Here is a 144,179-nt window from a genome sequence, read left to right on the forward strand (position 1 = left end):
AGTATTGCAAGAACCAAGGGCCCGATATAGTATGTTGGTTTGCTTGTGAATCCTATTCAATATTTAGTTTATAGCTTTGAGCTCTAGATAAGTTGTTGGTGCACGATTAAGTGCCTTGTTGATTGATTTTTTTTCTTTTTGGCAGAGGGTGGCTTCATTTTAACACAGTGTCTCTTGCAGATTTCTCAACAGATCATGCTTGTGCTCTGCCACCCATGGTAAGTAAGTGACAAAAATAATGCAAATCGGGTAAATACTCGTGGCGAGTAAGTGATGCAAGCACATCACATGTTATTTAATTTATTGGATGTAACATTTTACTGTTCACACACTCACTTAGTTGTTGATATCTAAGACTGCTTTGATGGAGTTTGAAGATCATGCTGAGCATGATTTTAATGTATGAGAATAGAAGTGTTCTTATTTTTGTAGTACGGATTCTATGCTAGGCATGGTAGTAGTTAGCGAGATATTGAAGTGTGTTTGTTGCAGGTACATGTTTAATATTATTTTGATATGAATTGTTTGAATGTATTGCAATGTTTGATGTGTCTTATCCATGCTTGCATGAAGTTATTTTCCATTTGATTATACCTTCCATATGAAATTGTATCATGAATTTTTTGTTCAAATGAATGTATCGTTCTATGTAATTTGATTTCAATTTTGTAAATATCCTCGTGATGTGTATAAATATGATATGATGGTGTATTGCACATGAAAGTTTAAACAAAAAATTGCTCACAAACAATTATTTAGAAATTATTTCTTCAAGCATTTGATTTAAATGCATAGATAGATTTTTATAAGGTTTCAAAAATCAATGACATACAATTTTTATAAATTTTTTAGGCTCTAAATACCAATTATTTCATCCAAAAGCATTATCCAAGTGTTGATGATGCTAAACACATTTATAGGGTCAGAATTTCAAAAAAAAATATAAAAAATCTATTAGCATGTTTAATTTAACAACTAGCCCATTTTGTAGGTTTACAAAATTAATAACATTGTTTTAATGTTTTAAGCCCTCTTGGGCGTAGGAATTAGATATACGTTTGTTTCAGTATCTCTATCAGTCTATTTATGTTCATTAACTTGGTGATGTTGACAGAGGGTCGCCTCCCCTGCCTCGCTTGATAATTAATAGATAAATTAGATATTTGTTTCATCATAGCATTATTAAGATTTTATTTTAACTGGTAATGAAAATATCTGTAATATTATAGGACAAAATGGTTGCAAATCATGAGTGGATGTATCATAGGATAATTGATAATGAGGTGTCGCATGAATATATAGATGATGTTGACAGTTTTATTGAATTCACAATGACAAGTGTCAGTACAATGAATCTCACCGGTCGGATCAGATGCCCCTGCATGATGTGTAAGAACAATTGATTTATAGAACCTCATGACGTTAGACATCACCTATACAAGAAGGGTTTTGTTAGTGATTATCAAATTGGACGCTTTATGGTGAAGAATTTTGGAATAATTATGACGCAAGGGTGGATGTGGTGCACGATAATCCATATGTGGACCTGATATTTGATGCTGCAGGACCGGAAATGAGTTCTGCTGTGAGACATAGTGATGCACCAACTGGGGTAGAGGAAGAAGCAACAAATGATACAGCTAGTACATTTTATGACTTACTTAGAGATGTTGATGAACCACTGTGGAATGGTTGCGAGAGTCACACTATCTTGTCTGTAGTTCTTCAACTACTAAATCTGAAGTGCGAGCTTAATTTGAGTCAATCATGTTTTGACCGTCTGTGCTATATTGTGAAGAGTATGTTGCCCAAAGATAATAAATTACCACAAAATCTCTATCGTGCGAAGGTTATGGTCAATGCTCTAGGTATGGGGTATCAAAAGATAGATGCTTGTCTCAATCACTGCATGTATTTTAAAGATCAAGAAAAAAGCAGATCATGTCCATCATGTGGACATCCTCGGTTCAAGTCAAAGACAAAGAGAAATGGTAGTACAAGGTCAAAAGAAGTATCATATAAGTCACTCCACTACTTTCCTCTCAACCCTAGATTACAACATCTTTATATGTCTTTGAGGACAACTAAACAAATGATATGACATGTAAATAAAGTTTGACATGATGAAGATAAGATCACACATCCTATTGACGCAGAAGCTTGGAGGCACTTTGATCGTATTCATCAGAACTTCGCTTTGGAAGTGAGAAATGTTAGGCTAGGTTTATATACAGATGAATTTAATCCATTTGGGGTAGATCAACCCCATACTCGTGTTGGTCGGTATTTGTCACCCCATACAACCTTCCTTCAAGCTTGTGTATGAAGCGTCAAAATCTTTTCTTGTCTCTATTGATCCCTGCTTCGATGTCTCGTGGCCAAAATCTTGATGTATATTTAAGGGCATTGATTGTTGAACTGAAAATACTGAGTTCAGGTGTCTGTTAGGTCTATTTATGTGCACCAACTGGGACAAGAGAACTTCATCTACATTCAACATGAGCTCAAGTGCCCGTTAGGTATGCATGATTGAATTGCTATAAAATTTTCCTTATAATTTTGTTAATACTCTTCAGTTTATTATTAGTCTATGTGTCATTCAACCATTTACTTTGTTGCATTAGATTAGGTGGATTGAATATAGTTTATTTCATTATATTTTGTTTATAAATACTAACATTTTGGTTCTCTTTTGTAGGATGATGGAGATGATTAGCATAGAGGAGCTAATGGAGGCATGGAGGAAGGGGCAGATTGAGAAAATGAAGAGGATGATGCCCAAAATCTTGGCGAGGATTAGATTTTTTTGTTTAATTTGTTTGACAAACTTGTAACTAATTATAACTTCGTAAGGACTGTACTTGGTAGTTAAAGTTTGCTTAACTTAGCATTTCTATTTAATTTGTATGCATTTTTTATTTGTACTGTTTTTTTATAAGCAAGATATATGAATTGTACGAAAAATTTTTCTCGATTTTTAAAATATTTCAAAAAAAATAAAAATTTTATTACAAATTAGCGACGGATATTATTTGTCGCCAATTTAGCAGTCGTCGGTTTGCGACGGAATTTAGGCTGTCGCTAATGTTCGTCGCCAATTAACAACGGATACTCATCCATCGATAAATGGTAGCGACGGAAATAGCGACAGATTAAATTTTGTCGCTTAACCAAATCGATCTTTGTTTAATGATGAATTCACGACGTATATAATCTGGCACTAAGTTGTCGCAACATAGCGACGGATTGGCGACAGCTAAATTCTGTCGCAATTTAGTGACTAGGGTTATGTGACAGATGCTATCTGTCGCTAGTCCGTCTCAAAATCCATCATAAACATATACAACGACGGATTAGCGGCGGATAGAATCTATCGCCAATACGCATTTTTCTTGTAGTGAGAGAGAATTGAACATATTAGGCCTTCTTTTCTCGTTCTGCTTCATCTGACCTCATAATTTGAAGTTATGATAGATCTGAACAATTAGATGTGTTTAGCATTCTCGATTAGGTAGAATCGACTCTTGGATCATGTTTTTTGGATGAAAAAGGTATTTTTATGAGCCAAAAAAATTGATTCCTTTATAGTCATTGATTTTGGATCACCGAAAAAACCTGTATACAAGTCTCTTGGATCATATTTTTTGGATAAAAAAAAGGCTTTTTTATGAGCCAAAAAAATTGATTCCTTCATAGTCATTGATATTGGATCACCGAAAAAATCTGTATACAAGTCAGATTCCGGTAATCCAAAAGTCGGTTCCCACTAAACAAAACCTATAGATCACATCTATGGTGTTAGATGTTGAAGAATACCAAAAACTATGATTTTTTAAGGGGCTAATGCTAGTGCATTATATATATAGGCCCTCTTTTTCCTTAGGTCTTGTTAGGGCCCTTTCAAAAATCATAGTTTTAAGTATTTTTTCTCACATCTAACACTGTAGATGTAATCTATAGGTTTTGTTTAGTGTGAACCGGCTTTTGGATCACTAGAATCTGACCTATATACAGTTTTTTTGGTGATCCAAAATCAATGGCTATAAAGGTACCGATTTTTCAAAAAGACATGATCCAGAGTCATAAAACATGCTTTTAGATCTATCATAAAACACTTAAAATGAGGCTGAATGGGGCAGAACAAGAAATGAGGCCTAATATGTTCAGTTCTCTCTCTCTCTCTCTCTCTCATCTATGCAGGTTTCTTTCATTGAAGAGGAAATCTATTCTGTTGTGCAGAATTCATCAGGTTTAAAAGCTTCAGGCTCTGATGGTTATCGTGTGAATTTCTTTCACATTTTTTGGCCCTGTGTTAAGAGTGGCATTCTTAGTGTCTTCGCTAAGTTTCATCGCAACTATCGTTTGTTGATTCACTATCACCTGACCATTGTTTCTCTTATTCCTAAGGAAGCATCTTCATCAGACATCTCGGGGTTCTGCCCCATATCTGTTTTAGGGGAAATATACTGAATTATCACCAAGGTCATGGCAAATAGGATGCGTTCAGTCGCTCCCCAGATTTTCTCGGATGCACAATCACTACAAGAAAAATACAGATTAGCGACGGACGCTATCCATCGTTAATCCATCGCTAACGTGTTTAGCGATGGATTAACGATGGAAATCGGCCATCGCATAATCTCGGTTGCTAAAATGAGACAAAATTTATCTGTCGCCAATCCGTCTTTAATTAGCTACAAATAATATATGTCGCTAATCCATCACTAAATAAGGACTGGTTTGGTTTTGCGAAGGAATGTATTCCGTCACTAAAATTTAACGAAGAATATGTGCTCGTCACTAATTGAGCGAGGGATTAGTGATGGATTAAATTTTGTCATAAAACATCAACTTATTTAAATTGGCGACGGATATTAGCGACGAATAATATCCATTGCTAATCCATTGCAAATTTAAAAAAATAAATATTTTTTTTTGAAATATGAATATTGAGAAAAATTTCTCGTTATACAATTTATATAACCTGTGTATAAAAAATAAAGTACACATAAAAAATACATATACAAAGCGGGTGAAACAAAGTTAACACAAGTTATAAGTTACAGTACAGTCCTTGCCAAGTTCTAATTAGTTACAAGTACGTGAAACAAATTAAACAGATGAATCTAATCCTCGCCAAGATTTGGGGCATCATCCTCTTCATTGTCTCGATCTGCCCCTCCATCCATGCCTCCATCAACTTCTCTACGCTGATTATCTTCATCATCCTACAATAGAACTAAAATGTTAGTATTGATAAACAAAATATAATGAAATAAATTATATGCAATGCACCTAGTCGAATGCAATCAAAGTAAATGGCTGGATGACACATAGACTAGCAATAAAGTAAAGGACAATAACAAAATTCAGATGTGTTCTAAGACTGACAAAAAAAATCATAGTGATTCAATCATATAGATATGTGTTCTAAGGTTGTCAAAAAAATGTCACAATGATTCACGCATGCATATAATGTTTATAAGGCTATCAAATAAATGTGTTATGTATCACATTCATGCATATATGTGTTATAATATAGTCAAAAAAATTTCATAGTGATGAAATCATGCTTATATGTGTTCTAAGGTTGTCAAAAAACTTTCATAGTGATTCAATCATGCATATATGTGTTCTAAGGCAGTAAAAAAATTTCATAGTGATTCAATCATGCATATATGTGTTGTAAGGCAGTAAAACAATTTCATAGTGATGAAATCATGCTTATATGTGTTCTAAGGTTGTCAAAAAACTTTCATAGTGATTCAATCATGCATATATGTGTTCTAAGGTTGTCAAAAAACTTTCATATTGATTCAATCATGCATATATGTGTTATAAGGTAGTCAAAAAACTTTCATATATGCTAATATCATGCTCATATGTGTTCTAAGGGTGTCAAAAAACTTTCATAGTGATTCAATCATGCTCATATGTGTTCTAAGGCAGTCAAAAAACTTTCATAGTTATTCAATCATGCATATATGTGTTTTAAGGTTGTCAAAAAACTTTCATATCGATTCAATCATGCATATATGTATTATAAGGCAATCAAAAAACTTTCATATATACTAATATCATGTTCATATGTATTCTAAAGTTGTCATAGTAATGAAAGAATGCTTGTATGTGTTCTAAGGTTGTCAAAAAACTTTCATAGTGATTCAATCACATATATTTATGTTATAATGCAGTCAAAAAAATTTATAGTGATGAAATCATGCTTATATGTGTTCAATCATGCACATACTAGCTTGAAATCTAACGACATGAAATAAATTACACGAATCTTTATACCTGACGGGCACCGAAGCTCATGTTGAATTCAGACGAAGTTCCTTTGTCCCAAAAAAAGTTGCACAACTCATTATGGATAAGGTTGGGAATGACTTCATGTAAAAAGTCACGTTTTTTATCCTCAAGACGCTCACAGGCACCATCTTAAGACATAGCAGGGTCAATCAGACAGTAGGAGTTGATGCTGGTGGGAGAACTCTGAGAGCTTTGGTTGTAGGAGGCAACGACTGGTGTGGTGTTTATGTTACTCTCAAACCCGAACACACGACCATTTTTGGGTTCACCGGTTGCAGTCACCCATGCTGCAGGATCAAAAGGCAGATGCTGAGTGGAGTCATCGCCATATCGCTCTACCATTTGTTGCTCGTATGACTCCTACAAAGTAATGATTATAATATGAATTAATAACTAAATATTAAATATTTATGATAATGTAATTCATAGTAACTTATATATTATAATATTTATTAATATAATAAATACATACCGATGTTGCTTTCGCCTTCTCTGATACAAACTCTCTCGTACTCTTACGTTTGTGTGTTTCAACAAACACATCCTTATAAGGCACAATATCACCTTTTTCTGCTTTCTGCAAGGTTAAATGATAAAAAAAAATCAATTAAAAAGTATGCAGAAATACTTATAAATTTGACAATATATATTGATGAGTTACCATTTTCTTCTGGTGGCTCTCAAAAGTCCTAGATTTACCTGTGTAAAGATGGGCATCAGGCATCTTCGCTCGGTTTTGTGCAGTCTTTGCTGAGCGATTTCAAAATTCATTGTTCGCCCACTTGTCACACATTCTCTTTCAATAATCTCTCATGATAGTAGAAGGCTCATATTTATTTGTCGCTAATGCGTTTAGCGACAGATTAGCAACTGATTCATGATGGATAGCGTTTGTTGCATAATCCTAGTCACTAAATTGCGACAAACTTTATCTGTCGCCAATCTATCGCTAATTAGCGATAACTTATGTTCGTCGCTAATTAGCGACAGATTTTATCTGAATATAATTTGTCGCTAACTTTTGGTTAGCAAGTTAGCGACGGATTAATGTCCATTGCAAACCATCGCCTAATTGAAATTGGCAACGGCTTAGCGACGGATTATATCCATCGCGAATCTGTCGCTAATTTAAAAAAAAAAATGAAATATGAAACTCGAAAAAAATTTCTCATTAAACAATTCATATAATTTGCTTATAAAAACAAAGTACACATAAAAATATGTATACAGGTGAAACAAAATTAACACAAGTTCTAAGTTAAACAACCAAATATAGTCTTTGTCAAGTTATAATTAGTTACAAGTACGTCAAACAAATTAAATACATGAATCTAATCGTTGTCAAGATTCGGGGCATCATCTTCTTCATTTTATCGATCTACCCCTCCCTCCATACCTCCATCAGCTCCTCTATGTTGATCATCTCCAGCATCCTACAAGAGAACCAAAATATTAGTATTTATAAACAAAATATAAATAAAATGCTCATATGTGTTCTAAGGCAGTCAAAAAACTTGCATATTGATTCAATCATGCTCATGTGTGTTCTAAGGCAGTCAAAAAGCTTTATATGTGATTCAATCATGCTCATATGTGTTCTAAGGCAGTCAAAAAACTTTCATAGTGATTCAATCATGCTCATGCTCATATGTGTTCTAAGGCAGTAAAAAAACTTATATTTAACAGCTTTCATCATATGCACACATTTAAACAGACAAGACAACTGTGACTATTAATGCAAATGAATAAAATTCACATGAATTGCAGGATCAAAACAATATTTGCTAGTCTGATGCATACTTTTACAGGCTGTCTTCTCATGATATAATTGCGTGACTCTAACAGCTTTGAGTTATATTCAGCAAAAAAATGCATCATGATTCATGAAGTGCATGTCACAGTATAAGTGTTAATTATCACTGAAATAATAAAATATTTTTAAAAATCAAAATAGTCAGACACGAAATGTAAAGAAGCAACCAAACATAAGATGAAGAAAATAGTACAGGAATAAAAGTGAATGTGTGGGTGCATATAATGTTAGGTAGGTTTGGAATGCTTACACACAAAATACATACAAATGTTGGTGCCAACAGGTACAAAGTAACAACATATCCTCAAAAGATAAGGGCTAAAGATATCTAGATAAGTTGTTAAAGGAGATTTTATCTTTGGTGTCCAATAAATAATAAAGTAGAATTTGGCAGACAAAAATGAGCAGTTTACTACTATCTGCACCTCTGGAGCAACATAGTTTGGAGTTCCACAAGTGGTATGTAACAGGCCATCATCCTGCAAAAGAGACTTCTAAAATTATAAGATTTAAAACATAAGATATCTTCAAAAGAAAGAAAAGGAAAAGGTTTATCAAATCTAGATTTTCACAAACCATGGCATAGAAGGTCACGGTATATTGTATCATGACGAAAAAGGGATTCTTAATCATAATAACTCAAAAGTTCCATGAATTCTCTGTGTCATAATCAAAAGGTATAGTCCACATTAGAATGTACTAGTCTTTAGGCATATTCCTTCTTTGACACCTAAGATAATATATTACTATCTTGTACACAGGTTTTAACCTACTTATATTTGAGGAATTGTAAACTGCCTCTGTGCAATAACACGTTCAACCATTGAAGTATGCATCTTGGGTGGGTAATTATCATTTACAACAATAAACAGTGCTTACTTTTTTCTTCTTTTTTCATACCACACTTGCTCACACGTCCTGCAGATAGGACATGTGGCTATTTAGACATTCATAATGGTTCATGTTTATCAACATTTAGGCATACAAGAGTTCCTCATCTACTTTTTATGCTGAAACCACAACCATGGTTCTGTTCTAATCTTGATCAACCAGATTCATCTATTTTGGTTGAAGTGGTGATGGCATGCTCCATTAGGATAGATGCACAAACATACATACGAAAAAATAAGCATGCACACAGTTTCCTGAATCCGTCCAGCATCTGTGCTATGGTTTGAATTAGGGCGACCACATCCAGATCAAATCTCCAGACATGTTGGAATTGCAGCTGTTGAGGGTATATGCTCAGATAGACAGATGTTTAGCATTATTTATATGTAGGTTAATGCTATTTCATTAGGTTGCATAGCAAAAATTGCATATACATGTTTCTGTATTACTTGAAAAAGAAAATGCGAAATAATCATTAGATCAAAAATTAGTGTTTAATTGATATCTGAATTAAGCTAAAAGAAAAACTGACGTCTGAATAACTGATATCTGAATTAAGCTAAAAGAAAAGTTGACATTTGAATGTACACGGTAACCAGAAGGAACATATAATTCGATTGACAAAAAGTATGACCTTGACTTGTTGGGAAAGAGCACTCAAGCCGAAGTCAGATACTTTGAGGTTTCCCCATGCATCAAGGAGTAAATTTTCTGGCTGCAAGCACCATAACAGCTACATAAACCTTCATCTTTCAAGATAACAGGGAACATTTAAATCTTGAGCGGAGACCATATTATGTAAAATAATTACCTTTAAGTCTCTGTGATACACACCCCTGCTGTGACAGTAATCAACTGCATTAATAAGTTGTTGAAAATATCTCCGTGCCTCATCCTCACTCATCCGCCCATGGTTAACCTTTGACATGAAAACACTTGTTTAAGCTAGTAGTTGAATAAACAGGTGAAACGTTCCAAGACTGGCTTAGTAGCAAGTTTTATGCTTCCAGTTGGTAGGTCAACATGATGGTGGCTACAACTTAGACAATTCTTCACAACTTACAATCTTGTCAAAGAGCTCCCCTCCAGTGACAAACTCAAGGACAAGATCTTGGTCTTGCTTCCCATTACCTGAAGAAGCGTGAGTTGTAAAATTAGCAAATAGAAATATCCTAAAAGCAGCATCAAATGGAGTGAAGATTAGACTAACCAGACAAAAAAATAAGTTCAGCAAAATCTACAGATTGTGTCATACTCCTAATTGGATACCATTTGACAACAAAAACCTTACGTATATTACTGACCTAAATTTCAGTTTAATATTGTTGTTAGTCCCATAATATGATGTCAAGTTAGTGTGAATAGTCATTATGAATTTGCTTATCCATTGGTCTTCGCCTCTATCCTATGAAATTCTCAAATCTCATTGTTAATATCTCTTCTTGATCTCCATGATGTTGCTCAAATCAGGAGCTAAATCCCTTTGCTTTTGGATATGGATTCCATAAGCATGCTTTCAAAAGTAAGACTTTTTCCATAAGCATGCTTTCATACTAAGATGCAATGCTATGGAATGAATTACACATTATACATCAATAGAAAATACTCGTTACAGGAAGTGATGATGCACACTTCCTGAAAGTTCATTCAGAATTTAAATGAAAAAACTAGTTTTGCTTCCTTGTTTCCTTGATGTGAAGATTGACCAGTACCATAATAGAACCACTATGACTTATCATAACCATAGATCAGATAACCAACATCCTTGACTATAAGCCACTAAACCTCCAGCTGCAATAACCATGATGTCAAGCCCATTTCATCCACATTTTAAAAAGTATCAGAGCACAACAATCACCAGAGGCACTTCAAGACTTTTAACTTTCAGAAAATTGTGTGTGTGTGTGTGTGTGTGTGTGTGTGTGTGTGTGTGTGTGTGTGTGTGCACGGATTAGAGAGATGTTATGAGTCAATCATTTTACAAGTAGTCACCACTTGGACATGCTATTTCACTAAGAAGACAGACATGGAATGTGAAGTAACTAATGGCAATACATGGAAGCTATGGAACGGAATAAAATTGTTTTTATAAAGTAACTCACCTCATACAGGCGGACAACATTTGGATGCTTTATTAACTTCATTGTAGCAATTTCCCGTTTGATCTGCATGATAAATCAATTCAGAGTGCTAACAACTTGAATCAAACTACAAATGCAATTTCAGCAGGCAAAGTTGATTTTTGAAATCATATCAGACTCATATTTTAGATAACTACAAGAGAAAAAGAAATTTTCACGTTGCCAAAATCACCAGAAATTCTATCACTATAGCAAAAAGGCTCTTCAAAAGACGTGCAACCAATTAAACATCAGTACCACATTAATTCCTGTGTGGTGCTGAAAAATCCACTCAAAAGCTTTCTAAGCCTGCTCAAACACTAAGAGGAATACATTTAATTCAGACTCCTTAAACCACAGTGGGATGAAAACCACCACCTTGCAACAAACTCAACAGTAACAGATCCCTGCTTCAAACTGATCAGACACCAAAATTCCCTATTTCTGTAACCGTTTGATCAAAGTTCTTACTGAAATTATCCCTCTTCTAACTACATCAACTCAATGTAATCAATAATTACCCATCAAAGAAAACACAGAGCCAGCAAGTATCAAACCACTATCCACATACAGATGTTATAGTACTTGTTTAAAAAAATCATATAATCAGGAGCCATTTTGAATAAGCTTCAACCAAATCTAATGAAATTATTAAAAAAAGATCAAGGGAAGTCCAACTGCATATTCCACCCCTGAAATGAGAAAAACATATTATAGGAAACCACAAGATAGTATGATTCAGAACTAACCCAGAAATAGTAAGTAGGATCATAACAAATGATCACGTGGAAGGAAATCTTCTATATTGCACTCTCATGCTACAGCAAGTGTCCTGCCACCATTTGGCCTCCAATCAAGCATTTGAACTCCCCTCTGTGATTCACTAATCAAAATACAGGGATCTCTGCAATCTGATGATATATGTTAAAGCCTAATGATGAGAATAAAGAAAGAAAGAGAAGCACATGGAAGATACTTTTCATATGCCACTGACCTAATTCTTCAAAACCGTGCATTGATATTTGATTAGGACCAGATGTAAATGCTAATATATGAATCTGTGTTTCACCTTTTCTGGGAGTGCCCTGTTTTTCAGAACCTCTTTAAGGTTACCTGGAATAAGTTTGTCGTTAGCGTGCGCTAAGAGTCGTTCATTGTAGACCTTTTGTGGGGCCCTCAGTCAGTTCGCAGTTGCAAGCACTGGCGGATTGGAGAGCGTTGCTTCTCTCATCCTGGTGGATTGTTTGAATGACTCACAACAATGCCATCTTCCGACAAGTTCCGGCAGTTTTCAATAAATTAGTGAACTGTATTTTGGTAGATGTGTACGCCATTTTGCCTATTACCATCCCCGATCTTCAGCGCTTTCTGTTGCCCTGGACCCCCCCCCCCCTCTCTTAACCAGGCTGATCTCGTTTGATTTTTGTTCTTAGTTTTAATTTTGTGCTCTCAGCTTGTTTGGGGCCTGTTTTGGGTTGCCATCAGGTTCAATGTTTGTTGACCCTTTTCATAATGTTGATGTTTATAGTTCGGCTCTCTCTCTCTCTCTCTCTCTCTCTCTCTCTCTCTCTCTCTCTCTCTCTCTCTCTATATATATATATATATATATATATATATATATATATATATATATATATATATATATATATATTGGTAAGCTTGGGGATAACTCCTGTGGGATTCTAGCATGAGACCCCTCGGTTACGATAATGCATCCTTGCTATCCAGCTATCTCATTCTATCGAGCAGTCTAGTTGAAACTAGAATTTTAAGCCATTATATGATTCTATGTATGGTGATAGCAAACAGGCAGTTGAGACATGCATGAGGTATTCATATTATGCTTTGTTTGACATTGCTGTAATCTTTTTTCAGATGTTAAGATGGCCATAATCTCATATAATATGTCTTTTAATGTTGTTACTTTTTCTTGCTTGTACTCTAATAGGCCAATGTATTGTTCTAGGTCTAGCGATTTTTAACTCGCGTTAGCGTAGGACCTTAAACATTCCCTGAACATTCATATGCTCAAGTCGGATTGGAAGTTGTGGGCAAAGACATGTTCAGCTCTACCTGATGAAATGCCTTTGGGATGATTGTGGTACCATGGTGATGCAAGTACATCTCTCGTCATTATGGACTATTAATTGGTGTACCATTCGCGGGTGGACCTAGAGTTTGGTGAACCAAGATTTCTGCAAAGTAGCATCCTGAAGCCAAAGTCTGGAGGAAAAGAATGGAGGAAGTAAAAATTTTAACCATTTTTGTGGTAAAATGTTACTTTATTATCAAATGGCAAGCATTCTTTAGAACGTGTGTTTTACTTGGTGACTGATCCCTCTTTGTAACTGTAGTGTTTCTTCTTCGTCAGTAGTTTAGGATTTTTTTATTTTCCAACTTTCGGGAAGCAATTTTTGCCTCTACAAACATGCTAATGGGGACTACCGGTTGGAACCAAACCATAGTTATACCCGTCTGTTATCATTTTCTGGAGGCTGCCAAGTTGCCAACCAAATTGGCATTTCTAAGCTAGTGAGTCTTGTACCCATGAGCCGATGTTTGTTTCACGAAAATGGCGAGAAAATGGCTATTTTTATACAAGAATATACTTTTTCCCACATGGTCAAGTAAAGCATTGAAAACTCATCATGGTGGGTGGCAGTCTAGGGGTGTCAACGGGTCGCCCTGACCAAACCCTAGAGTCCGGGTATGGTGATAAATAAGAAGACCCAGGTCCGGACCTGGAGGTCCGATTAATACATGGACCCGGGTATAGTTTGTGAAATTTTATACCAGACCTGGGTCTGATCCGAGTCCTGATTAAGACCCACAATTTTTCAACGTAAAAATGATACAAAAATATTGTTTTACTGGGTATGGCCAGGGTCTGGTTCATCTAGTTCTTATCGGGTCCAGGTATGGTTTCTCTTATGGTGGGTTTGATTAGATCCGGGTCCTGACCCAATACCATACCTGAAAATTGGGCCAGTTCTGGTTCTACCTGGGTCCGAACCAAACCCGAACCTTTGACACCACTGTGTTTGTGGAAAAGATGCACTTTTACTAATAAAATGCCTTCTTGCTTCCCCTCCCCTCCCCCATGGGAAGTGCTTTCCCACCCGACTCTGGTAGCTTTTCAGAAAGCCTTTTTAAAAGAATGGCACTTCTCTTGAAGTGAACGTACCTTAACTTTCAAAATATTTCTTACATGTGCTTTCTTCTATGCATTTTCGATCATCTCTCTCTCTCTCTCTCTCTCTCTCTCTCTCTCTCTCTCTCTGGTGGCAACAACAATTTGACATCCAAATTAGCCCCAATTTGATATCATATCGCTATGATTTTGATTTTCATGATGTACTAAAATTTTGTAATGTCTGGAAATTCACTGAAAGAAAGGCTTAGAACTAGAGAAACAAACCACCGAGGTGGTATCCCATGTGGTAAGTGGGGTCCTGTCCCAAACTGAAGGCCCAGGTTCGAATCCTCTGCCTCCTGTCCCAAACTGAAGGCCCAGGTTCGAATCCTCTGCCACATGAGGCTTAAAAGATATCTGGTAGGGGTCTGCCTAATCCCAGCTTGCCTTTCAAAAAAAAAAAACACAGAGAGGAGGTGGAAAAGAAAGAATCCTATATGGATGGGACAATTCCAATTTTGATCAAATGAAACCAGGAGGGTTGTGAAAGAAGAAACAGAAGAAAAGACAGGAAAGTAGATCATGCAATCCCTCCTCTCACTAGTGAGATTTACTTTAATTAGCTCTTGGAGAATGACCAGTAGAACCATGGTGAGGTTCAGGTGGCAAAGCTTCCTCCTTTTTTGAGCAAGGCTGGTGGCATATAAAAGCTTCCTAACTCGTGATGACGACCATGGGTATTGCTCTGTTTGTTCATGCCAATCTCTTCATCTTCATCGTCATCACGATCATTGCCCAGTGGGAGGCGATCGAAGGTGGCATTCAGGAAAGTTGCTGCCATGATCATCACTGGACCTGAAGCAATAAGAGCACCAACAACAACGCCCCCAACAACCTGGCCTTGCACACCAGCGACATAGATTGTGAGTCCTGTCAGCCCAGGAAGTGCTGGTTGTGGTACAAATGAGCCCAATAGCGATAATATCTCAAACCGCCCATGCAGAGTGACAATGGCACTCGGAGATGCAGGTTGCCGGAGAGTTACATTTACTACAAACCCACTCCCATTTAATATACAAACTCCACACTGTTTCTTACGTGCAAAGCTAGCAATGCTTTCTCCCACATCACAGCCAGAGCTAATTTCCATTGCATGAGCTTTAAGAGCATTTGCACTGTCATGAGTGATGATTATGGGAGGCTTTGGCTTGTTTTTAGAACCAGCAGGTCTACCCCGTGACCGTCTAAATGTGTCATTGGTTGCAACTGTCGTGCCAGCCACTGATACAAGAAGAGCTCGGGCATCGGTAATGGCCTTGTTCTTCTCCTTCTCATCTTGGGGAATCATGGAAGATGTTTTTACATCAGCACCAGCCATGCAGCCGTATATTGGTTTCGTAATTTGTTCCCTTAACTGTGATTCTTTTCACACGGGAAACTATACCAAGTTTGGTGAAACTATCTGACGGGAATGATCTTAAGTAGATAGGTGTGCAAATAAAATAAACACATTAATTCAGAATTAGGGGGAGGTTGAGTATAATCAACCAACTCTCATACTGCCAAACTTTTATTAGATTGAGAATTAGGATACAGTTAAGTAACACCAACCACCTGTAAACTATATCACACGAAAGTTTGCTCACTGCCTAACTTCCAACCTCCTCATCTTAATGAATGCCAGTGCATGCAGGAGTGCATGTGGGGATACATACACATAATATAGAATAACTTTAAACGTGTGAGTGTGTGTGTGTCTGTGCGTGCGCAGATGCATACACATATAGAACAACTTGAAAAGCAAGCAATGTTTGATTTCAAGAAAACGCAACAGAGTAAAATGTTGTTGCTGTTAGAAAACACTGTTACAGATGAGGTAATCATAAAGCATAACACTGCAAAATAAAAGATTAAATTAGTTAATCTAACGAACCATACCTAAGTCGAACTAGAATACAACCTCAAGCAAAGGGCAACCAGTACACCAGTTCCGTGGAACAAAGTTCTTTTTTTGGGTTCTCACTTATTATGTACAGTTAAAAGCAACCTGAAACCGACAGTCTTAAATATACGTCAAGTGCTAACAACAAGCCCTGAAGCAGCCGCCATAGACCCATTAAATTACTCATATCTGGACATTTGAGCAAGAATCAGTAGCTATGTGCCCAGATTTGGTGTGATTGCTGAGAAGTGGGGCCTTGGGAAGTCCCATCACTCTGAGGTTGCTGATGTTCCAGACCTGCCTGTGGAACCCCTGACTGAGAATTGTAAAAGTTTGGGTAGCCTGGAGCAGTAGTGTACTGTGAAATCTGCGGCATCTGTCGGAACCCAGCCTGCTGGTTCTGCCCTTGAAATGTGTAATATGTGCTTGTAGGAAGAGCAGATACAGACCTTGAACCAGGAGCATGTGGCCACATACCAGAGCTTTCATTCTGTCACAAAGTGCAATTCATGTATTAGGAACCCCAATGGATCTCACCAGTCAAGGATAGAAAGGAAATACATGAATTGCATGAAGCCAAGCCCATAAAAAAGGCAAAACGCAGATTCAGCTTGAACCTACCTGTGGAATAGAGACAAAAGGGCTGCTATCCTTGTATTGGGTACCCAGAATATCATCATAACCAGTAGCTGTACCCCGAGAACTTGTAGAGGGATTCAATGCAAAATTTGGAGGGATGCTTGCTGAACTCCCAAACCCACCATAACCAGCAGCCATCGCAGCAGCAGAAGGGGTTAAATTGCTCATGGAGATGCTGCCCTTATATTGTGGCAAAGAATATTTCATTCCAGCACCATGTGCAGCTGCAGGAGATGGATGATAACTGCTGTTTCCAGCATATGCTTGAAATGTGGAAGGCAAGTATGCAAAACTTTGAGGTAGGTAAGGATAGCTCAACATGCTGCTGAAATGTCCCAGAGGAAGAGCAGCTGGCTGAGAATACGGGTGCAAAGGCACATGCTGAGGAAGAGTTGGAGTTATCTGCAAGCTGTCACCTGAAAGTGTTTGTGCAGTTGACTGAGTAGAGAAAACACTTGGTTTTCCTCCCTGCATGGGATTATTTCACATTAGTACTTGCTTTATAATTTAACATCTCAAGTCAAGGTGAAGAATAGCAGCTGTGGTGATACCTCAGGTATTGAAATGCTTGGACCATTGATGGACGACACTGTACTGCTATATTTTGTTGGCATTGATTGTGTTGCAAGGAATTGTGAGAAAGGATGCTCAGATTCTCTAACAGGCTGTGTCGTAGAAGTCAAGAAATTGCTCTGTGACGAACTACCATATCCTTGCTGAAGACAATGCAACATAAAATATCAAAATTAAATTATACCCTCTGGACATCACCAGTAACTAGCACAGCCAAGTCGTATGCAGATGACAATATGGCTTTCCCTCTTAACAGATATGAACAAGCATTCAAGTAACTTGTCACCAAGCAATAAAAACATTGTTCTCCAATTAGCTACATCAATATCTGCCTTAAACATGAGCTTCAAAGGGATTTTCATAATTCACTAGACATAATTATTCCCTTTAACCAATTGTAAAGTTGTTTGTATCATCAAACTATAAATCGACAAAGCAAAACATAAGTGGTAGAAGTGGAGGAACACAGAAAACAGAAGCTGAAACAAAACAAAAGAGTGGAACAAAATCATGCTCAATGTATCATGCCATTACTACCCGTTAGTAACCACTAAGATACGAATATCCTTATATCAATTCATCCATCTCATCAGCTCATTACAAAGAAAAAATAGAACAAACAGAAATTGAAAAACATCAATTATTGCTACAATGCCCTAAAAAACGCTTAGACTAACTACATGATCTCATGAACTTGAGCTTTAATGATCATTGTTCAGCTGAAGTTTGATATATAATCAAGAGTGATGGTGTGCTCCTAAATATCTAATTCAAAGATCAGAGAGTGTGCATGCACTAGTTGATTTGACACTTATTATTTTCATAAGGTAATTCTTTTCTTTTTGAAGGACTTTTCTATGACAAATTAGGGCTTGAAGTAGGCAAAATAGAGGACCAAGGAGCTAGAAATGTGTGAGTGAAGCCACCAATGGCAAAGCAGCAGCCAGCAGACAAAATGTTCAGTGTCACATAATGGCAGACTAGGACCATTAAATGTATGGTTGATAAAAAAGCCAAGCTGCATGCATTTAACATGATTAGCAGCTCATTCAAGATCAAAAAATAGGCTCCATGACAGAAGCTTGATCAGGTTTTCTAGCTCAACCAAGAAAAGAGACTGAGTTGGAGCAACCACCTACACAGTTTGGATTTAGAGCACTTGTTACCTATGTCACCAGGACACGGCATAAGAGGCCACGTACCCGTGTCACATGGCCTAACACGCGTACAGGTATTGGGCACGGCATGGGTACGTGGGCCTGTGGGTTGGGTCGGGTACAACTAAGACCCAACTCCAAACCCACAATCTCTATTTTTTTCAGTCTAAATCCTCCTCCTTCCCACCCTCTGCAGCATGAGAGAGAGAGAGGTACCTTAATCTTCTTCTCTTACTCACAGAAAGAGAAGGTGGTGGGGGTTGTGAAGGTGGAGAGAGAGAGAGAGGGTGAGGGTTACGAAGAGAGAGAGAGGAGAAAGGCTGTGGAGTGAGGGTTACGAAGAGAGAGAGAGGGGTGGTGGGTGAGGGTTACGAAAAGAGAGAGAGAGAGAGAGGCGGTGGGGTGGGGTTAATAAGAGAGAAAAGGGGAGTTTGGGTCTAGATCTAGATCCAAACTCTCTCTCTCTCTCTCTCTCTCTCTATATATATATATATATATATATATATATATATAGTCGTGTCTCCCTACCCTTATTTTCTAAAATTTTCATGTTGTACCATCCGTAACTGTAGTTGTACTCGCACCCATACCCAGGTAACATAACTTTTTACCAGTGTTATGAAAAGCGTTGAGGCGTAGTGAGGTGCTCCACCAAAATCTGAGGCGAGGCGTAAGCCTCAAGGTTTTTTTTTTTAAAAACTTAAAAAAACTATAAAAAAATATATAAAATTATAAATAAATAAAAAATCTTTATTGATGAAGCAACAACCAACAGGAAATAAAAAATCTCAAAAATTATATCTTAGTCAGTAGGTTATGTATCCCCTTAACTTAAATGTTAAAGTTTAGCATAAACATGCTACAAGATCAACAATAGCACCTCAACCAAGGTGACTGCAGTCAATCATGTCAAAAGGCTCATCAGAAGCAGAAGAGCTGTGGCACTCCACAATCATCATCATGACTGATTGGTGACTATGCCCTTAAGTAGCAGAGGCTCTAAAATGAACAAAGTCCTTAACACTGTTAAAAGCTGATAATCCAAAAGCCATTGAAGGAAGGCAAAATGTTAGCCAGCCCTTTCTTTTTAATTTTCCTTTTTTTATGATATGCAGGCTGGGGTTAGCCTCTCAGGTCTTGAACATGAGACTCTTTGTTGTGACCGTGCTACTTTACAATCCAGCTATCTCATTCTTTTAGGCCTGTCAACATGTCACCTAGCCCATGTCGACAGACCTAAACAGAAATTCCACAGGTTCCCATGTTGATCATCTATGTCACATAGGTGTGGGTGCGTGGTTGCGGCACTTTAAAAAAATTGGGGTGCGTGGTTGCGGGAGGGTATAAATTTGCGCGATGCAGCACCTTTACTAAGGGGCTTATGGTTTTCCACATTAACTAAAAATAAAAAGAATAAATTGGAATAGTTGAATGCATTTTCTGTGCATGAACTACAGCAAAAAGAGGCGTGTACGCCTCAGTCCGAGGCGCGCCTCGCCTCAAGGCGTGTGCCTCAAGGCCTATGAGGCGCACGCCTCATGGGTGTTGCGCTTTATACCTGCGCCTCAAGGCACAAAGGCCCTCGCCTTGAGGCGAGGTGCGCTTTTTGCGCCTTGAGGCGCATTTTTAATAACACTACTTTTTACTATATACAATTTTAAACATAGCGGAAAATGAAACTTTTACCTAAGAAATAGGTTAGTAAGAGCGATTTTTTCATGGAAGGGTCTCATGTCGGTGTAATGAAATTGTGGTCTTCTACAAATGCACAAAAGCTCACAATGGGTGCCTATTGGAGACACTACAAGCACTACCCACAAAAGGGTATAAATGGAAGCACACAATAAAATAATAAATATTTATTTTTCATGAGAAATGCTTAAGAAGCATTGAATTACAAAGGAGGGGATCATCCCTATTTATACAAGAAAGAAGAGTGGAGAGCTCTTCCTAAGAGTCGTTAGACCTAGGTCAAACGACTATAATGTTAGTCAAGATCTAAGTAGATCTTGACTAACTAGTTCACATTGAACTAGATAAAAAAAGAATAAAGAAAATAAAAAAAGTAAAAAATATAAATATATATTATATTATTATATTATATTATATATATTACACATTTTATATTTTTAACACTCCCCCTCAAACTTACGATACAATGAGCGAAGGTTTGTTTAAGAGGAAATGATATTTAAGAGCAACAAGAAGTTTGGTGAAGAAGTCCGCTAATTGATATTTCGATGTAACATATGGCAGATAAATGGTTACATATAGATATTCTTCTCTGACACAATGACAGTCCATTTCAATGTGTTTCGTGCGTTCATGAAATGTTCGGTTGCTGACAATATAGATCGCACTCTTGTTGTCACAGGACATGTGTGAAGCTTGTGTCACTTCAACTCCCATGTCAGTTGGGAGACGCCTGAGCCAAACTACTTCCATTATTGTAGTGGTCATGGCTCGGTATAGAGACCTTCTGTTGTTTTTTGCATCGCCACGAAATCAGGGATTCTCCAAAGAAAACACAAAAACCAGTGGTTGAGGGTCTGTTATTGGGATCACCTCCTCAGTTAGCATCAGTATAAGCAATTAAATCTAATAAAGATAAAGCAAACAAGAAGAGGCCCCGTGAAATGGAGGACTTTAGGTATCTAATAATACGTAAAACTGCTATCATATGAACATAAGTGGGAGCGTGCTGAAACTGCCTAGTTGTGTTTACAGTGTGTGCTATGTCAGGTCTAATAATTGAGAGGTAGGAAAGTGCTCCAATGAGCTGTCTATAAGGAGTGAGATCATCAAGAGGTTCTCCATCATCGTTTCTCATTTTGATGTTGACAATAATCCCTGCATCAAAATTTTTAATGAATAAATCAATGTTAGTTAAACAAGATCAAAAACCAATATCAAGCATAAAATTACTAAACCTGTCATACCAGGCTTTTGGTGCCTGTTTAAGACCATAAAGAGTTTTTTTTAAACAAAGAGCTTTACCCTTAGGGATACTAATACCATGTGGGACTTTCATATAAACTTCTTCAACTAAATTTTCATTAAGAAAAATATTTTTTGACATTCATTTGAAATATGGGTCATTTTCTAATAGAGGCTAAAGCTATTAATGTCCTAACAGTGATCATTTGAGCAACTGGAACAAAATTTTATTCGTAATCGATGACATACCTCTTGGCCACTAACCTGACTTTATACCTTTCAAGAGTTTCATCACTCTTGGTTTTAGCTTTGTAAACCCATCAACAGCCTATAAGTTTCTTGCCTAAATGAATATTTTGAAGAGTCCAAATGTTAGCCTTTTCTAATGCTTCCAATTTTGCCTTCATGGCTTCTACCCATTCTCTATGGTGTTTAGCTTGTGAATAAGATGATGGTTCTATGTATGATTGTATTAAAGCAATAAATGCCTTATATGTAGGTGAAAAAGGTTCAAAGGAAATTTTCAAGGAGGTCTAGAAATTCTGGATGACCTTCTGGTTTGTACTTCGGAGTATTTTTCTAATGCACACAAAAGGTTAGCTTATCTACGTCTTGAATATTGTAGACTAATGTCCCTATGAGTTTGCTCTTCATTATTAACATTATGTTCAGAATCAATAGTACTTTAATCATTGTCCAAATCATATTTATGATCATATTCATTAGATTTTGAAGTCAAATCTATAAAAAAAGAATATTCAGTTACTTGGGCTTTTCAAATTCAAAAAAAACTTTCTTTTTCCAAGAAGGATATGTTTCTTGATACATACAATTTTCTATTTTGAAAATCAAAACACCTATGGTCTTTTCGGTTATCTGCATAACCTAAAAAGGCACAAGAAATGGCACGGGGGAAGAGTTTATCATTCTTGTGGGTGAAAACAAAACATTTGCATCCAAAGACCCTTAATCTAAAGTAATCAGAAAATAGGTTTAAATGTTTCTCAATTGGGGTTATGTTTTTCAAAGAAGAAAATGACATTCGATTAATGAGATAGGTAGTCGTTAGGGCAACTTCTGCCCAAAACCCTTTGGGAACTTGATTTGCTATTAATAAAGTCTTAATGGTTTCCATAATGTGTCGATGTTTTCGTTCGGCTAGACCATTTTGTTGTGGTGTATGTGGACAAGATTTTTGATGTGTGATGCCATGTAAATTAAGAGTCTTTAAAATCTTTGAACATAAATTCTCCCCCCTGAATCAGTGCGAAAAATAAAAATATCATTTTGAAATTTATTTGTAGTCATTTTGTGAAATGTTTAAAAGTGTGAAAAAACCTCAGATTTATGCTTAAGGAACTAAATCCAAATATGCCTGGAAAAGTCATCGACAAAAATTACATAATGTACATATTTACCTTTCGATATGACCGATGCAGGACCCCAAACATCTAAATGTATTAACTCAAGTGGACTAGAAGAAACAAAAATTCTATCATGAAATGATAATCTTTTCATTTTGCCAAGAATACAATCTTTACAAGTAAAACTTTCAGAATTACAAAAATTTTCTAAACTTGGAAAATGTTAGATTTTAAACATACGAGGATGACCAAGCCTTTTGTGCCATAAATTCAACTATAGTTTCTAAACATTATAACAAAAAGCATTCTTGGGCAATTCCAAAAAATCCATATAATAGAGTCCTTCTCTATGGCCTTTCCCAATCAACTTCCCTGACTGGCGATCCTATACCCAACAACCATGAGAAGAGAAGAAGATATTACACTCGTAATCAGATATTTGAGAAACAAATAAAAGATTTATATTTAATTTAAGAATATATCTAACTTCTGGAATAAAAAAATTTTTGAATTTTTGGAGATTTTCAAAATTTTATATTCCTTTAATTTTAAGAGATATACCATCAACTGTGAAAACTTTTGACACACTTGAGTTGTTGTTAAGAGATTCAGACAAACTATTGATATTTGAGGCCATATGAAAAAAAAAACACCAGATTCAAAGAGCCAAGGAAAGTTACCTAGATCGGATAAGGATGAAACAGCGACTCTGGTTAAGGCTTCAGTTGAAGAGGATGCACCCTTGAGAAGAGGTTGAAGGATCTCCATTAGTTGAGCCATATATACAGGTGCATCTTGATTTTTTGGTTCTGAACCATCAGATGCAACTTTTTTTTCTTCTCTTCTCTTTAACTTAGGGCATTGAGGCTTATAGTGTCTCGGTTCATGACAATGGTGGCAAATGACTTTTCTCTTGTCAAAATCACCATTTTATCTACCAAAGTGAGGTGGCTTATAAGTGCATACATAATTTTCCGGTCTAGATACAGCTAGATTGGAATCATCTTCATGCTTTGGAGTATTCTTTTTTAATCTATTTTCCTCCATAGTTAGTTCCTCTATAGTATCAATGATAGAAGGAACCTTTCCTCGATGTAAGAGAGTTGATTTGGTCGTTTCAAATTCTAGCCTTAAACCATTTACAAATTGATAAAAATGTTTCATATCGAGTTGCTTTTGGTGAAGCTCGATGTCCTCGGAACAATGTCATTTTGGCTCTAGTAGAGCCAACTCTTCCCAAAGTTCGGATAACTCATTGTAATATTCTCTAATACTTTTGTCTTTTTTAGTCAAAGTCCGAACTTTGTCTTGCAAACTGCACATGTGTGCATTATCTTTAAGGGAATACATATTTCTAAAGTATTCCCAAGTTTTATCGGCATGCTCAAATTTGGCTAAACTAGAGCATTTTTTTATGCCAACGCTATTAATTAGCCATGACATAATTTTGGCGTACCCTATCCTCCACTCTTTCCATTTTTCTCATAGGTCACCAAGGCCTTATTGTTCTCTCCTTTGTGAGAGGTATTTCGCTGTCATTCTCAATTTTTGTCAGAACAAGTTTTGGTTTTGAATCAGAACCATTCACTATTCCCCACAACCTTTTCCCCCAGATGTGGTGCTTCATGATTGAAGCCCACATTTCATAGTTGGTGTCATTTAATTTCATGGGCATGATGGTGACTTTATCATTGTCATCCATCTCTTACAAGGTGAGAAAAAAAAGGATAGATAAGAGAGAAGAAAAAAGAGAGATAAGAGAGAGAGAAAGAGCACAATCACAAACTTTCCTCCAAACACCTTCCTTCTTTAAAAAAGAACACTTGAATCACGAAAAAGAGGATGAATCACCCTTTGCTAAGGAGGCACAAAAAATGAGGTAGAATTTCTCCAAGATCTAAAAAAACTTTAAAACTCTGATACCATGTAATGAAATCGTGGTCTTCCACAAATGCACAAAAGCTCACAACGGGTGTCTATTGGAGACACTACAAGCACTACCCACAAAAGGGTACAAATGGAAGAACACAATAAAAATAATAAATATTTATTTTTCACGAAAAATGCTTAAGAAGCATTGAATTACAAAGGAGGGGATCACCCATATTTATACAAGAAAGAAGAGCAGTGGGAAGAGCTCTTAGAGAGCTCTTCCTAAGAGTCATCGGACCTAGTCCAACGACTCTATTTATAGCCGTTGGACTAGGTCTGACGACTATAATGTTCGAGTTCACATTGAACTAGATAAAAAAAAGAAAATAAATAAAGAAAATAAAGTAAAAAAATATACATATATATTATATTATATATTACACATTTTGTATTTTTAACAGTCTACAACCCATAAAATTTTAATGACTATATATGAGTTAGGGGAAAAACTTCGCCTGTGTATAACTGTTTAGTTATACATTGCCGGTCCCAAGCCCGGATAAAAGAGGAGGGTTGCGGTAGGCCTGTGACAGCCAGCATAAAAACTTAGTCATACCCTATGAATATGAACCAATATGAGAATTTCGTTGGGGCGTTCCCTACTGAGCGACGCGTTGTACTCTATAGGCCCGGAGGCAGTGATAAATGGGCAAGGGTTGCTAAGTCGTCGCCCGGAAGCGACGCGTCACACCGGCGCCCGGGTGTGGTGTCAAATAGGCAAGGGTTCCCTCACTTTGTTGGATGGGTGGGGGTAAAGAAGTTAGTCCAAGACCATAAAATTGGGTTAGCCACTTGGAACATAGGATCTTTAACTGGTAAGTTGGTAGAGTTAGTAGATGTTATGTGTAGGAGAAAGATTGATATTTTATGTCTACAAGAAACCAAATGGGTAGGTGAGAAAGCAAAAGTGATAGAACCTTGGGGATATAAGATTTGGTATACAGGAATAAATAGGAATAGGAATGGAGTAGGGATTGTTATGAGTCGTGAGTTTATAGATAATGTAATTGAGGTCCGTAGGAAGGGTGATAGGATTTTACTTATTAAATTAGTATTAGGTACGAATATTATTAATATTATTAGTGTTTATGCACCTCAAGTAGGTTTAGATGATTCCATTAAGCGTCAATTTTGGGAAGATTTAGATGAAGTAGTACAAGGGATATCTTATGGAGAAAGGCTTTTCATCGGCGGTGACCTTAATGGGCATGTAGGCATTAGTAGGGATGGATTTGAGAGTATCCATGGAGGCTATGGTATAGGAGAAAGAAACGAAAGTGGAGAAAGAATTTTAGATTTTGGTTTGTCCTATGATATGATCTTAGCAAACACTTGGTTTAGGAAGAGGGAGTCTCACCTAGTAACATTTAAAAGTGGGGTTAATACGAGTCAGATAGATTTTTTCCTACTTAGAAAGAGAGATAGGGGTTGTTGCATCGATTGTAAGGTTATACCGAGAGAAAGTGTAGCTACACAACATAGAGTCTTAATTTTAGATCTTAGAATTAGACAATACCGCAAAAGGGATAGACATATGATAGATCTTAAAATTAAGTGGTGGGCACTGAAAGAAGCTAAACAAGGAATGTTTGTAGAGCGGGTAGTTAAGGAAGTTGATTGGTGTCTCGAGGAGGATTCAGAATCTATGTGGAATAAGATAGCGGGTGGCATGAGAAAGGTGGCTAAGGAGGTATTGGGTGAGTCTAAAGGTGGTGCACACCTAGGTAAGGATACATCGTGGTGGAACGAGGATGTCAAATTAGCTATTAAGGTTAAAAGAGAGTGTTATAGAAATCTAAGTAAAAATCGTGATAATGAGAATTTGGAGAAGTATATGATAGCAAAGAAGGAAGCTAAAAACGTAGTTCGGAAAACGAGGGATAAGGTATATAAGGAGGTTTATGACAAGTTGGATACCAAAGAGGGTGAGAAGGATATTTATAGGCTTGCAAAGATTAGAGATAGGAAATCGAGGGATCTTGGTATGGTTAGATGTATCAAAGATGAAACGCAAAGGGTTTTAGTCAAAGATGAGGAGATTAAGGAGAGATGGAAAGATTATTTTGATAAGCTATTTAATGAAAGTCAGGCTCAGGATCTTGGAGACTTTTCAATTCCTTTTCATGAGATGAATCATGACTTCATGCGCAAGATTCAAAAGAAAGAAATTGCAGAGGCTTTGAAGAAAATGAAATCAAGAAGGGCAGTTGGCCCAGATGGTATACCTATCGAGGCTTGGAAATGCTTGGGAGAGAAAGGTTTCGAATGGTTGACAAAACTTTTTAACAAGATTTGGCGGACAAATAAGATGCCTAATGAGTGGAGGAAGAATACTTTGGTGCCTCTATATAAGAATAAGGGTGATATACAAGATTGCACAAACTATCATGGTATAAAACTCATGAGTCATACTATGAAACTTTGGGAGAGGGTGATAGAGTCTAGGTTGAGGAAGATTGTCATGATATCGGAGAATCAATTTGGTTTTATGCCTGGAAGATCGACTATGGAAGCTATACATCTTCTTAGACAACTTATTGAGAGAAATAGAGAGAGGAACAAAGATTTGCATATGGTTTTTATTGATTTGGAGAAGGCTTACGATAGAGTACCTAGGGACGTTCTCTGGTGGACAATGATGAAGAAAGGTGTTTCTCTCAAGTACATTAGTATAATTAAAGATATGTATGAAGGAGTAGTAACCAATGTCCGCACTTGTGGAGGGGTGACAACCAATTTCCCGATAACGGTTGGGTTACATCAAGGATCTGCTTTAAGCCCTTTCCTATTTGCTATAGTGATGGATGAGCTTACGAGATCAATTCAAGAAAATGTGCCATGGTGTATGTTGTTTGCTGATGATATTGTTTTGATTGATGAGTCTAGAGCTGGGGTTAATGCTAAGTTAGAATTATGGAGATAGACATTGGAAGCAAGAGGTTTTAAGTTGAGTAAGAGTAGGACAAAATACATGGAATGTCGATTTAGTAAGCAACGAAGTAGTGATGGGAGTGTAGTGAAGCTTGGTGAGCACGAAATACCGGTGGATGATTCTTTCAAATATTTGGGATCTATCATTCAAAAGTATGGAGAAATTGATGGAGATGTAAATCATAGGATAAAGGTTGGATGGATGAAATGGAAGAGTGCAACTGGAGTGTTGTGCGATCGTAGAATGCCATTGCGGTTGAAGGGAAAGTTTTATAGGACGACTATTAGGCCCGCTTTACTATATAGTACGGAATGTTGGGCTGCCAAGAGACATCATATTCAAAAAATGAGTGTAGCTGAGATGCGTATGCTGAGATGGATGTGTGGAAATACAATAAAAGATAAGATTCGGAACGAGGAGATACGTAAGAAGGTAGGCGTTGCACCCATTGAAAATAAGATGAGAGAGAATCGTTTACGGTGGTTTGGACATATCCGACGAAGGCCTAATGATGCTCCAGTTAGAAGGATGGAGAAATGGGAAAATATATTAGTTAAAAGAGGTCGGGGTAGGCCTAGGAAGACATGGATAGAGGTGATAAGAAAGGATATGAATGCTTTGAACCTCACCGAGGACATGGCATTGGATAGAAATGAATGGAGGAGAAGGATTCATGTGGAAGACCCATAATGATTTTCTTTGTTGGTTCATATCGCCGACCCCAATTGTTTTGGGATGAAGGCGTAGTTGTTGTTGTTGTTGTTGTATGAGTTAGGGGAAAACTATATTTGAAAGTGTCTTGAGCCAAACTTTAATCAAGTTATGCTTGACCAATGTTACTTATTGTACAACACAATGGGATAACGGCTACAAGGCTACAAAATAAGCCAAGAAATCCTCATCAAGTAATGCAAAGTCCTTGTAAACCCCCATTACCAATCACCTAAAAACAACTTTGAACATCAAACAACCCACACTACTAGTATATACTAACAATGTCATGATGACCATAAGCAGAAGCAGGAGGTAAGCGTGTCAAAAAAGAGGAATTCAATGCATGCATCTGCACAACACACACACACACACACACAAGATAGAAGTCTAGAGTAAATGAAAGAAAAAAGTTAACCCTGGAAAATAAAGGTAAAAGTTAGAATAACAGAAAATGTAGAATGCAATTGCTGTGTTACACTTAAGACAGATGATCATCTCAATCTGTAATATAATAAATTTCAATATCATGACTCTTATATAACAAGATGATGGATTTAGTGAAGATATCACCAGTAAGATTATTTCTCGACAGTTGCAAGGACAAGCCAGTGACATGCTATATGATAGATTTACTTACAAACTAAAGGAGATGGGTGACAGAGAAGTAATAAGAGAGTGTTGGTGTAGCTTAGAGGCAAAAAATTAAGGTGGACGGACAAGCGCAGTACATATGTTAAGGTGGAAATACTGATTAACAAATAAAGAATGAGCATGAAACCTAGGAATATTGCCATCAAAATAGAAATCGAAAGAGAAAGTTTTGAGATGATTTCAACATATTATGGAGAGATATCAAAACTGCATTAGTGCCAAAAGATGCATGATACTGATAAAAAAAGATAAATAGGAGCAAAATAGTAATGACTTGAAGTTGAATAGTAAGAAGGATCATGCAAGACTCTGGTATCACGGAACTCAAGAGCCAGAAAGAAGTGGGGAAATAGAGTCCATAAAACCAACTCCGTGAAAATGGTAGAAGACTTGATATTATGTATAATTGTGTGCAAGCCTATATCTTGTAACTGCTCATCTGTGTGTCTGGCTTTAAAGAATTCATGTTTCAGCATATTGGGACAAGTCTCCTACTTGAATACTATGTAGTCAAAGGTACCGACTAGGGCTAGTCGAAAGGAAAACTAGGAGTCAGTCTGATTCCTAGTTTATCCCAACAGGAGTACCGATTTTCCCAAGTAGGTGCCAAGTCGGCACTTAACCTGCCCTCGCCTAGGCGCGAGGGCAGTTACGTTTAATTTTTTTTTCATTTTGCAATAACGGTGGGGGGGTATAAACACCTCTCTCTCTCTCTCTCTCTCTCTCTCTCTCTCTCTCTCTCTCTCTCTCTCTCTCTCTCTCTCTCTCTCTCTCTCTCTCTCTCTGCATCTTCTTCTTCTTTCCCCCTTTCTCCGCCTCTTCTTCTTCTTGTTCTTCTTTCCCCCTTCCTCTGCCTCTTCTTCTCTCCCCTTCCTCCGCCTCTTCTTCTCTTCCCATTCTTACAGCTCTTCTTATTCTTCTCTTTGTCTTTGTCTCTCTTTCTCTCTCTCTCCCTTCTCCTGCCTCTTCTTTTTCTTCTCTCCCCCTTCCTTTTCTTCTTCTTCTAGCTTTGTCTGTCTCACCCTTCCTCTGCCTCTTCTTTTCCTTCTCTCTGTCTATCTCTCTCTTTCTAAAACCAAAAAGATTCTTTTGTTTTTGTGTGTTTTTTAATTTCAACAATTCTTTGTGTACAGTGTATCAGAAGAGGAATTTAAAATTTTGTTAAGTTTTGTAATTGCTATGTTCAAATTACTCTTAATAAGATTTTGCTGTTGTTAATTATTTTTTGTTGCTATAAGTTCGGTAATTGTTGTAATTGCTTTGTCCCTATTTTTTTGCTGATTTTGTGATTGTGTGTTGAACTGTTATTACTTATTAGTATCCGTGTATATGTTTCTTCGATTTTTTTCCTTTAAATCGTTATAACAAGTTTTGTTGCATTTGTTATTGACTAATTTTATGTTGGATACATATTTGCTATTAGTTTTAGCACTTTATTTTAAGAATTTAGATTAATTTTAAATTATTTGGCATTTGTTGATAGTTGTTTGCTTTGCTTATTCAATTGTTTTTAATATTCGGGCATGTTTTGTAATGTTCGACATATTTTTTGTCGTCCATTGCTTATTGTTGATTATTTTATGTTGCATACATGTTTGTTACTAATTTTAGCAGTTTATTTGCATATTTTTTTATTTTTTAATAAAGGTACTGACTAGTCCGCCTAGTCTCCGACTAATCTTTTTTAGGGGTCCACCAACTAGGCACCGCCTAGCGCTTTTGACTACATAGCTTGTATAGCAGCATTTGCACTATTTAGGAGAATGCTCATAACAACAATCAGTTCCTTCATAAGTGCTCCACTATCCAAAGGGCATGATGCAAACGCTAAGGCTGATTTATTACTGTCATGTGACAGAGTATCCTAACATCCAAATGCATGTGAAAGTGTCACAACCAAGCAACAGGAAGCATATGCCGCCAGGATGCTTTCACACAGTTGCATGCTTTCTACTCGTACACACAATAATAGACAAGGTAGAAAATGGGTCTTACACAGATTAAGAATCTCATGTTGTGAAGTCTTTGAATACCGGGTTACCTCATTATCTAAATCTGATATGCCCACATCAAATATATTGTTGACAAGGTGTGGTCAGAGTTGCCAGTCGAGGAAGCGGGAGTGGAAAGGAAGCGAGGCACTTCTAAAATTTTAGGAAGCAAAAAACGCGGAACGACTTAAATGTGAACCACAGAAAGCGACTTAGGAATCAAACCAGGATTTGAAGGGAAAACGAAAAGAAAAGCAACCTAGGATTCAAGTGAAAAGCAAAAGGGAAGCGACCTAAGATTCGAGTGGAAAGCGAAAGGAAAGCGAAAATGTAATTATATTTTTCTTAATTTACCAAAATATAAACATGAGTAGATAACATTAAAGTTGATCTATTAATGTCAAAACTGAATCATATACGCAAGTGCAACCATTTAACAAATGCATCTTGTTGCAAGCATTTAATAAATAATACATAAGAAAAAAACATAATTCATATTTTTGTTGCAACCATTTAACAAATGCATCTTGTTGAGGGAGAGAGAGTCGGAGCATGAGAGAGAGAGAGAGAGTCAAAGCATGAGAAAGTGAAAGACAGAAAGAAGGGGAGAGTGTGATAGACAGGGAGAGTGAGAGAGAGAGTGTGTGTGTACTTGAAGACACCCATGGAGCCCAGGGAGCAAGCGAGACAGAGGGAGAGAGAGGGTAGGGTTTGGGAATCGAAAACCCCAAACCCTACTCAGTTTTTATTTTTGATATTTCACAAGAACCAAAAAATACTACTTTGCCCTTTTAAAAAAAGACTTTAATTTTTACGGTAAAATTTTTTTATTGAAGGCTAAAATTGCCCAAGCCCCCAAAAAAAGGAAACTTGCTTCCTGATATTGGGAAGTGAGATTCCCCATTAATGGGAAGTGTGCTTCCCATTTAAAATGGTTGTTTCACCGCGTGTTCTAGAAGTGCCACATTTCGCGCTTCCGAAACGCGTTTCGGAGAAGCGCACTGTTTCCCGAATCATATAGCATTGTGGTCAAGATTATATCACTATTCAGCAAGAGATCCTAGTATCTGAGAAATGATTTCCAACAACACATCTGCCTAACATTAGCCTTCAATGAGAGATACTTTTAGGTAGAGAGTTTATGCAAGGTGAAGACCTCATGTTACCAAACGCTTCACAACACCAAACATAATAAACAAGATTCCATCAAAAGAATAAGAACTATCTACTAGTTTAGCTTAGAAATCAAAATTTCCAGTAAGTTGAAATTAGAATTAAAGCTCAAAAGGTGAAACGTGTGCAACATGGAGAAATTACCATCATGCTAGATAAAGGGGAGAGACTTGGGAGTGAATGTTCTGTTTGCCCATATGGATATGCCGAAACAGTAGCTTGGACAGTGTTTTCGAATGCATAACCAGGCACAGATGACGGATATGGGTACAGATGTGCTTGTGCAGCTTCTACCTTATCATCTTTTACAACCTCGGGTTGAGAAGGTGCAGAATCATAATTTTCCAGAGAACTGCTTCTAGGAGAAAGATTCTCATGTGTGGCAGCTTGTAGACGATCACTCTCACAGTAGTCAGAGTTTCTGCAGGAAGCTTGAGTTAGTCATGTGGTATGAGTTCACAGATTAAATGGATTTGGTAGCAGCATACCTGGTACCCGATTCTCCTATGGAAGAAGAAACTAGTGTTACAGAAGTCTCCTCCAGATTACTCTTTGAAGCTTTTGCTGCAAAAGATGTAGAAAATGCAGGACTGATACCAGATCCAAAGCTACCAAAGCTCAAATGGGAGCAATCTACAGAAGGATCTTGAAGATGGTCTGGCATTATTACTGTCATATTATCCTCCAATCGTGATGATGCAATTTCCTCTTTCTGTAAACCCAATTGCTGCAACTTTGCAACATTTGATGACAAGGCTGTGCTAACAGCCTCAACAGATGTAGGCACATGGCAATCTTTTAGAGAATGTGCTGAATCATCCCCAACCCCTGAAGCAAGAAAAGCCAAAAGAACGTTAAGTTAGGCATGCAAATCTCATAAACCTATAATTGAACATATAACTAAATAAACTACACAATTGTTATCTACTCCCATCATTGCAAATTCAATTCTTTAAGTTTATTTTTTTAAGTCATCACATTCATCTGCTTCATAAAGGACAGAGAAAGCAAAAAGATTCTTCGGTTTTTATATGCACAACATAACTTCATGTGAACAGATCTGAGAAGTGCACATTGAACATCATGAGAGTTCTGGGAGATAGGAAGCATGAAAAGTAAAAGAAAAAGCAGAAAGTTTAAAACTTTCTACATTTCCAACTGCAGAAATCCTAGAACGAGATGGATCAGCAGCTTTTCTTTTATTTGCATTGAAATAATTCATATGAGAGTTCCATCTCATATGGACCATGCATCAGGAGTTGCTATAGCAACTCATTTGTATTTAATAATCCAGGTGGACATTATGTACAGAACAACTTAAATGGCATGAAAGGAGGCAGCAATATTGGCACTCTACCATGTGATTAAGACCAAATCTTTGTAACTAATAGTAAGCCTCATCCCATTAGTAACTTCAAGTCTGGTAAGTTTAATTTGTTGAGGAGGTGATCTTGAGCAGTTGCCAACATGTTACGAGCTTCAGGTAAATCCCAACACCATCCATCTTACCATAAGGGAGCATTTGAGAGCCTCAGAACTAATCCAAGGATCTCAAGGCCCTTGTGAACTGAGATTAGATGGTCTCAAATCCTCAGAGTTCTGGTCCTATCTCTACCCATCGGACCAGAAATCTGAGGATCCCAAATCATCAGAACTTAGACCTGAGATCCTATGTTTGGGAGGAGGTTGGATCTGGCTTGGGCCTCACACCAGATCTGACCTCGATGTAAGTGCCCACGAATCACACCCAGAGATACATGGTATTCAAACGCCCCCTAAATGTCTACAGATTCCACTTCATTCTCATGTGCATTATGCATAACCCAAAATGGCCAAATCTATATACAGCTAAAGATAGATACCCAAAGCAAGATGTGATTTATAGGGCAACTATCACCATCCCTGCAAGGATAGTTTCTAGTGGTAGGAAAGAACAGCCTTATGCCTTCCATAAACAGAACTCTTTTGGCGTCTCAAACAATCACATCCATAATACATCATAAACTCCATGAATTCATGCATGCAATTCAAATTTCCACATTACAGTACAGACAGAAAAACAGCACGAGATAAAAGTCACAGGACCAGCAGACCACCACATGCATTGAAGGATAGTTTCTAGCGGTGGAAAAGAATAGCATTTCTTACTGGTCCCATGAAAGCCAACATGATGATAATGAATATGAAGATACTAGAAGGTGGCCCCTCCAGTTCATTTTTTCAGCTATCGGTTGCTTATGGGGCTATAAGCCTGCAACTAGAACAGTAAGACATGTTAAGATACCAACATTTTACCTCATCAAACTAGTGCCATTATTTTAAGCCATCTAGGAGGATGAAATCCTATTATTCATTTTTTTCTTCCTTTTTTTTGATTAATAATTTGGGATGTGATACTTGAGAGCACCAATGTCTCTGTGCGTGGAAGCACAAGGCTGCTATCTCACATGGATACAGCTGTCGAATTGCTGATACAGCCAGTTTTATGGACTTTTCTAGTAGAAACAATATATGAAGAGATAAGGTATGGGGGTGAAAATAGGGTGTGCATGTGACAGTGTGCAGCAGTGTCCTGTGTCCCAGTCTTACAAAACTGTACTGTCGGGTGTAGATATTGTGTCCAGTACCTGTATCTATGTCCGTGTGACATAGTCAGGAAGGCGGACATCCTGCTTTCAAACAAGTCCTGAGATCATATTTCAACCAAGTTTGCGTTCATCAATAAAATAAAATGCAAAATCTAGGAAGGTGGATTTTTTCTAGGCTCTCAAAATATGCTAATGAAATTAGAATGAAGTATTTGGTGCCTACATATGTTTCCTTCATCATGCTGAGGATCCCAAGAGAGATTCCTTCAAATTGTAAATTGTGATTAATACGGTTTGCACAAACCATAAAGCAGCTTAGTCAGCAAATACCAAGTTTTTCTCATGCCAGTTACAACAGATTGTAACATTCTATGAGTGAAACAAATAGATATGGCAAGTCATCACGGATTGTAACATTCTATGAGTGAAACAAATAGATATGGCAAGTCATCACATAATGAGACTAAGCATAAGAGGCCGTAATGAACCATGCATACCCAAGCTAATACTCTTGGGTCATCTAAGCTTGGAGCAATGTCAAACCAGTCCCAGATGCTTACAAATTCTTTGGACATTAAACTCCAATATTATGATGCAGGGAAAACCATCTTCCAAAAAATACATACATGAATTGCATTAATGGATTTACTCCAAAGCTATGTCACAAAGATACGTGTAAGTGACTCATAAATGTGACACGGATTTGGTATAATTTTAAAAAGTATGACACGGCGATACATACATATATATATATATATATATATATTATTTATTTATTTATAATCATTTAAAAAAGTTTTTGTTTTTTGTATTAAGTATTTAAGAAAATAGTTTCTTATTAATATATAAAATTAATATAAATATTTTTTGAGGGAAAATATAAAATATTTTATATTCTGACTTAAATGGTGCACTCTTATAATATTTGTTAAATGGGATGAGATTGGCAATCTCTTTCTCTGTCCAATTTACTGCAATGACCCACTCTCTAATGACGTGTTGGATGATAAAACCAAAAAAAGAGAGCCATGTCATCATTCTGTAAAAGAAAGAGCCATGTCAAGTCATCTCTCTCTCTCAGTGCAGACAGGTCGAAACTCAAACAAAAGTTTTGAACTAAAGTGAAGTCAACTGACATGCATCAGACATGGTTTGGACTGTATCATAGGCATGCATGCCAAACCGTGTCGGAATTTGTGTCAGTATGTATCATTCATGACACAAGCCTATTTAGGTGTGTCACTGTGACAGCTCCAAAGCAGAACCTTGTGTTAGTTTTCTAACAGAAAACAACATTTATAGATATATGCAATGGTGACGAATTGCAATAAAAAATAGTTTTTAGATTACCTCCCGAGCGTTCAAAAGCAAGTCCTTGAGATTGGTATGGAACATGGCCACTGAATTGAGCATCAATGAAATGACTGGAGTCATGTTGGACTGCAGAATTCACCATTACGATATGCACATCAGATGCTGATGCACTTCCACTTGTGTCATCAGATAAAGGTTGAACACCAAGATTTTGATCTGTAATGGGCAGTTCATCTAGCCGAGAGCTGGAATTCATGCTGACCATCTCGGTCTGCAGACTTGGTATATCATTCAGGTCAGCATAAATTACAGAGGCACTGAGTGGCTCTGATATGGAAGATGCATTCATGGAGGACTGTTCGACCACTGACCAGCCATCGCCAGTCACACGCTGAGTCATGGCTATATCTGGTTCACAGTTCAATGCATTTTGGACCTTGGATGAATGGTCTTGTGAAGTTAGTAACTCATGTGGAGATACAGATGGAGTAGATGTGTTAATAAGGGGTTGTTTGACACCATGGTGGGATAATTGTGCTGGATTTGCATTTTGCAGTGTCTGGGAAGCTGAAATGGCTGAAACCGGCAAGCTAGGTGGCTTACTCTGTGGCCTTCCAGACCTGACAATGTCAGCCATGGAAGGCTGACCTGGGATTCCAACCCATGCAGATTGATAACCTGATGTAGGTTGTGAAGACAAAGAGGTACCACCATCTGAATCTCCTGTATGCCTGGTGCTCTCAACAGACACAAAATCACTGAAGAAGACAAAATTAAATAAATAAGAGGCAAAAAAAAAGTTCCACCATATGAAAAATAAGAGAACATTTTGAATTTTGAATTTTGAATCAGAAGCCTTAACAGAAAACACTGGCCAACCAATCTGCCAAAAGATACATGGATTTTAAAGCAAAAAAATCTAAAACAGGAGATAACTTACAAAATCAAGTATTCAACAAAAAATCATATTATTATCAGCACTCTTTTTTTTCCCTCCAGTAGGCAAGCTCAGGGTAACCCCCATGGAATTGAAACCCGAGACCCCATGGTTATGATAGGGAGGCCAAACCATCAAGCTATATCATCTGACCCTTATTATCAAATCTCTTACTAATGCAACAAATGAAGAAAAGGAAGAGAACCAATTCAAAGAAAAATATATAACAAAAACTCAGTGCCTGCAGAATTTCAAAAATGTCAGGTTCTCAGAGAGACTGTTGAGAAATTGAAATTCATGGAGTTCAGTTTTGGGAATTATTAATCAACATTATATATTCTGATTTGGTTTTCCAAGGTAAGCACTGATAATTGCTAAAGTATAAACTATTAGAGTCACTTAGGCGTATTTCTGGGATATCACCCATATGGGCTTCATTTCCAAAAATTTGGAGCAAAACAAAAACATCATGAATTGCATCAGGGCAAAAGAAAACAAACTAATGGATAATTACCAAATATAGCAACCACATCCATAGTTATAGAAAGACACATCAAAGCATGATTTGTTTCACATTAAATTACCACTTTCCTGCAAAATTAGAAATGAAAAAAAAAAGAAACAATAGTACTCAGTACTCCAGCATCTTAGTTAGAGAATTTGACAGCAGTATTTTCAGGTCAGTGACACAAGTATTAACTCAGTAGAATGTATATCTAGTAAGACCTACATCGAGAAAGAGAGAGAGAGAGAGAGATCCACACTTGTTTGAACTGGTTGTAAACAGGTGACTTGAACAACAGAGAGACATATCTACTAGACCTAAGCACAGAGAGAGCTCATTTTAACTGGTTGTAAAAATTATTATAACATGTAGGACGTCCCATAGCATATCTTGTTCGTAAACAATGAAGGCATTATTAAAACATAAAAACTAAAGATATCCATCCAAACTATACAATAGAAAGAAAATTTATTATAATCTGCATGCTCTAAACATATTTGAATCTAGATATGCAGCAAAGGCCCCTTTCTTTGGAATACCAAAGAAGCTAATATATGGTTATTTATTAGTTGTTTACAGCAAGGACCCCAAGGGGTTACCGACATGGTCTCGGATTGTGGATAGGGATGTCTCCCCCTATCCCAAGTTCAACTCACCACATGGGTCCCCCTTTCCGCAAAGTTAAGCAGGAGGCTCCCCAGGGGCACCCACAGTTTTATGCCACTAGGATGTCAAACTTAGGCACGGCAGGATAGGGGTGGGGCATTGGGCCGGGCTGGGCCCGATCCAAGCCCGTTTAGAGCTCGGCCCATCGGGTTTTAAGTGCGGCTCAGCCCATTTATTAATGAGCCGGGTTTTGGCACGGTTCTTAATGGGCACGGGTTTGAAGAGCAGCCCATTAGCCCAATGGGTCAATGTTCAGTGGGTTGGTCCAGCCTAGCTCAAACCCATTTGTAGGTTATTTTCGAATTAAGTTCATAAATTAATTTTTATAATACCAAAAGAAATGAATTAAATGAAAGATTAATGCACCCATCTAGTTATCTTTTTATTTCTCATATAATCAATAAAACTAATTAGGTAAATAGTAATAGTTACCAAGTTACTATGCAACCGCTACTAAAAAATTATTTAGGTAGCTCAGGCTCATCGGGTCGGCCCGATAGCCCATGGGCCGGCCCAGGCCAGGCCCATCTATATAACAAGCAAGGTCCTAAAACCTTGATCCAAGCCCACCGGGCCGCCAGGCCCATTGCCCACCCCTATGGCAGGATAAATCCAGCACAGCCAGGTCTCCAATCCCGAGTGTGGTTTCTCCATGTACTAAATGGAAAAGAGACGGAGAGAGAGAGAGAGAGAGAGAGAGAGAGAGAGAGAGAGAGAGAGAGAGAGATCATATAAGAGCAACATATGGCTTAAGGTATATTAGCATATGGAAGAAACAAAGATTTGATTAGGAAAGCCTCCTGGCTGGTAGAAAGACCTCTCTTCAAGATCTATAGCTGCGCTTTAATTGTCGCTTTGTAAGACAATAACACATAGTAGATCAATCTCCTCAGCATTCATCTCATCACGTGATTTGCAATTTCCAGACTAAATCTCATTTGTTCTTGATTACAGCACACACACAATCAGGAAAACCATAATAATCATCATGGATTTCAAAGTTTATGTCACACCAACTCGCTTCAGTCCACAACTTCAGCAAAATCTAGTCTGATGAACTAAATGATAATAAGAGTTGTAATATGGCCATTGAATTAAATCATTTTTTAGCTCCTACTTAGTTGCCTACTATGCAAATTTGTAATCCCAATGACAGGGATTAGATTATTAAAAAACCCAGAATATGTAGTTTTGGATGGGTAGGGTTGTCAATTCCACCAACCTGCATGCATATCCCTCATATTAACGACAGGAGAAGTTGAATGATGATTATTGCTTAAAGGCATAAAGATAAACATGGTATACAGCTGAAGAGAGAAAATCATGAATTGAAGTTTAAGGACATAAAGAGGGATTATATTACGGCGTGATTAATGGCACTGAAAATTTATCCACCAAGGAGAAACTTTCGCTCTTTGGTGGGTCCCACTCGCACCATCAAAGGGACCCAAAAATTTCCTCGTTTTCTACTGTTTTGAGGAGTAAATCTCCTAAAAAATTGGAGATCAAAAGTGGCTGGCCTCCCCCAATGACTTTTTTGCCATGATAAATTTCTCCTGACTAAAAATTTTACTGTGGCATCAAACATGACTTAGTGATGCGCACATAGTAGCATAGTCACCTGTATCGTTAAAGGTAATTTCTCGGCGAGGGTATTTCTCAGAGAGATTTTCAAATATTGATAAATCTCTGGAATATATCGGGAGTTTAAAATTTTGAAAAAAATATAAATAACAACAAAAAAGGTAAGAAAATAATAAGTTTTACATTATTTTTCTTTAAAAATATAAATAAACATGTTTTAAAGGTTTTAAAATATAAAAGAAACAAAAAATAGGAAATGCAAACTTAAAATATAAAAAAAATCTAAAAAATATCACAATATTATCGTGATATTTTGTTTCTGGCGATATTTTGAAAATATCACGATATTTTCCCAATATTATCGGCTACCTTAAAATAGCCGATAATATTGCGATATTTTCAACATATCGGCAATATCGGTGATGGTGCATAGTAGACAATAAAAGCAAAGACTTCGTCTGTCCGATGCACCAACACAATTGGGTTAGGTTTTCCCTAGAAGAATTAATTCCACTGGCAAAAAGCAAAACATAAAACTCCATAAAATTTTAGATACCACTGCTACCACAAAAAATCACCTTGCAAAACTGAATTTTCTGCTATTATTGCTTCCTGCCATACCAGAAGAAGACATTTGAGAACTTGAAACTATATTTATGCCATTTTCTTTCTTTTGTGCAACTTTACCACGGGTGCCTCCAGAGTCTGGTACAATAAGTTTTAAAAAAATAAAAGACTGTAAGTACAATCCACCCAAACTTAACACAACTCTTACTATATAATCACTGAAAGGATGAACAAAAGTTAGCCTACCACTTGAGCCATATTGAGCAGTTCCGGTGCGCACAACAACACGATCAACTCCAACCCTGCCTGCACGGCTTGAAACTCCACGAGGCTTGTAGTCTGAAGACTCCTTTATCTAAAATTTGGAGGGTGAAAAGTCAGAAAACATTATCTACAGCAATTCACTTGACCCAGTAAACAGGCATTTAAACGGAATTATCTATTTTGATGCAAAATCCATTTGATCCTCAAAATATGGGAAAAGAGAATTATCAATATTTTATGTAGATTCATTAAATCAGTTACTGAGCAAAATTCAGCAGCACTTACCGAATCAGAACCACACAAAGTCTACAGTTGAACAATATAGGAATGAAACATGTAGCATGGTTATAAGCTTGTGTGCAATACAAAATAGTGTAATATAATTACTTCATGCATAAATATTATCCATTTTCACTGACCTCCTTTTTCTTTTCTCGTCTGCTCTTCACCTCGTGAAAAGGATCTAGAATAGCAATCAACAAGTTAAAAAACATTTCCATGATTAAATATTATAAGTTACTGAAAATTGATGAATGCAAAAACATGCTAGAAGAAATTTTTGGAGTTCATAGCAGATAGGTCTTTCCAAACATTGTAGAACAAGAAACCAACCTCTTCATAGCCACAAAAGAACATTATCAAGCAAGAATTACAACTGCAACACAGATGCTGGAACTAATTTGCCAACTAAACCCCCAAAGTCTTTAACAGTTAGACACCATGACATGAGTATAAAGATATTCAAGATAGTTATCATGACTACAAAGATATTCAATTCAGTGGTACTGTAATATAATAAGCCATAACTGAAACAACAAAATAACATGAAAAATACAAACATTGATTGAAAAATGGGTTACTTCATTTAGTTTTCAATATAACCAAGTTTGAATCTTCTTTACATGACAAGTATAAATTCCATGATTACTGCATGTTCAAATCAAACAGCACCATCACAAGTTACAAAATATCATGGCCACATCTGCAGCTAAGTCACATGGGTGCGGATGCGGGTGCGGGTGCGGGTGCGGGGATTCAGCACTTCCAAAAAACCCGGGTATGGGGGTGCGGCAAAATATATATATATATATATATATATGGGGTGCGGCAAAATATATATATATATAAGGGGTCCGGATTTCCCCGACGCGGGTCCTGGGCAAGGCCATTCTGTTTCGGGCAAAGCCTAATCAATACCACCACCAGCTGGCCGGGCAAGGCCTTGCCCTTAGCTGCCCGCCCTTTCCCCTCTAACCCACAAACCTCATTTCACCGCACCATCAATGGTCAAGTGCTCACATCATTTTTTTTATTGTAATGATTATAAAGAAGATCAAACCAAGACCCATTAGTTTAATTTAAGTAGAATATCATTGTATCTCCTTGGTCAGGATGTAATTACTCGGGCTTTAAAATTACCAGTCAATATCTTATTAGTTTTGACCTCTGTTTCCGTGACCGTACCTCCTCCAGCCATCTTTTCTTCCTTTAAATTTTTAGATTTTTTTAAAACATATAATAAGATACTGGGAGATTTTGTGTTTTGCGCTTTTTACTTCTGGAAGTGGAGGGGAGACTAGTTGGGGGCAATTAGTTAGTGCATCACGTGAAGGAACTTTGGTTAGAGTCCCCAACCCTGGTTGGGTGCAACACTCGAGACATGTAAAGGGTTAGGGATAACGACGGTGGAGGGAAAGCGACTGCCACGGATGGATGTAGACAGGTCAAGACTCAAACCATACATAGAGAGAGTGAAATATGTACTGGTGTTTAGGGTTAGAGAGAGAGAGGTTTTTGTTTTGAATTTTTTATTATTGCAATAGAAATTTAACGTGTAGGGTGTGATGTGATTTGAAGTAATAAGGGGCAGCAGCGTTAGCTTTACTAATTTTTCCCAAAAGCCGAATGTTGGAAGCATGGGAAGCAACCAAGGATGAAAGGGGGAGATTGGTTGCGCATCAGAGACCGGGGCAGTAGTAGTGCAGGCACAGCAGGGAGCTTTGCAGGCGCAGCAGCAGTAGCCATGGCCGTGAATGATTCCCTTTAGGTTGGTGGCTTCAGAGGAGAGCTGTTTTCCGTTTATGGTCTGGTTTGCTGACTTTTGATAAAAAGAAAGTTTTTTTTGTGTATTTTCCTTAAGAAAAAGGTAGTCTTTTTCTTCTTTTTCTGGTGGTTTTAATGGAGGTGGGTGGTGGTGTTCTTGAGATGGTAGACAAGAGAAATGTTCGTGTTGGTGTTGATGGTGGTGGTTTTGAGGACGGGGAGAGAAGAGTTGGTGGTGAAGAGAGGGAAGGTATTAGTCCGGCGCCTCAAAAGCTGTCTCGCACCGACGCGTTCCCCTTTAGGATGCCTCCCTTCTCCCGTTGTGACAACAGCCCCACCTTTTATAACAGTGAGGGCAGGTCGAGTGATTTAGATGATGTCCCCGGTGGTGCAGTTGCAGCAGGAGCTACTGCAACAAGGAATCTGCAACCTTTTCCTATTGCCTTCAAATCCCCAGGTATCAACTCTAAAACAACACCCCTTCCAAAACACACTTTGCACTTTTCCGGCACCTCTGATTTGTCCAAAGAATCACCCTTATACCATTTCATGGGGCAAAATAAAAACAAAAAAATGGATCAAAATGACCCTGGGTGCGTTGACCGCACCCAGGGTCGGGTTGACCGCACCGGGTGCCGCACCTGCTCCCGCGTCGCGTCGACGCGGGTGCGGTACCTGTCTGGCCGAATCCCTGTGACATAGATCTGCAGTTATGCGACATTGTATGTAGAATATAATGATAAATGTTCTTCCTTAAGATTCCATAATATTAAGATAGCATTAAGCAGGAAGGAATTAGTCACCACAGGAGAAATTCAGGTCTTAAAAACTACCAGTTTTAGATAGTGAAATAACTAACTGAAATTGCTAGCCAGGTAAAAAAGAAAAGACACTGCCTTATAAATCTATAATATGGGTCCTCTTGCCACCAATAGTCTGGTTCTCTGCTCACCACTAAAGAGTGATAATCTACACTAGCAAGTGCACATCATACTGATGATATCAACATCAGAGTCATAGATTGAAGAGTAATAGGTGCATCTATACTCTGGTCCATGTCATGGAACTTTATCAATGCCGTAGGCATGCGGATGGTGAAAAAAAAATCCAAGGGCACATAAACTCCAAAAAACCTCAACCAAAATTTACTAAGTGTGCCTAGAAAATGGAAGAAGAGAAAGAATTGATAAAAAAATGATCTGATTTTACTATTTAGCTTTAGATCTTCCATATAAAACCGTTTGAAGGCACTGCAAGTATCAAGAACTTAGAAATCGAGCATTGCATAATAATGAAAAGGAATATTTCTGGCAATACAGATCAGTAGCATTCAGTATGAAGACATATATTTGATCCACGGGTTCCATTAAAGCTGCAAAACCGCAGCAACCCAGACACATGATACCATGACCCAAAGGCACCCCGGGAAACTGAATTGTTTTAGAATGCTAACCTTCTTCTCAAGCATGCTAGAGGAGAATAACGTCCGAGGTTCAATAGTAAATCCACAAAATAGAATAAGGGGATACAGTAACAATACCAAGTAAATAAATAAAAAAAAAAACAGAATACAAGTGAAAGAGAAAAAACATTCACCTCACACGAAATAAACATCACAGCAGTCATACTCTAATCATGAACTCGATAAGCGTACCACATTGATAGTCAAGGAAAAGCCAAGAACAAACGCATCCGCACAACAAAGATACCAGTAAAAGCAAGACTATAAAGGTCAAAAACGAAGAAAATCCCAACTGGTATGAGCACCAAACAGCAGACGCCAACAGAACGAACAAATTGAGATTGCCCAACGAAGAAAAGCAAAAAGAAAGGGAAAAAATGGATAAAGATTGCATCTTTGAAGCAGAAAAACGGCACCAGCAGAAAAGAAAACAGGCAAAAAACGGCAAAAGGCGCGGTTTTCCCCAAATTTTCGCCGATACCTTGGAAGAGAAGCCTTTGGACGGCGTCGTTGGGGTCCATGTTGCACTCCTTGAGCATGGCATAGATCTCATGCTCAGGGCAGTTCACAATCTCCTTCAAGCTCTGCACCATCTTCCTTGACGTTGCGGGGATGGAGGATACAGAATTGCCGCCGCTGCTGCCGCCACCCCTGCCATTACGGCTGCTGCTGATATTGTTGTTGCTGCTGCCCATCTCCTCCCCCTTCCTCCTTCTCACAAAAAGGGTACAGTGGTCACACTATGTTATGTCTCCCACAACCCTTTTGAAGAAACCAACAACAACAACACCAACAATACCAACCACCACAAACACAACCTTCGCCAAAAGAGATAACCTCGTCTCATCTATTAGGCCATCTTCCTCATCCCCCTCCCTTTCTCGGCAACGCTCGCTCTGTTTCTAGGCGTGTTTAAGGGAAAAAGAGGGGGGCGAAGGGTTTCTATTACGTGCAGCTGTGCAAAGGGGAGAGGGAGGGCAAAAGCAAAACTGATCGAAATTCCTCCGAGGTGCTTAAAAAGGGGCAATCTTAAGACTCACTCAAAAGGGGTTGTGGGGTTTTTGTCTTTGTCCTCGCCCATCCCACTCTCCACCTTGTTTAGTTGACACGCACATGAACAAGAAGAACATGGGCAAAGCAAAACCCCAAGGAGGCCCTTGGCATCGCCCTTTGGGTGTAGACTTTTTATCATAAACACACGAGTTCTTGTCTCGGACACAAAGTACACAAACGTGCCTTTCTTGGGCCTTTGCCATTACGTACAGGACTGTTAATGGGTTTGATCTAAATTCACACACCCGTCTATGCGTTGAACCTGAATCTATATTTTAGGGTTTATATAAAAGATGAAAACATGAATTAAAATCAGAAAATTACCATACCGTACAAAAAATGATGTGTCCTCAAATGCATCACAATTTTTTAAATCTCCTTTATGTTCAAATTTGTAATTTTTTGGTTTTAAAAGGGTTTTTTTACCCTTTACACAAACGAAATTCCTACGTATATGTGAATTTTCTCCTAAATATGTAAATTTTCTTTCTCTTTCAAATATGTAAATTTTCTCTTAAACATGCAAATTTTCTCTTAAATATATGATTTTCCTCTCAAATATACAACATTTCTCTTAAATATATAAATTTTCTCTCAAATATTTGAATTTCTTCTTAAATATATGATTTTTCTCTTCAATATATGATCTTTTTTCAAATGTTTATATAAATTTTCTTTTAAATATGTAATTTTTTTCTTAAAAATGCGACAAAATATGATATATAAATATGTATATGCGTAAAATTAAATTATGTGTCTCTATCCCAGTTATGTATAATAGGACAAATATACCACAATCAAACCTGTAAAAATCATATATCAAGTCAAGAATATGTATATGTATGAATTTTCTCTTAAATATATGATATTTCTCTCAAATATGTGAATTTCAGTTTAAATATGTGATTTTTCTCTTAAATATGTGATTTTTCTCCTTAATATATATGATTTTCATCCCAACAAAAAAAATTTGCACATCAAACACATGCAACTTCTTTGTTTCGCAACCCCCATAGAAAATTGCTCTCTTCCAATTATTGTACCTCACTCTAGAATAAAGAAAATTTGCATATTTAAGAGAAAATTAACATATTTAAGAGAAAAATATTTGAAAGAAAAATCACATTTAGGAAAAAATTCACATATTTGAGAGAAAATTCACATATTTGAAAGAAAATTTGCAAGTTTAGGAAGAAATTCGCATATTTGAAAGGAAATTCACATATTTAAAAGAAAATTCACATATTTAAGAGGACATTTGCATATCTAAAAAAAATTTGCTTGTGCAAAGGATAAAAAGATTCTTTTAAAACTAGAAATTTACAAATTTGAGCATAAAAGAAATTCAAAAATTGCAAGACATTTTGGGAAATATGTATTTTTTGTTGTACAATACGATCATTTTCTGAATGAAAATATGGTTGATTATAGGACTATATATCCAAACCCAACCAAATTTAAGTTTGGATTTGCATATAACATTAAGAAATTGGGTTGGATATACTACCTGGTAGGAGAATGATAGAGTCAAATACCAGATACCATATCGGAGCATACATACAAGGTGAATGTATCTGATGGTAGTGAAAGACAAGTTGAGGCATGGGACTCAATCTTCGCCTTTTCATTTGAAAAAGGTTAGGATAACCCCTAAACCAATGTATGTTGTTAAAAAAAACAAATTTAAAACTTTCTCTCTCTCTCCCTCTCCCTCTCCCTCTCCCTCTCCCTCTATATATATAGAGAGAATGTATTAATTGAATCAATAAGTCTCAGCTGACTCAGTACTAACCACACTTGTTTATTAGTTAAACTAGATTTTGGGTGTTTGCAAAATGTATTTTATCAAGTATAGGCCTTTCATATCTAACATGACAACAAATCCAAACACAAACAAAACTTGGATATTATTGATGTAGGCAGCTTAGGGTTGACCCTGAACCTGCCATGAACCTATTGAAGCCCTAACAAAGTGGGTGCTTAGTGAGCTTAGCCTTGGTTCCCTCAAGAGCAACATACTCTCTAATATCTGGTGGCCACAATATTTGTTAATGTTTTTGTGTTGAACATTTTGTGGAACTAATGTTGTGAATGTGAACTTGATGGTCTGCTTAAGTGAGAATCTACATTAGATTATGAAGTTTTAATATAAACACACATATAGGGTCATTACTTTGTTAATTGCTTGTCACATATACAACAATTAGTTCGAAATATGCTCTTATATATGAGAATGAGGATTATGCTGCCCTCATTTTCGTTAGGTCACCGTTAGGACCCTCCAAAATTCATAGTTTTAGGTATTTTATGCTAGATCTCAACCAATATTAGATGTGTTCATCATTGTTTATTCAATAGAAAACATGTTTTGATTAAGCATCTTCATGCTCAGATGTGTATTTTAAGATGTAAAAAAATCAATGGTTGATATTGTACTAAAATTTGATGATGAAATACTCACATTTTTACATCAAATCAATTCAAAACAAAATTTGTTTCTTAATAAATAAGCAATATTAAACATATCTAATAGTTCAAATCTAGCATAAAACACTGAAAACTATGATTTTTGGAGTCATAATGGTGATTTAACGAAAAAAGGGGCAACATAATCTTCATTCTCCTTAAATATAGATGCATCTAAATGTGGAAGCATTACAGTTAGGTTAATGAAATAATTGGGTCATTGGGAATAAATAGAAACGATCAAGAGATGTTGCATTGAAGCAATAGAACATCGTGTGTCAGTTTTTGCCAACATAACTATCAAGTCTTGCACCCATTTATTATGTGGCTCTCCTTTTCTTAAGTGGTTCTTTCCACTGGTAGTTTTTCTAGTGTTTAAATATAGATACATCATACAAAAAATGATCATATTGTATTGAAAAAATGCATATTTTAAAAAATGCCTATTAATTTGTTGAAATCCTCTCCATGTCCAAAATTGTTGGTATTCTATTTTTTTAGAACATCTTTACCCTTCGTACAAGCGAACATGCTGATATCATGAAAAATATGTATGTTGTATGAAGGTCAAAACATCTTAATAACTATTAGATTTGCCAACCTGACAACATTTGCATATGAAATTCAGAAAATGATTGTACAATGTCCAAAATTTTGATTATATATTTTTTTAGGACATTTGTACCCGTTGTGAACCTCTTGACATTCTCATGTGAACCTCTTGACGTTCGCACAAATATATTGCAAAACTTCAAACGTTTACATACGAACCTCCTGATGTACACATATGAACCTCCTGACATACACATGTGAACCTCTTGATGTTCGCATACAAACATCATGGTGTTCACATGCGAACCTCCTAACATTCACATAAATATGTTGTGAACCTCCTGATGTCCGCATGTGAACCTCATGATGTTGGTATGCAAAGCTCCTGACGTTCGCATGTGAACCCCCTAACGATCACACAAATATATTGTGAACCTCAAAAGGCTCTTATGCGAACGTCAGGAAGCTCACAATATATTTGTGCAAACGTTAAGAGGTTCACAATATATTTGTGTGAACGTCAGAAGGTTCACAACATATTTGGTTTGCAACATATTTATGTGAATATCAGGAGGTTTGCAACATATTTATGCGAATGTCAGGAGGTTCTCATGTGAATGTCAGAAGATTCGCATGCAAATGTTAGGAGGTTCACATGTAAATGTCAGGAGGTTTGCGAATGGTATAAATGTCCTGAAATCCAAGAATCAAAATTTTAGACATGGGGAGGTTTTTGGTAATTTCTGAAGCATTTATGAAATGGTGCTATTTTACAAGTTGTGATTCTCACTTGAGGATAATCATCCCTTGAATCATGTGATTATTGGTCACAAGACTGACCTTGTGACCAACAACTACAGCTTATACTTTCAAAACTGTGATTGCACATCCCACCAGTGATGAAAACAAACATGCCCTTGTTGTTGCAGAAGCACTTTACGACTTGCAGAGGTAGTCATGTTTGACCAAATTAGGTACCATATGTGGTAATTCACATCAATACATTTTTTTCTTATAGAGGTAGCCATGATTTTGTTGCTTGTGTATTGATGTGGAAAGCATTTCTTGTATTGCCTGAAATGGTATACGTATTACCACTTGCAAAGGTAGCCATGATTGATCAATGCACATTTTTTTTTCATTCTTATGTCGCGAATCAATTGTAAATGATGTGTTCATAAGGCATGACCACTGGCGAAAGGTCATAAAAAATTAAAAATTGGATATATCTGCAGTACCATGGTGTTGCATAATAGTGCAACTCCTATGCACATGACCATAGTGTTGCACCATGGTGTTGTGCCATAGTGTTGCACCATAGTGCATCGCCATAGGGCAGCACCATGGTGTTATGCCATAGTGAAGTGCCTATGCATAGTGCCATAGTGCAACGCCTATGTGCATTGCCTATGCACATTGCTCTTTCTTTAGAAGCAAGTGGGGAAATGACGAAAGTAATAGGTTTTTTATAAACAAGTCAGCTTGAACAAAAGAAAGCTAGAGTTATTAGTTGCCCTGTGTTGTTCTCCCCTCTTTGAGTCCCTTGTTGTTGGCCTTGTGGCGAGGTTTTTTGTTGTCGATGACTCTGACTGTTGGGTCGAGGTTGGGGTTTGATCCCCTCTTAGATGATGTCTAGGCTTCCAACCGACGCCATCCAAGATTTTGTTTCCCTATCTCTTCGGTAGTTTTCACCTGTCTGTTCTCATGTCAAGGTTTTGTCATCATATCTCTTGTCATCCAAGATGAAGGATGATCATCTTATTCGCAGGAGACCTAGCCTTGATTGAGCTATTCATATCTCCCCTACCTAGTTTTAGGTCAATATTCTTTTCTCTGGTGCATCCGAACCTTGGCCTTTTTTCGATCAGGGAGTTATTTCCTTGGTGGATGCCTCCTCACTGCAATCGATTTTCAAGATGAAGGTTGTTGATATGAACAAGGAGGCTGGTGTCTTTGCTAATCATGCATCTCTCCAATAAGATACGACAAAGTTGAAGGGCCTAGATTGTTGGATGCCACTCGATTGATCTGAATACGCTTTGACCTACGTCGAGTAGGGAAGAGGGGGAAATTATTTTTTGTATTCTTCAAGGTTTGAACGTTAATCATATGAAGCCATATGAATTTTTTCTGGTCTGTAAATGGGATACTCGACCTATAGAGCAGAAATTTTGTGTCAGAGTTATGCAAGAGATGAAAATTATATGAAAACCCCATTTTCTCTGCTCTCCTTGAAAGTTAATTTCTTGTTTGCTTTGGGAATAAGGAGGACATGTTGTCTATGTTTCAGCGGGGTCCTTGGATGCTGGCAGGGAGAACTCTAATGATGAAACAATGTGATGGTTATGGGATCCTTAAGTTTTATGGATTGAGATCCCTCTCTATTTGAACTTGTATTGCTGGTCTTCCCCCTGCTATGTGGTGCCAATATATATTTGTAATAGTTATGGAAGGTTTGAGTGTTAAGCTTATGGCAATGGATGAGAGCATGAGTGCTAAGGTACGTCTTCACTTTGCTAGAATTTTGATTGAAGTACCTATTTATTGTGAGTTCCTTGTTTCTGGACCTCTTATATTGAGTGAACTATTTAAAGGTGATTTGAATTTTGAGTATGAGTCTTCTTCTAAAGTGTGTGGAATATGTCAGTCCTAGTCTCATTGAAATGACTAATGCCCACACAAATCTAATCCTACTACTAAGAAAGTTTCAGGTGATGATTGACAACCAGCTCGGAAAAGGAAAGTGCACAAGGTCTCAGTTCCCATGGCTTCTGCGAAAGAGTTTGAGAACCCCTTTGATATTCAGTAGGACATTTCTATGGAGGTGGGCATTGGTGATCAGAGTTCGAAAGAGACTCCCCCAAGCATTCTGGAGGTTCATATTATTCATTCAAATCATTTTTAGGTTATTTTTGATGATGTTGAGGAGTCAAAAAATGTCATGCATGTTTAGTGAAATTCAGAACCTGAACTAAAGGTTCCTCCAACTGATTCAGAGAATACTATTATTGCTTTTAATCGGTCTGCGACTCTATTTGATATTGTTGGGGAAGCAGTAAATGTCCAACATGATCAACTGAATTTATAAAAGGAACCAATAGGTGTTGATGATGTGGTGAACAAAGAGTTTATTATTAATGATAATGGTGAGATTGAGTTGATTTCATTAGTAGGTGCTAAGAGTGCAGGTTCTCCATCCGCTATAGTTGGTTTTGACATTGTCGGGGTCGAAGCATCTGAGTGTGCTCAAGCTGGTACCTTGTAGGATTCCAAAGGTTACCTTTTGAATCCAAGTAGCGACGAAAGAATACTCCTTTGATTCATTCTATGTCCTGCCCTCATGACCGGATGGTGTTGGAGGACTATCTTTTGCCACCCTTTCTATATTATCACCATCAATTTCATATAATATAGTAGAATAGGAGCTCTATACCAATTTGTTTGTTTGTGGCCTCACCATTCTTCCCCGGCCATGACGAAAAGCAAAAGTGTTATTCTATTGCTTTACCATAAAAACAAAGCCTATCAGTAACCTTAACACCTCTTGTTCTGTGAGCCTATCTACCACTTTCCAAGAGCACCTCGTATTTTGTTGGTCCTTCATTGTTCATGTGACATCTTATTCCACTGTTGAATCGAATCCTCTGTGCCTGAGGGCTGGCTCTCCATCCTCATAGACAACAACACCCTTCTTGTGTTCTGACTTCGACTTCTGCCTCGAGACCAATATAGAATCCTCCTCGACCATGGGCGTAAACTTCCACTCAGATACATTCAACGTCCCCTCTCCTCTGAACTCTTTCAGTAGTCGGTCTCCACCCGGACTCGATGAAAAAATTGGATCACTTTTTATGGATTCGTTGAGAATGATTTTGATCTAGTTCATGGCCTACTAGAAAGCACTCTGGTGGGATACTCATGGAAAAATGCAGTCATTCTGTTTTGGCTTGTTCTAACTTTCTCAACGGTGGCAGGCCTTCAAGATGCCCAACAATAGGTTGATTTAGGGGAGAAGGAAGCTTGGTGGTTGCCCACTTCCATCTGGTAGTCTAGTGGTGAGAATAGGGAAAGTTAACCCTAATGGCATAGAATGAAAGATTCTTTCTTAGTTGGTGCTGGATAGCAGGCTATTCAACCAACCATATGTAAGAGCTTGAAGCTAGCACTCCTCACCAAAAACAAGCCCTGCTAAGCAACTAGGCTCCACTAGGGCACATGAGAACTAAGTGAGGGGGCTTACATAACAGAGATTAGCAATGATTAACAAAGTAGATATCATGTCCAATCCTCTGATTGGGGATCCATCACCTGATACTAGGCTTTTGGGGTAAGTAACATAACTCTTCAGCCTCATGGAGGTGCTAGTGGCAAGTACAAAGGTAAGTATGGTGATGATTTTTTTATGAAACATTAGAGGTTTTTCTAAACCTTAGTCTCACATGAATCTCCAATCTTTTATCCGAATTTATCATTTTCAGATGTTTTTCATTATTTAACCAAAGATTTTCTTCAAGCACTTTTTATCTTTGAAGTATAAATATTTTGATTTTAATGTTGTCCATGATGCATTATGTGAGTATGATAGAATGTATATTATGTGTTTTTGAGACTAGGTTCATGTGGAGTGCTCGAATTTTCAAATCAATGATGGAGTTATTAGTTGTTCAATTTTGGACTGAGCAGGCAATAAGCATTTCAAGGTTGCAGGTGTATACCTTAGCAACTATGTTGGACATAGATTGATGCAGTTTGAAGCTTTGCTGGCTGTGATGGACCCTAAGCCTCTTCCTTGGGCATTCATTGGAGACTTTAACTGTGTGCTCAATGATTCATAAAAGACTAGGCTTCCTCCAAATATCAATTATGCTTCAGAGTTTCATGATTTTATTTCAATAGGAGGCTTTTTTAAAATAAGAGATTCAAGGGCAAGATACACTTGGACTAATAATAGAAAGGGCAGTGATAATGCAATGTAAGTTGGACCAATGCTTCATCAACTATCAGTGGTTTTATGATATTGGTATGGGAAGCTCACTAAAGGTGCTTCTGAGATCGGTGGTAGACCATTCTTTGCTTGTTTTTTACTCTGAAACAATTGTGAGAAAGAGTACGAAGCAACCGTTCAAATTCTTTGAGTGGTGGTTGTTAGTACTAGAATGTTTAAAAATTATTTCAAATTGTTGGAATACTTTGCAGTTTGGTTGTCTCATGATTTGTATATTGAATAACCTGGATGATGTGAGACCAAAGCTACAAGCCTGGAAAAAGGCTAGATCTGGGTACCTCAAAGGTAAAATTCAGTCTCTGTAGAACCAACTCTTGGTCATGCAACAATCGATGAATTGCTCTTCTCCTTTTCATGAGGATATTGAAACTGAATTTCACCTAAAGAAAGATCTTTAAAGAGCATTGGTGTAGGAGGAATCTCGGTGGAGGCAAAAATCTCGTGTCTGTTGGCTTTGAGAGAGAGAGAGAGACAAGAATACAAAATTTTTCATGGCTTCAATAAAAGAAAGAAGACATCATAATACTATCGATAACCTTCTCATTGATGGCTCCCATAGTTCGAAACATTCATGTATTGGAAGTGAGTGTTTCAAGTTCTTCCAAGACTTGATTATTAAGGATGATGATCGATTTGACGTATTTCCTTCTTGGGATAGGTTTTGTGTGTCTTAGGAGGAGAATGAGATGTTGCTAGCCCCTGTTTCTGATATGGAGGTGAGATATGCAAATTTTCAAGCAAAAGGTGTCAAAGCTCTAGGACTGGATGGGTTTCCAGGTATGTTCTATAAAAAATGCTGAAACATTATGAGTTGTGACATTATTGCAGCAGTCAAAGATTTTTTTTGAAAGAAAAAAATTATGAAAAACTTTAATTCTACTTTGATTGTTCTAATCTTAAAAGCACAAGGTGCAAATCAACTAAAAAATTCCAAACCTATCATGTTGTGTAACTTCTTATATAAGATTGTTTCCAAGGTTACGGTGAATAGAATGAGAGCTATTTTGCTTGCTCGTGATTTAGAGAAAGTATTTTGCTTGCTCATGAATTATTGCATTCCCTTGATAATAAGAAAATTTCTGCATTATATCTAAAGTTAGACCTTTTAAAGACTTGTGGTAGAGTTTCTTGAAATTTTTTGAAAGGCTCTCTTTTTCGATTGAGCTTCCACCAAATTTGGATAGAAAGAGTTATGCTTTGTGTTTCTAAGACTTCGTTTGAAGTGTTGGTGAATGGAGTTCCAAGTAAAATTTTTTGGAGCTCTCGGGATCTGAGGCAAGGGGACACTTTATCCCCATATATGTTTTTAATTGTTATGTAGAGACTCTTTAGGAGGCTAAAATTAGATGAATGTCAAAATTACATTGAGGTTGTTAAAGTTCACTACCTTTCTCAGGACATCTCTCACCTTTTTTTTTTCAGATGATGTATTGTTTTTCTGTAATCTTGCTGCAGACAAAGTGTTAAAGGTTAAGAGCATTTTTTCAAAATTTGAATATGTGGCAAACATGAAAATAAATAATGAAAAATCAGTCATTGTGCCTTTAAATATGAGTTATGGCTTCTCAAATTTCTCATTTAATAAGATGACAGTGGAGTTGTTTATGATTAAAATATTTGGGTTTGCCACTGTGTGTGGGCAAGTTGAATTCTTCTTTATGTCAGTCTCTTATTGCTAAAATTCAATAAAGGCTTAAAGCATGAAAAGCCAGGTTATTGTCTTATGTAAAGAGGTTACTTTTCAATCAAAATACTCTTGTTGCAATTATTGTGTTCTAGATTTTGTCTTTTAAGGTGTCTAAAAAGGTGGTGGTTCACTTAGAAACCATGTTCATGAACTTTCTTAGGTTGGATTCAGATTCTGGGAGAATGCCACATTTGGTCGCATGGGAGGTTCTATGCAAACCAAAAAATGAAGGTGGTGTTGGGATTCACATGATTGAGAAGCTCAATATCGCTTGCCTAGCTAAGTTTGTAATTGATGTATTCTTTGAGATCTCTTTATAGGTCGAGTTCATGTGCATCAAGTGTCTCCAAAATAAAAGTTTTTTAAAAAGCTAATTCAGTTGTCAATTCTGGAGCTTGAAAGAAGATTCTATGAGTTGGAAGAATGTAAAGCCTCTGATGTCTTGTGAGGATGCAGACGAGACTGTCACTCAGTTTTGGATAGATCATTGGTTGGGTACACCACTGATATCTCTCATATCCGAGGAAATAAAAATGCAAGATTGTTAATTTAAAGAAAATATGTCAAAGGTGAGTTGACATTATGTGTAGATCAACATGCTCTTATACCTGGCATTGAAAATTTGTGGCCTAATCTGATAGAATTCCAGCTCTCTCGTGTCCCTGATAGGTTGTGGTGGAGAGGTTATGTATGTGCAGTGAAAATCAATAGGAAGGATATCTTGAATTTTATTCGAAATGATGCTCTATCTTATCAGTGGTACGATTATGTATGGCCTAAAAAAATACCACCCATGGCAGCATAGGTTACTTATTTGGCTACTTATGGAAGGCTTATCACTTAAGATAGATTAAAGGAGTTTGGGGCCACATTTCCAAATAGATGACCTCTATGTTTCAAGCATGAGAAATCACAATCTCATTTATTGTTTTTGTGCCTTATTGCTCAATTAATTTGGAAACATGTGTGCATATTTTTTTTAAAGAAGCATATTCCACATTCTCATTTTATTTGAGAACCTAAATGGTAGATGACATCATGCTATCACCCCTCATGGCTCAAGCCTTGTTGGGACATTACATTTTATATTATTTACTGAAATATTTTAAAATTAAAGAACATGTCTTATCATGAGAGTGTGCTTCCAAGTAGAACTACAATTGCCGATCTGATTTGGGCATCTTTCACCGAACATTATGTTATGATAGAGTGGTCGGTTTCTCGGATAAAATTTATTTCTTTGTTTGCAAAAAACAGATTGATAGTAGATAATTATTGACTACCAGAATCCATTACATGTGATCAGATTTGTGTCATGCTCCTACAAAGCCTGAGATCTTCTCTCCTTTATTGTCTATAACAGAGACATATTTCTTTGCTTAAAAGGTATGAAGAGAGTTTTAAACTTGAATTTTGTTGAAGTTGAGTGTCTGCATCGGTTGTCGTCCCTTCAACATGGTATTCATGTTTGCATGATTTCAATAACCAGCGGTGGTGCATAACTATGAGGGTGCTGTTTTAAGGATGTTAATCTTCAAATCTAATGCTTTCTTTGACAAATATTTTTGCTTGTGAGAATGTTTTGTGTAAAGGGCCTTTTTTAGCCATGAGTTTTGTTCTTTTCTTGCTTCAATCTTGTAATAATTTGTTATGGAAAGATAAGCTGCCAGATTGGTTACCCTTAAAAGTGATCTTTTGTAATTTTTTATTCTTTAATATAAAATTAAGGTAACCCCCAATGTTCTTGTTTAAAAAAAAAAGGGGGGAAATGACTTGATTTATTTGGTTCCAACATGTTTTCATCTAGGTTCATTTAAGTTGGTTTTAGTTGACTAGGTTTAACAAGGTTTTCATTAGTTATGGATGATGGTTTTGGGGGTTTGACTAGGCTCTTGCTTGGCTCAAACATAGTTCTATGACCAAGATCCTACTTGGTTTAAGTTTAGGGTTCATATTTTATGTACTCTGACCAAGAAGACTGTTTTAAAAGTTTAGAAAAAATTTTAAATTAATTTTGGTGAAATTTGAGGTGTCTACAAATGTCCCTCTTTGTTATTGAGCATGCCAAGCTTGGTTGATGACAAAGATGTTGACACACCCCAGTAAAGATCAATTTAAAAGTTTTTCTTTTAAGGAGTCTTTTGAAAAAGAAGTTTAATTTGGTGTAAATTTTGGGCTTAGGTTGCCATCTATCTAACTTCACACGAGGGCCTCCCTCTTACTCTTTTTTAAGGGGGAGGTCTTACCGGATGAGGTCAGGCCAGTGCTCAATGCCGGGTTTCAAGACAAAGTTTTGGTGTTTTATTTCACATGAGGGTCTCCCTTGTGCTCTTTTTTTTAGCAAGAGGTCTTGCTGACGAACTCTCATTGGTCTCAAGATAGAATAAATGCTTTTTGGCCAAAGTTGCTCAAAATAAAAAAAATCGAGAAAATTTGATGATAAGACTCTTCTTTGAAAGATTTTAAAATTGTTCTTGTTTCTTCAAAAGATTATTTTGATTTTCTTTAAAGTTCTAAAGTTATGGTTATTGAGAAAGTTCTTGTTTTTGTATTTGCCAATGGGTAATGGATTGCTGCATCAACCGGGATGGGATAGAATCTAAAGTGGATTCTAAGAAGGTAACCTACTTGGGTTAGGTAGGTCAAGTTATCCTAAGTAGGTTCTAATTTGGGTAAATCCTAGTTTTGTCAAGAGATATTTGCAAAAACAAAAAAGGTTAGTAACAAACAATAATATAAAGAAATAACAAATGCTGAAATGATGCTGAATTTTATTAGACCCATTTTTTTCAAGCTAGTTAGTTCCCCTAGTATTTTGATGCTAGAGCTAGGGACTTGATTAGCTTGACAGAATGATGATATATGTAAAAAAATGCCCCTTTCTGAAGTTTTTGAAATATATTTTTGAAAAAGTCCTGGCACTTGGATGTTTTTTTGCCTGCAAAAAAGTTGCAGAGTGAGCATAATGCAAGTGTGTGTATTTCACATTTAGTTACAATATTTTAGCTTTTTATCATCATTTTTTCCAACTAAACTTTTAAATTTCACCTATTCACTTGAAATCATCACAAGATAAAACAAGCTTGCACTTTTTCATCAGGACAAATAACTATCAAAGTATTTAATCATAAAGATTCATGTGCAATCTCTTTGTTTAAATAGTTGCCAATCTAATCACAGAGAAAAACAAACCCTAAAGATTTCGAGGTGGTCAAAACCCCTTGGCCATTCAGGCAAGGAAAAGATAAGAGCTCCAAGTGATGAGTTGTGGAGCCTGATTCACTGTTTTTGCCCCTGCAGGAAGGGGGGTCCGGGGGCTCCCCCCGGCGCGGGTCCCGCTGCGCGGTCAGCGGGCGGGGGTCCAGGGGGGGCCGCCCCTGGCGGGGGGTTATAGGGGGGCAGCGCCCCCCCCAGAAGAAATTTTTTCTGGGGCTTATGTTTGGGACCCGGTTTTCAGTGGATCCGACCCGATTTGGTTAGGGTTAAGGTTGTCGCCCTTGCCTTGTTTATATTCTCGCTTTTCTTTCCCGAACTTGTAACTGTCTGTTAAGAGTAATAAAATTTCTCTCTGGGCGGCCGTGGTTTTTTACTCTCTCTCGGATTTGAGGAGAGGTTTTTCCACGTAAATCTGTGTTCTTCTTGTGTTTTGTTTGATCGTTCTTGTTCTTTGTTTCCTTTTGATTGTCTCTTGCTCGTGGTTTTTCCTAACACCAAGCGCATCACAACGTGTTGTAACCTTCTTGCTTTAAATCTTGATTTCAAACTCATACCATACAAATATTTTCAAGTGGACAAAAGTTTTTCAATGAGCCATACATTACAAACCTTTCTTTTTGTCATATTGAGGCTTGAGGAGGGTAACAAGGAAAATTGGATATTTAGTCCGTCATCATGAGGCTCAATGGGAGTGATAAGAAAATTAGATATTTATGGTTGTGAGGCTCAAGAACGAGCGGGGGAAACATGTCCTGAGCATATTTAACTGTAGATAGAGGTATTAGGAAAAAAATCATCTTTCACTCTCTTCTTTTCATTCTCTTACCTGTGAATGGGATATTTTTTCTTTACTTTTCCTTTTTCTTGTGTTTTTTAAATGTTGATCCTAGAGAGTGCCCCTTCCATTCTAGCCCCTTAACAGGATGGGAAAATATGCTAAAGATAAAAGATGAGACGAGTGGGCAGGCTTTGCTTTATATGATGGCGTGACCAACATAGTTTTTTTCTACGATGTTTGAGGGAGATAAACCTGCATGGTTGACCAAAGGATGGGAAAGAAGCAAAGTCAAAGCATAAGGCAGCTTTGCCATCCTTTAATTTAATTTTTTTTAAGTGGATTATCATGGTCTTATATTAAAGAAAATCAAATTACACTTGCCCCTTTATAATTTATACTTTGTTATTTTTTAAGCCTCACATAGGAATCATCCTTCAGTTTCTTTGCAAGTTTATTTATCATCTTATGTTTCTTTCTAATAAAAGGTTCCACTTTCCAGCTTCATTTTCACAATAATAAAAAGAGACAAAACATTGTTAATTATACGATAGTGAAAAATGGTGCACGTGGACTTCCCTAAGTGCAACACTTTTTTAGCAAGAAAGATCTTTGTGGCAAAACTTGAAGCAAGGGGCGTGAAAAAAGTTTTTTTTTTAGTTTTTTATTTTCAGAGGCTTTTAATAATTTTCTATTTTTTAAAATTTGAGCTTTTCTATTTTTAGGAATTTTGAGATTTAAATTTTTCCGAATTAAGATTTTTTATTTTTTGGAATTTTAAGATTTTTTTATTTTTTTTGAAGTTTAAAAATCTTCATTTTTTTAGAAATTTTGGAGTTTTATGACTTCACCCTTTTTGGGAATTTAGAAGTTTTTCTATTGTCTTAAAATTGTAAATATTTATTATTTTTTTTTAATTTTTGAAATAGTCATTTACAAAGACATTATTAAAACTCAACCCCTTCACAAAAGATATGGGAATGATATGATTAAGCTTAAATTATGGGGTGTAGGATACACACCTGGCTTGAGCGAGGTTGCCATACATACCTGATCTTTCCCTAGCCACGCGGGAGGATTAGTTCTCCCAAACCTTTGCATCGGTGCATGTGGGATGGAATCAAGATCCCATTGAGGTGGGTGCTTGATGCCCTGACTCAATGGAGAATATAATGTTTTTCCCCTTTCTGGTGCACTCTTCAAGAAGAGGTTGGCTAAGATCATGAAATTAACAAAGATTATTGGCCAAAGCTTGTGGGCATTATACTTCTGATGGGATGACTCTTGAGATTCATGTGCAGGCCTAAGGTGAACTCTGAGGGAGAACCTCCGTTGTCCATTCCTTTATCAAGCTTATTTGGCAGCCCTAGTCACACACTCTTTCAATTTATATTGAGGAATCCTCCTTGATGCTACTGGTAGGAGGATCAAGTTGATAGGAAGAGTTTTATCATTCAAATTTTCATCATGTATCCTAGCTCTAGGAAATTCATAGGAGTATGAGCTTCATCAAATGATCCTTCAGTAAGGTAAATTAATGGTTCATGATTAACTGGGACATCCATTTTCGGAGAAAAATTACCAAAAGCATTAGATCATTCAAGATTTTCTTCTACATCCTCGAATACTCTCTCATTGTCCCAGCATGAGAGTTACTTGATTGGTTGGGACAAACTCTTTGCTTTAATTTCTGGGATCTTGCTAGTCTTATTCTTCTTTTTGGGTCTGCTCCTCAAGCTGGGGAGTACATTGACATTCATAATCTCTTTCCCCATCAACAACCTTGATTGCATCTTCATCCTCGGATGTGAGAGCTCCTTGAGTTGGCTTGATCATGATCAAGGGTCCTATTTTTTTGAAATATTGACATGTTAAGGATATTAAAGTGGATCCTGATTTGGATCTCGTGACAAATGGTCCAAGAGATAAAAGTGACAACGTGGGTTTGGATCTCAGGCCAAATGGACCACATCAGAATCGTGATAAGGTGATAAACATTGTCAATCTCAGTGGCAACCCAAATGGGAAAGTCAGCAATCCAAATGAGTTGGTCTCCCAACGATTTTCGTATAATCTCCAAAGTGGTTACTTTTGTAATCTCTCTCTCTCTCTCTCACTCAGAAAATAAAAATGTGAGAAGAGAAAGATAGTGGATGTAGGTTTTTGTGAAAACTGAACCACGTTAAAACATTGTGTGTCTTTGTGCTTGCATGAGTGCTTTCTTCTTCGCGTTTCATGCTCATTTATGGTATCGACACAACAAAAATTTAGCAACCACCATCCAATGGAGTCTTCAGGTATGAGTTCTAGCTCCATGCATGCTTTCGATTTTTTCTGCACCCACAAATCTGCAATACTTTCTGTCGATGAAGTTATTGTCAGAGAACTACCTGCTTTGGGAGCCATAACTCACTCCCCTCCTACTTAATTTGAATATGATTGGGTTTGTTGACAGATCAACACCCTGCCCTGCATGTTTTTTACCTGCCAAGTCCGACAAGGATGCCGTTAAAAATTTGGCCTTCAATAAATGGATGTGTCAAGATCGGCTGCTCCTAAGCTGGTTGTTGACCTTGCTGTCCAACATGGTTCACAACCAAGTCATTGAGGTTGCATCAATCCACGAGTTGTAGACCACTCTCAAGTGCATGTATGCTGCATTTTCTCGATTTCAAATTCAACAAATGAGATCCCAAATTCAATCTATCAAGAAAGGGACTGATTCCATAACAGTCTACTTTCACAAGTTAAATACGCTGGCTCGTCAGTTGGCCATGGCGTCCAAACCCATTCCCGATGATGATTTATGCATGTTTGTTTTGGTTGGCCTTCCCACAAATGAATATGGTGTGTTTCACACCTCATTTCTTTAAGTTGATTATTTATTGAGTATGCTCTTGATTGACGATGCTCAAGTCAGTTAATCACCACTGCCAACGTTTCCTATCGGCAACACAATCGAAGTGGAAATCAAAACTGCAGAAACCAAAATGCTGGAAATAATGGCAGTGAAAATCAAAACTATTATCGTGGGCATGGTGGTGGATGCAATGGTACTCGGTCCAACTGGTTCAATCAGAATAAAAAATCAGCATTAAGGAAATCAGTCTACGCACTTTGTCTGTCAAGCCTGTGAGAAAAAACAGTCATGGTGTGCTTCAATGCGAATCCTATTGATTTTAGAATGAACCCACTGCTGCCGAAGTCTATCATGTAGCATCGTCCTAAGAAGCTGATGATGGATCATGGTACCCTGACTTCGGTGCTACCTGTTACATCACATTGGTAGCTCTCTTATTTCGTTTGAAAATTCATATTTTGTTATGCATGATGTTCTTCATATTCTTGATATTACCAAAAATTTGTTATTTATGCATCGGTTCTCTTTCGACAACATATATTTTGAGTTTCACCCTTCTTTTTGCTATGTGAAAGATCGCATGACAGGAAAACTAGTTGAACAGGGACCAAGTAGGGATGGGCTCTACAAGATCAATCTTATGTCATCAATTTCAGGAAATAAAGAAGTCCATGTTGGGGAGCGAACCATTGTTGATCAATGACATAAACACATGGGTCACCAGGCCATGCGAGTGGTACATCATGTCATAACAAATTTGGTCTTCCATTTCTTCATAACTCTAGCAGAATTATATGAAGTATGTCAGCAAGGCAAAAGTCATGCTTTACCTTTTGATTCATCATCTCATATTATCTCTAGTATACTTGATTTATATTTTTTGAATGTTTAGGGACATGCCCCTCTCTTTACAACCGTATTTTGTTATTATGTTCATTTTGTTTATGCCTACACTCGGTTTACATGGCTTTGTGTTTTATAAAAAAAAACTGATGTGTTGAATGTGTTTTGTCTCTTATTGAGAATCAGTTTGGAAGAACCATCAAGTCACTTCAAAGTGATTGGGTCAATGAATATAAATTCATTTTCGCATATTTGAAATCGTGTGGAATTGGTCACCGAGTCTCATGTCCACACACACATGAGAAAAACTGAATGTAAACATAGGCACATTATTGAGATAGGTCTCACACTTCTTGCGCAATTGGGAGTTCCTATGCAGTACTGGGACTGCTTTTATTTTTGTTATTTTTTTATTAACCATCTTTCTTCGATTGTCACGAACATGAGGTCGTCGTACTACTTGTTGTTTAATGAGGAACATGATTATTTCTTCTTAAAAGTGTTTGGTTGCACCAACTACTCTTATTTGCATCCCTATAACCAACACAGTTGATTTTAGTAGCACCAATTATGTTTTTCTAGGATATACCAACCAACATAAAGGCTATGTTTGTCTTGACCAACAGAGTTGTAAGACTTGGATTGCTCTGAGTATGGTGTTTGATGAGTCTATTTTTCCCTTCAAGGACACCCTACTCGTGGTCACCCCTCCCTCCACTCCTACGTCTATCATTCTTCCTTCTCCTATGTTGGTTGCTCCTCATCCCAAGCTTGTCCTAGCCTCTTCATCTCCTCAATTGTCTGTCCAACTAGACATCCCAAGCCAACTAGTTGCATCCTTATCGAGAAATGCACCCGTGTCTCTTGCATCACTCGACATTGACCTAGTTGTAGATCTGGGACCGTTATAGGCCCAATCCTCATACTCTCCTCCATCTCAGTCTCACTCCATGGTCACCCGATCGCAAATAGGTTCCCTCCCACCTAAGATTCTCTCTACCACCTGGTATCCTATCCTTCGTGCTTACCTTATTGAGCTTCATCACCTGCAAGAACCAACCTATTTTTCTCAAGCTCATGAGGATCCTAATTGGTGCAATGCAATGCATAATGAGTTCAATGCCTTGCTCCAAAACGGTACTTGGACTTTAGTGCCTCCGTCTTCCTCTCAAAATATTGTCAGTTGTAAGTGAATATTTAAAATAAAGCAGCGAGTTGAATGCTACAAAGTTTGACTTGTGATAAAGGGGTACATACAAGAGGCTGGAGTTGATTATTTTGAAACTTTTAGCATGGTGGTTAAGCCAACCATCATCCATACTATTTTTGCCATTGTTGTCCACTTCCACTTCCGTTGAGACATGCGCCAGCTTGATGTCAACAATCCCTTTCTTCACGGGTATCTTAATAAAGAGGTCTACATGATCCAACCTCCTAGTTTTACGGATCCTAGGTACCCACATCACATTTGCAAGCTTCACAAAGCTTTATATAGGCTTAAACAAGTCCTGTGGGCTAGGTTTCACCGACTCAATTTATTCATTTAGGAATTAGGGTTTCTTGGTTCTCGTTCTGACACCTCTCTATTCATTCATGAGAGTGGGAACATGCTTGCATATATACTAATTTATGTGGATGACATTTTAATTACCAAGAATTAGAATTTCGCTCATTTGGTTATGCTTAGATCCAAGCTCAACATCCTTTCCAGGCCATTCAGCTTGTCCGGGCATGCTAAGGATATTAAAGTGGATCTTGATTTGGATCTCGTGTCAAATGGTCCAAGAGAGAAAAGTGATAACGTGGGTTTAGATCTCATGTCAAATGGACTCCATCAAAATCGTGATAAGGTGATAAACATTGCCATTCTCAATGGCAACCCAAATGAGAAGGTCGATAGTCCAAATGAGCAAGTCTCCCAATGATTTTCGTATAATCTCCAAAGTAGTTACTTTCCTAATGTTGTAACAAAAACTCTTAAATTCAATGAGCAGATTGAGGACCAGAGTCTTGTTAACATATTCATTTAAGGAATCTCTCTCTATCACTCTCTCAAAATAAGAGCGTGAGAAGAGAGAGATCATGGATGTAGGTTTTTGTGAAAACCAAACCACGTTAAAACATTGTCTTTCTGCTTGCATGGGTGCTTTCTTCTTCACGTTTCGTGCTCGTTTATGACCAGACCATGGCTTTCTTCCTTCTCACTTTGATTTTCACATAAGGGAAGATCTTGATTGTCACACATATCTTCTTTCAATTCAGGCACAATGTTTATCCCCATTTTTTTGAGATTTTGCAAGAGCTATTTCTTGTTTTTCAAAGGTCGTTGGAGCGTTGGTGAGGCTGAAGGGCTTCACTAGAAATTCATAATGCTTATTATGCATTCAAAATGCTGTTGCATGGACATCATCCGGTCATACTCTAATCTGATGATACCTGGAGTGCAGATTTATTTTGGAAAATAGAGTAGCACCATGCAATTCATCGGAGTTGGGGTATTTATCTTGCAATGTGATGGCATTCATAAAAAAAGTGCCAGCTTCCGTCCTTCTTCTTGACTAATAGAACTGGCGATAAATAAGAACTAGTACTGGATTATTTATGCTTCTAGCATCTGTCACCAGATTCTTGATCTCGTCCTTTTGGGCCTAACCATACATGTATTTGGCAAGCTTTGACCTGGGAATTATTGCGATACGGTGGTCATAATTCCGTGGTGGTGGAAGACCCATAGGCTCTTGGAACATGCCGTGGTATTTTTCCGGCAGTGCCTTCTGCTCCATCTCGTTGGAATTCTCTTCACCAGTTAAGACCTCAGTCATCATGTGCAAGAGGTATACTTGAGAACTTGCTCGCATTACTCGCAGAGCCTGCTTAGGTTCTACCTCCTCCAAAAAGCGCTCAGGAATTGCCCGAATCTCCACTGGTGACCCATTTCTTCGGAGCTTCATACTCATCGCAGTAAAGTTCCAGGTCCTCTGACCTATCTCCTTCAACCATTGTATTCCTAATTAACACCACCTCTGCTCTCTTCATTGGCAACAAAATCAGATTCTGATTATTTGTCTCGAATGTGAGATCGCTTACTGAAATCTGGATCTGATTATCAATTGGACGTTACTTGCTCTATTTTATCCGATTAAATGAATTTGGATTTTGTTGGATATCGTTTCTAAATCAATCTGTTGCCACTTGTAATCTTTGTGGGAAATCTTTGTTAATTAAAGCTGCTGCTTGTCCCAAGGTAGACTGGGAATAGATCAGGTCATATTACATGTAACTGATGGTTGGTTATATTCAATCTTCACAGCATATTTCACTTGATAACACTGAGAGTGGGGCCAATGCGCATCGCCATCTAGTGAGATGTTCAGTGGGTTGAATATAACGGATGAATCGGTTTATGTACAATAAGACCTGATCTGCTCTCAGTCAGGCCTAAGCCATGATGACAACACAGGCCAAACAACTGGGAATTGCTGTCTCAAGAGAAACTAAAGTTGAATTTCATCGATAGATTCGAAATGGGAGCACGCCCAAAACACTCATACAAGCAGCCCTACTATAGGGTTTTGATCATTTACATCGTCGGGGCCCTTCACACACACACACACACACAAAAGCGACACATCTAAACCATTTTACTTGCCGGGAACGAAGTTGGTGGCAAAGGCCCAGGCATTGTTGTTGACGGGGTCGGCGAGGTGGTCGGCTAGGTTCTCGAGGGGACCCTTGCCGGTAACGATGGCCTGCACGAAGAAGCCAAACATGGAGAACATGGCGAGCCTTCCGTTCTTGATCTCTTTCACCTTCAGCTCTGCGAATGCCTCAGGGTCGTCAGCCAGACCCAGTGGGTCAAAGCTGCCACCCGGGTAAAGCGGGTCGGTCACCTCACCTAGTGGCCCACCAGCAATGCGGTACCCCTCAACAGCACCCATGAGTATGACCTGGGTAGCCCAGATGGCCAGGATGCTCTGAGCATGAATCAGGCTTGGGTTCCCCAAGTAGTCGAGCCCGCCCTCACTGAAGATTTGAGCCCCAGCCTTGAACCAGACCGCCTCGCCAAACTTGACTCCGTTCCTGGCAAGCAGCTCGGGGAAGACACAGCCAAGTGCACCCAACATAGCCCACCGAGCATGGATCACCTCAAGCTCCCTGTTCTTGGCAAAGGTCTCAGGGTCGGCCGACAACCCAGCAGTGTCCCAGCCGTAGTCGCCGGCGAACTCACCAGTAAGGTAGGAGGGGGACTCACCGGAGAATGGACCGAGGTACTTGGCTCGGTCGGGCCCGTACCAGGGACTGCCGGAGGAGACCGGCTTGGGCTTGGCAACAGTCTTCCTCATGGTGACACGCCCCTCGCCGAGCAGCTCGGAGGCAGCTGAGGGTGCCAGGTTGACCGCCCGTCCAGCCAGGGTGGGTGAAGACAGAGCCATGGTGGCCATGCTTACACTCTCTAAAGTCTCTTGTTTTCCTGATGGTGAGCTGAGGCGAGGGTGAGTTGGTGCATGGTGGGTTTGGCGTTTTATAGGGGAGGGTGCTTATCCATACAAAATCTTCATCTCGTTTCTTATTGGTTGAGAAAATGGCAGGATTCCTAGTAACCAGTCTGCTTCATCAACGGTCAGATAATTTGGTCCACATTTTTTGCTTTCTCTATCCGTTTGGACACAATCCCATATAATCTTCTTTCGAAGCTTTCCTCCAATGAGCAACGGCCACGAGGGCAAAATCACGGATTTAATGTCTGTTCTCCATGGTGAGAGCCAATCGGGTGATAGTGAACTTCTTCAAACGGGTTGAGGTAATCACAACCAATACCATGGGATAGTGCGGGGCCGGACAATTGACAAATCGTGGGCCCCAAAAACGCAATCTCTCTCACTCTAGTGGTTGGTTAGGTGATTTAGCTTGAAAGTAATAGGTTTAGAGTTCAAATCTTAGTTTTCAGCATCCAAACAATATATATTTTTTCCTGTAAACAAGTTAGCTTGAGCACGACTGATAGGTGTAGAGTTCAAATCTTAATACTTCCAGCTTTGAATTGGCATTTTTTTTGTCTTTTGTAAATGAACAAGCTTGAGCTCATTATGAACTTGAACTCAGCTCGACTCTTCACAAAAATGATCCGAACTTCAACACCTCAGGTTCGGTTTGTTCAGCTTGTTTACGAGCTCTAATCAGGGAGTGAATGCCCCTTATCCCGTTTCCTGTGGCGGGCCCCACCTTCAATCCAGCGTGCTTTATGCTGAATGACACTATGTAAAATTGGGTGTCTCGCTTCTGTTTGGATGAAGTTGATAATTAATATGAATAATAACTAATTCAGTGCACCACCTCAGTCTGACTAAATCGGGTTAACTATGAGTTGTGCATATGATAAAATCACCACAGTCCTCATATTGTATGATAACATAAGTAAACTACTTTTTCTATGAAAATAAGGTTATAAATATATAGCCGTTTATATGTATCTTAACCAGGTACTATAAGGATGATGATCAACCGCGGTGACTCTTTTTCAGGGAAAAAAAATCTCATCGTTAATATTAAAGTAATAACGATAAGTTTTTTGTTCTTGCTATTAGCTTAATCAATAACGGTGAGCCATGAATCTCACCGCTATTATATAGTTTCATTAATAACGACGAGTTAGATATTCTTTGTAATGCCTCATCCTTGCACACATCTTGTCATTAAAGACATAGGCACAATGGCGAGATTCTTTAATCGTTAGATATTATCATTAAAATACTTTAACGACTATATTTGATGACTAGAAGATCTCCCTTTTATATATTATTAACGGTGAAAAGATCTCATTGTTATAAGGTTTTACTCTAAAACAAATGCAATTATGTCATTGTTATAGAGTAACATTAGTGTTGTTAAAAACATATCTCAAGGCATAAAAAACACACCTCACCTTGAGGTGAATGCCCTATCTTGCCGTTATTGATCTTTAACTGCAATGTTTAACAACCAACAAATCTTATCATTATAGATCAATAACAATGAGATCCAGCTCTCGTCGTTACAAGGTTTTACTTTATAATAACGATAATTATGTTACTGTTATAGAGTGACATTGATAAAAAGGGCCCGATGGACCCTTTTCATATTTCTCTGCTTCTCGCTCTCTGCGATCTCTCTGTTGTCTTAGTATAAAAAGGTGTGAAAGAGGAAGGATTTTGTTAAGGTAAATAGTAACTCCCAAACGTTACCACACTAGGATAAATTAAATGTCAACTTTCACAAGTTACCATTACTGCAGATAATGCCAAATGAGGAAGATGATCTCTAAGTGAGATGCGATTAACATTCTAAGTATAACCAACAATTTAAAGAAGATTGACTCGAATTCTTAAATATAACATTTTTTATGTAACCTGTTAATGTATCAAGCTCTGATACCATGAAAGAGAACATTAATGCACTAACATGCATAAAAAGAACACACCAATGCTTACATTATTTATCGTGAGTGGTGAGAGTGCATATATATAAACTTGACAATTACAAGATAATTTAGTCTAAAATTTATTATATGATTTTTAGTTGTATAAACAATACAATTTATATGTAACATAACCAAGCACTACAAGGATGATGGTCAACCACAATGACTCCTTTTCAGCGATTTTTTTATATCGCTATTGTTAAAGCAATAACATCGAGATTTTAGTCCCTACTTTTACCTGCATCAATATCGATGAAGCAGGAATCTCGTCGCTATTAACTTAATCAATAACAATGAGTTAGATATCCCCTGAAATGCCTTGCCCTTGTACACATCTTGCCATTAAAGACATATACCCAATAAAGGGATTCTTTTGCCGTTAGATATTGCCATTAAAACAGTTTAACACCAAATATTTGATGACTAAAAGATCTCGCTATTATAGATCAATAACGACAAGAAAATCTCAATGTTATAGGGTTTTACTCTATAATGACTATAGTTATGTTATCGATATAGAGTAATATCATTATTGTTAAAAATATGTCTCAAGGTACAAAAATCACGTCTCATCTTGAGGTAAAGGCCATATTTCATTGTTAATGATCTTTAAAAACAATATTTAACACCTAACAAATCTATATAGATCAATAACAGTGAGATTCGGCTCTCTCCGGTATGGGGTTTTACTCTATAAAGACGATAATTATGTCATTGTTATAGAGTGACGATAAAAATGGCATGACAAACCCTTTTTATGTTTCTCTCTCTCTCTCTGTTGTTTGAGTATAAAAGGGAATGAAAGAGAGAGGGTTTTGTTAAGGTAAATGAAAACTCCCAAACATTACCATACCAGAATAAAATAAATGGTAACTTTTATAAGTTACCATTCCAGCAGGTAATGCCAAATGAGAAATATGATATCTAATTGGAACGTGATCCACGTTCTAAGTACAACAAATGAAATCTAAAGAAAATTGACTCAAATTTTCAAATATAACATTTTTGTGTAACTTGCTAATGTATCAAACTCTGATACCATGAAAGAGAACACGAATGCACTATGTGACATGCATAAGACAAACTCACAAATGCTTACATTACTTACCGCAAGTGGTGAAAGTGCATATATATCAACTTGAGAATTATAAGACAATTCAGTCTAGAATCTATTATATGATTTTCAGTTGTGTAAACAATACAATTTATATGTATCTTAACCAAGCACTACAAGGATGTCGGTCAACCGTGGTCTCTTTTTCAACAAAAAAAATCTCGTCGCTATTATTAAAACAATAACGATGAGATTTTTGTCCTTGCTATTAGCTTTATTAATAACAATGAACCATACATTTTGCCCCCACTATTATTTTATTACGAGCATGAATCTCACCGCTATTAGTTTTATTAATAACAACGAGTTAAATATCCCTTAGAATGCCTTGCCTCTACACACATTTTGTCATTGAAGACATGCAAAACACTGTGATGCTTTGGCCATTTTGCCATTAAAACACTTTAACAATTATATTTGATGACCAGAAGATCTTGTTGTTATAGATCAACAATGATGAAAAGATCTCACTGTTATAGGGTTTTACTCTATAATGACCGCATTTATGTCATCGTTATAGAGTAACATCAATGTTGTTAAAAATGTGTCTCAAGGCACAAAAATCATGCCTTGTCTTGATGCGAAAGCCCTATCTCACAATTATTGATCTTTAACGATAATATTTAACATCAAGCAAATCTTGTCATTATAGATCAATAACAGTGAGATCTGGCTCTCGCCATTATAGGGTTTTACTCTATAAAAATGATAATTATGTCATCATTATAGAGTGATGTTGATAAAAAGGACCCAAAGATTCTTATTATATTTCTCTCTCTCTATAATCTCTCTATCTTGTCCGAATATAAAATAGTATGAAAGAGAGATGATTTTGTTAAGGTAAATGATAACTCTCAAACATTACCATACTGAGATAAAGGAAATGGTAACTTTCATAAATTACCATTCTAGCAGATAATGCCAAATAAGAAAGATGATATCCAACTGAGACATAATCTACAATCTAAGCACAGTCAATACAATCCAAAGAAAATTGACTCGAATTCTCAAATATAACATTTTTGTGTAACTTATAAATGTATCAAAGTACTGATATAATGAAAAAGAACATTAATACACTAAGTGACATGTATAAGATGAACTGATCAATGCTTACATTACTTATCGTGAGTGGTTAGAGTACACGTATATGCCAACTTGACAATTACAAGATAATTAAGTCTAAAATCTTTTCTATAATTTACAGTTGTGTAAACAATACAATTCATATATATTTTAACCAGGCATTACAAGGATGCCTTTTTTTTAGCGAGTAAAAACCCCGCTGCTATTGTTAAATCAATAAGGGCAAGATTTTTGTCCATGCTATTAGCTTTATCAATAACGGTGAACCATGAATTTCGCCTCTATTATTTTACTATGGTTATGAATCTCGCCGCTATTAACTTCATCAATAATGATGAGTTAGATATCTCCTGGAATGCCTTGCCCCCACACACATTTTACCATTGAAGACATATATACAATGACGAGATTATTTGGTTGTTAGATATTGTCATTAAAATACTTTAACAAATATATTTGATGAATAAAAGATCTTGATGTTATAAATTAATAACAACAAGAAGATCTCATTGTTATAGAGTTTTACTCTATAACAATTGCAATTATGTCATTGTTATAGAGTAACAACAATGCTAAAAACGTGCCTTAAGGCATAAAACACATGCCTCGCCTTGAGGCGAAGACCATATCTCACCGTTATTGTTCTTTAACAATAATATTTAACAACCAACGAATCTCACCATTATAGATCAATAACAGCGAGATCCGACTATTGCCGTTGTAGTATTCAACTCTATAATGAAGCTAATTATTTCATCGTTATAGACTGACATTAAAAAAAGGGCTCAATGAACCCTTTTTATTTTTTTCTCTTCCTCTCTCTTTCTATTATCTGAGTATAAAAGTGTGTGAAATAGTGAGAGTCTTGTTAAGGTAAATGGTAACTCCCAAACATTATCATATCAGGAAAAAGTAAATGGTAACTTTCACAAGTTACCATTCCAGCAGATAATGCCAAATGAGGAACATGATGTCGAACGGAAACATGATCCACATTATAAGCAGAGCCAACACAATCCAAAGAAGATTGACTTGTATTCTCAAATGTAACATTTTTGTGTAACTTGCTAATATATCAAGCTCTGATACTATAAAAAAGAACATTATGCACTAAGTGGCATGCACAAGACGAATGCACAAATGCTTACATTACTTACCATGAGTGGTGAGAGTATATATATATATATATATATCAACTTAATAATTACAAGATAATTTAGTCAAATTTATTATATGATTTTCAATTGTGTAAACAATACAATTGATATGTATCTTAATCAAGTACTACAAGGATGATGGTAAACCGCAACAACTCTTTTTCTGTGAAAAAAAATCTTGCAATGATTATTAAAGTAAAAATGGTGAGATTTTTGTCCCTGCCATTAGCTTCATCAATATAGTGAACCATATAGTTTGCCGCTATTATTCTATTACATGGATGAAACTTGCCACTATTAGCTTCATAAAAAAATGATGAGTTAGATATCTCCTAGAATGTCATGCCACTGCAAACATCTAGTAATTGAAGACATATGTACTATGGCGAGATTCTTTGGCCGTTTGCCATAAAAACACTTTAACGACTATATTTGATGCAATTGCAGTTATGTCATCATTATAGAGTAATATTAATATTGTTAAAAACATGCCTCAAAGGGCAAAAAGTATGCCTCACCTTGAGACAAAAGCCCCATCTCACTGTTATTAATATTTAATGGCAATATTTAACAGCCAACAAATCTTGTCATTATAGATCAATAACTACGTGATCTAGCTCTCGCCATTATAGGGTTTTACTTTATAACGATGACAATTATGTCACCATTACAGAGTGACGCTAATAAAAAGGTTCTGACAAACCCTTTTTATGTTTCTCTCTTTCTCTTTCTCTCTGTGATCTCTCTATGTTGTCTGAGTATAAAAGGGCGTGAAAGATGGATGGTTTTGTTAAGGTAAATGATAACTTTCAAACATTACCATAACTGAATAAAGTAAATGATAACTTTCATAAGTTATCATTCTAGTAGGTAATGCCAAATAAAAAAGATGACATCTAATTGAAATGTGATCCACATTCTAAGCACAACCAACACAATCTAAAGAAGACTCAAATTCTTAAATGTAATATTTTTATGTAACTTGCTAATATATCAAACTCTGATACCATGAAAGAGAACATGAATGCATTAAGTGACATGCATAAGACAAACTCACCAATACTTACCGCGAGTGGTGAGAGTGCATATATATCAACTTGAGAATTACAAGACAATTCAGCCTAAAATCTATTATATGATTTTCAGTTATGTAAACAATATAATTTATATGTAACTTAACCAAGCACTATGAGGATGATGGTCAACCGTGGTGACTCTTTTTCAACAAAAAAAATCTCGCCGCTATTGTTAAAGCAATAATGGTGAGATTTTTGTCCATTCTATTAACTTTATCAATAATAGTGGACCATAAATTTTGCCGCTATTATTCTTCTATGAGCATAAATCTTGTCGCTATTAGGTTCATTAATAATGGCAAGTTAGATATTCCCTAGAATGCCTTGTTCGTGTATAAATCTTGTCATTGATGACATATGCACAATGACGAGATTCTTTGGCCGTTAGATATTGCCATTAAAACACTTTAAGGATTTTATTTAATGACCAGAAGATCTCATTGTCATAGATCAATAACGATGAGAGATCTAGCTGATATAGAGTTTTACTCTATAATGACTGCAATTATGTCATCATTATAAAGTAACATCAATGTTGTTAAAAATGAGCCTTAAGATGCAAAAAACATGCCTCACCTTAAGGCGAAGACCCTAACTCACTGTTATTGATCATTAATCACAAAATTTAAGAGCCAATGAATCTTGCCATTATAGATCAATAACATTGAGATCTAGCTCTCATAGTTTTAGAATTTTACTTAATAACGATGATAATTATGTCATCATTATTGAGTGACAATGATAAAAAAGAGTCTGATAGACCCATTTTATATTTCTCTCTTCCTCTCTCTCTGTGATCTCTTTATGTTGTCTGAGTATAAAAGTGTGTGAAAGAGTGAGGGTTTTGTTAAGGTAAATGGTACACTAAAAACTATTACCATACTAGGATAAAGTAAATGGTAACTTTTATAAGTTACCATTCTGGCAGATAATGTCAAATGAGAAAGATGATCTCCAACTGAGATGTGATCCACTTTCTAAGCACAACAAACAAAATCCAAAGAAGATTTACTTAAATTCTCAAATGTAACATTTTTATTTAACTTGCTAATATATCAAGCTCTTATACCATGAAAGAGAACATTAATGTACTAGGTGACACGAACAAGATAAAGTCACTAATGCCTACATTATATACCGTGAGTAGTGACAGAACATATATATGAACTTGACAATTTAAAGATTATTTAGTATAAAATCTATTATATGATTTTCAGTTGTATAAACAATACAATTTATATGTAACTTAACCCGATACTACAAGGATTACGGTGAGCCACAATAACTCTTTTTTAGTGAAAAAAAATCTTTTTGCTATTATTAAAGCAATAATGGTAAGATTTTTGTCTCTACCATTAGCTTCATCAATAATGTCAACCATGAATTTTGCCGCTATTAGCTTCATTAACAATGATGAGTTAGATATCTCTTGGATTGCCTTGCCCTTGCACACATGTTGCCATTGAAGACATATACACGATGGCAGGATTCTTTGGTCGTTAGATATTGTCATTAAAACTCTTTGACAACTATATTTGATGACCAAAAGATCACATTATTATAGTGTTTTACTCTAAAATGACTGCAACTATATTGTCGTTATAGAGTAATATCAGTGTTGTTAAAAACATGTATCAATACAGAAAAAACATCCTTCGCCTTGAGACAAATGCCTTATCTCACTGTTATTGATCTTAAACATAAAAAATATCTCGCCATTATAGATCCATAAAGCGAGATCCAGCTCTCACCATTATAGGTTTTAATCTATAATGATGACAATTATGTCACTCTTATAGAGTGACATTGATAAAAAAGGTTCAACAAACCCTTTTTATATTTTTCTCTTTCTCTTTCTTTGCGATCTCTCTATTGTCTGAGTATATAAAGGTGTGAAAGAGTGAGGGTTTTGTTAAGGTAAATGGCAACTCTTAAATATGACTATATCAGGATAAAGTAAATCGTAACTTTCATAAGTAACCATTCCAACAGACAATGCCAAATGAAGAAGATGATCTCCAATTAAGATGTGATCCACATTCTAAGCACAAAAAACACAATCCAAAGAAGATTGACTCAAATTCTCAAATGTAACATTTTTGTATAACTTGCTAATGTATCAAGCTCTGATACCATGAAAGAGAATATGAATGCAATAAGTAGCATACACAAGATGAACTCACCAATGCTTACATTACTTACCATGAGTGATGAAAGTGCATATATATCAACTTAACAACTACAAGATAATTTAGTCTAAAATCTATTATATGATTTTTAGTTGTATAAATAATATAATTTATATGTATCTTAATTAGGCACTACAAGGATGACAATCAATCGTGGTGACTCTTTTTCAGCGAGAAAAAATCTCATCGCTAATGTTAAAACAACAATAGTGAGATTTTTGTTTATTCTATTAGCTTCATCAATAACGGTGAACAATGAATCTTGCTGCTATTATTCTACTCCAGACATGAATCTTGCCATTATTAGCTTCATCAATAACGATAAGTTAGATATCCCTTGGAATGCCTTGCCCTAGCACACATCTTGCCACTAAAGACATATGCATAACGATGAGATTCTTTGACCATTGGATACTGTCATTAAAACACTTTAACAACTATATTTGATGATGAGAAGATCTTGATATTATAGATCAATAACAATGAGAAGGTCTCCCTGTTATATGGTTTTACTTTATACGACTGCAGTTATGTCATCCTTATAAAGTAACATCAGTATTGTTAAAAATATGTCTCAATGAGCAAAAATCACACCTCGTATTAAGATAAATGCCCGATCTTGTAGTTATTGATCTTTAACGATAATATTTCATAACCAACGAATCTTGACATTATAGATGAATAACAATGAGATTCGGCTCTCATCGTTTCTATAATGATGACAATTATGTCACCATTATAGAGTGACATTAATAAAAAGGGCCTGACAACCCCTTTTATATTTCTCTCTCTCTCTTTACAATCTTTTTATTGTCTGATTACAATAGGGTGTGAAAGAGGGAGGGTTTTGTTAAGGCAAATGGTAACTCTCAAAACATTTGCATATAAGGATAAAGTAAATGACAACTTTAACAAGTTACCATTATAGCAGATAATGCCAAATGCAGAAGATGGTCTCCAACTAAGATGTGATCTACATTCTAAGCACAACCAACATAATCCAAAGAAGATTGACCCGAATTATCAAATATAACATTTTTGTGTAACTTGCTAATGTATCTAGCTCTGATACAATGAAAGAGAATATGAATGCACTAAGTGACTTGCACAAGACGAACTCACCAATGCATACATTACTTACTGTGAATGGTGAGAGTGCACATATATCAACATGACAATTACAAGATAATTCAATCTAGAATCTATTATATAATTTTTAAATATGTAAATAATACAGTTTATATGTAACTTAACCCGACATTAGAAGAAAGATGGTTAACCACGATAACACTTTTTTTTTTTTAAGAAAAATCTTGCCGCTATAATTAAAGCAACAATGACAAGATTTTTGTCCTTGTTATTATCTTTATCAATAATAGAGAACCATGAATCTAGCCGCTATTATTCTACTACAGACATAAATCTCGCTGTTATTAGCTTCATCAATAACGACGAGTTAGATGTCTCATGAAATGCCTTTCCCTTGCACATATCGTGCCATTGAAGACATATACACAACAGCGAAATTCTTTGGCCATTAGATATTGCCATTAAAAAACATTGTTATAGGATTTTACTCTATAACGATTATAGTTATGTCATCGTTATAGAATAACATCAGTGTTGGTACAAATGTGTCTCAAGACGTAAAAAGCATGCCTCGCCTTGAGACAAATACTCTATCGCACTGTTATTGATCTTTAACGCTAATATTTTATAGCCAACGAATCTCATCATTATAAATCAATAACAACGAGATCCGACTCTTGATGTTATAGGTTTTACTTTATAATAACAACAATTATGCACCATTATAGAACAACGTTTATAAAAAGGGTCCGATAGACCCTTTTTATATTTTTCTATTTCTCTCTCTATTGTCTGAGTATAAAAGGGTATGAAAGCGTGAGGGTTTTGTTAAGGTAAATGGTACACTCACAAACGTTACCATACCAAGATAAAGTAAATGGTAACTTTCATAAGTTACCATTCCTGCAGATAATGCTAAATGAGAAAGATCTCCAACAGAGACGTGATCCACTTTCTAAACATAAAAAACACAAACCAAAGAAGATTGACTCGAATTCTCAATTGTAATATTTTTTTGTAACTTGCTAATATATCAAGCTCTGATACTATGAAAGAGAACATGAATACACTAAGTGACATATGCAAGACAAACTCACCAATGCTTATATTACTTATTGTGAGTGGTCAGAGTGTATATATATCAACTTGACAATTATAAGATAATTCAGTCTAGAATCTATTATATGATTTCCAATTATGTAAACATTAGAGTTTATATATAACATAACTAGGCACTAGAAGGAAGATGGTTAACCATGCTAACACCTTTTTCACACAAAAAATGTTGTCGCTATTATTAAAGCAACAACGACAAGATTTTTGTTCCTATTATTAGCTTTATCAATAACAGAGAACCATGAATCTCACCGTTATTATTCTACTTCACACATGAATCTCGCTGCTATTAGCTTCATCAATAACGATGAGTTAGATATCCCATGGAATGCCTTTCCCTTGCACATATCTTGTCATTGAAGAAGTATATACCACAGCGAGATTCTTTAATTGTTAGATATTGTCATTAAAACACTTTTGATGACCAAAAGATCCCATTGTTATAGGGTTTTACTCTATAATGACTGCAGTTATGTCATCATTATAGAGTAACATCGATATTATTAAAAATGTGTCTCAAGATGCAAAAAGCATGTCTCACCTTGAGACGAATACTCTATGTCACCGTTATTGATAATTAATGATAATATTTTATAGTCAACAAATCTGATCATTATAGATCAATCATAGCGAGATCCGACTCTCATCGTTATAGGGTTTTACTTTATAACAACAATAATTATGCCAACATTATAGAGTGACATTTATAAAAAGGGCCCAAGCGACCCTTTTTATATTTCTCTCTTTCTCTCTCTTTCTTTGTGATTTCTATCTATTGTGTGAGTATAAAAGGGTATGAAAGAGTGTAGGTTTTGTTAAGGTAAATTGTAACTTCTAAACATTACCATACCAGGATAAAGTAAATGTCAATTTTCATAAGTTATCATTCAAGCAAATAATGCTAAATGAGAAAGATGATCTCTAATTGAAACATGATCCATATTTTGAGCACGACCAATGCAATCCAAAAAAGATTGACTTGAATTCTCAAATATAACACTTTTATGTAACTTGTTAATATATCAAACTCTGATACTATAAAAAAAAACATAAATGCACTAAGTGACATGCACAAGACAAACTCACCAATGCTTACATTACTTACTATGAGTGGTAAGAGTGCATATATATGAACTTGATAATTACAAGATAATTTAGTCTATAATCTATTATATGATTTCAAGTTGTATAAACAATACCATTTATATGTATCTTAACTAGGCACTACAAAGATGACGGTCAACCACAATGACTCCTTTTCAGTGAAAAAAAATCTTGCCACTAATCTTAAAGCAACAACGACGAGACTGTTATCCATGATATTAGCTTCATCAATAACAATGACCATGAATCTCACCGCTATTATTCTACAGCGGGCATCGCTTGCCGCTATCAACTTCATCAATAACGATGAGTTAGATATCCTATGAAATGCCTTATCCCTGTACACACCTTGCCGTTGAAGACATATGCACAACAACAAGTTTCTTTGGCCATTAAATATTGCCATTAAAATACTTTAACGACTATATTTGATAACCAAATGATTTATTTGTTATAGATCACTAATGGTGAGAAGATATCATTGTTATAGGATTTTACTCTTTAACGACTGCAACTATATTGTCATTATAGAGTAACATTAGTGTCATTAAAAACATGTATCAAGGCACAAAAAGCATGCTTCACCTTAAGACAAAGGCCCTATCTCACTGTTATTAATCTTTAACAACAAAAAAATCTTGCTGTTATAGATCAATAAAGTGAGATCTGGCTCTTGCCATTATAGGTTTTACTCTATAATGATGACAATTATGTCACTGTTATAGAGTAGCGTTCATAAAAAAAGTTTGACAGACCTTTTTTTATATTTTTCTCTCTCTCTACGATCTCTTTCTATTATCTGAGTATAAAAGGGTGTGAAAGAGTTAGGGTTTTGTTAGGGTAAATGGTAACTCTCAAATTTTATTATATCGGAATAAAGTAAATGTTAACTTTTACAAGTAACCATTTCAGCAGATAATGCAAAATGTGGAAGATGATCTCAAATTGAGACGTGATCCATATTCTAAGCACAACCAACGCAATCCAAAGAAGATTGACTCGAATTATCAAATGTAACATTTTTATTTAACTTGCTAATGTATCAAGCTCTGATACCATGAAAGAGAATATGAATGCACTAAGTGACATGCATAAGATGAGCTCACCAAGGCTTATATTATTTATCATGACTGGTGAGAGTTCATATATATCAACTTGATAATTATAAGATAATTCAGTCTAGAATCTATTATCTGATTTTCAATTATATAAACAATATAATTTATATGTATCCTAACCAAGCACTATAAGGATGACGGTCAACCATGATAACTCTTTTTCAACAAAAAAAATCTCGTCGCTATTGTTAAAGTAACAACGATGAGATTTTTGTCTCTACTATTAGCTTTATCAATAATGGTGAACCATGAATCTCGCCATTGTTATTCTACTATGGGCATGAATCTTGTCGCTATTGGCTTACCTAATAATGATGAGTTAGATATCCCATGAAATACTTTGCCCCTACATATATCTTGTCATTTAAGACATATACACAACTGTAAGATTATTTGGCCGTTAGATATTTCTATTAAAACACTTTAATGACTATATTTGATGACCAAAAGATCTCGCTGCTATAAAGGTTTACTTTATAATGACTGTAGTTATGTCATCATTATAGAGTAATATCAGTGTTAAAAATGTGTCTCAAGAAACAAAAAGCATGCCTCACCTTGAGATGAAGACCTTATATCATCGTTATTGATCTTTAACGATAATATTTAACAACCAACAAATTTTGCCATTATAGATCAATAATAGCGAGATTCAACACTCACTGTTATAGGGTTTTACTTTATGATAATGACAATTATGTCACCGTTATAGAGTGATGTTGATAAAAAGGGTCCGACAAACACTTTTTATATTTCTCTCTTTCTCTATCTTTACGATCTTTCTCTATTGTCAGAGTATAAAAGGGTACGAAAGAGTGAGGGTTTTATTAATGTAAATGGTAACTCTCAAATATTACTATATCAATATCAGGATAAAGTAAATGATAACTTTCACAAGTTACCATTCCAGCAGATAGTGCCAAATAAGGATGATGGTCTCCAATTGAGATGTGATTTACATTCCAAGCACAAACAACGTAATCCAAAGAATATTTACTTGAATTCTCAAATGTAACATTTTTGAATAACTTGCTAATATATCAAGCTCTGATACCATGAAAGAAAACAAGAATGCACAAAGTGACATACATGAGATAAACTCTCTAATGCTTATATTACTTACCGTGAGTAGTGAGAGTGCATATATATCAGTTTGACAATTACAAGATAATTTAGTCTTGAATCTATTATATGATTTTCAGTTGTGTAAATAATACAATTTATATGTATCTTAACCAGGCACTACAAGCATAATGATCAACTGCGGTGACATTTTTAAATTAAGTAAAAATCTCACCGTTAATGTTAAAGAAACAATGATGAGATTTTTGTCCATGCTATTAGCTTCATCAATAACGGTGAAGAATGAATATTGTCGCTATTATTGTACTAAATGCATGACTCTTGCCATTATTAGCTTCATCAATAACAATGAGTTAGATATCCCCTAGAATGCCTTTCCCCTGAACACATCTTGCCATTGAAGACATATGCACAACGATGCGATTCTTTGTCTGCTAGATATTGTCATTATAACACTTTAACAATTATATTTGATGACCAAAAAATCTTACTGTTATAGATCAATAATGGAGAGAAGATCTCACTATTATATAGTTTTACTCTATAACGATTGCAGTGATGTCTTCATTATAGAGTAACATTAGTGTTGTTAAAAATGTGCCTTAAGGTGCAAAAAGTACACTTCGCCTTAAGATAAAGGCTCGATCTCGCAGTTATTAATCTTTAATGATATTATTTAACCATCGAATCTTGGCATTATAGATGAATAATAGCGAGATCTGGCTCTCACCGTGTCTATAACAATGACAATTATGTCACCGTTATAGAGTGATATTGATAAAAAAGGTCTGACACTTTTCATATTTCTCTCTATCTCCCTTTCTCTCACAGATCTTTTTGTTGTCTAAGTATAAAAGAGTGTGCAAGAGAAAGGATTTTGTTAAGGTAAATGAGAACTCTCAAACGTCGTCATAATAGGATAAAGTAAATGCCAACTTTTATAAGTTATCATTCTAGCAGGTAATGTCAAATGAGAAAGATGATCTCCAACTAAAAAGTGATCCACATTCTAAGCACAACCAACATAATCCAAAGAAGATTGACTCGAATTATCAAATATAATATTTTTGTGTATCTTGCTAATGTATTTAGCTCTAATACCATGAAAGAAAACATGACTGTATTAAGTAACATACACAAGATGAACTCACCAATGCTTACATTACTTACTGTGAGTTGTGAGAGTGCATATATATCAACTTGATAATTACAAGATAATTTAGTTTAGAATCTATTATATAATTTTTAGTTGTGTAAATAATACAATTTATATATATCTTAACTAGGCACTATAAGGATGACGGTCAACCATGGTAACTCTTTTTCAGCAAAAAAAATCTTGCCGCTATTGTTAAAGCAACAATGTAAGATTTTTGTCCCTGCTATTAGCTTCATCTATAATGGTGAACCATGAATCTCACCGCTATTATTCTACTATAGGCATGAATCTCATCACTATTAGCTTCATCAATAATGATAAGTTAGATATCTCTTGAAATAGCTTGCCCGTGTACATATCTTACCATTGAAGATATATGCACAATAACAAGATTCTTTGATCATTAAATATTGCCATTAAAATACTTTAACGACTATATTTGATAACCAAAAGATCTCGTTGTTATAGGGTTTTACTATATAATGATTGTAATTATGTCATCATTATAAAGTAACATTAGCGTTGTTAAAAATGTGCCTCAAGACGTAAAGAGCACGCCTCGCCTTGAGATGAAGACCCTATCTCACCATTATTGATCTTAAACGATAATATTTTATATTGAACAAATTTCACCGTTATAGATCAATGACAACAAGATTTGGCTCTCACCGTTATGAGGGTTTACTCTATAATGATAACAATTATGTTATCGTTATAGAGTGACATTTATAAAAAGGGCTCGAAGGACCTTTTTTATATCTTTCTCTCTCTCATTGCGACCTCTCTTTTTTGTTTGAGTATAAAAGGGTATGAAAGAGTGAGGGTTTTGTTAAGGTAAATGGTAACTCCCAAATGTTACCATATAAGAATAAAGTAAATGTCAACTTTTACAAGTTACCATTCAAGTAGATAATGCCAAATGAGGAAGATGATCTCTAATTGAAACATGATACACATTTTGAGCACAACCAACATAATCCAAAGAAGATTGACTCAAATTCTCAAATATAAAATTTTTGTGTAAATTGCTAATGTATCAAAATCCGATACCATGAAAGAGAACATGAATGCAATAAGTGGCATGCACAAAACAAACTCACTAATGCTTGCATTACTTACGGAGAGTGGTAAGAGTGCATATATATTAACTTGACAATTACAAGATAATTTAGTCTATAATCTATTATATGATTTTCAGTTGTATAAAGAATATAATTTATATGTATCTTAACTAGGCACTCCAAGAATGATGGTCAACCGGAGTGACTCTTTTTCTGAAAAAAAAAATCATGCCGCTAATCTTAAAGCAACAACAATGAGACTTTTGTCCATGATATTAGCTTCACCAATAACAGTGAATATGAATCTCACCGTTATTATTCTACAACGGGCATGACTCTTGCTGCTTGCAGCTTCATCAATAACAAGTTAGATATCACATGAAATGCCTTGTGCCTGCATACATCTTGCCATTGAAGACATATTCACAACCATGAGTTTCTTTGGCCATTAATATTGCCATTAAAACACCTTAACAACTATATTTGATGACAAAAAGATTTTACTGTTATAGATCACTAACAGTGAAAATATGTCATTGTTATAGGATTTTACTCTATAACGACTATAGTTATGTCATGATAGATCAACATCAGTATTGTTAACAATGCACCTCAAGGCGCAAAGAACATACCTCTTCATGAGACGAAGGCCCTATCTCGCAGTTATTGATCTTGACAATAATATTTAACAACCACCAAATCTTTCCATTATAGATCAATAATAACGAGGTCTGTCTCTCATAATTATAGGATTTTACTCTATAACACTGACAATTATGTCACTATTATATAGTGACGTTGATAAAAAACGCCTAACAAACCCCTTTTATGTTTCTCTCTGTGATCTCTCTATGTTGTATGAGTATAAAAGGGTGTGAAAGAGGTAGGAGAGTTTTGTTAAGGTAAATGGTAACTCTCAAATGTTACCATACTAAGATAAAGTAAATGACAACTTTCATAAGTTACTATTTTAGGAGATAATACCAAATGAAGAAGATGATCTCCAACTGAAACATGATTCACATTCTAAGCACAACTAACACAATTCAAAGAGGATTGACTCAAATTCTCAAATGTAACATTTTTGTATAACTTGATAATTTATGAAGCTCTAATACCATGAAAGAGTACATGTATGTACTAAGTGACATGCACACGATGAACTTTTGAATACTTATATTACATACCGTGAGTGGTGAGAGTGCACATATATCAACTTGACAATTATAAAATAATTTAGTTTAGAATCTATTATCTGATTTTCAATTATGTAAACAATACAATTTATGTATCTTAACCTGGCACTACAAGGTTGACAGTCAACACGGCTACTCTTCTTAAGCAAGAAAAAATCTTGCCGCTATTGTTAAAGCAACAACGATAAGTTTTTTGTCCTTGCTGTTAGCTTTATCAATAATGGTGACCATGAATCTTGCTGCTATTATTTTACTATGGTCATGAATCTCACCGCTATTAGCTTCACCAATAACGATGAGTCAGATATCTCCTGTAATACTTTATCCTTGTACACATCTTACCATTGAAGATATATGTACAATGATGAAATTATTTGGCCGTTAGAAATTGTCATTAAAATACTTTAATAATTATATTTGATGATCAAAAGATCTCATTGTTGTAGGGTTTTACTCTATAACGACTATAGTTATTTTGTCATTATAAAGTAACATCAGTGTTATTAAAAACATGCCTCAAGGCACAAAAAACATGCCTCGCCTTGAGACAAAGACCCTATCATGCTGTTATTGATCTTTAACGACAATATTAAGCAACCAACATTATACGGTGACATTAATAAAAAGGGTCTGACATACTCTTTTTATATTTCTCTCTTTCTCTCTCTCTGTTGTCTAAGAATAAAAGGGTGTGAAAGAGTGAGAGATTTGTTAAGATAAATGGTAACTCTCAAATGTTACCAATTCAGGATAAAATAAATGTCAACTTTCACAAGTTACCATTCCAGTAGATAAGGTCAAATGAGGAAGATGATCTCCAATTGAGACATGATCCACATTCTAAGCACAACCAATGCAATCCAAAGCAGATTGACTCAAATTCTCAAATGTAACATTTTTATGTAACTTGCTAATATATCAAGCTCTGATACCATGAAAGAGAACATGAATGCACTAAGTGATATGCACAAGACAAACTCACCAATGCTTACATCACTTACTATGAGTGGTGAAAGTGCATATATATCAACTTGACAATAAAAGATAATTTAGTTTAGAATCTATTATATAATTTTTGGTTGTGTAAAGTTTATATTTATCTTAGCCAGGCATTAGAAGAATGACTCTTTTTCAATGAGTAAAAATTTTGTTGCTATTGTTAAATCAACAAAGGTGAGGCCAGCTTTATCAATAACAATGAACCATAAATCTCACCGCTATTATGTTACTACGAGCATGAATCTTTCTACTATTAGCTTTATCAATAACAACGAGTTAGATATCACCTGAAATGCCTTGCTCCTGCACAAATCTTGTCATTGAAGATATGTCTAATGTTGAGATTCTTTGGTTGTTAGATATTGCAATTATAACACTTTAATGACTATATTAGATAAACAGAAGATATCACTGTTATAGATTAATAATGGGCAGAAGATCTGACTATTATAGGGTTTTACTTTATAACGACTGCAATTATGTCATCATTATACAGTAACATCAGTGTTGTAAAAAATATGTCTTAAGGCATAAAAAATATGTATCACCTTAAGGCGAAGGCCCTATCTTACCGTTATTGCTCTTTAATAGAAATATTTAACAACCAATGAATCTTGCTATTATAGATCAATAACAGCGAGATCTGACTCTCACCGTAATAGGGTTTTACTTTATAACTGTGACAATTATGTCACCATTATAGATTGACGTTGATAAAAAGGGTCTAACAGTCTCTTTTCATATTTCTCTCTTTTGCTCCCTCTACGATCTTTTTGTTGTCTGAATATAAAAATGTATTTAAGAGGGAGAGTTTTGTTAAGGTAAATGGTAACTCCCAAACATTAACATATAAAGATAAAGTAAATGACAACTTTTACAAGTTATCATTCAAACAAATAATGCCAAATGAGGAAGATGATCTCCAATTGAGACGTAATATGCATTCTGAGCACAACCAACACAATCCAAAGAATGACTCAAATTATCAAATGTAACATTTTTGTGTAACTTGTTAGTGTATCAAGCTCTGATACCATAAAAGACAACATGAATACACTAAATAACATGCATAAGACAAACTCACCAATGCTTACATTACTTACCATGAGTGGTGAGAGTGTACATATATCAACTTCACAATTATAAGGTAATTTAGTCTAGAATCTATTATATGATTTTCAGAAGTGTAAATAGTACCATTTATATGTATCTTAACCAGACACTATAAGGATTACGGTCAACTGCAGTGACTCTTTTTAATCAAGAAAAAATCTCGTCACTATTGGTAAAGCAATAACTACAAGATTTTTGTCCTTGCTATTAACTTTATCAATAACGATGAACCATAAATTTTGCCACTATTATTCTATTACGAGCATGAATCTTGCCACTATTACATTCATTAGTAAGGATGAGTTAGCTATCCGATAGAATTTTTTGCTTCAACACACATCTTGTTATTGCAGACATGTACAACAACGAGATTCTTTAGCCATTTTGCTATTAAAACACTTTAACAACTATATTTGATAACCAAAATATCTCGTTGCTATACATTAATAACGATGAAAAGATCTTGCTGTTATAGAATTTTACTCCACAATGACTCTAGTTATGTTATCGTTATAGAGTAACATCAATGTTGTTAAAAGCGTCTCACATCTTGAGGCAAAGGTCCTATTTCACCGTTATTGATCTTTAACAATAATATTTAATAGCCAACGAATTTTGTCATTATAGATAAATAACAGTGAGATCCGACTCCCACCGTTATAGGGTTTTACTCTATAATGATAACAATTATATCACCGTTATAAAGTGACATTGATAAAAAGAGCCTGACAAACCCTTTTTATATTTCTTTCTTTCTCTCTCCATGCGATCTTTTTGTTGTATCAGTATAAAAGGGTGTCAAAGGGGAAGAGTATTGTTAAAGTAAATGGAAACTTTCAAACATTAACATAACATGATAAAATAAATGCAAACTTTCACAAGTTACCATTCAAGCAAATAATGCTAAATGAGGAAGATGATATATAACTGAGACATGATCTACATTCTAAGCACAACCAACACTATTGAAAGAAGATTGACTCGAGTTCTCAAATGTAACATTTTTATGTAACTTGCTAATGTATCAAGCTCTGATACCATAAAAGAGAACATGAATGTACTAAGTGACATGCACAAGATGAACTCACCAATGCTTACCTTACTTACCGTGAGTGGTGAGAGTGCACATATATCAACTTAACAATTACAAGATAATTCAGTCTAAAATCCATTATATAATTTTCAAATGTATAAACAATACAGTTTATATGTATCTTAACCATGCACTAAAAGGAAGACAGTCAACTGCGGTAACTCTTTTTTTGCAAGAAAAATTCTCTCCACTATTGTTAAAGTAACAACGATGAGATTTTTGTTCATGCTATGAGCTTTATCAATAACAGTGAACCATGAATCTCACCTCTATTATTCTATTATGGGCATGAATCTTGCCACTACTAGCTTCATCAATAACGACGAGTTAGATATCTCTTGAAATGGCTTGACCCTGCACACATTTTTCTATTAAAGACATATGCACAAGAAAGAGATTCTTTGACAGTTAGATATTCTCATTAAAATACTTTAATGGCTATATTTAATAACCAGAAGATTTTGCTGTTATAGAGCAATAACAATGAGAAGATCTTGTTGTTATAGGGTTTTACTCTATATTGATTATAGTTTTGTCATTGTTATAGAGTAACAACAGTGTTGTTAAAAATGTGCCTCAAGCCGCAAAAAACATGCCGCACCTTGAGGTGAAAGCCCTATCTCATCGTTATCGTTCTTAAACAGCAAAATTTAAGAACCAACGAATCTCATCATTATAAACAATAACAACGAGGTCTAGCTCCCACCGTTTTAGGGTTTTACTATTTAACAACGATAATTATATCACCGTTATTGAGTGACATTGATAAAAATGGTATGACATGCCCTTTTTGTATTTCTCTCTTTCTCTTTCGCTATGATCTCGTTTGTTTGAGTATAGAATGGTGTGAAAGAGGTAAGGTTTTGTTAAGATAAATGGCAACTCCTAAACATTACCATAACAAAAAATTTAAAAGGTAACTTTCGTAAGTTACCATTGCTGCATATAATGCCAAATGAGGAAGATCATCTCTCACTGGCACAAACAATACAATATAAAGAAGATTGACCCAAATTCTCAAAAACAATATTTTTGAATAACTTGCTAACATATCAAGCTCTGATACCATAAAAGAGAACATTAATGTAATAAGTAATAGAAACAAGATGAACTCACCAATACTTATATTACTTACCATGAGTGGTGAGAGTGCATATATATCAACATGACAATTACAAGATAAATGTATCAAAATCTGATACCATGAAAGAGAACATGAATGTAATAAATGGCATGCACAAGACAAACTCACTAATGCTTACATTACTTACGGAGAGTGGTAAGAGTGCATATATATTAACTTGACAATTACACAATAATTTAATCTAAAATCTATTATATTATTTTCAATTGTGTAAACAATATAATTTATATGTATCTTAACCAAACACTACAAAGATAAAGGTCAACCACGATAACTCTTTTTCAACAAGAAAAAATCTCGATGTTAGTTTTATTAATAATAATGAGTTAGATATCCCCTGAAATGCCTTGCCCCTACATACATTTTGCCATTGAAGACATATGCATAATGGCAAGATTCTTTGGACGTTAGATATTATCATTAAAACACTTTAACAACTATATTTGATGACCAAAATATCTCACCGTTATAGATCAATAATGATGAAAAAATCTTGTTGTTATACGATTTTAATCTAAAACAACTATAGTTATGTTGTCATTATATAGTAACATCAATATTGTTAAAAATATGCTTCAAGGAACAAAAAGCACGTATCGCCTTGAGACAAAGGCTTTGTCTCACCCTTACTGATCTTTTATGGCAATATTTAACAACCAACAAATCTCATTGTTATAGATCAATAACAGCGAGATGCAACTCTAACCGTTATAGGGTTTTACTCTATAATGACGATAATTATATTTCTCACTTTCTCTCTCTCTACTATCTCTCTCTCTATTGTCTGAGTATAAAAGAGTGAAGGTTTTGTTATGGTAAATGATAACTCTCAAATGTTACTATACTAGGATAAAGTAAATGATAACTTTCACAAGTTACCATTTCCACAGATAATGCCAAATGAGGAAGATGATATTCAACTAAGACATGATCCACATTTTAAGCACAAACAACACAATCCAAAGAAGATTGACTTGAATTCTCAAATGTAACATTTTCTATAACTTCCTAATGTATCAAGCTCTGATGCCATAAAAACATGAATGCACTAAGTGACATACACAAGACGAACCCACCAATATTTACATTACTTATCGTGAGTGGTGAGAGTGCATATATATCAACTTGACAATTACAAGATAATTCAGTCTAGAATCTATGATATTATTTTTAGTTGTGTAAACAATATAATTTATATGTATTTTAACCAGACACTATAAGGATGACGACCAACCACAATGACTCTTTTAAAGCGAAAAAAAAATCTCATCGCTAATGTTCAAGTACCAACAACGATATTTTTGTCCATGCTATTAGCTTCATTAATATCTCAACACTATTATTTTACTATGAGCATGAATATTGCTGCTATTAGTTTTATCTATAACGATGAGTAAGATATCCCCTAGAATGTCTTTCCCCTACACACATCTTGCCAATGAAGACATATGCACAATGACCAGATTCTTTGACCATTGTATATTACCATTAAAACACTTTTAACAACTATATTTGATGACCAGAATATCTTTTTGTTATAGATCAATAACGGCGAGAAGATCTAACTGTTATAGGGTTTTACTCAGTAATGACTGCAATTATGTCATCGTTATAGAGTAACATCAGTATTGTTAAAAACATGCTGCAAGTCACAAAAAACATACCTTGCCTTGAGATAAAGGCCTGATCTTACAGTTATTGATCTTTAATGACAATATTTAACAACCAACAAATCTTGTCGTTATAGATGAATAACAACAAGATTCAGCTGTTGTTGTTTTCTATAACAACCACAATTATGTAATCGTTATACAATGACCTTGATAAAAAGAGTCTGACAAACCCTTTTCATATTTCTCTCTTTCACTCGCCATGACCTTTTTGTTGTCTAAGTATAAAAGGGTGTGAAAGACAGAGGGTTTTGTTAAGGTAAATGGTAACTCTCAAACATTACCATATAAAAAAAGAGTGTGAATGCAAATGATAACTTTTACAAGTTAGCATTCTAGCAGATAATGTCAAATGATGAAGATGATCTCTAATTGAGACATGATCCACATTCTAAGCACAACCAACACAATCCAAAGAAGAATGACTCAAATTATGAAATATAATATGTTTGTGTAACTTGCTAATGTATCTAGCTTGATACTATGAAAGAAAACATGAATGCACTAAATGACATGCACAAGACGAACTCACTAATGCTTACATTACTTACTTGAGTGGTGAGAGTGCACATATATCAACTTGACAATTACAAGATAATTCAGTTTAGAATCTATTATATGATTTTCAGTTGTTTAATCATTACAGTTTATATGTATCTTAACCAGGCACTATAAGGAAGACGGTTAACCGCGATAACACTTTTTTAGCAAGAAAAAATCTCACCGTTATTGTTAAAGCAACAATGACAAGTTTTTTGTCCTTGCTATAAGCTTTATCAATAATGATGAACCATGAATCTTGCTGCTATTATTCTACTACGGGCATGAATTTCATCACTATTAGCTTCATCAATAACAACGAGTTAGATATCCTCTAGAATGCCTTTCTCATGCACATATCTTGTCATTGACGACATATACACAGTGACAAATTTCTTTGGCCATTAGATATTACCATTAAAACACTTTAATGACTATATTTGATTACCAAATGATTTTACTGTTATAGAGTTTTACTTTATAACGACTGCAGTTATGTCATCATTATAGAGTAACATCAGTGTTGTTAAAAATGTGCCTCAAGATGCAAAAAACATTTCTCTCTTGAGATGAAGACCATAGCTTGCCATTATTTATCTTTAGTGACAATATTTTATAATCAACGAATCTTACCATTATAGATCAATAACATTGAGATCCGGCTCATGTCGTTATAGGGTTTTACTCTATAACGCTGATAATTAAGCCACTGTTATAGAGTGACGTTTATAAAAAGGGTCCAACAAACCCTTTTTATATTTCTCTATTTCTCTCTCTCTTTGCAATCTTTCTCTGTTATTTGAGTATAAAAGCTTGTGAAAGAGTGAGGGTTTTGTTACGGTAAATGGTAACTCTCAAACGTTTCTATATCAGGATAAAGTAAATAGTAATTTTCACAAGTTACCATTCCAGCAGATAGTGCCAAATAAGGAAGATGATCGCTAATTGAAATGTGTTCCACATTCAAAGTACAACCAATACAATCCAAAGAAGATTTTCTCGAATTCTCAAATATAATATTTTTATATATCTTGCTAATGTATCAAGCTTTAATACCATGAAAGAGGACATGAATGCACTAAGTGACATTCACAAGACAAACTCACCAATGCTTGCATTACTTACCGTGAGTGGTGAGAGTGCATATATATCAACTTAACAATTATAAGATAATTCAGTATATAATCTATTATATAATTTTTAGTTGTATAAATAATACAATTATATGTATCTTAATTAGGCACTACAAGGATGATGGTCAACCATGATGAGTCTTTTTCAACGAGAAAAAATCTCGCCGCTAATGTTAAAGCAACAATGATGAGATTTTTGTCCATGATATTAGCTTAGTCAATAACAGTGACCATGGATCTTGCCGCTATTATTCGACAACAGGCATGAATCTTGCCGCTATTAGCTCCATTAATAATAACGAGTAAGACATCCCCTCAAATGCCTTGCTCATGCACACATCTTGTTAGTGAAGACAAATGCACAACAATGAGTTTTTTTAGCTGTTAGATATTGCCATTAGAACACATTAACTATATTTGATGACCAAAAAATCTTGCTGTTATAAATCAATAATGGCGAGAAGATCTCATTGTTATAGGGTTTTACACTATAACGACTGTAGTTATATCATCATTATACAATAACACCACTGTTGTTAAAAAGTGCCTTAAGGAGCAAAAAACATGTCTTGCCTTGAGGCGAAGGCTCTATCTCACCGTTATTGATCTTTAATGGTAACATTTAACAACCAACAAATCTTGCCATTATAGATCAATAACAGTGAGATCTGGCTCTCGCCGTCATAAGGTTTTAGTCTACAATGATGACAATTATATTATCGTTATAGAGTGACATTGATAAAAAGGGTCAGACAAACCCTTTTCATATTTCTCTATTTTTCTCTCTCTACGATCTTTTTGTTGTTTGAGTACAAAAGTGTGTGAAAAAGGGAGGGTTTTGTTAAGGTAAATGGTGACTACCAAACCTTATCATACTAGGATAAAGTAAATGCCAACTTTCATAAGTTACCATTCAAGCAAATAATGCCAAATAAGGAAGATGATCTCCAACTGAGACATGATACACATTCTAAGCACAACCAATGCAATCCAAAGAAGATTAACTTAAATTATCAAATGTAACATTTTTGTGTAACTTGTTAATGTATCAAGCTCTAATACCATGAATGCACTAAGTGATATGCACAAGATGAACTCATCAATACTTATATTACTTACCGTGAGTGGTGAGAGTGCACATATATTAACTTAACAATTATAAGATAATTTAGTCTAGAATCTATTATCTAATTTCGAATTATGTAAATAATACAATTTATGTATCTTAACCAGGCACTACAAGGTTGACAATCAACACAGTTACTCTTTTTGAGAAAGAAAAAATCTTGCCGCTATTGTTAAAGCAACAACAATAAGATTTTTGTCTTTGCTGTTAGCTTTATCAATAATGGTGAACCATGAATCTCTTCACTATTATTCTACTACAGGCATGAATCTCGCAGCAATTAGCTTCACCAATAACGATGAGTTAGATATCCCTCAGAATGCCTTTCCCTTGCACACATTTTACCATAGAAGGCATATGCATAACGATGAGATAATTTGGTCGTTAGATATTGCTATTAAAACACTTTAATGACTATATTTGATGATAAAAAGATCTCACTGCTATAGGTTTTACTCTATAATGACTATAGTTATGTCGTCATTATAGAGTAACATCAATGTTGTTAAAAATATGCCTTAAGATGTAAAAAAGAGCGTCTCGCCTTGAGACAAAGTCTCTATCTCATCGTTATTGATCTTTAATGATAATATTTAACAACCAACACAATTTGGAAATAATAAATCAATAACAGCGAGATCTAGCTCTCGTCGATATAGGGTTTTACTCTATAACAATGACAATTTTGTTACCGTTATAGAGTGACATTAATAAAAAAGGGTATGACATACCCTTTTCATATTTCTCTTTTTCTCTATCTCTGTGATCTCTCTCTATTGTTTGAGTATAAAAGGGTGTTAAAGAGAGAGAAATTTGTTAAGGTAAATGGTAACTTTCACAAGTTACCATTCTAGCAGATAATGCCAAATGAGGAAGATAATCTGTAATTGAGACGTAATACATATTCTAAGCACAACCAACACAATCCAAAGAAGATTGATTCAAATTCTCAAATGTAATATTTTTGTGTAACTTGCTAATATATCAAGATCTGATATCATGAAAGAGAACATGAATGCATTAAATGACATACACAAGGCAAACTCACTAATGCTTACATTACTTACCATGAGTGGTGAGAGTGCATATATATCAACTTGACAATTACAAGATAATTCAGTCTAGAATCTATTATATGATTTTCAGTTGTGTAAATAATACAATTTATATATATCTTAACTAGGCACTACAAGGATGATGATCAATCGTGATGACTCTTTCTCAATGAAAAAAAATCTCATCGCAAATGGTAAAGCAACAACGACGAGATTTTTGTTGATGCTATTAGATTCATCAATAATGGTGAACCATGAATCTCGCCGCTATTATTCTACTACGGGCATGAATCTTGCTACTATTAGCTTCATCAATAATAACGAGTTAGATATCCTCTGGAATATCTTGCCCATACACACATCTTGCCATTAAAGATATATACACAACAGCGAGTTTTTTAGCCATTAGATATTGTTATTAAAACACTTTAACTATATTTAATGACCAGAAGATCTTGTTGTTATAGATCAATAACAACGATAAGATCTCACTATTATAGGATTCTACTCTATAATGACTGCAATTATGTCATTGTTATAAAGTAATGCCAGTGTTGTTAAAAAGTGCCTTAAGGTGCAAAAAGCATGCATTGCCTTGATGTAAATGCTTTATCTCACTGTTATTAATCTTTAATGATAATATTTAACAGCCAGCAAATTTTTCCATTATAGATCAATAACAACGAGGTTCGTTTCTCATTGTTATAGGGTCTTACTCTATAACGAGGACAATTATGTCACCGTTATAGAGTGACTGATAAAAAGGGCTCAACAGACCTATTTCATATTTCTCTCTTTCTCTCTCGCTTTGCGATCTTTTTCTTGCTCGAGTATAAAAGGGTGTGAAAGAGAGAGAATTTTGATAAGATAAATGGTAACTCCTAAACATTATCATAACAGGATAAAGTAAATGCCAACTTTCATAAGTTACTATTTAAGTAGATAATGCCAAATAAGGAAGATGATCTTCAACTGAGAATTCACATTCTAAGCACAACCGATGCAATACAAAGAAGATTGACTCGAATTCTCAAATATAACATTTTTGTGTAACTTGCTAATGTATCAAGCTCTAATACCATGTAAGAGAGCATGAATGCACTAAGTGACATGCACAAGATGAACTCACCAATGCTTACATTACATACCGTGAGTGGTGAGAGTACATATATATCAACTTGACAATTATAAGATAATTTAGTTTAGAATCTATTATATAATTTTTAGTTGTGTAAACAATACAATTTATATGTATCTTAACCAGACACTATAAGGATGATGGTCAACCACGATAACTTTTTTTCATCAAGAAAAATCTCATTGCTATTGTTAAAGCAATAACGGTGAGATTTCTATCCTTACTATTAGCTTCATCAAGTGGTGAACCATAAATCTCATCGCTATTATTCTATTATGGGTATGAATCTTACCGCTCTTAGCTTCATTAATAATGATGAGTTAGATATCTTATGGAATGACTTTTTTCTGCACACATCTTGCCATTGAAGACATATGCACAATGATGAGATTCTTTGGTCGTTAGATATTGCCATTAAAATGCTTTAATTACTATATTTGATAACCAAAAGATCTCGCTATTATAGGGTTTTATTATATAATGATTGCGATAATGTCGCTGTTATAGAGTAATATCAATGTTGTTAAAAATGTGCCTTAATGTGCAAAAAGCATGTCTCGCCTTGATACAAAAGCCCTATCTTGCCGTTATTGATCCTTAATGATAATATTTAACCAACAACAAATCTTGCCATTATAGATTAATAACAGTGAGATCTGGCTCTCGCCATTATAGGGTTTTACTCTATAACAATGACAATTATGTCCTCGTTATAGAATGACGTTGATACAAAGGGTTTGACAGACCCTTTTCATATTTCTCTCCTTCTCTCTCTTTGCGATCTTTCTATTCTCTGAGTATAAAGGAGGTGTGAATGAGAGAGAGTTTTGTTAAGGTAAATGATAACTACTAAATGTTATCATACTAGGATAAAGTAAATGATAACTTTCACAAGTTGTTATTACTGCAGATAATGCCAAATGAGGAAGATGATCTCCTATTGAGACGTAATCTATATTCTAAGCACAACCAACACAATCCAAAGTAGATTCACTCAAATTCTTAAATGTAACATTTTTGTATAACTTGTTAATGTATCAAACTCTGATACCATGAAAGAGAACATGAATGTACTAAGTGACATGTACAAGATGAAGTGACCAATGCTTATATTACTTAACGTGAGTGATGAGTGTGCATATATATCAACTTGACAATTATAAGATAATTTAGTATAGAATCTATTATATAATTTTTAGTTATGTAAATAATACAAATACATTAAGAAGTTATACAAAAATGTTACATTTAAGAATTTGAGTCAATCTTTTTTGGATTGTGTTGGTTGTGCTTGAAATGTGGATCACGTCTCAGTTGGAGATCGTCTTCCTCATTTGGCATTATCTGCTGGAATGGTAACTTGTGAAAGTTATCATTTACTTTATCATAGTATGATAACGTTTGGGAGTTACTATTTACCTTAGCAGGTTTAATGTTTCTTTTATTTCTCAAAGTCTTGCTTGCGTTGCTCTTTAGGAGTCATCTTGAGGTAAGAGAGAGAGAGTGAGTGTGCATTTATATGGAGAGCTAAACCCTAACTTTTTGTTTTCATTCCTTTTTCAATATTTGCTTATGTTTGTGTTTCTCTCTGGATTGATAATGAAACCATCATTTTAGGGTTTGCATATCAATTTGTGAGTTCTTTGATTTTCACTACTCAATTTATTGCCTATTTCTTTCCTTTTTCAGGTGCAAATACAAGTACCATTCGTATATAGAAGAAGAAGAAGAAGAAGAAGAAGAAGAAGAAGAAGAAGGAGAAGGAGGAGGAGAAGAGGAGGCGGAGGATGCCTCTTGCATTCTCTTTCCCTATTCTGAGCCTGAGGGACATCACGATCAACCTGGAGAACCTTTAGATTGCGAACTTCGCTCTGGAGACCCTCGCTCATCCCACATATGACCACATTTTTGCCCCTTACAAGAGCATCTTCTCCCACCTTGATCCCCTGGGGTTCGTCTTCTCTGATCCTCTTCACTGCCTTGTTTTCTTATATGATTTAATTGCCATTTCTAGGGGTCCTAATCTTGTCGATTCCTCCGAATTTCATTTCTTATTATTTGTCAATCTCTTTATCTTGCAAAACGGTTTATGTGATAGTCAAATTATTTTTTGTTGATTTGTTATTTATTGATATTATTGTTAAGGTAAATAGTGATCAACATTCCAAGCACAACCAATGCAATCCAAAGAAGATTGACTCAAATTCTTAAATGTAACGTTTTTGTGTAACTTCATAATATCAAGTTTTGTATTGTTTACACAACTGAAAATCAGATAATAGATTCCAGACCGAATTATCTTGTAATTATCAAGTTATATACACGCACTCTTACCACTCAGAGTAAGTAATGAAAGCGTTGGTGAGTCCGTCTTGTACATGTCACTTAGTGCATTTGTATTCTCTTTCGGTTATCAATTATTTGAGACGGTTGTTGGAGGAAGTTAGTTAGGTTTCTTTCCATTCCCGTGATTTTGAAATCGTTTAAAAAAATTGGTAATTTACTGAATTTTTGTTGTTATTGACGTTTGGAGACTATTGTTGGTTGATATTAGGGCTCTTTTCTGTTCCCGTGGTTTTGGAAATCATTTAGAGTTTCTGGTTATCCCATGAATGTCTGATCGGAATTGGTGTTAGAGGAGTTACTTGAATTTAGAGTTCCAAAACAAAGGAAGAAAAATTCTGGGTGCCACATTTGGTGGCATATTGGCTGTTGGGAAATTCTGGATGAACTTACTCTCCAGAGAATGGGATAAGCTGGGATATTGCATTCTGGGGTGTGTTGCGATGTTCCATCTTATCCGATTTTTCTGGACAAGTGGGAGTGCTTTAATCATGGTTTATGTTGATTTCCTCTATTCTTCGATCAATCTTTGTCAGGGATGACCCAGGGCAGGCTGCATTTAGCGGGCTCGAGCTGCTGGAGTTTCCCCATAATTTAGTAGTGGATGAATTTTATCATGCAGGCACATGATTAATTGTAGCTTGAGATTTAGGCATTTTCCTTTGACTAATCATTGAAGGTAGTTTGAAAATAGTAAAACCACATTTTGTTTTCTTTCTCATTACCTCATATTTGTTAGAACATATGTTAAATATTCATGCTATTCAAGTAAACCCCCTCAGTAGTCTTAAGGAATTGTTTGAAATCGCCTAGGAAGTTGGTGCACACTTTGTTTTGGGTGAGCTAGATGAAGATGCATTATTCTTTTATCTTTGAATCCTTATTATATGAAGGTGTCATATTTGTATAGTCACAATGTGGTGCTGTGCCATTGATTACACAGTTAATTCAGGCACATTATTCGTTTGCTCTGATGTTTGGTTATCATTATGCAGCTGGAGAATGAACTTTTGGAATTGGAAGCTGCGGAGCAGCAAGATCTGCCCGTAGTTATGGATTTAAAAGCTGAAGTAGACGAACTAAGACATACTGTTCAAACCTTGAACAAGGAACAGGCAGCACTTAAAGCTCATTATCGGAATCTTAGGGATGTGAATGATGCTCAAATTAGACGGAAGGTTTTGTTCTTTTTTCTTTGCTCTTTTGGTGTATCAATAGTCATGTCAATCATCGAAATCTTCATCCTATGGAGTTGTATGCTGAAATTAGACAGAAGGTTTTGTTCTTTTTTTCTTTGCTCTTATGGTGTATCAATAGTCATGTCAATCATCGAAATCTTCATCTTATGGAGCTTGACATCTACAAGTTTTCACCGTGGGATCTGCCTTTATCCTCTTCACAATCGCATGCCTCCTTGTTTTGTTGCAATTCCATTTCATGATATAAGGCTTTCTGTATTTTATTTCCAAAAGTTGTTGATTTGGTAAGTTTATGGTGCTCGTCCATTGGTGTTGTTGGTCATAATCCTGCATCCGTTAATTGATGTATTTTACAAATGGTGCAGGAAATCTTGTCTTCAGAGCAAAGATCTCAAGTGGTATTTTTATTACCCTCGAGACAGAAAATACAAGAACAAACAGGGCGACATCCATTTTTTTCCCCACATTTATAGCCTGTAACGGCGACATCCCTGTCTCACCGTTATAGGTGAGCCCTGTCTCACCGTTATAGTCTATAACAATGAGATATGGATCTCCCTGTTATAACATTGTGCTAGGAATCTCACTGTTATATTTTACCTTGCCGTTAAAGATTGTCACGATTGGTGTTCCTAATTTTGGCAAAATTCATTTGGTTCACCCTTTAATGATGAGCTATAATTTTTTTTTGGTGACTTGTTGGCCAGAATTCTCACCATTAAAGACCTATAACGGTGAGAAATAGGGTAATATCGGTGAGATATATCACCACTATTGACCTGCATCCTTGTACTGAGGGCTGGTGAACAAGCCAATGAGAGGAGCTTGAAGTATTGAAGCTTGATTTATTTCTGTGGCAAGCAAGGCCATGTTGGAGCTCATAATGAGCCCAATGAACCAAGCTCGAGCTGGCTTGTTTGCAGAAAACATACTTTGTTTTTAGAGATGGAAGAAATTGGATCTTAAAAGAATACATTGTTTCAGAACAAGAAGTAATAAAATTTTACTACATCTATTTTTTGCAAACCAAATAGTTCAATCATATGTTTTTACTATATTATATGATGTAAAATATATTTAAAATATATTTCTTAGTACTTAACAAGCTTATACTAATTGAGCCGAGCCGAATACCTATTGTTTATATTCAGCATGCTGAGACTATTTTATGAGTTCGACTCGAGTTATGAGTGGCGCAGCTTGTTTCCTAACCCTAATATTAACCACACTAGCTACAAAGACAACCGGTAATAACCTTTACCGCTAGAGTCCTTGTTGGTATTGATGGTTACCGGCAGATTAGTAATCACCAGTGTTGAACCAGTACTGGCAGATTTGGCTGTCGGTAATTAATCATTACTGGTGGAAAATTCTGTCAGTTAAGGTTTGGAAATTATATATATTACAAGAAAACAGCTATTTGGCTGCAAAACCGAGTCCTAGCTATATATCGGCAACTTATGGTTTGCCACCCATATCGCATATCGGTTATATATAGCTTTATATATCGTTAATTCATCGAGAACTTATTTACTATTAAAAAATACACGAAAATCAGTAAATTTGAGTATCTAAATTAATTTCATTAGTTGAAACCATCAGTTAATCTTAAGAAAAAAAATATAAACAAAGAATGTTTATATACAAAACCCACGTGAACTTAGATGAAGACAAAAATACTGCAAAAAGTTTGCTTTTAAAAGGCAATTTTCACTGCAGCAAATGTTTAAGCAAAATAGAAATGAAAAATGAAAACTATCAAAATATTGGAACACATAAACAAAGACTTAGATTATATCATGAATTAAAAAAAAAATGGGCTTAAATAGAAAGGAATGGCATGAAAAAATAAAAAAAAGAAGGTGAATAGACTGCAACATGCAAATATTTGCATAGAATTAAGAAGACCAGACCTCCAAGCACGACAAACCCACAAAGTGAAAAAAAAAGAAAGATATCATAAGGAAAATAAAAAATAATTTCATTATATAAAAATAGGTGACAAAATATCAATAAATTGTGTAATTATGAACTCTCCCAAATGATATATATCTTAAAAATCGGTTTCTTCCTAATCTGACGTCATTTTGGAAGACAAAATCTGGAAAAAAAAAATCAAGTATAAAACATATCTGTAAAATAGTGTTTTTGTCACATCACGTGATGGAGCGGAGCGGCTTTCTAGAAGGTTGATGATGGAAGAAATGAAAGGTGATATAGTTCTGTGCAACATTAGCTTATTTAAGTGGAGTCATACTTTTTAACCTGGTGACGCCTTGTTTATCCTGAAAGACCAAGGGCAATCTGAGGTGATTTTTTTTATGTTAGGAAAGATTTTGAAGTCAAATCGGGGTTATTGGTGAGCATGGAAAAATATATTATGGTTCCGTTTCAAGTGCGGCAAGGAAGGGTAGATCAAGTGTCCTAGCTTTGTCACTGGGGGGTGGATAAGTTGCCCATCAAATACTTAGGGCTGCTTATATTTGTAAGAAGATTGAAGAAGGAAATGGGTATCCTTCTGGTAGCGAAATTTCAAAGGCAGGTGGATGAATGGAGCAGTCGTATGGTTTCGATGGCAAGTAGGGTGGTTATGATTAATGCAGTTCTGGCATCCTTTCAGACATATAGGATGTTGTGTTTCAAGCTCCCCAAATCTATTATTATTCAGCCGGAGAAAATAATGTGAAACTTCTTGACGCAGAAAAAAAAGGGTGCGATGCCAAAGGAACACCCTAATGGTGTCCTAACGCAAAATCTTATGAAACAACCTAAGCAAACTAAAACGATAAAATATATATATATATATATATATGTCTTAACACCCTTAGGTTATTTAGATTTCAGAGTGTCAAATTAACCACATTGAACGTTCCCGAAAAATATCAGATTTTGCTATCTCAAGTAAAATCCGAATTTTCTTAACAGATACTTGAGCAGAAAATTTGTGCAGAAAGACTAACATTCAATTTTCTATATAAACAGAAAAATTAGTTCACAGTCTCGTACGGTTGAGGCCGTCCAAATTGACAAATCATGAGAACGAGTTACCCCGCCAAACAAATATTTTCTGTTAGACAGGTGCTAAACAGAGTTCAAAATCAGCATATGTCCTCTCAATTTTTCTGCACATAGCCAAGATCATAACAGGAAAGAAAAACAATTCAGATTTTTGTTCCTATTCTAACGCAGTTCTCATGTATATCAGATCGGGCATGTCAGCAGCAGAGTACCATCACATGCACACACTGATTTCAAGGATCTCACAGTAAAATATTTCAGTTCAAGAAAAGAAAAACGTCCAACAGGTCTTGCAGCAAACTAACACACCGATGCAAACTCAGAGAATGCCAAATCCGTTCACCCTGTTCATATACTATTAAGAGAGACGTCATGACAAATGACACCATGACAAGAGAGAAATTGGATTATCTCTTCATTTCAAGTAGGCTTATTCCTTGTATAATACAAAGCTAAGCTGACTCCTATAAAAAGGAAAAAAATGTTACAAAGAAGCTACAACAGTAAAAAGAATGTTACGTTATCTGCGATGGTGATAAGGCTATCCGATAATTAGAGGACAATGGCAGTTACTACAACACAAATGTGGCAACTGCATGCCCACTTGCACAATAATAAGGAGATCGACTGTGCGGGCACAAATGTAGCAATTGCCCATTTTCACGATAACTGTAAGGACACAAATGTAGCAATGCCCATTTGCACGATAATTGAGATAACCGTCCACAATAAGTGGAATCACGATAATTGGGATAACCGGCCACGATAAGTGAAATGAATCCAGCATATTTGCATAATAATTGGGACAACGTCCATGATAAGTGGAATGAATCCATCAACGATTAACACTCCCCCTCAAGTTGTCGCATGAGGGTCAATCAAGCCCAACTTGTCAGTTGATCTTGGCCAAGTACCTTGGTGAAGATGTCAACACGTTGATCTTTGCTAGGGATGAACTGAATAGTAATGATAAGTTGCCGAAGTTTTTCTCTAATAAAATGACAATCGAGCTCGATGTGTTTGGTACGCTCATGAAAGACTGAATTTGCTATAATGTGTAAAGCAAACTGATTGTCGTGATATAGAGTGGCAGGTGCATCAGAGAAAAAACCAAGATCACATATTAAATATCTTAACCAAATGATTTTACTGGTGGCCATGACCATGGATCTGTATTCGGCCTTAACAGATGAACATGACACAATGTTTTGTTTCCTGGTTTTCTAAGAAATAGGATTGTCACCCAAGAAAGTGCAATATTCAGTGGTGGAGCGCCTTGTAATAGGACAACCAGCCCAATCTGAATCTGTATAGCAGGAAAGGTGCATAGGGCCGTTCACTCACAATAAAATTCCTTTTTTGAAAATTTTCTTTAAATATTTGAGCAGTTTCATGACTGCATCCCAATGAGGTTGGCAAGGTTTCTGCATAAACTAGCTAAGAATATGAGCAAAATATATAATGTCAGGCTGTGTAATAGTTAAATATATGAGCCTTCCCACAAGCCATCGTTATGAAGTTGTATCTTTAAGTATTTTGCCACTATGAGCCAACTTTAAGTGTTGCTCCATCGGAATGTCACTGGGTTTAGATTCATGATACCTGACATCTTTCAATAGATCCAAAATATATTTTCTTTGGTTCAAGAATATCCCATGTTGGGAGCGAGTGACCTCAATGATGAGAAAATATTTTAATTTTTCTAGGTCTTTAATGTAAAATTGCTCATGAAGTAGGGCCTTTACTTTGGATATAAGAAAATCATCATTCCCAATAATGATAACATCATCCACATAGACAAGAACAAATATTCTTTTGGTTTTCATTATCAAGGAAAAAAAGAAATAGACAACCAAAGATTGCTTATAACCTACATGCTTGAGGGCTTGAGAGAATTTGGCAAACCATTGACGGGATGCTTGTTTAAGTCTATAAAGAGACTTATTGAGGTGAAAAACTAGTTTCTCCCCCTTTATGGTATATCCGAGTGGTAGCTTCATGTATATTTCTTTCTCCAGGTCCCCATCTAAGAAGGCATTGTTGATGTCTAATTAGTATAATGGCCAATTAGAAATGACTGCAACTGATAATAAGCACCTCATTGTAACAAGTTTGGCAACTGGGGCAAAGGTATCATGGTAGTCCAGACCTTCTTGTTGTGTGTATCTTTTTTCCACCAAACGTGCCTTGTACCTTTCAATGGAGTCATCAAAATTATACTTGATCTTTAAAACCCACTTATTTTCAATCTCCTTCTTTCTTGAGGGCAAAGTGATACGAGTCAAAGTATTGTTTTCTTTCAATGCCTTGACCTCAGCTCTCATGGCCTCACACCATTTCTTATCTTTTATGACAGTGTGGTAATCTGTTGGTTCATCATGAGAAGATATAGAAACCAAGAAAGCTACATGTTCTTTAGAGAATTGAGAAAAAGATAGGTAGTGTGAAAGTGAAAAAAAAAACTTCTTCAGATGTGTATGCGTAAAGTGTGGCATGTGAACATTGGTAGTTATTTAGGTACACGGTTCTGGTAGATCTTCTAAATCGATTCAGTGGGTCCATAGGCACTAGTAGGGTTGCAGTTTCAGATAAGTTTTCAAGGTGTGCAAGATTAATTTGATTGGACGAGATGGTTTTTGGATCTTAGTATTGGTCATCTAAAATAGGAAGGGGTAAGACATGATCACTAAGGGTTTTTTTTAATATGTGAATGAAAGAGAAATGCCTTTTCATGAAAGATGACATCACAACTCGCAAAGGTTTCTTGTTTATCAAGATAAAAAAACTTTGTATCCCTTTTGTCCATGAGGATATCCAATGAAAATATACTTGTGCGCATGGGCATCAAATTTGTATTTATAATTGGTATTGTGTGCAAATCACAAACAATAAAAAAAATTTAAATGTTGATATTTTGGTTTAGATTTGTATAACATCTCATACGGCATTTTACAAAATTCTTTATCTAATCCTGAAGTGGGTAATCTATTTATTAAATAAGTTGCCATGAGAATACATTCACCCCAAAATTTGATAGGTAAGTTTGCTTGAAATCTTAAGACTCTTGCAACTTTTAGTAGGTGTTTATGTTTGCGTTCAACTACTCCATTTTGTTGGAGTGATGAAATACAAGAATGCTGTTGTAAAATGCCATTGGTGGAAAAAAATTGCATATCATGAGAAAAAAACTTAGAACCATTATGAGACCTAATGCATTTAACTTATGAGTTAAACTACACTTTAATCACATTGATGAATGTCTAATATAATTCCTTAGTTTGAGATTTGAAACACATAAAAAATAGCCAAGTGATGCATGAAAAATCATCCACAATAGTAAGAAAATAATGTGTGCCAATAATAGAAGGAATGTGATATCCTTCCCAAATATCAACATGAATTAAATAAAAAATATAAGAAGAACGTGAGTCACTATCAGAGAAAGATAAATGAGTTTGTTTTGCTAACGAGCATATATTGCATTGGCAATTATTAGATGGAATCATCTCATTGTGTTGAGATAAATGTCTCTGGCGCTGAGATAATGGATGACCTAATCGCAATGCCATAGGTAGATGGATTTCATTTGGTCAGTGGAGGTTTGCAGCAGTATGAACCGACTCCATCTCTAGGTAGTATAGCCCTGCACACACTTTACCCATACAAATCATCCTCTTCGATTGATAGTCCTGAATTTCACAATGAGCAGGAAAGAAATGAACCTCATAATTTAAAGATTCAGTAAGTTTACTAATAGATATTAAATTGAATTTAAAGGATGGTACGTAGAGAACATAATCTAGTGTAATGTCTGGAGAAATGATGACTTTTTCAATATGGATCACATAAGGAAGTGCATCATTTGGAAGTCTAACAATTGCGAACAATGGGGTTGGACTAAAGAGAGTGTGTCTAGTGAGCAACACATATGATTGCTAGCTCAAGAGTCAAGGATCCATACACTAGAAAATGAATGAGTTAAGTTGGCAAAGTGATTACCGATCATGTTCACCATTGGTTCTTTACCTTTTGTTATGAGAAATAAGAATTTATTGTATTGGTCCATGGTGAGTTGAAGGGCAAGGCTATTGGTCAAAAGTGCTGGTTTGGATTGAACTTGCTCTACAAGGGTTTGAGAGTGATGACTTTTCGCATTTGAGGTCCCAACACATTGATTATTAAAGCTGACAGGTTTTGTTGGAAACCTATGAATGTAATAGCAAAGATCCTTAGTGTGGCCCAACTTTTCACAATGATCACATTTCAGTCATTCTCTTTGCCCTTTACTCTTGAAGCGAAGATTGTTTGGTGAGAATCGATTTTGCATCCCACCATGATGCCATATTATTATCGACTATCGGTATTATTCTAAGTTCTTTCTGTCTTTCTTCTTGCAACAACAAGTTGTAGGTTTCATTAACATTTGGTAATGGATCTATGATTAAAATATAACTCCTTATGGGAGCATAAGATTTATTAAGACTCATTAAAAAATCTATAAGTCTCTCTTGTTGAAGTAAATCCGAGAGAGATTTGAAAGCTCCACAAACACATATAGGGATAGCCAGTTGTGTTGACAACTCATCTCATAAAATTTTCATCTTTGCATAATAGTTAGAGATAGATAGATTTTCTTCATTAAGAGTCACAATGGAGTGACAAATCTGAAAAATTTATGGTCCATTGATTTGAGAAAAACATTCATGAAGTTCTTTCCATACCTCGGTTGTCATTTCTCCATAAATCACACTCTCCATCAAATCTTTTGATAATGAATTTAATACCCATGAGAGAACCATGTTGTTGCATGTTGTTTTATCTGGTCCATTGGGAAAATGTGGGTGAAGACATGTCCAGTTTCACAACTGAGCCATCAATGAGGGTCATTTTATTTTTTGCTGACAGAGCTACGGTCGTGGCTTGACTCCATGACGCATAGTTATCACATGTGAGAGGGCTGGTGACCAATATTTGTCCTGAGTTATCTAAATGATGTAAAAAATATGAATTATCATTTGACTCACCGATAGTTGATTCTTGTTCATGCCTACCAGATCCACTACTCTGAATTAATCGAGCACCTCCAACCACCATGATGGAAAGGTCACTTGAAAAAGCCATTATCTCACTGGCTCTTATACCATATTAAGAAAGACACAATGACAAGAGAGAAATTCGATTATCTCTTCATTTCAAGTAAGCATGTTTCTTATATAATACAAAGCTAATCTGACTCCTATAAAAAGGGAAAAAGGTTACAAAGAAGTTACAACAGTAAAAAGGATGCTACGCTATCTGCGATGGTGATAAAGCTATCCGATAATTAGAGGACAATGGCAGTTGCTACAGCACAAATATGGCAACTGCCCACTTGCACGATAATAGGGAGATCGACTGTGGGGGCACAAATGTAGCAACTGCCCATTTGCATGATAACTGTACAGGGCACAAATGGGAAGCAGATCAGGTCATGCTGAAAATGAGCGTTTTCACTCATGCTGACATCGTGGCCATCCGATTTGCATTTTAAAAAGCTCAAAAGTCAACAAAATCACGTGGCATTCATCCAAAATGCAAACAGACGGCCACGATGTCCGCATGAGCAAAAACGCTCATTTTCGGCATGACCTGATCTGCTTCGATAGCAACGCCCATTTGCACGATAATTGGGATAACCATCCAGGATAAGTGGAATCACGATAATTGAGATAACCGTACACGATAAGTGTTAAATGAATCCAGCACATTTGCATGATAATTGGGATAACGTCCACGATAAGTGGAATGAATCCAGCCAGCAACGATTAACATATAGGCAGAAAATATAATGCTTATAATGGCAGAAATGTGCTCTGTTAACGCAAATAAGATGGTCAGCCAGCACTATTTTTAAACAGGCGTTGACAGATTCAGAAAATCAGTCCTAATCTGTTCAACACGAACGACTAAAATACGAATCAAGTTATGACACAGGGTTCATGCTAAACAGAAAATATCAAGAGATCAAATTTCTTAAGCAATTTCCTGCACTCACACATTAATATCACAATCATCAAAGCAGGCGCCTGTGTTCTATCAGAAACCGACGTCCACAGGGTATTATCAGACAACGATGACCCCGATTCAGGGGGCGTCCCAAATGTTTTCAGACGTGCATGTAGAATGATTATAACAGAAATGAGGCTCACCAATGTAACAGTCCTTGACAGATGCTAACATGAAACAAACAAAATAGAGAAGATTCACAGTAGAGCGCATATTAAAACCAGTCACAATGTTTTATAAACAATAGATGTAGCAATACACCTTTGATCGAATTTTAACTTCAACCAATAATCAATATTTTCAGCCCAGAAAAATGATAACAACACTTTCATTCAGATTTAGCATTCAAAACCAAACACCGAATACAATTTCACTTTGGCACTAAATCAACATTCAAACAATCCAACAATGCAAAAAAAAAAAAAGTGAAAATAAGGTTTTTTTTTTTTTTCACTCCAACGTTTTCTTCTCAAAGAATTCAAATCAGGAAAAAACCTCTAGTCCCATTCACATTTGTTTTTTTTTTTAAACAGCATGGGAGGGAGAGACGTCCAAGACCCCAAATGCGTGAGTCTTGGGTTCTAATGGTTAGAAGACCCAAACGGGTAGAAGGGGGATCCAAATCAGAGGTCTGGACCCAAACTCGCCGAAGGGTCCAGCTAAAGGAAAAAAATATAATAAAAGATGAAAACTACCCAAACAACCCACATACAATCGCTGATGCCCCCAAACGGATGCTAATGGGCCATCTAATCTAAACCTAAGAAAATAAAAATTATAGAAGTTTAAAAAAAAAATCTTAAATATTCAAAACCTATTTTCGACAAAACATTATCAAACACACAAAAATAATTTCCAAAAATTCTCAAAAAAAGAAGAAGGTGTTTTGGTCCTACGATTTCATTTACGCTAGGTGTGAGTTAGGTTGATGTGTTTAAGTTCGTCGTTGTTCTTTTTCCTAATGTGTCTTCATCACGTTTTTCTCGAGCTCACCTGATGGATATGGGGATAATAAATAGCCACCGTATACATCTTTGAAATTGGAACACTATTTGCCTTCCCCAACAAGAAAGGGGTTTGGGGATTAAAAAAATTGAAGAGGTAAACTTGGTCTTGTTGGCAAAAATGAGTTTTGTAGTGGCAGCTAGGATCCAGAACCCTTGATCTGAGTTAGCCAATCAAAATACCTATTTCGTAATTTTTTTTTTTGGAATAAGCAACTAGGCTCTTGGGGATGGAAATCGATAAACGCAGGATTTCACATTGTAGAATAAGGGGCCATGTGGAAGGTAGGAGAGGCCAGTTTGATCGAATTTTGGTATGGCCCTTGGGCTGGAACCATGCCATTGATACGATTGTTAGGTGATCAGGTGGATATGACCATGTATCAGGCTGGGATACATTTACAGATTATACTTGAATATCATATTAACTTATTTTAGTATATCTGTAATGAAAGAAGATGATGATACAATATTTATCTTTACATGGAGAACACGATATCTCTTTGGATGATATCGATACCTCGAAATATGCTGGGATGATTACAACATTTGGTGCCTATCAGGATCGACTTTTCTGAGTTACACGAGAGGTGAAAACAAATGTAACAGTAAATTACAAACATTATGGTAAAACTATGTAATTTACATGCAATAAGTTACATAGTTTACATGATATTTCTAATGCGCCCCCTCAAGTTGGAGCATGCGGGTCGAGTATGCCCAACTTGGTCTTCAACATGGAGAATTGTTCGCTGCCAAACACTACAAGAAAAATGGGTATTAGCGAAGGGCGCTTTCCGTCGCTACCGTGTTTAGCGACGAAAAGCGTCTGTCGCATATTCCTGGTCGCTAAATAGTGACAGATTATGTCCATCGCGAATCCATCGCTAAATAAGGACAAATTTGGTTTTGCGATGGATTTTATTCCGTCGTAAATCCGTCGCTACAATTTAACGACGAATATGTATCTGTCGCTAATGTCCATCGCCAATTTAACGACGGATTAACGTCAGATTAAATTCCATCGCAAAAATCGACTGATTTGAATTAGCATCGGATATTAGCGATGGATATTATCCGTCGCAATTTTTTTTTAAAAAAAAAGCCCCGAGGCGTGTGCCTCATACGCCTTAAGGTGCACACCTAGGGCGAGGCGTGCCTAGGGCGAGGCGTGCCTCAAGCCGAGGCGTACACATCTTGAATTTTTTAATCAAATGAGGGTTAAAGTCCTCATTTGAATTAGGGTTTTTTTACGCAGTTTTAACTAAGCTGCTAGTAAAAAACCGGGTATGATTCATAAGAAACTGGGTCTCAAACATAAGCCCAAGAAAAAAATTGGTCTGGGGGGGGCCACACCCCCTCCTGTAAGGAAAACAACTCTGAATCAGGCTATGAAATTGGAATTGTTTTCATTGAGATTAGTATAATATTCCCACCCATTTGTCATCACTACATAGATGCTTTGGCACATATTAGTTAATAAGAAATTGAGATAGAGAAAATATCTTGTTAAGCAATTCAATGAGCTTCAGCGGAAATCAAAATGAAAGGCATCTTGAGAAAAAAAAATACTTTAGATGTTTGAGTTGGCCAAACAGAAGGAAAAGTTTTGATGTTCAAGAATAACAAGTTCAGACAGGTTTTCAAACAAAAAAAGCACTATACACATAAGAGCTTGTGTTGGAACCGTAAACCATAAAAGCATTATGAATCACATGATTACATGGGAAATAATAATTGCAAAGAACAATAAGAAAGAAAAAGGAAGAGTAAGAAAGCTAAGGTAAAACAATTATTTGATCAGTTAAGGACTTCTCTGTTACTTGGAAAGCCCACTGAATTTTTCTAGGATGAAAAAGAATTAAATAAACTTCCCAAGGATTTGCACAAGAGTACAAAATCTCCCTTTCACTAAGCGGATAAATACAAGAGGCAAATACCCTTAACCAATAATATTAATACCATGTTTGACCAAGGTTCAGTGCAACAGTGAAGTGCTCAGCCTGTCAGCATGGAAACATGGGGCTTGAGTCCCGAGAGCAGCCCTCCAGCCTAGAATACAGGTTTCCTTGGTATGGCCATTTATTTAACCAATGGCGCATGTCAAAATCACCATGGTTAATGTGCTTTTGTAAGGATCAATTGCATTTGGAAAGTGTTGCCACTAGTAATGTTGCATATGCATATGTGTCTTGGTGCTACTCTCTCTCTCTCTCTCTCTCTCTCTCTCTCTCTATATATATATATATATATATATATATATAGTTTTTACTGGATAGTTTTTATCATGCTACGACAAATAGTGATAACAAAAACCATAAATGCAAGGGAAAAATGACATAATCCAGTTTTATGCTTAATCACACTAGGACGGGGGTGCAACCTCACTCTGATCTTCAATATTTATTGATTTTGTTAAACTGCAAAGCTAAATACATTTTGAAAGTGAACAGCCAAGTGACATTAGCATCATGCCAACAAAAAAACATCCAACGGCAGAAGCTACAGTGAAGACCAGATTGATGCTCAGGAATCACAACCATACTACACTAAAATTTTTGGGCATCAGTTGAATCTTCAGATACACACCTGAGAGTAGTTTTGCAAAGACTGGTCCCATTAGAGTCTGTGGCTTGACTGTAAATTACGATGTTATGACCATCCTGAATTGCTTCACTTATCCTTTTAAAATTTTAAATAGAACATTTCATTTGAAAGTCCTAATATCATCAGCTCCGTGTATAACAATGATGTGGTTAAGCTAAGCCAAACCATGGAATGTTAGAAAAAGCACATTGAGATACAAGTTTAGAAGGCAAAAAAGTCTAAATCTAATACTGGCAACATATTTAGTCATGTTTCATAGTTCGAAAATATGTGTACAAAATAAAATAATAAATACATTATATGTATATCTGTTTTAAGATACAAAAATAGAAAATTCAAAAAATTACAATTATGCTAAATATAATTATCATAGTCCATGACCAACTCCACATTCATATAGAAATCTCAACTGGATATAAGTTATTAGCATGAAACTTCAGATTCAACCAAATCTCAAATAAATATAAATTATTAACTAAATTTAAATTCAGCAACCAAAAATAACACAACAATGGATGCGCAAGCTGCAGCCCATGTACTCATAAAACCTACATAACTTTGGAGCATTATAACGAAAAATGTAAAAATATTACTAACCTGCAACACCGTTTGCACCACATTGGAAGAAGTACATGTGCAATGAAGGTATGTGCATGTGTTGAGAGAGAGAGAGAGAGAGAGAGAGAGAGAGAGAGAGAGAGAGAGATCAGAACATTTTCATTGTTTTCTTGTTATTCCCTTGTCCCTAATCTCACACTTGGAGAATCAAAATTGCCGGCTAAAGGACAAGACTAAATTTTCTCTTTTTGATATTGTATTGCCATACACCCAAGACCTCATGGTATAGTCCATGAACAATGTAAATGTGATACGATGGATAATGTAGTGCTTCTGCTCATGAGAACAGAATAACCCCATCATGGTATGTCCACTCTATATGGTGGGATGACACCCATAATGCATGCTTTGAATGCTTGCAACTTGTAAGAAAAACATACAAATTGGTCATGAATCATACAAAGCATAAAAAATTGCCTGGTCATGAAGCATACAAAATTGCCTGCAAGTGCCATGGCACCATCTGTGCCTGTAAATTTCAAAGAGCAAAACTTTTAGCAAGAAAAGTGGTTGAGATAAAAAAAAAATCAGAGCAGAAGCATCCACAAACCAAGCCACAATCCAAACATAAACTTTACCTCAATTAAGGAGATAAACAATTAAGCAATCGGATTAAAAGTGTCTAAACTTGAGCAATTATTGTCTGCGATGCATATATTGGGAAACATCAAAAAGGGTTGTTAGGTTGTGTTTAGAATCTTTAGATTCAGGGATTCGATGAAAATTGAATAAGATTCCACCAAACTCTTCTTTATGGCTGCAGAATGACCACAAACAACTCTTATCGGGATTCATAAGAATCTGTCTAGTTAAGTTGAAAAAAGGTACAACAAACAGTTTCTTGACATCAATATCATAATCGTCGCTTTCAGTTTAGGCCATAATTTCGCACAGAGAGACATTTCTTACCGATCCTGCCGCTCAGACGAACGACGGTGCCTAGATGTCTTTGGCAATTGTGTATGCAAGGAATTGGTGACATGATCTATAACTCCATAATAAATGATCCATATTTGAGACATGGACTTACAAACAGAAGGTTTTGAGAAGTTACTTGCGAGGTTGGCCATGGGTGATGAAATTTGGTTACCTAAGTTAGCGATAACCATAAGTTTGTCATATTGTGCTTGGGTGAGTTAGGGAACTGGAGGGATATAATTTGATGTCTCTTGATTGATGAAAGCAAGGTTGGCATTTGCTTAGCCATTGACACTACAAGAAAACCGTGGATTAGCGATGGCCTCTATCCATCGCTAACTCGTCGCTAAACTGTTTAGCGACGGCTTAGCGACAGATTAGCGATGGATAGAGGCCATCGTGAATTTTTGCTCGCTAATTAGAGGAAAAAATTATCTGTCGTTAATTCCGTCGCTAATTTGCGACAGATTAGCGACGGATATTATCCGTCGCTAATCTGTCGCTAAATTTAAAAAAAATAAAAAAAATAAAAAAAATTGATCCTTGTCGGGCGGTATTCCGGCAGCACTAAGCCGGACTTATACCGCACCCGACAGGCATTGCATGCACAGAACGATCGCTCTGCCTCATCGCGAACCGGCGTCGCCGTCCTCCATGAACCGGTGCTCTCTGGCGTCGCCGTCCTCCATGAACTGGCACCGTCATCTTCCGTGAACCGGCGTCGCCGTCATCCTCCATGGACCGGCGTCATCGTCCTCCAGCGATCGTCGACCGTCCTCCGCCGTCACCGTCCTCCGTGAACCGGCGCCGACATCCTCCAGCGATCGTCGACCGTCCTCCGCCGTCACCGTCCTCCGTGAACCGACGTTGTTGTCCTCCGTGAACCGGCGCCGACATCATCCAACGATTGTCGACCGTCCTTCGGCGTCGCTGTCCTCCGTGAATCGGCGTTGTCGTCCTCCGTGAACCGGCGCCGACGTCCTCTAGCGATCGCCGACTGTCCTCCGGCGTCGCCGTCCTCCACTCTCATGTACATGCTCTCCAACGCGTTCTCCGACGTCGCTCTGTTTAAATCGAGCGCGATCGATTTAAATTTCGAACAGAGAGAGAGGGAAAATTTCGCGCTCGGTTTAAATAAAAAATTAGCGACGGAATTTTTCCGTCGCTAATCCGTCGCTAATTAGCGACGGATTAGCGATGGAAAAATTCCCTCGCTAAAATGTTTTTCTTGTATTGAGAATTAGCGACGAAATAATTGTTGTCGTTAATTCGTCGCTAATTAGCGACAAATTAGCGATGAAACAACTTTCATCGCTAATCCGTCGCTACTTAGCGACGGATTTATTAAAAAATTTTTCTCTAGCTAATCTGTCGCTAATTTGCGACGAAAAAAATCCGTCGCAAATTTCCGTCGCTAATTAACAATTTTCTTGTAGTGTGAAATGAGCATTAGAGGAGCCTCTTGGTCGGTTGGGAAAACCGTGGAGATACTAGCATTTTGCTTTCACATAGCCCAAGTGGCCACAATGGTCACATTTCGATCATGGTCGACCTTGGAACAATTAGGGTTGGTCTGCTTTTGCTATAGTAGCCACCGGTTCATGAGTAGGAGTGGTTCACGGATCACGTTGTCGCTCCTCCTAAATGATCAATGCAAAGGCTTTGGAAAGATTCAACACGGGAGTCATAAAAAGCAATTGATTGCAGATGGCGCTATAGCTTTTGTTGAGTCCCATGAGAAATTGCATAAGCTTCAACTATTGTTGAAATTCCTCGATAATTTTTATTGCTCCACACAAACATGAAGGGATGGTGATGTATATGGACATTTCATCCTATATCCCTTTCAGTTTGGTATAGTATGCAGCTATGAATGACTGATCTTCATTGAGATTGATTATCTCTTGCTTGATTTGATATGTTCTCGGGGCATTGTATTGTGAAAAATGCTCTCAAAGTTTTGCCCAAACTTCTACAGCAGTATCTGCATAAATAACGCTGGATGTTAGGTCTTCATGGAATTGAGAATTCTTGACAATACCATGTTGTTACAGTGTTCTCAGGCAGCACTACGATGGATGTAGGTGAACTAGGTTTGAGAATTGTCTCATCAACTAAACCTAGTTTATTTTTCGCCCTTACGATCATAGACATAGCTCGGTGCCACCTGGAGTAATTATTTCCAGTGAGTGGCTGAGATATGAGAGATATTCTGGAATTATAGGAATGGTGAAGGGAAAATGGGTTCGTCGATGACTCTGAATTAGTCATCGGGTCGATCACGATGTTATTGTTTTTGCTGCTATCGATCGGAAGCCACGGAGGACCAAAATCAACTTCACTTCTCTGATACCATGAAAGAATGCAATGAGGATAGATAAAATCAAGTACACATTTTATGTTATTCGATACAACATTTTATCTTTACATGGAGAACACAATATCTCTTTGGATGATATCGATCCCTTGAAATATGCTGGAATGATATCAACATTTGGTGCCTATCAAGTTGGACTTTTCTGAGTTACAAATATAACAGTAAATTACAAACATTATGGTAAACTGTGTAATTTACTTAATTCAGATGCAGTAAATTACATAGTTTACTTGACATTTCTAATATGTAACTTCATTGAACAGGTGCCGAGTCAAATTGGAGTAGCATGTAGGTGTCAGAGTGAAGAGATCAACTTAGGTGGCACCGGTTGGAGAAGGTGGATGCGAAAACTGCTTGGGAAGAATCACGGAAGAAAGGTCTGGTGCAACCTATATATATTCAAGCTCATCTGGCCCAAAAGGTTGTGACTAGAGCAGCAGGATGATAGTAGAGGACAGGTTATTGACTCAGGATCGGCTACTGCAAACAGGGAATCAACTAGCGAGTCATTGTACTCTATGTATGGAGCAGTCAGAATCGAGTGGACACTTGTTTGTGAGCTTTCAGTGTGGCGATGAAAAATGATTTTTGTTTGGTAAATCTAAAGAAGACAGACGGATCGGTGGGTGAAGCTCTCACACAAAGTGGTTCCATGATGGGGGGGGGTGTAATATGTGATGTGATGTTTTCTTTGGATTCCCAAGTCGGTGTCTGTTTCCCTGTTCGGCTTTGCTCTCTTGGTAGTTGATGATCATAAAAAATAAAAAATAAAAGCCACGAATCTAAATGCTGTACGTAAATGAAGCCCACAATTGGCTAAATAAGACAAGTTATGGGCCCATTGCCAGCTAAGGCCTTCTGTGAACGTCACATCTTCTTCTTTTGAAAGAAAATAGGTTCTTCTTTTGCAAAAGAAACCAATGTCACAAACTTCATTATTCGTCTCATCAGATAAAAAATAAATATCAGCCAAAATATATTTTTATGATATTTTTTCAACTTTCTTAGTGAAATATTGAAGACAATATAGGTAGGCATAAAGATGTTAAAGAAATTTTTAAATACCTTCAAACGTTTTCGACTAATTCATGCACACATCAAACTTTTCAGAGTTTGCAAATGCCCCCAACAAAGTTTTTATCTGGGTTAATTAAATGACTTCAATTTAATAATTAAGTTATAATTTTTTAAAAAAAATAGCCATGCTACTCATGTCTTTTATATTTTCTTTTTCGACAGAAAGATCCCTACCAAGTTATACAACCATATAACATTGAGAGATTCAAACTTGCAACGTTTCAACACAAGCTGACGTACACTAACTTCTCCTGCAAGACATGTGGAGCCCTGTTGGTTGCCACCCGTATGTCTAGCCAAATGAGAAAGCCTAGTTTTTAAGAAACTTTTTTTTTACTCATCACAAATCGTTTCTTTCTTCGTCTACCACTTAAGAAAGTAAACTCTCTCTCTCTCTTGAGAAACCAAACGAACCTGATTGCGCTTAGAGCTCGCATAGTCATCATTAAGAAAATAGCTAATTGATCTTATTCTTAAAATAGTAAAACTTTTGTTAACAATAACTAGATTGGCTTTTGGGTCAAATAAAAATGCATTTAGTTTTCGTTTGAATATTTGATGCATATAATAAAATACAAGAATTATAACTAGGGGGTGTCAACAAGTCAGGTTTGGTTCGGACCCATGTGGACTCAGACTTGGATTAGATTTTCGGATATGGTATAGAGTTCAGACCTGGGTCTAATCAAGTCTACTATATATAAGAGAAACCATACCCGGACCCGATAAGAACTACATGAACCATACCCGGTAAAATAATATTTTGTTATCATTTTTATACTAAAAATTGCCGGTCTTAATCGAAACTCGAATCGGGCCCGAGTCTAATATAAAATTTCACAAATTATACCAGAGTCCATGTATTAATCGGATCTTTGTATCCGGACTTGGGTTTTAAAAGGGTCTTCTTATTTGTCACCATACCCAGACCCTATAGGATTTAGTGCATGTAAACCCGACCCGTTGACACCCCTAATTATAACATTAACAGATAAGTCGAGAGTGGAGAGACATGACTCTGCACTACAGCTCAAAATCAATTTTTTGAAAGGTGGTCAACTCCTGCAGGATTCGATCATGTGCAACTGGTTCTGCCCCTAAAAGAAGTCCAAAGTTCACCTCTTTATCAATTTTTTTAACCTTTTTTTTCATTCCGTTTTCCCATGCAACATGGTGGGGGTTGGCTGACAGACTGCTTTTACTCACCAGCAAAAGTTTCCATTTATCCGTTACCTCATTCAATAAACAAAGTGGCAGTGCATAGACGTGCCTTCTTTTCTTTTCAATAGGCATGGCAGTGGACCGGGGTGGGTTTGGGGACAAGGTCTTCAACCCCGCCCCGTCAAAATCCGGACCTCCATCTCCGCCTTCACGGATTTGGATTTTAACCTTCATTTTCGTTTCATATCCTCTATTCCCGGTCCAAAAGGAGTGAGGCGAGTCTCGTTTTTCTTCGGTCCATTACCTTCTCTAAAGAAGGATTGTGGACGGAGCGAGAAGGGGCAACGGGACGGGGCAGGGCAGGATAAAGCATAAGTCCATCCCTGCACGGGTTTTGATTTTAACCTCCATCCCCATTTCATGTCATCCATCCCCAGTCCAAACGGGGCGAGGAGGGATGGGGCCCCATGTCCTCCCGGTCCACCGGCATCCCTACTTTTCAATGTTGTTAAAATCTGTTTCTGAACCGAATCGATTTTCCAAATGATTCAGATATCTTGCCCAATTCAAGCTGGAATCGAATCGGGTTGAATTGGTTAAAAAATCAATATTAATTTCAAAAAAATATAAAAAAAATAATTTAAAAGGGCCGATTTAACCCCGTTTCAGTTTGAATTTGGATGATTCAGCATATTTTGGAAGATTTTTTAATATGGTCTGATTCGGCCATGATCAAAATTGATTTGGGGCTTATTTGATTCGGATCCGATTCCAGTTGATTAATTCAATTGTGAGAAGATTGATTCTAAACTCAAGGTTAAGCATGTAAACGGCAATCAGTTGAAGCAAGAATTTGCAAGAAATGAATGCCATAGTAAAAGAAGCAAGAAAAAACAAACTTGGATGATCCAACGCATGATGGGTCTCTTTTCTTGCAATATTTGTTCTAGCCAACCGTTATTAGCATTTTTATTCAAGTGATTTAATGTGTTGAAATTTACTACGGCCTTAAACGCCTGTCAATGGGGAAGCTCAACATTTTACAAACCAATGTCACCACATAATGAAAATCAATATTGGTAAGATGGTAAATTTGGATGATAGCATTTTAGAAAATTGAGAGGGCCATTGCTTGGTGCAGTAATAAGTGATTGGGCTGTCAGCATGAAGATGCAGGTTCCAATCCTGAAGACGGTATTTTTTGCAGAAAAGTAAAAGATTAGGACTAACCCCAATATGCCCCTTGTGAGCACCCAAGATTACAGGACCATGTTATGATGAACATGAGGGAGTCTTGTATGCAGCAGCCCTGCATGCTTAGCATGCAGCTCTACTGCTGATGACCAATATCCATCTAAATATTTCTCGAGATGGACGCCACACTCATCTTAGCATATCTCGAGATGGACACCACGCCCATCTCGAAATATGTCAAGATGGGTGGCTGTCAAGCGTGTAGATGCATGCCTGCCATGCAGCTACTCTGCATATAATGTCAATCGAGGCTGACATAGCATGGTGCAGTGACTTGTGCTTAAGCTGGCAGCACAGTAGTGGGTTCTGATCCGAAAGGCAGCATTTCTTGCAGAGAAGTAGAAGGTTAGGATTAACCCTACTATGCCCCTACCAAGCACACGAGTTTAAAGAACCAAAGTTTTGATGAAATTAAATTAGCATATGAATAGGCATATTATATTTTGATTGACCTAAACTTGTGATACAGTCGGGTTTCATGATACCCACATGGAAGGGATTCATCACGGTTTTACAGAACAATGGGTTCACCTTTCCACAACTTTGTAAAATTGGTTGTGGCCAGTTGTTTATTGAAATCGGTGGTGCCTTTGACGTGCGAGCATTACTTAAAGAATAAATCTAGAAATTCATCTCGGCCAATGTCATGAATTTACGTGGGGGAAAGCAACTGTCTATTTTATTGATGAGCCACTGTATAGTATAGGAAAAAGAGACACATGTCTCACCAGTTTCCTATTAATATAAGGATAATATATTCAATTGCCGTGCATAAAGCAACAAAAGAAAGCACCAAAATCAATAAGCTTCATGCTAGGTCAGAACTTTGTGAGGGGGAAGTTGCAATTATATTTCCTGCTGAATTTCAAACTCCTAACTTCTTGTCCTCTCTCGCGGGCAATTCATGTTTAGCTTTCAGCAGACAAACTTTTGTGGTTTACCAAAAAGGCTCTAACATAATCTCTGCTGAATTCAATCTGCGATTAAAAGAATTGCTTTGGCAATTGGCTCCATAGTGTGTATCAAAATCTGATACAACTTGTACTCGGGACCACAGTAATAAAAGTTTAAAACGGCAAAATAACTGCGGGCAAATTTTCATGAGAAATCTGCAATTTCATTTTTTCTTGCAGTTTTATAGGCAAAATATTGGCAAAATGAATAAATTTAAAAATATAAAATGTATTTGTAAGAAGAAATATAAATAAAAGTGCTGTATGTTCTGTTAAATAGCAGATACAATGGTACATACAGAATTAAAATCATCATATTTTGGTACAAAATGATATATCATGACATTTTGGCTGTTTAAAACGATCACCAAAAATATCACAAGTTTTTTTTGCAATATTTCTAAAATATAGCCTATATTTATCACTATGCTCCGGACCAACCATATAGTGGCAAACGTTTTAAACGGCAATTTCTCGTTTTTCAAAAACTCATGAGAAATTGGAAAATTTTCATAAATCTCGCATTTTTTTTCCGGGAAATTCTCGGCAATAAAAAAATAAATTTAAAATATAAAATCTATTTTTTATAAGAAAATATTAATAAAATTTATTTAAAAATAAAAATACACATTTTTTTAAAGATAAATAGCCGTTTAAAACATAAATATCATGTTTAAATCGCGATATTTATGTTTTTTCATAAATCTTGTGAGAAATTGCCGTTTTAAACTTTCAGGCAATTTCTCACGATATTATCGCGAGATTTTCATAAATCTCGCGATATTTTTCACTATGGGACCAACCTTGTCTTTCATGTAGAGGTTTCAAGCATTGATAGATCCATATTTCTCCATTTGACATTGTTACTTTTTCCTTTTAAAGTAAATATGTTATCAGGCACTCAACCTCTTGTTCCATGCAGCTAATAGAAAGGTGACAAAAATTAGCCAACCTTCTATTTGAACCATTTAGAACAATCAAATGATTTTTCTAACCTCTTATGTGAAAATAATCACATTCGAGGCTGATAGATCCACATCTTTTCAGCTACACGTTTAATACATGCTAACTTCTTATAAACAAGTGAGTGAATTCAGAATGATCTAATGATTCTACTAAGCTCATATGAAAAAACAATCACATTCGAGACTAATAAAAGCAAATCCCCTCAACTATGTGTGTAATAGCTACTAAGCTCTTCCCTATCTCCTAAAAAAAATAGCGACTAACCTCTTATTAATGAATGAGTAAATTCAAAATGATTTAATGATTCCACTAACTTCCTATGCTAACATAATCACATCTGAGACTAATAAATACACATCTTCTCAGTTTTGTGTTTAATAATGCTAATGTCTTATAAATAAGTGAATTCAGAATGATCCAATGATTATGCTAGCCTCCTCTGCGAAAACAATCACATTCGAGACTAATAAATGTTCATCTCCTCAGCTACATGTTTAATAGTTGTTAATCTCATATAAACAAGTGGGTGAATTCAAAATGATCAAATGATTATCTTAACCTCCTATTAAATACCATTACAATTGAGACTAATAGAAGAATATCTCGTAATGTACATATTTATTAGCTACTAGCCTCCAATCTAATAGGATCACTTTCAGATTTAGAATGAAAATAGTTTTTTAAACATTTTTTCATTAAGACATTCTTTCAACAACAAAACAAAATCAAATACATAAAAAAACTAAAACTAAAACACAAAAAAACAAAAACTTTATAAATTAAAACTTATACACCCAAGAAATACAAAATAAAACTTTAAAATTATTTTTTATTTTTTCTGAGTGGAAGGGGCCAGCTACTAATGATTGCAATCCAAAATGGAGTTGAAGGAGGTGATTTGAGAATTGGTCTTCCCAAACTTGTAATGTTTGTCCAGTAGCGGGTGGGGTGACGAAAACTACTCACCCACATCCATATGATTACCTCCGTCCTCCTCCTCATCTTCCTTCTCCTCCTCATTCTCTTCCTCCTCCTCCTAATTATCCTCCTTTTCCTTATTCATATACAACTCCCCATGACCCCCCATCCAAGTTGGTTGCTGCTTCGCTTGGAAGAAGAAATTTATATAGAGCAACCTGAGGGCTTCATTGACAAGGGTAAAGAGCACCTAGTCTACAAGCTGAAGAAGAGCTTGTATGGATTGAAGCAAGCACCAAGGCAGTGGTATAAGAAGTTTGATTCCTTTATGACTGAGCATGGATATTCAAGAACCTCCACAGACCATTGTGTATTTGTGAAGAATTTTTTAGATGGTAATTTACCATTCTCTTACTTTATGTGGATTATATGCTGATTATGGGCCAAGACATCAGCAGGATAAACAAGTTAAAGTTGGAGCTAAGTGAGACCTTTGCCATGAAGGATTTAGGTACAGCAAAGCAGATTCTTGGGATGAGAATCGTTCATGACATATCACATGGGCTGATCTGGTTATCACAAGAGAAGTATATCAGAAAGGTTCTTAAGAGATTCAACATGAATAAAGCAAAGCCTGTTAATTATCCACTTGCATGCCATTTCAAACTTAGCTCAAGTCAATGTTCTGCAAATCATGAAGAAGGAATTGAGATGCAAAAATTTTTCTATGCTTCAGCAGTAGGTTCGTTGATGTATGCTATGGTCTATACTCGACCAGACATAGCTCATGATGTCAGAGTTGTTAGTCGATTTCTGTCAAATCCAGGGAAGGAACACTGGGCAACATTGAAATAGATTATGAGGTATCTTTAGGGCACTTCGAAGTAGCGCCTGTGTTTTGGAAAGGGTGAACCTATTCTTGATGGGTTCACAGATTTTGATATGGCTAGTGATGTAGATAGTAAAAAGTCTACTTTTGGGTATTTGATTACTTTTGCAGGAGGAGCAGTTGCATGGCAATTGAAATTACAGAAATGTGTAGCTCTCTCCACTACAGAAGCTGAGTTCATCGCCATTATAGAAGACAATAAGGAATTATTGTGGGTGAAGAAATTCTTGCAAGAGTTGGGCTTGAAGCAAGAAGAGTATGTTCTTCAATGTGATAGCCAGAGTGCGATTCACTTGAGTAAGAATTCCTCATTTCATTTAAGATCAAAACATATCGATGTTCGATACCACTGGATTCGAGATGTCTTGAATGAAAAATTGTTGCAACTGGAGAAAGTGCATACTGATGACAATACATTAGATATGTTGACCAAGTCATTGCCCAAGGACAAGCATGAGAAGTGTCAATTTCTAGTAGAAATGAAAGAAGCTTCCATATAAGTCGGGAAGTGGGAGAATTGTTGGGTTTCCCTCTTTTATGGGATCCATTGGTTCGATGCACATTCAGTATCGCTGCAGAATTCCAAGCATGACGCCTGATCTTTTTGATGATGTTTTTTGTATTCGCTGGATAGCGATTTGTAGTACTCGATGGATAGCGATTTGTAGAAGTCCTCTCAGCTGAATGATGATTCAGTTGTTCAGAGTTTGAAGATTAGCAATTCGTCGATAACGATTTGGCGAAGAGTGCTTTAATCTGGATAGCGATTTGTAGTATCGTTGGATAACGATTTGTGGTATCACTGCAAAATGATTTATGGTATTGCTGCATAGCGATTTGCAGTAGTCGCTGGATAACGATTTGTAGTAGTCGTTGGATAGCGATTTGTAGTAGTCGCTGGATAGCGATTTGTAGTAGTCGCTGGATAGCAATTTGTGGCTTCAGGTGGATAGCGATTTGTGCTAATGCGCTTCAGGCACATTGTAAGTTGTGCAAGATGTTTAGTCTTCCGCATTAAATGTGGGTCTTGTCCTCTATTTAAGGGATGGATGAAAGAGCAAAAGATGAAGCAAAAAAGAGCAAAAAGGTGTGAGAAACTCTTTTAGGGCACCAAAAGGGTGTAGAGTGAACAAAAAAAAGAAGTGTTGCTACACTTCTTTAAGAACATCTTCATCAAGTTGGTTCTTCAGATCATTCGTTCTTTGTTCCTCAGTGAGGTATATTCTCTTGTTCATTTCGTTACACCTTGTGTGTTTGTAAGGCTTATGCCTTTTGGCCACTCTATAATCTTTGTTTGAAGAAAGTGAAAGTTGCTGACCTATTGGTCGTCTTTGACATACCTCAGTTGAGAGGAAACCACGTAAATCGTTGTGTGCTGTTTTATTTTCGCTGTTGGTTTGTTTTGGTTTTATTTTTTCTACTATCATTGCATTATTGTTTCCATCGAATCACACTTGTGGGGAGACCCGGTACGTCCATTTTAACCCCAACATGCTCGGGCTCACAGAGGCAAACCCAAGTTCTTCACTAGTTGAGCTTTGTGAATCGATCATGAGCTGGCTCTTCTCTAAAAAATAAATTTTGAAGTGTTTTATAAAGTTTGGTAATATATAAAAAATAAATATAATACATACAATATATGTTTTGTACAAAACATATATAATATGTATTTTATGTGTATAATATATGCATAAAATATATAATATATAAAATGACCTATATGAGCCAAGACTAACCCAGCTTGCCATGTTCATGCTCGGCTCATTTACCTAAACAAGCTAGCTCATAGCTCGGCTTACTAAGCTCAATTTTTAAGTCGGGTTGAGCGGAACAACAAGTCGCTCATCTCTTTTTCCAGCCCTAGAGTTTGTACCCACCCTAGTTCAAATTCCTGGCTCCGCCCCTCCTTGTGAAGCCGCTAAGTTGAAGGGATGTCATGAGTTCGAAACTCACAGTGTGCGTTTCTTCGTCCTAGGGTCACTAGCATGCAAGGAGGACCTAAGGAAAATCTTCGGCTTTTCCTCTGCCATTAAAAAAAGAAACATGTTGAATCTCCATGTGATGACCCCATTTTTTTTGTATTACGTGAAAGAAACCGGCGTCAAATTGGTAGATCTGCCATTCAGAAAAACATTTTCCGAGAATTATGGTCGCTACGCCGGACAACGTAAAAAGCTGGTGCGGCATGCATTCCTTATCCACCATAGAGACTATTGGTTTTGCAGCAAGGGATGTATAATACTTGGGAGTATTGAACTCGTGAAAACCTTCGGCTTGAACCCCTTAAGTCGACCCACTAGCCATGTGCGCGGTGCCCTTGCGGGCGGGCACACATGGTGTCATACCATTTCTCCTGCAAAACCTAAACGAGTGTCTCTCAAAACATGCTGCCGATGAGGTTGGATCTGGTGCAATCACATTGCACATTCTCCATCTTTTCCATATCCTACGGTGGATATTGGATGCCCAAGTGCAGCAGCACATTTGAAATGAGTAATATGATTGCACCTGATATTTTTTTCATCCCAGTCAAGCAAAGGCAGCACGAACGAGGTGGAAAAATGCCTTATCACTGGCCCGAGTGTGATCAATGATGTAAGACAACCAAGGGAGAGGCTATTTCAAGTAGGGGTGGCAATCGGGTCGGGTTGGCGGGTCAGCATACCTCAACCCGAACCCGACCTGTTTATTAAACAGGTCGGCTGTGGCAAACACGAACCCAACCCGTTTAATAAACGGGTAACTCGACACGACCCGCCAACCCATTTAATAAATGGGTTGGGTCGGGTAAATGGGTTTTCATGTTCGCGGGTCAGGTTGGTGGGTCGGGTTGACGGGTCGGGTTGACGGGTCGGGTTGGCGGGTTGGCAGACGGGTTAGCGGATTGGCGGGTTGACCCACCCGCCTAACCCGTTTATTAAACGGGTCAGCCGGGTTGGCATACCCCCAAACCGAACCCGACCTGTTTAATAAACGGGTTACGCGGGTCGACCCGTTTATTAAACGGGTTACGCGGGTCGACCCGTTTATTAAACGGGTTGGCTTAAGCCCAACCAGAACCCGCCTAAGAGGCGGGTTGGCGGGTCGTGTCAGAAATTGCCACCCCTAATTTCAAGTATTCACATCTATTTTGACCAAAGGTTGCAGAGGGCAACTTAGCAAACGAAGCCAAACGGGCACCCACATGCACACGAATAAAAGCTTCAATAATGGCAAGGAGAATGGACCCACATGCACGGGTTTGGTAGAAGCAGTAATAGCTGTAATAATGGCCACAGATGAAACGGTGTTAATAATAGACAGTAAACGGCAATACACACGGTAATAGTAGGGCACATGATCCATAAATATTTGCTACAGTTGTTTGTACAAGCAAAGTTTAAAAACACCATTTTTTTCAATTTTTTTAAATCTAACTTTGTAAATGTGCTCAACATAATTTGCTTAATATAAAATAGTTTATGGATCATGTGTGTGCAATGTGTGAGCAGAATGTGATAAATTTTCAATAATAAAAAAAACAATACTTTTACATCAAAAGAATATGATCCAAGATGTCTTCCACAGGAAACAAAAACATGATTTTCTAACTAGATTATGCATGTTGTGGACAGCAGAAAATATTTATTTTTAAATGCTAATGATAAAGTAGTTAATACCTAAGAACCAGTGGCGGAGCCAGAAGTTTTTTGTTGGGTGGGCAGACTTCGGGTGGTGATCATCGACCTCTGTCGGTGGCGCAGTGGCACGAAGCTTCCATGGTGGTGAAGATCATACATCGAGATCGAAAGCCTGTTTCGGTAGTTGAGCCACCTCCTTCTCGGTGGTGATCCAGCAGCAAGCCGAAGGTCTTCCAACTGAGGTGCCTCCTCAGCTCTCTCTCGGAGGGGACGGTCCTCGCCACAGCATCGAGGCAGAGCAACTCTGTATCGCAGGGAGGCGTGATCTCCACTCCTGCACGACCCTGCTCTGATCTTCTTCGACAAGCATTCGCAAGGAAAGAATGCAACTTCCAAATCGTGGGGAATGAAGAAGAAGACCCGAGTCGTATCATATTTCGACTCGGTTTCTAATTCTGGGGTGGGCGACCCACCACTCATGCCCACCCCTGGCTCCGCCACTGCTAAGAACGCCCTCAAGAGCTCGTCAGACCTGGCTAGGTGGATTGGTTTAAAACATTCAAGCTAAAAGACATTGAGAGTTTCATGCTTGAGCTAGCGTGCATCCCTTGCCACAATTATGAAGCAGCACAAGTTTTTTTTAGGTGAAAAGCTTGGCTGAGAGATTTGAACTATTTGGGATGCAGCTATGTCTTTTTTTTTTATGATGAGGAACCCTCATCAAAGCCAGAAAAACCCCAGGGGGGGCGTACGATCACCCTGCCTTACATGCTTGGGATGGAGCTATATCATAGTGTTGTTGTGTTTCTAGTCCCACCACCTGAATCAGGGTTTTAAGTATTTTTTCTCATGCCTAACACCATAGATGTGATCGATAGGTTTTGTTTTGTGGGAACCAGCTTTTGGATCGTCGGAATCTAACATGTATACAGGTTTTTTCGGTAATCCAAAATCAATGGCTATGAAGGTACCAGTTATTCCCGACTCATAAAGACATGTTTTTTCGTTGAAAAAACATGATCCAAGAGTGGATTCTCGCTAAATTGATCATGCTAAACACATCTAACAGTTCAGATCTATCATAAAATACTTAAAGCCTATAAACAGAACGAGAAATGGGGACTTATATATATATATATATATATATATATATATATATATATATATATAGATCTAACAGTTCAGATCTATCATAAAATACTTAAAGCCTATAAACAGAACGAGAAATGGGGACTTATATATATATATATATATATATATATATATATATATATATATATATATATATATATATATATATATATATATATAGAGAGAGAGAGAGAGAGAGAGAGAGAGAGAGAGAGAGAGACGAAAGTAATTCAACATTACCACTCATGAAGATCAACAAAATGTTGAACCCATGAACCGAACAAGAACAAAAGTCAAAACAAATAAAGAGAGCACAAGATAAAAGAACATTAGACAGATAAAATGGGCTCACGCCATAGCCGCGTGCCCAGATTGAGACAAAGGATAGGTAGCATCAGCAGGAGGGAGTGGAAGATCACTAAGATGCATACGCAAGATCGCATAAACATCTACCAAAATTTTATGCACCAGGTTTTGAATGTTAACTCAAATATGACGAAAATGAGCATCGTTACGCGTCATCCAAACAAACCACCACGAGGTAAGCAACCACGTCCGCCAGATGAACCTCCACCTCTTGCTGCGCCTAATACAAACCGGCCCCAAGATCAGATCTAGCGCAAAGGACTCCTCCTTAACAAATACTTCTGGATGCCTCCAGGTCCTACTAAAGATTTCCATAAATATTGGGCAAGACCAGAACAAGTGAAACGTAGATTCTTCTGCAGCTTGACAAAGCACGCACCAACTCGGGAGTTGAATGCCCCACTTCTTTAAATTACTGTGGGTCTGGATCCTATCGTGCAAAATTAACCAAGCCAGGACTCGCGAACGGGGGGAAGGAACCTTCGCCCAAAGCACATCCTCGGGCAACCAATCAGCCCCTGGCGGTAGCAACGATCTATAGACTTTTTTGGTGAGAAACTCTCCGCTTGGTGCCAACGCCCACTGCAGCCACTGACCAAAATTTCTGGAGACCTCAAAATGGTCTCTAAAGCAGGCTAAAGCCCTCAACCACGATTTACGCAAGTGCGAGAGCGCCAAACCTCGGGTTTCCAGACGAACCAGAATAAGAGTTGGATCCCCATATTTAGCAAGAAGAAAACTAGCACAAGGGTTATTCGGTTGGTGGGCCAACCAACATTGCTTGGCGACAAGAACAATGCTTCGCAGTCTGGGCACCGGGATGCCTAAACCACCCATACGCCGAGGTAGAACCACCGAACGCCAACCAATCAAGTGACGCTTACCTGTGAGTTTATACCCAGACCAAAGAAAGCCTGTCAGCAAGCGCGTCAGCTGCTTCTCTACTCCCACAGGCATCACAAACAGAGACATGAAAAATTCTGGAATAGTTGAAAGAACATGTCTGACTAAGGTTAGACGTCCAGCGCTAGAGAGATAAGACGACTGCCACGAAAGCAATTTGCGCTTCACTTTTTGAAGCGTCGGAGCCCAAGCCGCTGAAGATAGAGGCTTCACTTGTAACGGCAAGCCAAGGTACATAATAGGCAAGTCAGAAGTAGTGCAATTAAAAATTCTCTTTCCAGCTGCAAGCATATTGGCATTAACATTGAACATGGTAATAGAGCATTTGGTCTCATTTAGAGAAAGCCCAGACATGGAGAGAAAGAACTGAATGATAAGCTTGAACCTGAGCATCTGTTGAACATTTGCACGACCAAAAATGATCATATCATCAGCATAAGTAAGAATATGACCCGGGAAGTCGGAAACCTGCAAAAAATCAATGAAACCCGATACAACAGCCCGCTTTAGCAAGACCACAAGACCCTCAGCAATTGCATTGAACAACAAAGGTGATAGGGGCACCCTTGCCGCAGACCCCGCCCAAGCTTGAACCGGTCTCCTGAGAGAGAATTTGTTAAACAGAAAATACCTCAGAGTGGTAGGGGACCTAGTGGGCAATGGGCCTAAGGGGGCACGTGGGACTTGACGCACAGGGTGCTGTCAAGATCCTCCAATAATGAACCCTTCCCATTTCAAGCAAAATGCGTGAACCCAACCCAAAATAAATGTAGACACGAGGAGTCCCCTTTTACCCTTTCACAGACTAGCTACTTACCTCAGCTGTATTAACTAACAAATCTTTCTCTTTATATTCATATTCTATGCATTATTCTCTTTATATATTATACTAAAATTATATATCCCACATAAAAATATATACATATTTTATCTATATGAGCTCACCCAAGCCGAGCAGATCGCCAAACACCCTACGTTCAGGCTTGACTCGTTTAAGCTGAACCAGCTGCTCATGGCTCAGCTCGCCATTCGTGACAAAATATGTATACTGCAACTTTCATTATCATCCCTCATGATCATTAAAATATGTATATATAGCTGCTCAGTTCGTTTACCAGCCCTATATATGTGCGACTGCAACTTTCATTATCATCCCTCATGATCATTAAGGTCATTAAAAAACACCGTGTCGTGTCCTTGAAATTTCATTGAGCATGATACTTTGTTGGTCGCGAGCAGCAGCAGCGAGCATCAAGTGATGATGAATTTAAGAAAGTGCCATGGTACGTGAAGTATCTAGTGTTTAAGAAGTACAAGAAAAAGAGAGTAAGTACAAGAAAAAGAGAGTAAGAAGCGATAATGGGAGCAAATTAATTAAGAAATGGGTTACACATGCCTTCTTATTTTTTACCAAAAAATAGTTATTATATGTATGTAAGAAGTGAAAATGGAAGCAAATAGGAAATAAGTTGCTCATGTATTCTTATTTATACGGATGTTTAAGTTTTTTTTTGTCTAGAAACACTGGTTATTATACGTGGCTTTTATAGTAAAAACAATCTTGTAACGTGAAAAACACATAATATCAATGAAGGTGTAAATTTTTTAATAAGAAAAACGAGTTCTCAGACAATTTGAAAAACATAAAAAGTGAAACTCAGTGACAACTATAAAAAATGAACGATATATTTAACGAGGGAAAACCCTAGCTGTTCAAGTCGTGAGGCCCAAAAGAGAATGATGCCCTGCCTTATGATGCATCCGCAAGTGGTTAAAGCCCTTATATAGGGCACACCCGTCCTTGGTGCTTTGGCTTGAAGCAAGAGTCGCACACACTTTGAATGTCAAACAAAATTTTTTTTTTTGACCAAAAAGAAGCCCTGACTGAGAACCGGATCACTTAATGAGCCTGCCTGCCTCACTGCAAAGTAAAACTCTTAGTTGAGACGGGTTTGATTAATTGTAAGCTAACCAAGTTAACTTGGGTATCCTTAAAACACTTTGTTGGGGGAAGAGACAGGCTTCACATGGTGCAAGAGATACGGGCAACTTGGCCCATGTTGCGTCAGCCATACCTGCCCCACGTGGCCCTGACCATTGATCTGACTAAACTGAACCAAGTCAATTTGAACCAAACTCATTAAGGGTTGGGAAGTCTGAAACGTTGACCCGACTGAAGCGAGCCTAGGGCATGATGCAAGGAGGTTGCAGCGTTGCAGGTAGGGCTGTCAAGTTAACGGGTCGGGTTTACCTGGATCTGACCCGTACCAAATCCTATAAGTTTCAGGTATGGTGATAAATAAAAAGACCCGGGTCCGGATTCAAAGGTCCGATTAATACATAGAGCCGGGTATAGTTTGTAAAAATTTATACCAGATCGGGGCTCAACCCGAGTTCTGATTAAGACCAGCAATTTTTCAATGTAAAATGATAAAAAATATTATTTTACAAGGTATGGCCCCGATTTGGTTTATATAGTTTTTATCTTGTCTGGGTATGGTTTCTTTCATGCTGGGTCCGATTAAACCCGAGTCCAGATCCGATACCATACTACAAAATCGGGATCAGGTCTGGTTTCACCTTTGTCAGAACCAAAGCCTAAGTTGACAACCTTAGTTGCAGGATCATAGTTTTTAGATACCATACTAAAAAAATATGTCTTTTTGTGTATGAAAATCAAATACATTGTAGGCAGTTGATTTTTTAACCTTGGCAAAATCTAATATATACCTCAGAAAAACATTATCCAAATATCAATTTCGACTAAGGTATGCAGATTACATTTGAGTGTCAGATGTGAAAAATTCTAAGGAAAATAAAAATATTATATTTTCACTCTCTCTCTCTCTCTCTATATATATATATATAGTGAGAGAGAGAGAGAAAGAGAGCGCGAGAGATAACTTTTGCCACCTTGGTGAGCAAGGAACCTTTTAATAAATAAATGTAATATTTTCAATTTTTATTTTGTTTTTACATCCGACTCTATATATAAAGGAAAAATGTAAAATACTGGCCGAAAACTTGAAATACCAACTATGGCATCAAAGAGGTCTCTACCAGTTTTAAGGCCGTTCAAGTGTGTCGGATCGGACACCACTCACTGGACTCATCGCGCTCATCTTTTCACTAGTTTTTAATAAAAATTGTTCTAAATACAAGTCCAATCACATCATTTCAAATCACCAGACCAGACTTTCTCTCTCTCTATAGAATTGGGTAGGCTGGTACTGTTGCGTGGTTGTGAGTCGTGACACTAGCAGCAAGCAGCAGGAGCGGCAGAAGCAGACATAAGTACCTGAGATTCTGGAGAAGACCCTCCATGATTTTACCATCTCTCCCTTCTTTTCAGCATCGCGCTTTCACAGATCTCCTGTAGAAATGACTAAAGACGAAGACTTTAAGTTCCTCAAGATACAGGTCTGCCCACCTTCCCATTTTTTTCTTCCTTTCTTGTCTCTCTGTTTTAAATCTTTTATATTCTGTGGTCTCTGAATCCAAAACACATAAGCAGCATTTTATATTATGCATCTGAAGAATGTGTTCTCTCTTATTGTCACTCGTTTTACCCTCAGACCTGCGTTCTCAAGGTGAACATTCACTGCGATGGATGCAAACAAAGGGTCAAGAAACTCCTCCAGAAGATTGAAGGTTCTCCTTTTCTCTGCACGTTCCTCTTCTGCTCATCCTCACTCTTTTTCTCTGCAGTTTTATAACCTTTTCTTCTTTGGAATTTTGTGATTTTAGGGGTGTATACGGTAAATGTTGATGCAGAACAGCAAAAAGTTACAGTGAGTGGAAGTGTGGATTCCGGTACGCTGATAAAGAAGCTAATCAGGTCAGGCAAGCATGCAGAGCTCTGGTCTCAAAAGGGTAATCATCAACACCACCATCAGCAGCAGCAGCAACACCATCATCACAATCCACAAAAGTTACCACCAAACCAGAATATCAAGGATGACAAGGGAAAGAAGCATGGGTTCATCAACAAAGGACCAAAGAGCCAACATAAATTCCCCGGCTTTAGCTCTGATGATGATGAGGGTGAAGAGTCTGATGATGAAGTTGGTGAGTATGAGGAAGGGGCGCTAGCATTCTTGAGGGAGAAGGCAAGCAGCTTGGGGTTTCATAGGCAGCCAAATGAAGTGGGAGGGGGTAAGAAGAACAAGGGGACCAACAATGGTGGTGGTGGTAACGGTGGAAATGCTGTGGGAAAGAAGGTTGGTGGAGGAGGGAACAATGGTGGGAATCAAAACCAGAATAGTGGGATGAAGAATGCTGGTGGTGGAGAACAGAAGAACCAAAATGGTGGTGGAGGAGGAGGTGCTGCTGCTGCTGGTGGTGGTGGTGGAGGAGGAGGTGCTGCTGCTGGTGGGGCAAATATTAAGATGAACAATGCCCCTATCTTAGGAAGCAACGTTGGAGATGGAAGAAATGGAATAGGTCTAGGGTATCAGGGTGTTAGGGGCATTGGTGGTGGTGGGGGTGGTGGATTTGGGTTAGGGATGGGAATTCAGGGCAATAATGGTCTTCAAGGATGTGGGTATCCCGTGGGGGTTGCAGGATATTATGGAGCAGGAGGAGGAGGAGGAGGTGTTGGGGGTCAGCTAGGAGGGTATGGCTTCAACAATACAGTCTATCAGCAGCATCCCATGACTGTAATGAGCAACAACAACAGGCAGAACCACATGATGAATGAGAGATACATGCAGATGATGTACAACAGATCTCCTCTCACTCCCCTTGCTACCACTGCCTACTATCACTACCAGCCACACTCAGAATCAGCAGAGCATGCTACTCACTTGTTCAGTGATGACAATACCAACAGTTGTGCCATCATGTGAAGGGGGAAGAGAGAAACTCAGGAAAGAAAGAAATGAACATGGTAGAAAAGGAAAGTTTAGGTTTAGATCATCTTGTGTCTTTGTACTAGCATGTAGGAGATAGCCTTTTAAGCAAGCATCTGTGGTCTTTGGTTTCTGTCAGTAATGTATGTTCTTCTGTTGCTGCATCTTGTTTTTTTCTTAGGCAATGAAGAACAAGATGTGTGGTTTCTGTTGGGTCTACTGATTGGAGAAATTGGCATTTGCTAGTGGAAGTCCAATTTTTCTGTCATGGATAGTTGTTGCCGATGCATACGTTGTTATTGGAAAGATATTATTAGCAGACATTTTGTGTTGATATAATGTGCTTATATATATATATATATTGTGTTGTTTTAGATTTTTTTTTGTGAAAGGCAAGCTAGGGTTAGGCTGACCCCCTACCAAAACAACAGCACCTCCATGTGGCAGAGGGATTCTATCCTGAGCCTTCATCTTGACACAGGACGCCGCTTTACCACATGAGATACCACCTCGGTAGTATGTTTTTTTAGATGTTGCTATAATGATGAATGCTGGGCTTTTGGTTTTTGCTTTGTTTTCTTGAAAAAAAATGGGTTTTGGCCTCTTCAGAAGTAGGGGTGGCTGCATCTGCATCAGCGTAGTAGGCGCTCCTCTGACATACATCCGCTTAAGGAATTAAGTAACGCGTGAAGGCCGCTGACTAAATAAACCTACCCCTTTCAAAAGGCTTTGATATTTGAGCCAACTGCTCTTAATGGACGGTTCGTTCATGACATTGAAGCCAACATGTGTTTGGACCAAGGTTATCCTGAGCATGTAGTGGGTGAGAGAGCCTCCAAGCGAAGGAAGATCAGGTGCAACGTAATTGTACACTTTCAGTTTGCTGCTGCACCTGATCCTCCCTTACCCCGGCGATCAAGGTTCCGGTTCGATTCTCATGAGCGTCTTCTATTTGCACAAACCAACTCCCATCATAGGCCTCAGGGTCAGGGGGTCATAGCGTCTGAGTTTTATGCTGCTGGCATGACGACGGGTGTGATTATTTTTTTCGTTACAAACTTGTTTGCTTGCACGTTAATTAGGATGTAAAAATGAATCACTCGAACCACATGGTTGTCTTTTTCAAGGAACGACTTTCTCGCGTTCCCAAAAGTGAGTAAGAACATGAATCACAAGCATATGATTTAGGGCACAGCTGTTTGCAACTCATGTAACAATGAGAAGAGAAAGGGGTTTTGGCTACGTGTCCTGCAGTATCGTATCGTGTCTTTTAAGCACAAGCTCACAATGCCGTGTCCTTGTGACAGGCTGGCTTATGCGGCTCTTTTTTTTTTTTGAAGGCAAGTTGGGATTAGTTAGGTAGACCCCACAAGTTATTATTCAACGTACTACTGGGTTTTGAACCTGCAACGTCCCACTGCAAGGAAACGTGCACTGACAGCTACCAACCACGCCGAGCCCCGTTGGTCTTACGCTTCTCATTTGCTTGCGCTTTAAGAATGTAAAAATGAATCACATGGTTGTCTTTTTCAAGGCGCGATTTTCTCATGTTGGCAAAAGTGAGGTAAGAATATGAATCACAAGCATATGATTTGGAGGCAATGCTGTTAAAATCTATCTGATGAATCGGCCCTATTCACGTGTCAGTTCAATTCATATATTTTTATAATATTTTTAAAATGTTAAAAATTGTTTAATATTTTTAATTATTTAATGACACGTTATCTAATGGTAAAAAGTTGTCGATCGACAATTGAATCGATTTGATTCTTAGGTTTTCTAAAGAAACCGAATCACCTAATAGACCCATTTTAACATTGATTTAGGGCATGTTTGTTTGCATCTCATGTGATTTGAAATCACGTGATACAAAATCGTAAGGTGGGCCATGTGATTTTGAATAACATGACAAACGAGTAAAATGGCTTTGGTGGTGGTTTCTAGTTACATGAGGGATTCCATCTCTTGCACGGGAGAAATGGACAAACGAGGATTGTTTTCCCAACACTGGGAGAGTGGTTCAGTGTAGGGATGGCAGTGGACTGGGATGGAATGGGGCCTCACCCCGCCTCGCCCCATTTGGACTTGGGATGGAGGACATGAAATGGGGATGGAGGACATGAAAATGGGGATGGAAGCTGAGATGGAGGTTAAAATCAAAATCCGTGCAGGGATGGACTTACTATTTCTTCCACCCCGCCCCATCCCCATCCTCGATCCCTGTCCCCGTCCTCGATTCCCGCCTTGCCCCGCCCCGTTCCGTTCCCGATCCTTCTTTAGAGATGAAAGTGGACCGAAGAAAAAATGAAGCCCCACCCCACTTCACCCCGTTTCGATCGAGGATGGAGGTTAAAATCAAAACTCGTGCAGGAATTAAGGCGGGGATGGAGGGTAAGATTTTGAGACCGAGTGAGGCTGGGCCGTACCTGTGTTTTATGGGGCCTGAGCGGAGGGAAAAAAATGGGTTCCGTATTAATAGTAGAAGGTCGGGGGTAGGGCTTCAAAATTTTTTGAGCCCCTATTAAAAATGGGCTCCTTAAAAATAGGGCTCCTATTAATAGTAGGAGTTCGGGGGCAGCGCCTCAGAATTTTTTTGAGCCCCCTATTAATAGCAGAAGTTCAAGGGCAGCGCTTCTAATTTTTTTGATGCCCCTATTGAAAATGGAATCCCTATTAAAAATGGACTCCTAATTATTTTTTTTTGGCCCAGGGGCCCTGAGGCCCAAGTCTCATTGGCCTCTTGACAGGTCCGGCTCTGGAGTGAGGGGTGAATACCTTGTCCCGCGGCCCTCCAATCCACTGCCATCTCTAGTTCAGTAAGAGCCAAGTAAACGTGCCTCTCCTTTCCTTGTTGACAAAAATAGAATCAGATTCATTTTCCCAGATAAACACCGGGATGATGATGATGCTCCTCAGAAAATCTGAGCCGGCGGGCTCCAATTCTTGAGAAAGACATCAGAAAAAACCCGTACCTATCAAAATCTAAAAAGTTTGGTGGTCTCTCAGTATGGCTCACTGAAAAATCGATCCGACGACCTATACCTTTCCATCAAAAAAGGGAAAAAAATCTGTCAACAAATATCTTTTGCAGTCAACCTGACCCAAGTCTAGGTTAGGTTGTAAAATGGTTTTCCTACTATCAATATAGGCCGTATATTAGAAAAACAACCATGTGTCTTCATCATTACCATCTAAAGTGGATACATGTAAAAAAGATGCCTTGAACGCATCGTCACAAATTTCAGTTTTTGGAAAAAGTATCAGCCAGGGAAAATCTTATGATATTTTAAAAAAAATGATTTTTTTTTTTATAAAGTATTGGTGTATGGGTCTATATGTATACTACTTACGGAAGAGTGGTGAAGGGCATGATGGAGCCAAAAATATAAGGGTACTCACGTTATGCAACATTATATAAAATGACAAGGAGAGTGTTGTGATTTTTAATGTCATTTACTAAAATTGGTTGTAGTATAAATATATTTTGATAACAAGAGATTAGGAAAGCTGCATGCATGCATGCATGAGATTCTATGTGGAGATAGAGATAGAGAGCTTCATTTATCATGTTTGATATGTGAGTGATGTTTGATTAGTGTGTGTGTGTGTGTTTGTTTTCACTCATCATGTTAGATTTTTGCGGGTGCGTCCTTTCACGTGACACGTTTATAAGTATGGGGCGTTTTTTAAAATACATAAAATATATAATTAGACATAAGAATGAACATTGAAAATTTTAAATAATAAACTAAGAAAAAAACATTTTTATCACGTTATTATCAGGTTAAAAATACAATATTATCAAAACAGATGATATTTTGAAAACATAAGGGTTACCTTTCGGTATGATATACCCCTTGAAAAAAAATGCGATAAAATTGCAATATTTTCAAAATACCGGTGATATTTGTGATTATGCTTGAACGAGATTGATCTCCCTTCACCTGTTCTATTAGCTCAAAATGAAAAATGTGAGTGTCGAAAAGATACGTGTCCGTGTCAACCAGTACGAACGTGGTTTCTTAGAGATGTTAGGTAGCACATGGCTCACTCGACCTTAGCCGGTTTAACCGACTTGGCAGGCGAACCCAGTTTTAGATCTGGAACGTGATCGTACGGACGAGCACCACCTTATGGTAAGCCACAACCCCTGCCTACCCGAGTCAAGTTGGCCGAGCCCATCCACAATATCATTCATTACTTTGAAGGACAAGCAGAGTAAACACTACGTATAGGTCCGTAGAGATGGGCTGCAAGAACCGGGCCCACCTCTGACTGCATTTAAATGAGAAGGGGGGCTTTTATCTTTTTGTTCAAAGTAGTTTTTAGTTTGTACATTTACAAAATTGCATTAAAACGAAAAGATTTAAGGCATTGGCTAAGAAAGCAGGGCCGTAATTTCTTAGAAAGAATAAGATGCTGTAAAAGCAAAAATTTTCTCAATAAGGCTGTCAGACTAGTGACAAACACTGATGAGTCCTCTTTTATTTTGGTCAATAAGGCTTACAAAAGTATTTTTTCAGAAGTCTCTCTTTTATTTTGGGGTTTTAGAAAAAATATTGTTTTTTAGCATTTTGTAAAATTTACTATAGACCTTTATGTAGTAGATTTTATGTTTGAAATTATTTTAGCTAGGACTTTCTGTTACTATCGATCCACTTAATTATAGCTTATATCAGACCACTCTTATTTAATTAATCAAGAAAATATTAATTTTCTCCTTTTTGTTTTTTGGATTTTGAAACCATTGGGTGCCCAAAACATGAGACTGACATTTTAACTCTTTTTTTTTTTCTCCCCACCTTTTACACCTCTTTTTTTCCTTCTTCCATCAAGTACTAATGTTAAAGTTGTAAGTTTACTCTGAGGTAAATGATTTCTGTGGAAAATTTGAATAAGATTAATCTGAACATCCAATAAGGTATTTCATGAGATGTTGAGTACTAATTTAGAATTTTGAAATGCTAGATGGTTAGATCTGAGCTCAACATGCCTTATCAAATTAATATGTGAATTTGTTAATTTTTTTTACTTTTTAAAGAATATTTTTCTTTTAAGAAACGAGTCATATATTAAAACAAATATAAAACCTAATTTTATGCTCCCCAAAATGCATTCTGGATAAAAAAACAATTAGATTTATCATACTCGGTAAGAAGGATAGCACAAATCATAAATGGATATGAGAAGCGATGCCTGAAGCAAAAGCCGGAAATAAAGTGTTAAAAAATAGTATGAAGCAGGAAACAATATACAATTATAAAGCAATCAAGCACAAGTGCATAAAAATGAAAACACAGAGAAAATAATATGAACCATGGGTGAAAGCAAATAAGAAATGACATAAAAACAAACAATATTATATAAAACCAGCATGTAAGCTTGTCACAAAAAAAAAAACAATAATTTTTTTAATATGAAAAGTGTAGGCAGTGAATCGAGTGAAAATTGACAAGAAGCGAGAGGGAAACATTAAGGAAGCGTAAGGGAATCAATTTGTGAAATGAAGAGGAAGCAGGCTTCCCACTAAAAGAAATTGAGAATCTCATATTTTGGAATCGAAATTTCCAAAGCTTCTCCTCCACTTAGGAAACCGAAGAATTTCCTGATTCAAAATGAGCTTCCCGGAAAGTGAACTTCCCCGTATAGCAGGAAGCTTTTGGTAACTATGGCACAAATATGACTCCCTTAGGGGTCATTCAGATAGCATAAGAGGGCATCAAAGCATGGCGTAGACAGTAGACTTGTGAGGTTCACATTATCTTGTTCCATGTATGGATGGTAGAACAGTAGAGGTGTCAATGGGTCTGGTATGACCTGGTCCTCGATTGCACCAGATTCGATAACAAAGGAAGGGGTCCAATTAGATATCTGGATAAGACTCGTTAGGTCCAATTATCATAAGGAACCAGGCATAGTTTATGAAATTTTATACTAAATGTGGGTCCGACCTGAGTTATAACTAATATTTGCAAATTAAAAAAAAAGTTATTATTTTACCAGGTATGGACCAGGTTTAGTTTACCTAATCCTTATTGGACCTGGGTATGGATTTTTCTATGAAAGATCAGATCAAACCCAGGTCCAAATCTGGTACGTACCAAACAGGCCCTAAACCTCTTCGTGACACAATGCTCACGGTTTAATACCAATATATACATGATCCAGAACCTAAATATTTGATTCAGATCTATAGGGTCTTAGACTCTTAGGTTGGATCCAATGTCTTTATAGATTGGATTACATGTAAGTGTTTCACGAGATTCTATTTTCTAGTGGGTTTAAATAGTTAGGTTTCTTTTTAGGTCTGTCTAGGAGGCTAAGAAACTGTTCTTTTGATGGTTCCGCTTGTCTGAAAGGAGCAGTTAGTTCAGGTCACCTTACGTTGGGACGTTGCAGGTTCAAAACCCAATGGTACAGTTGTATAACTGGTAATAACTGCTAGGGGTCTGACTAACCCCAGCTTGCCTTAAAAAAAAAAACTATTCTTTTAAAGATTGACGTTTAAAAGTCATATCAAAACTGCTGATAATTATTTAGAAATCACTGTTAACATCCAGGTTCAACTAGCCCAGATAGAGATCAAACCATGTAGATAGGTATAATTAATCAATGATTAAACTCCATCTCTACAGAACATCTTATTTGGGAACTGTCAGAGTGAAGCCTACATGCATCAACATCAAGTGAGACGTGCAACGGGAGTTGAATATAACCAATGATGAAGTATGACATGATCTATCCCATGGCGAATGGCGTGGGATGAGGTAGCGTGCTTTGACAGTAATACCGTCAGAGCTCCTTTGGATGCCAATGATCCCAAGATGAATGGCATCCAAACCTGTACTAATGAGATGCCCGTCACTTGGATGGGCTTCGCTCTTTTTTCCAATGTCCTTCTTTTCCAATGTTTTGAATGGAGGCCATCTGGATGGTTTGAAATGAACGGCTCACAAAGAGCCTCATTCACCGTTGGATGAGTGTCGTTTCATTTTTAGATGAACGACATCTAAGGCGACTCTGACCTGATCCTCTCTCTCCTCTCGCTTGTTTCATATATCTCGGAGAAATGATATGGCCACCCTATATTGTAGTGATCATAGTTGCCACCACCAGTTTTGAGAGCTTGGTATAACCCATTTTCAAAGTGGGTCACCTCTCTCTCTCTCTCTTCTTTGAGTCTTTGACTTTTGGAGGGAATAGCAAGACTGTAAAAGATATTATTACAGTAAAACTCTCTCTCTCTCTCTCTCTAGAAACTATCAGAGAGAGTTTTTAGAGTAGTAAAGTTTTGGCGATGGCAGGTAAACAAGAAAAGTGAAGGCAGCCAGTTTGTGTTCCCGGAGAGAGAGATAGAGAGGAGCAAATGACGTTAGTGGGGTTCAACCCATAGTTGCGACAGAAGGTATGACAATGCAGTTAATTATTGGTGTAAAGTAAAAAAAAAAAAAAAAGGTCCCCCCAATGTTTTGGGAGAAAACTTGGAGTTGACAGGGAGCACAGACTGGATCAATTACTTGCCTTTCAATTCACGTGACTGATGCTCAAAGCCAAGTTAGGCCAAATTATATTAAGGATGGGAAAATACTTGGTGGATACACAGTTTTATGGATGAGAAGAAACTCCAACAGAAGAAAAAAAAAACGTGTAGAGAAAGGATTACTTGCGTAGAGAAAGAAAGGATTATCAAAATTCGGCCACTAACTAAATATTACTTGGAGTTTACGTTCAGCATCTCAATTTCTGTCCTCTTGGACTAGCCCACTTTTTCAGAGCTTTCGGGTACCAACCTAATTGCGGGCACGGGGGACGTGGAGCTACTCTCGCATCATTTTTGAGTGTCTGAGACGTCATCGCATGAAACTACAACTACAGCTCCTGTTAGAAAAAACTCAGGTGGCAAATTTTAAAGAGTGAAAACTAAGGTGGTTTAACATAAATAAAATGTAAGGGGGCCTTAATTCCCCTGCTTGTGAAAAAAAAACATGAAACTCTCTCTCTCGTCCCAAAGAAAAGCATGCAAATGATAAAATATTGAAGTGATGAGACTTAGAATCTTTTAGAGAAAATCTCATTTAAGAGCCAACTTTTTGCTCATAATTTCAAATATGGGCATCACGTTTCTGAAATTCTAAATTTGAGCCAAACATTTCCTGGAAACAGTCAAATAGGAACCTCAGGTCAACATCCATCGTATTGAAGAGAATTGAAAAGCATTCATTCAAGCTGTTTGAACTCTGATGAAGGTCACTGTTATGATTTAACTTGAGTTAAAAGACAACAATAAATGCAGGCCCTTGTTAGCCAGTTTTCAGAAAAAGGTTGTGAATATTTAGAATTTCAGAAACCTATGTCCTATATTTGAAATTATGGACAAAAGGATGACCCCTAAATGAATTTTCCCCAAGGTTAACTTGTAAAGCATATGGGGGGGGGGGGGGGGGGCTGACGAGAAATTTGTTTGTTGCTTAGGATGAAATTATCATGTTTCTTTCCTTCGATAGAATAAATTAATCCGTAGTAATTATAAAAATTATACTTATTTGCCAGTTACTATATCAATACTGTGCGCCTGTCTTTCTAACCACCGACTTGGACATCAACTTCTACGAACTGATGTTTTCACAGCAGGTTATTATATTGATAAGAGAGAGAGAGAGGTCGCTGCTTGGTGCAATGGTAAAGTGCTCAAGATGCAAGTGAGAGATCATGGGTTTGGGGGCAAAGGCGTAGCTAGGGGGGGCAGTCCCCAAACAGTTAAATTTTTTTTTTTAAAAGCCCAGCCCTGATTCCATATGAAATAGATTTTTATCCATTTTTGTAGCCCAGCCCTGACTGCAGCAAATAGTTTGATTTGTCCATATGAAATAGATTTTTATTAATAATTGTGACTATTTTTTATTTTATCTCAATTTTTTTTCGGGGGCGCTGCCCCTGAACCCCCCACTATCGCACAAATAACATTTTTTTTTGCTACACCCCTCTTTGCCCCCCCCCCCTCACATGAATCCTAGCTAGGCCCCTGGTTCGGGGTTAATTATTTTATTGAAGAATTGCATGATTTTCAAGTTATCTTTCCAATAGCCTATAACATTTTTTTTATTAATTAAATGCATCCACACAAAACAACGCATGTGTATACGATCTTTTTCCACCACCTGAACCACCATCCTTCATGAAGAAACAAGGCATCTTTCTCTCATGCACAACACCCTAGCCCTCGAACACTGCCGCCCTTGTCGCTATTTTTGTTCGGCCTCTAGAGTAGACACAAGGGTCACCAGAGAGCTTAGGTCATGTTTTATATCCCTCATTCTATTTTCCGCAATCATCCATTTTCGCCAGGGGAGGAGAAGTGCGAATGATGAACCATGGTGGCAGCGAGACTGTTACCGATTGGATGAGGTTGTCGACGTGCTCGTCTACTGCTCAACGACTCCAATGATATAGCTCGCCCGTCTCGCCATTGATTATAAAGAGCACCTCACGCTGATTCAGGGGTGCCCTAGTCCCAATCATGCATTCGAAAGGGGAGAACAAAGAAGGCCATCATCATCGTTGTCGTCTTCATTCACCAGTTTTTTTTGGCAATGATCAACAGAGCCATCAGAGTGTTGGTCGACCTCTTCAGCAGAGCCCTAAAGGCTCGATCGTTGTCAAGAGGTAGAGGAAGAGTAGATAACAGAGGCGGCAAGGCGATCCTGGAAAGGATGCAGTATAGCTACTAGAAGAGGAACTCACTGGCTGCCGCAGGCAGTCGAGGGTGCTGAAAGCCATTGGAGACAGGAGGTGCTGGACCATCATCTGACGTCACTAGAGTCGTTAGGGGTAGAGGAGACCTGTGGTCATGTCGGAGCCATTTCCGGCTTCACGTGGTTGTGCTAGAGTCACTACCGACTTCATGTAGTCATGCCAAAGCCGCTACCAGCATCAGGTGGTCATGTCGGAGTCGCTGCCGGCAACGACGGTTCTCAGAGGAGGAAGTGGCAACGGTGGTGGTGCTCATCGTGTGGGCAGTGAAATAGTCAGATGAGCAATGTTATGACGATGAGCAACAAAGATGCAGAGGAGGCAGTGGAGACCACACCATCGGATGGGCACCCCCTGAGGCCCACCAGGCAGTTGCCGAAAACCGCGATGGGGTCATAGAGGAAACAACAAAAAAAAAAAAAACTGAAAAAGAAGAAAAGGGAAGAGTGGTTTAGAGTTTGGAAAGATCAAGAAAGTCATTTTTTTTAGCCTTATACATTTTTGTAGTTGTAATTATGTTCCTGCCCCCTTCCTT

The 144,179-nt window shown here is 36.9% G+C and overlaps 3 protein-coding genes and 1 pseudogene across 3 annotated transcripts; all 4 read right to left on the reverse strand.

Moving 5' to 3' along the window:
• Positions 1 to 4,376: 4,376 nt before the first annotated feature.
• Positions 4,377 to 13,260, reverse strand: LOC149834165 (CBL-interacting protein kinase 32-like; annotated as a pseudogene).
• A 1,667-nt stretch (positions 13,261 to 14,927) lies between these two features.
• Positions 14,928 to 15,647, reverse strand: LOC149834166 (AT-hook motif nuclear-localized protein 16-like). Its single transcript, XM_090009295.1, has one exon. The coding sequence runs from the start codon at positions 15,645 to 15,647 to the stop codon at positions 14,928 to 14,930; it is 720 nt and encodes a 239-aa protein (XP_089865421.1).
• Positions 15,648 to 16,062: 415 nt separating this feature from the next.
• LOC149834167 (uncharacterized) lies at positions 16,063 to 45,235 on the reverse strand. The gene is made up of 10 exons (XM_090011264.1): positions 44,686 to 45,235; positions 41,119 to 41,162; positions 40,682 to 40,790; positions 40,447 to 40,573; positions 36,213 to 36,934; positions 32,763 to 33,102; positions 32,419 to 32,695; positions 17,402 to 17,566; positions 16,833 to 17,318; positions 16,063 to 16,701 (listed from the first exon to the last, which is right to left on the reverse strand). Exons 1-10 carry the CDS (start codon positions 44,897 to 44,899, stop codon positions 16,420 to 16,422), a joined length of 2,766 nt encoding a protein of 921 aa, XP_089867390.1. The 5' UTR covers positions 44,900 to 45,235; the 3' UTR covers positions 16,063 to 16,419.
• Positions 45,236 to 66,156: 20,921 nt separating this feature from the next.
• On the reverse strand, positions 66,157 to 67,209 carry LOC149834168 (chlorophyll a-b binding protein, chloroplastic-like). The gene has a single exon (XM_090011265.1). The coding sequence runs from the start codon at positions 67,101 to 67,103 to the stop codon at positions 66,303 to 66,305; it is 801 nt and encodes a 266-aa protein (XP_089867391.1). The 5' UTR covers positions 67,104 to 67,209; the 3' UTR covers positions 66,157 to 66,302.
• Between the last annotated feature and the right edge of the window lie 76,970 nt (positions 67,210 to 144,179).

Source organism: Nuphar pumila, chromosome 6 (assembly GCF_984573655.1).
Source record: "Nuphar pumila chromosome 6, dmNupPumi1.hap1.1, whole genome shotgun sequence".
Lineage (NCBI taxonomy): Eukaryota > Viridiplantae > Streptophyta > Magnoliopsida > Nymphaeales > Nymphaeaceae > Nuphar > Nuphar pumila.

Excerpts from the sequence above, each read along its gene's own strand:
- LOC149834166 (XM_090009295.1), bottom strand. The coding sequence starts at position 15,647 with ATGGCTGGTGCTGATGTAAAAACATCTTCCATGATTCCCCAAGATGAG.
- LOC149834167 (XM_090011264.1), bottom strand. The coding sequence starts at position 44,899 with ATGGGCAGCAGCAACAACAATATCAGCAGCAGCCGTAATGGCAGGGGT. Across the intron at positions 36,935-40,446 it reads AGAAAATTCAGTTTTGCAAG|TGATTTTGTGTCTGTTGAGA; the intron begins GTGATTTTTTGT and ends TGTCTTCTTCAG. Across the intron at positions 33,103-36,212 it reads TGCTTTTGAACGCTCGGGAG|GGGTTGGGGATGATTCAGCA; the intron begins GTAATCTAAAAA and ends TTCTTGCTTCAG.
- LOC149834168 (XM_090011265.1), bottom strand. The coding sequence starts at position 67,103 with ATGGCCACCATGGCTCTGTCTTCACCCACCCTGGCTGGACGGGCGGTC.